Source organism: Falco peregrinus, chromosome 3, assembly GCF_023634155.1.
Source record: "Falco peregrinus isolate bFalPer1 chromosome 3, bFalPer1.pri, whole genome shotgun sequence".
Classification (NCBI taxonomy): Eukaryota; Metazoa; Chordata; class Aves; order Falconiformes; family Falconidae; genus Falco; species Falco peregrinus.
The window spans coordinates 63,384,917-63,506,812 of record NC_073723.1 but is presented as its reverse complement, the minus strand read 5'-3'; the positions used below and the strand labels follow the sequence as shown (position 1 = coordinate 63,506,812).

Genomic DNA, 121,896 nt, shown 5'->3' with positions numbered 1-121,896 from the left:
TATGCCTTCCACTGAACTGTGTAAGAAGTTAGGGGCTGATTGTCAGGTCTGGTCCCAGCTTTACCAGATGAGGACATAATATTAACAGGTCAGCTTCTGTACCGAAATCCCTCCCCCTGCTCCCCAAAGCCCCCCAGAAAATTAGCACTGCCTAGGAGTAGGCAGCTTGATCCCTTACCCAGAGCAAGGAATCCTCTAACCAAAGACAGAAATAGGGTAGAATCAACTGTTAACACATAGATTTTATTTCTGTATTTACAATGCTCAAAATAAAATATATCAGTATCTAACTATTCCTAATAAATGCAAAAATAGAAAACTTCCCTTTTCAACTGAAGTGCAGAAACATAAATTAGAACATGATAACTTTAAAACATACAACGTTATCTCTCAGTGTTTTTACTATGAAAACAGATTTTTAAAACAAGCACCGTAATTCATCTTACAGAAAACTTTCCATCAAAGCAGCATCACAGGGCAAAACAAGTAGGATGTTAGTATGGAAACATAGTAGCAAATCTCTGAATATTTTAAGTGGCATGAACTTTAATAAATTGTTACAAAGGTTTATAAAACTGTTCTGACTATTTTTTTTCAATAGCTTTACCACAGAGCCGAATATTAATTGAGTCGTATTTGGTCGTCAGCACAACGAAGAGCCCTTCAAATCTTCCTTCTGCCTTTGGCTTGAACTGGACTGGCACATTGATGTAATGGTGGGATCTGTAAAAAGGCAATTATTTACATACTTGCTAATAAACAAGTAAATCTTACCAGACAAAGAAATTCTTGTCTAGTTTTGATTATTGCCGAAACGGTATATTGGATGTGCACTAGATCATCAAGTTTATTTTTATAGATTTGATCATCTGTTATTCTTCTCAGGGACTTTGACTATAAAGGCCACTCTTTCCTACTGATTATACAAGTACTACAATACTTTATTGCTGCTAGTTTTACTTAGGTAACTTTGGTTTGCCTCTTTGCAATAAGACTGACAATGCATAAACTACTTTTAGAGCAAAGTCACTACATTTCTTCCCTTCAGAAGTCACGTGACAAGTACAGATTTGCAATTCTTTTTTAAATTCCACCAATTTGAAGCTAGTAAAATAATTTCAATTACTTCTAATTGCCTCCACATTAAGAAATTCTTCGCTGAATCATTGCAAGTCAGTAAACCTATCCTCAAACAGTGGTTTAAAATTTTACATTGCATCTTTTTAGGTTACATAATTCCTCTACTACTCAGATTGCACAAAAACATACCAAACATAACGAGTGGCTGTCTTAATTCTCAAAAGCCTAGAGTGAATGTTATAAAATATAGGGTATACAAGCAACAAGCTGGAAGTGCTGAGTGGCAGCAATATCAATGGATATTGACTCCTGACACCCAGAATGGTGACTACCAGAAACAAAAATAATTAGTCAAGCAAAAATAAATAGTTTCACCTTTTAGTAATATCTGAATTATGTACTACCCTGTAAGCAACTTATTTCAGATGGCTTCTGAAGGCAATACAAACACCTCAGTTTTCAAACTTTTTTTAGATAGACATAGTCTGGTAGTCCTTCCAGAAACAGAATTTAACCAAAGGTTTTTAAAAGGCAAGTGTTTTTTTAATGTTTCATCTGTATCTTTACATCACTTAAAAGTAATCTTCTTAAAAACAATCTCTTTGTAGTAAAAAACAAAACAAAACACACCACCAAACAAAACCCCTACACTGTCAACAAACAGAACTCCTCTTTTGAATGTGAATTCCAGACAGAATTTCTTCCCACCCATTCTTTGCAGGACTTACAATATTAGCTAAATGACATCTCTCTGGTAAAAAAACCAGAATACATGCTTTAAGATATTTGGTGAACAGTATTAACTTTTTTTTTTTTTTTGCTAGAGTTATGGTTGCAAGATACTGTATTTGGATAAAACCCATTACTATTTTCAACTGCGCAGTGTGGTAAAGGTGCTACGTATTGGTACTTGTGATGCCATAACCAAACTGAACAAGAACTGGCAAGCCACTATACCAACTTCTGAAGGTCAGACTCTTGATATTAAATACAAATACAAACTTTAAATTCCATTATCCAAAAAACTCGATTGCACAGGACTGCTTTCAAATTTTGCCCTCAAAATGAAGCGCATGCAACAGACCACATTTACTACATGACACAATTTGGGTCCAAAAATATAGGTAGGTGGACTTTATTTTTTACACTCTTATTTACAGTCTAATATTCCAAGTTCCTGCAAACAGTTTTTTTTATTTCTTCAAAATTACTTTTGAACATTACACTGTAAGATGTCTGGTTAACCTAGCTCAGAAGGAAACAGTTAACACTGGCTTACTTGAAATTCTCTTTGATGCTGTTCTCAAATAAAAATGATTTAAAGAAGTTCTTTTAACACTTCTAAAAGCATCTATCCAAGTCAAGTAATTCTGTGCTTTATGTCCTTAAATGGGAGAGCTCCTTCAGACAGCTACGTTGACTTCAGGTAAATTAATTTTAAAAGAGCTACAAAAGGCCAATATTTACAACTGAAGAAAAAACAGCAAAGTTACCAGAAAAAAAGGTTGTAGAATGTTATTAGAAGGTGCAATATATTCAGTTGATAACCTTTAGAAATAGTAGATTGAATTCTAAACTTGTTACATCTACTTTGGATAAAAGCAATAGCAGTTTATCATCTCTCAGAAAAAATACCAAACAGCTTTTATAGCATCCCTCAAGAATATTTTTGAAATATCCAAGTGTCTTCCAGTGAAGTTACTCACCTTTTTTTCCCAAGGACAACCAAGTCATCCTGTCCTTTGTCTGCAGCTGTACAGCCTCAGACAGATGTAGCTAGTCACCTTTATTTGGATAGATTTTATCTTGGTCATTGCCTCCATAAAAACCCTTCTGTGTTGTCTGATGTGACATACTTAATAAAAAGATGCCAGTTAAATAGAAACACTGGAACACATGCTAAGTGGAGTTATAACGCTAGGTACTGAAAAGTAGGCTTACAAATACCTTGAATACCAGTGGCTGGCAGCACCACAGCCCGGGTGCATAATAAATGCTAAGTATCACTGGCAGATGCAAAATTAAATTAGGAGCCAGAGTATCTATTCCATTTACGATTTCACTCACAATTTCTGCCTACCTTTAAAACAGGGACCTGTTTAAACACTGAGAATATATGCTGTATGACTTCTATGAAATGGTTGTATTTCTGTCTGCTTGACAATCCCACTGCTACAGAGGAGAAGCTATATTTCTTGAAGAGATGACTAATATGACTGTTATATAGTTCTTGTAATGAACTCCAAAGATGACTGGGTTTATTTTGAGGGATTATCATCACTAACTTGAAAATTCTTTTTATGCAGGTAATATGCTGAAATACTTGGTATGACCGGGCAATTCCACTGACTGCTCAGACTTTGAATTTGCAGAGAATCTTTGATGCAGCTCTGCAGGTTTGTCAAATTAGAAGCATGATGAAGGCAATTTGCTTGGTCTGTTGTGCAGAAAGTATAAATGGAAGGAATGACTTGATTGTGCACAGCATGCCAAATGGTTAAACGAAGCATTAGGCTTAGCATTAAAAGCAGCAGCACTGTTAGAAACAATTTGCAGGGAAGAAACTGGCAGATGCAAGAATAACTGTGTGGGCTCATTCTGCTTCTAACCAAGATTACAGAGTACAGTTTAGTAGAAAAACCCAACCAAAAACCTGTAACTAGACAGCCAGAATGTTGGATATTTATATCTACATTTTAGCACCATACATACAGAGAAGGTATTTATTACTGAATTACTGATTTAATTTTTTTGTTAGGAGAGAATGTTAGCATATGCATTACTCACCTTAGAGAGTATTTTGAGTGCCTGATGTAGAAAGGCTCTCTGGGACTTAGAAATTTCAGCTGCAATTTAATACAGAATGCTTAAAAGTGCATTAGATTTAAGCCTATCATATTCAATTTATGACATGCTTAAGATAAATCAGGTCACTTACAAATACAGCTTTACACAGACCCCAGGTTTAAAAATAAAGCATGCCCACATTTGTGCATAGTAAGAAAGATTTACAACTCACTATTTCAATGAAGTTAAAATACATGAATAATATAAATAACAACAAATAACATATTAAATATATAACATAACATATAATAACAGATAACAAATCTATGCAAACTATTTTTTTTCAGGTGCAAATATATTATAAATACACTCTGATGCAGTCACACAAAAGGAAAGAAAAATTACAGGAAAGTAACATTCTCCCAATACAATACTGACTTTTGAAACTAACAAACTAAAATTTGTACTCTTGCAATCTTCTGTGCAGAGGAAAAAAAACAAAACAACAGTGCAGTTGAAGTGCTAGAAGGACTTACAAACATTTATTTAAAATAAAGTCTGTCAAACTCACCATATGTGTTGTAAAGGAATTATTCCGCAAGTTGACCTTCAATGTGCATGAATCCCCAACTCTAGTTGGAGGAAAAGTGTACAGGTCTTCTGGTGCATACACCCCTCGAATTACCTCATTTTGTCTGATTTGAAAAAGGGATTTAAGATATTAAGATTTCATACTTATATAAGCTAGATATACTGGTTATCATACTTCAAGACAACAGGTGTTATTTTGAGACTGAATTGGGAAAAATAGAAAGGTCCTGAAGGCATCAACTCTCTCACCCTAAGTTTTATAGGCAATACATCTTAGCCAGAAAGAATAATGAAAGCATCACTGTGGCATAAACATAAGTACATTTACTTATACACACTTTCACAACCTGAATTCTTCCTCCATATGCTTTACTAGAGAACTAGGCTCCGAGATTTTACGTTTAACCAAAACATTTTACTCCCCTGCCCCATGTTCACATCATCCCATAGTAAAGGAACTAGAAATTAACTTAAGGCTGAAGAACAGCAAGGTTGAAACATGCAGTACAGTGGTCTTCTCAGAAGCAACTTTACAGTTTTATGGAGTCTCCAAAAGGGGAGTATAGAAAAAGCATACACAAGATTGTACTGCTGCTAACAATTGATTTACCATGGTTAGGCAACTTAGAAACCCAACTGAAAAGAAAAACCATGGAAGAATGAACAATGTAAAGTCATCAAGAGGTTTGGCAAGTCTGTGGTTGCAGCTACAACTCTAACATAGACTCACAGGACAATTCAGGTCAGAAAAGACTGAGGAGATCTCTAGTTCAACCTCTTGCTCCACTCAGGGTCAGCTATGAGATCAGACCAGGCTGCTGAGGGCTTTTTCCAGTCAGATCCTGAAAACCTTCAAGAATAGACACTGCACAGCCTCTCTGTGCAGCCTGTTCCACCACATAACTGTCCTAATGGTAAAAAAAAAAGGTTTGGGTTGTGGAGTTGGGTTTACCCTTCCCCTGCCTTGTACCTGGTTGCAGACTCTCCTGTTTCAAGTTTTGTCTGTACATACCCTGCTATGATTGATTGTGCTTCAGAGTAAACGTTCATTCCTTGCATAAATGGAAGCTCAGTTTTTGTGAGGGCACTTGCAGTAGCTTTCACAACTGAAGTTTCATCTTCTGTTTTAGTACCCTATTGGCAAGAAGAAAAGCATTTAAACTTTGCATTCAAAAGTATTTAAGTATTCAAGTATGTAAGTAATTTCCCTTGGTCTAAGAACAGTAGCCTAAGAACAGTTTTTTCAGGAACAGTAGTCTGGGATCATTGAGACAGAAGCAATGATTTAGGAGGAATACTTTAACAGGCTTCTGTGTCTTATGAATACTTTATTTGCTACAAGCCAGTTCACAACAAACTAGCAGCACAAGTGGAATCTCGAGAAGGCTGCTAGCAACAGAGATTTTACTAAAAGCCAAAACAAAAAACAATTCCTCTGCAGACGTTCTGCCCATATGCCTCAAAACCAGCAAAGTCAGCTAAATGACCGCTCAGAAAGAAGGCATTAAGTCATCGTCACAGTTTGAATTCTCACAAGAGAAAAAAGCTTTGTAATAATTTAGTTATTATTATATTTGTTATTATTATATATGAACAATACATGCTTCTCAAAGAAAGGCCTCTCCGGAAAGACAGAATCTGATAATGCATGATATGGCACTTGTACAATCAGAAATTAGGCCAAAATATTGTCAGGACCACCCAGTTCAGTATACTCTAACACAAGATGACCAGATCACCCTAAGGGAATACTTTGCTAAATGGCCAGTTTCAAATTCTGCTTAACTCATCTAGCCGGATGCTGTTTGGAGCCCCTGGTGTCACAACATCTTGAACAAAGTTAAAACAGCCAAAAGAACCTCCTAAACTTACAGTCACACAGCATTATCTCAATTTTTTAAAACTGTGCTGATGTTAGATAAGAAGTTGATTCCCCTACACCGGGAAGACTGAAAAAAGAAATTAATCTTCAATAGAGCTGCTATGACAAACTTGTCCTTTAGGCATGTGTTTCTTCTATTGAAAGAGCTGCTAATCAGTCTGTCAGAGAGAGCAGCAGCCAAAAAAAAAATCATCGTAATTTTAAAGAGTATTTTTCAGTTGCAAACCAGGAATGAACCCAATACATAAAGACAAGAAAGGATCTGTACATGTGCACATTGTTTCAAAAGTTTTTAGTTTTCCATTCAGTGAAAAACGATGGGTGTCATGCCTCAGTGTTATCATTCGAGTTCTAATTTATCAACAAGGCAACTTCACTGCATGAGAATAAGGCACCTTATGGAAACAATCAGAAGTTCCCCCAGTCTTTATTAAGGGCATCCTGAAGTACTGCATGCTTTACCATAGCCTGTACTGACTCTTCCAGTTTCAAATGAAATCAGTATGTTAACACTGTCCGAAAGGTTACAGCAGAGTGCTGCTCTTCCAAAGCCACCTCAGGAGCACAGAAATTTGTTTAGCCTTAAAATGCAAATTATTTTGCTCACAGAGTTTAAAAAGATTTTTCCTCCTCTCACTTCTGGGATACTCAAAGAAGATGAACCTTTGTAAAGCTGATAATAATCAAATCAGGACTCCATTAGGAGTATGTTTTGCTTTAAGTATGAAGAAATTCAGCTCAGTTTGCTACAAAATGATACATTAACAGTTCATAGTTACACAGTTGAAGTACATAACCTGTGTAAATTTAAAATGGCATGCATTTAATGTTTGCAATATCTTCAAATGATAGCAGGGGTTCTTCATAAAGTCCTCAACATTCTCCATGCTTTAGAAGCAATCAGAACTTAGGTGCTGCCTCAGCCTTCAATCAAGCTCTTGATAGTTTCCAGTTTCACATAGAAGGGCCCAACAATCTGACTAAAATACCAATCCAGGACTTCTGTGCACATCATTCTTAACTTAATGAACTTAGAAAAATACCCAATAGCAGCCTAACAAATGTTTCTCAGGAAAAGAAAAATGGAAGTTTGAATGGCCAGCATTGAGAGGTTGGGGCTGCAGAGCACATGCAGAATGCCTCCTTTTGTCTCTGGGATCAGTTTTGGAGACATGATCTTCTGAGCTCCTGACTACTGTTTCCAGTGGTGGGGACTGCCAATGCATGCAGAGCATAATCAAAGTCACAGTTGATCAGCTTTTCAGGAAAAAAACGACGGTGGTAAGTGCCACTGATTTTCCTAACCTCACATTGTTCTTTTAGTTCTTTGCCAAGCCTTCCCAAATTTATTTCTTCTGAAGTGGTGTCACGAATAAATATCACTCAGTCACTCTGAATGACAAGTGAGTCAGTCTTCCTACTTCACTCTACCAAACATCACATTAACCAGAGCCATAGCCCTCTGCCTCAGCAAACCCAGCAGGAACCAAGTCCTTTTCAAAGTTGTAGTAACCCAGTTTAAATGCTTGATCCCTAGGACATAATAGGTTATAATTGACTTGTCTTCTTGACTAACAATGGATCTGATTAAAAAGCTGCAACAATCTAAGTAAAGGTTCTGTGTTGTCCCCTCTTCCAAACAAATGTATAGCTCCTTACCTGGTTGATAAAGTATTTCCTTTTCAAACTCTTTTTCAAAATGATCGTGACACATTTCAAGTATTTTCTACAAAATTTTCCCCATATACACAAAGAGATGCTAGAAAGATCTAATTGTTAACAGCTTTGAAAAAATCAAGAGGAACACATCTGACACTGTAGTTCAAAAACATTAATATCAAATTGTGCCACTCAAAGATTTACACAACTTGTCTGACAACTAGTCACATTTTTTAAGAAGAGAAATCTTCAAAACTCAATGGATTTCTGATAAAGAATCCATTTTCTCTCAGTTTCAAGTAGCTTTAAACAGACAAATGACATAGACATTGTCCTCATTTTAAGGAAAATTGTGTTCAAAGAATTAGATGAAAGCTGAATAAAAAAAAAATCTTCCCAAACCAAACATTATACAGGTCTTGTTCTTCACGCCAAAATTAGAAGTTATTTAACACACTTTTTTAACAAGTCCCCTTTTCAACACTATTACCTACTGGCAAGAACAAGAACCTTGCAAAATAAAAGGTAAGGTACCCCAGCAAGAAGGGTAAGTAAGGTTCCTACTACTGAAACAGGTTTGGTACTCTAAAGAAAGATCCCAAATATTTTTCTAAGAAGCCCAGATAAAAAAAGTCAAACTCTCTGGAGAAGACAGCAAAGCATACATAGCAAACATACAATACGGAACATACAAAGCTCTTTACGTTCTGCTCATTTAACTAATCATTAGAATTTCTCCTCATAGTTATAGATTCTCTGTCCTACGTAGATTCCTCCTGTATGGATGGTGAGGTGTGGATTAAAAGCAAGGTAAGGAGAGAGCGCACAGAAAAACCAGTTCCAATTCCCAAAGCCCTCCTTCCAAGCCTCACCATAAGTTAGAGCTGAAAAACAATAGAGGAGCAAAGGAGAGTTCAAATTCAATTTTTCCCATGTACGAATCTCTAAATCACGCCCACCTACGTTGTTACTCTGATAAAATAATAGATATGTCTCTAACAATCTGAGTATCTCCAATATGGATATTTGAAAATTCCAGTACTACATTAAGTCACATATTACAGCAAAGGTCAGTTACCTCACTATTTCTTTACAAAAATAACACCAATTCACTTAAGTGTCCGATACAAACAAATCTGTGTCTCCACAGACAATTTCCACAGAAGATAAGTTTGTCTCTACTTCCTCTGAGCAAAGTAAAATGTTATGTCTTAAATGGCAAAAGATAACGCGTTATCACATAAGCAAGATGAAAAAAGTATTTTTGTAACATAAGAAAACCAGTACACTTTAGTCCAACAAAAACATCAGCATTTTTTTTTTTCAGAATGTGCCAGTGCATATGAGAAAGTACTGTACAGTAAAATTAAGACATTATAAAAAATTTATGCCCAGGACAGCATTTATAGCATTTATATACTTACTGCTCCAGAAAGCTGAAATCTTAATTTGTGTTTCCAACTAGGTTTTTCAACTGGGTGACACTCAAGATCCCAGAACTGGGTGTAATCACCTTTATCTCTAGGTAAAAAGATTACAGCAACCTACAAAACCAACAGAAAGCTTTTGCAGAACCTTATGAAAATAATGTATACATCTTCACCATTTTAGCAACACAAAGTTACAATTAGGCCAACACAAAATTTACACACTACAGAACATACATTCCACACACAGGTGATCTTGCAGAAAACAATACAGCTCGTCCTCCTTTGCCCACAAGAGAAAAAGTTCTGATGAAATAGGTTGTGTAAGCAAACTTGAACAAAATGCGAGTTCAGCTAATCTGCTTCAAGCAAATTCAGCAAGTGCTTGCACAATTATTTCTATTAGTAAAATGGGGGAGAAGGGGACAAGGAGGGGAAATAAGCACAGCTGAAAGACAGCAATATCTTCTTTGATCTGCCAGCTAACCAGTGAACAACTGTACTCCCCCAGCTCCAAGACTGCAAGCACACTATGCTACATTTACTAGGAGACCTGAAATGCAAATCAACTTGCAGGCTATGCCTTTTGATCATCCTTAAAGGTCACCTATATAACAAAGGCCTGTACCAAGCTAATTCAAGAGTAAACTTGCATTGTTTTCAGAGTTGAGGTTGGGGGAAAAAAGAGAAGGGGAGCAGCAGATTAGAATAAGTCACTACAACTATATCTAATGAGCTAAATATTATCATACCCACTGCAAAAAACAGCAAACTGTGATAGCACTGTACCTTATCAGCTCCAGCCAACAGCCTGACATGCCAACAGTGTAAATGTTATTCAAATAGACCTGAACTAGGATTACTAAGGCAAAGACAATTGTTTAAATTCAAATAATGGTTTTGAGTATTACAAAGTAACTATGAAACTGGACAGGAGTAAGTTTTTTGTGTCTTGCAAACAGATTACAAATTGCAACATCAGAAAAATAATGTAGTTAAGGAATATCATAATAATCCATAATGATTGAAAGGTAGATGTTCATGAAGATGAATGGGTAGAATTGAAGTAGCATCTAGGGAGAAGATGAGGGACAAAAGCCACACAGAAACCCATTCGGCATGTCCTTGGACATGCTTTATAGTTGTGGTTATGAAACCCTCTACTGGCCAGGAGATAAAATTGTAACTCAAATGAAATCAACTTTAGGAACAGACAACTCAAACTGTTCTTGAACAAGTATGACAAGACTGCTTCTAAGGAAGGGAAACCAGTTCCCACAATAGTTTCATAAGAATCTAGTATTATTTGCAATTTTCTTGTGGATTTTTACAAAAAATTTAAAAACTATTTTCTGTTCTAGAAAAATATATCTTAAAAAAAAAAAAGAAAAAACAGAACACAAACACCACCATGTTGAAGTCAACAGACCGCATGCATGAGTTCTTAGAATCAACGCAGTTGACATTGTAGCAGTTGTGGTAAGTAGATACTGACTACCTGATACACCCCAGAACCCAAGTTTGGAAGGCAAGTATTTTATATTTTCAGATAAAATATTACCAGCTTCAAAAATTCAACGGTTATTTCAAAGAATTTCCCATCTAAGATGCTATTTAGAATTGAGATACACTAATATACACAAAATATTTATAAATATCAGTTTACCTTTTCTTCTCCATGAGCTTCAAGAGTACCAGAAACACGGGAACATATGAAAGCAGAGTAAGTAACCCTATAAACACAACCAGTTCCATCCACATCCTGCAAATAAAGTTATGAGTCAGATTCAGAAGTTAAAAAAAAACAACCAAAAAACCAAAACCAAAACCTAAACCAAAACCCAAACCACAACTCCAAACCAAACCCAAACAATACACCCACCCCACACACCACTCTTGCAAAGGACAAAAAAAAAAAATGCAACCAATTAAGCTGCTTTCAAGTGAACAAATAATACTGACTCCCTAAAAACAAATTAATAAAAAGTAAAACTACTACATCTATGCAGTCACCATGATACTGACCTCCAGTTTAGAGGTGGTGCACTGGTTGGAACATGGCATACTCAGTCTTCTGGGCTACAGCTAGGAGTGCTACATAACCATTTTTCATCACTTCACAACAACAGACCATAATAATACTAGCATAAAATTAAAATGACCATTATAGCACTTCAAACTACCAAAAATAATAGGAAAGCATTTACAAATATCAATGGTACAGCTACAGTAATTGCACAGGTGACAGCAGTGTAATTCAAATATCCTTAATCTAACTTCAATTACCTACAGAGATACCATGTACAGCACAATCCCAGCAGCACAAGTCTCAAAACAAGGTAAGTCTAGCATTCTAGAACCAAAAGGGACACGGGCCTTTCATGTACACTTGATTACTTAATGCAGTCTGGATGATGATACTGGATGAACACAAGAAAACTCTAAAAACCAATAAGCAAACCAGAGATTGATTCACACTCAAGGAGCACATTAGAGATGAAAAAAAGAGCAAAACACTTCCCTGCTATGAAAAGAATCAAAAAGAAACTTTGTAACCAAGTTCATGCGCCAATATATATTCTTTCTTGAGAGGATGGAGAAGGAAGAGAGCAGCAGGAAGAGAGAAGGGGGAAAAAAACCCACCCACAAGAGATTTGCATAAAATTGCCAATATAAACATTCACTCACTTTAACATAGGGTGGTGCAAAAGATGACAAATACCACTTCATATTTTCATCCCCTTTATTCTCCATCTCCAGGTAACTCTCTAGAAGAAAAACATCAGACTAGTATATTAAATGTCTTTGTTCAAGTATCTTTAGTGGGAAGAGTTTAAAGAGAAACTATGTTTCAAGCCACACAGGTTTAAGGGAAACTGTTCTTACGATGCCAACACCAAGGGCAGACTCAAACAAAGCACGGTGTCACAAAATTCTTGAAAGCTTATACAAAAGAAATTTGGAAGTTAAGTCTTCTAGTGAAGAATCATATTGAAGATGCTTCGAAAAACAAAGTGAGACCTAAATCTCACCCTCAATAACCCTACAACAATAACAGATAATTCTTTAAAAGAACCTGAAGTATATCAAAGAATGTTACGTACATGGATTGCTGGTAGTAGAAAGTTAGCTTCCCATAAATCCAGAACATGGCGAACAGCAGAGAGAGCATCTAAGTCACCTCCAATGGTCTCATTTTATTGCATTCAGATTTTTGGCAGATACCTTCACGCAGCAGTATACGAAAACATATCCAAAAACCCCTCAAGGCCCCTCAAGATACCAAACTCCCTCCCAAGCTATTATTTGACTGTTCAGGGAAAAGCACTGACAGTGTTCTAGTTTGAGACCAATTAAATAAAGTTGCATCAAAACCTGTTCTCACCCTAGTATGGATTTGTTACTCAGCATAATTATATATATTATATATATTATATATACATATATATATACATATATATATACACACACAAACATATGTATGAAACCTCAGGAAAAAACTTATGCTAGAATTGCAGAAAGAATACTGACATTAAAAGAAAGTCTCAACTTTGACAGTATCAATAAGAACAGAATAGCCAAGAATTAACAGAGCATTTGTAAGATTACCTCAGTCTAGAGAAGTACTTCAGGAAGTTTAGCTGCATATATATTATAAGGGTATTTTACAGAAACAGGAAAGGAAAGGAATATTATACTCCTCTTTCATAAGTGTAGCAAACCCACCCCCCCAGATATAATTGATAAACTAAGCCTTAAAACTTCTAAAGTCTGTTAAATGAATATGCAGCATCAGTGAATCATTAGAAAAAAGTCCTCATTACCTAGAAAAGAACACTAAGCACTAACATAAAATTTGGTATCTAGACAACAGAATGACAGTTTCTACAGTAATTTGGAGAATCTGAAGCATTACCAGAATTAAAAGTACTTAATGATCCAGCAAGGACAAAGATAACCAGACTTATAGCTGACATTGCTGTTGTCTTAAGAAAGAACATTTATTTCTCTGTTACATGCAGATGGATTTATCACACATCTTAGGGGGACACACATAGATGAAAATGGATCTACTGCAAAAGTGCACAGACCCAAAAGAGCTTCAGCAAAATGCAGTAACTTCACAGCGTCCTCTTTCCCAAGCACAGTATGGTTGCATTCATCATAGTTGCTTAAAAAAGATCAGCAACATACCTGTCTATATGCAAATCTATCTGTGAGACAAAGTGTGACTATACTGCATAAGGAGAAGAAGAAAAAAAAAAAACCAGGAAAAAAAAAAGAAGGACTTCTGAGAAGAGTTCCATCACAAGGAGTAATATTTCAAAGTATGGTCAGAAGAAGGGAACTGGTCAATCATTTATCAGACTAAAACAACAAAACCAAACTCATGGCATTCAAGCTCACAAACGTGCAGTACAGTAAATAAAACCTCTGAATACAAGATACTACAGATATTGTATATACTAAGTAAGCAATATTACCTGAGCTTTGGCCAGGTCTCGTTTTAGGAAAAACAATGGTTCTGTTCTTTATTTCCATTTTTGTTAGAGGGAGTGCTGAGAGAGACTTTGCCACATGAACAGTAGGACTTTCGGACTGTGAGGTAAATAGATCTTCTCTTCTAGATGGGAAGTCTGCTCCAGACACGCTCTGTGTGACTGCCTCTTGAATTTGCACTTTTATACACTTTTGCACAATTTGGAGAAAAAGAAAGATTAAAATAGTGAACAGTGACATATCAACAAGTCAAGCTATTTAGCTATATTTCCATCAGCTGTAAGAGGTCACGTCGTTCAGATTTACATTCCAATAGAAAAAGAGTCTCATATATTAAATCATCAGGTTTTCTCTAACTTCACAAAGTTTAAAGATTTTAGGACAAGTTTAATTTAGGAGAAGAGGAAAATTACTGAAAATTTGCTACCTAGATATTGTAATTCAATAGGAATAATAATTTAGTTAGATTTAATTGACAACTCCTACAATATCTCTGCTTGCAGAGAACAGGAACAGGGCTGCCTCACACAGAATAAGCTTTGTGTTCACTTCTGCTACATAATTAGCACTTATAATGCTAATGTTACAGATAACGCTAGAAAAACCTTAGCATATTTTTTTGCTTATTTGGAAAGGTAGCAAAGAAACAGTAAAAGCATTATCAGCTATCAGATCTCTCACAATTTGATTGTTTTTGCTACATTCTATTTTTGTCCTAGTAGACTTCTTCTCTTAAATCCTTTTCTTATACTGTAGAACGTAAGAGTTAACTATGTGTACAGTCTCCATTTCCTTCTCAAATCACTCTTTTTAACAACTTCCCTTTTTGTTTTGTTCAGGTTTTTTTATGGCTGTTTCCACTTCTGAGGTCATACCTCACCTTCCTCCATCAAGAAGGAAAGCAGAGATGTGTGTCTATTTCTTTGGGAAATGGTGTCTGTTTCTTTGGGTGAAATCCCCAAGGAGTCTTCTCTGCTTTTACATTGATGAAAAAAGAAACTGTTAGCTTCATAAATTTTATTTATATGCCTTATTTTAATCAGGGAGAAGTCATTGATTTAAATCCACAAAGAGCAAGAATCTGTTCTAGGCATTTTTTATCACAGATTTGTCAGCCAGAAGGTTAAGTCTACCTCAAGGGAGCTCAAAAGGAGCTATTGTGACTTGTCCGATAACCTTAACTTCTTTTATTTTAAAATATTCTAGACTATTTTTAGATATGCATGTGTACACATAAATATTTAGCATTTTAGAAGATTATGCATAAGGCAGTGCTGGGTGTACAGATGCAATTTTGTTGACAATTCAGTCTACGTGTTCACATCATAGTATTTATTCAGAGATAAATAAACAAAGAATCTCAATTTGCAAAACACCATCTCAACTACACTTTTCTTGTTGGCTTTTTTTGGTTTAGTTTTTTTTTTAAGAAACTTTACTAATCAGAGAGAATAACGGAAGTTGAAAGAACTGCTGTCTCATATCTAAAAGGTTTTAGCACTGTTACTAGACCTTAGCCAGCAAAGTAAAATAAACACCTCAACTCTCAAGCAAGCCACATACCTTTTGTCCATTATCACAATGAATATAGATTAGGCCACTCCAAGGAATTAATGAACGTTTTGTGGCAAGTGATGGATTAGGACTCACCAGAATTACTGTACTGCTCCTAAAAAAAGAAAAAAAAAATATTACCATGATCTTTGCATTAGAATGATTATCTACAACAGATCTTGCTAGCCCACCTTAAAAAAGGGATGCACTTTATGACAGCAGGTAAGAGAAGACAATCTTTAGATAGTTAAATTTAAGGTATTCAGATATCTAATATATTATCAAGCTTTAGTAGTCAGAAACTTAACACTAACACACTTTATAAATTTGTCATTGATGGTTGCATAAGGGGTCATACGGAAAAGGTAAATCTTATCTATTGTTAATGTATAGAATCAGTCAGGTTTATATATGTTTCAGAAAAATAAGCTTAATACTAGTCAACAAGGGAATTGTACTGTTCAAACTAAGTATACTGCACAAATTGCATTTCAATTTTAAACTAATTCTAGTTTCAGAGGAGCAGCTTGCTTTCCTTCCTCCCATGCAGAACTGATCTTGGAGGAAAGAAAAAAGCCTTTTAATGTTATCAGTGTTTTCTATAGTTATTTACAGTAGAGGACACTGAAGACTCTAAACCTACTTGAGGCAGTTATGGCATCATACAGTAATTTCACCAATAAGAACATAAATTCTGATTTAAAATGTTCCATATTCTATGCTGGAGACATTTAAATAAAGGAGGGGAGAAATTAAGCACTGAAGTATTTAAAAAAATGAGTACAAAATCACTGGAGGAAAGGTCATTGGTTGTACGTTAGCAAAAGCACTCAAGCTACACCCAAAGAATTAGCTGAGTGTGTCATTAGCACAGCACTTTGCATTTGAAAAGTTTAGTGTAGGAACAAGATCAGTCCCCATAGGAAAGTCAGTTCCATCATTACTGCCCCAATATCATCATCTCTACAAACTTCAACTAAAAGATATTAATGGCCTTAAAATATTAAATCAGGACACTGGTATGTCCTTAAGGAATTGTGGGGGTTTTGTGAATCTCAGCAGTTCTCAGACACTTGCCACTTATGGTTCTCTCTCTCATGTACAAGTTGTGTTCGTGAGACTGACTTACTAAGTACACACACTATGTTATCACACTCCATTGTCTCTGCTCCTGCCAGCTTGTCTGTGACATATACTGCAAACTTCTCGCAAATCCAGCTTGCTTGGGATCACAAACCACACGCCTCTGAAAAGTCATATTGAACCTAAAGACACTACCTCTCAGTATTTTCATTGCCATGGAAAGGAGCAAAGCCTCGGGAAGAAACACTTTCTAAAGGTGGCTCTTGTAGCCTTTGGAGATTCCAGCAGTCCTTGCTCCAAAAGCACAATTCCCTTCACAGCATTTACCAATACTCCCAACACTGAGGCACAGCGACATGCCAGAGGCTATTTTCAGTTCGCCTCCACAAGAAAATCTCTCAGAATGCTACCAAGCTCAGCAGGGACCTGGGACTCTATTATTCCACATTCAGGTAGGTTAGAGGTTGCCTTTAGCTCATTTCATGGAACTTAAGGAGCATAGTCAAGGTGAAACAGGAGGTGATCTGCTTGCCCTTGCATGGCAGAGTCAGTTCTTGATCTTAGGATCTTCTTTCACCATCACCGCAGGGAGATGGTTGTGAAAAGTAGAAATCCAGGCAAGTGCACCTTGCTGTGCTTCAGTCAGCTGTTCCTACGGGTCTGTTCCCTACTTGCAGGCCTCCGTTCTGGATCCAGACTGCTTACTTGGACGCAACATGTGAGGTTTCGGCAAATTTCTCTCCAGTGAAAGAAACGTATACTAAAATTGTGCAGTGCAAGAAAATTGCTTGCAGCCAGCCTTCAATTCCCTCTTTTTAAGAAACCATTCTGCAAACAGTCATAAGTCTAGGGTATGAGACACTCAAGGTGCCCTTACTGTCAACAGCTACTGGAAAGTTGTTCATTGTTCTCTTTTTGAAACCATTGTTCTTGGCACTGATTGAACCTGCAAGGAGTAGCAAATATCTTAGCCCTTCCAGAGAATCCTCTTTATTTGGTTCTCACTAGTGATGAAAGTTCCTCAGCCGTACATCCAAAAATTTACGTCTACATGAATACAGAATTAAGTGTTTACATGTATCACGTCTTGCACAGTGATGCAGGTATCTGCTGAAAATAAAGTACCTGTTTGGGCAAGCATCTACCAAGTTAAAGACGCTACCTCAATAAAACTCACAAAGCAAAACATGGTTTTTTGTGGAACATGAGACTTTTTTTAGTTTTTGGAAGATGAGAAGAGTTTAACAAGTGGGTCTTAAAAGCCCTTCTGAACTGACCTTAAAAAAAAAAATCTGATAAATTTAGAAGTGACAGGTGGTCAGAATTTTCAAGCATTTTATTGTGGAAAGCTTTGCTGACATCCATGAGAAGTCTCATACACACATGCAGTGATATTTTGACTACTTTTCCAAAATACTGCTAATTAAGACAGAGGTGATCTGATACTGGTTTGTCATTCTTTCATACCTACAGATACTGAGCAGCCAAAGTTCGAGTAACAAAAAAGTTTTGTCAGAACACAAAAAAAAAAAACCCTACAATCAAGTTCTGATGAATATCAGCACATTTGCAGAAGAAAACCATAAGTCCTCAGAAGAGAAGCATTCTACAAGAACTGTTATTTTTCATTTCGTTTGTTTGTTGTGGGATGGGGAAGAAGTCCCTTTTATTTTTAAACAAGTAAATTATTTTAAAAAAACAACCCCACTACTGCGAAAGGAGATCTTTAAAGCTTCAGCTTTGTCAACTCATCCAGCTCCTGGAAAATTATGTAATAATAATAGTATTTCCAGGCACAGAAAACTCCTGGCCTCCAGGTAATGTCATAGGTGACAAAAGAACATTCGCTTTATACAGAACTATAAAAGGATAAGATACTAAAATAGAAAAGCTAGATTTGCATGTTAGCTGACAAAAAGACTATACGGTGGAACTAAATAGTTACTTCCAGGTTATAGACTAAACAAACTAAAATGAATTCCTAAAAAATAACTAAAATAAATTCCTCCCAAACCTCACCACACTTTCACACATAAAGGAACCTATGGAAAAAAAACTTACTCCGGTTCAATAACTCCATGTTGTGGCGTTATTGTAAGGCAGTGAGCTGGCCACGAAAGCTCAAATGCCAACATCTTAATAGAATTGTTGACAACCTCTACACGTCCAGTACCTGCTGTTCCACCTGTAATATAGAAAAAGCTATAAAAAGCTAACACGTACAAAAATTCACCAAAGTGCCCAAGATTCAGAGATGCACCAATGAAGATAAAGCATTGCCTGCCCTATTTTTACTTTCACAATGCTTTAAAATGCATATTACACGTACACACACACAGAGCATGCCACCCTCTGACAATTTAACAAAAAGTCTGTTCAAACAAAGTTTACTGTTTAGATGTAAAGCTACTGCACTAAGATCACAGGCCAAGCCACATTTACAAGCACAAAATAATTGCAAACATAGTACACAGTGCAGTTACTTTAATACTGGAGTGGTTATTTTATTAACTTCAAAAAATACTTACTAATAGAAGGAAATGTCAAAGTCAAATGCTCGGGGTTAACAGTCCAATTCTGTTGAGCATCTGATTTATTCTGAACCAGATCATCGGTTTGTACAAGTAATGGGGGACCCTGAGGTCCTTTAACAGGGAGAACATCCAAAGTTGCATTGATATGTCTGACAGAGTTCTCAAATCTGAAAATAAGATTGCATCAAGCAAAAGCAGCAATAAAATTAACTTATGAGTAATTATAATAGCCTACGCTGAGTATTTCCTCAAGATTTAATACTGAAATACAATGTTCTTTACATGTGCCTTCAAATTAATTCAATTCTCCATTTTTAGAAAAAAATAATTCAGCAGCTATATCGTGACAGCTTTTTCACAGAATGTTTAGCAGTGGAAGGTACTGTTTAGAATGCAAGGTGCTAAAATAAACAACTATCTTCAGGTGATAAAGTGAAATGCTTTTTCTCTACATATTTTATTCAGATTAAGAAAGTACTGCAGGGAGAAGGCAATGCAAGTTGTGTTTCACAGAACGCTGGAGGTCAGGAGGGACCTCTGGCGATCACCTAGTCCAACACCCCTGCTCAGAGAAGGGTCAGCTACAGCAGGTTACTCAGGACATTGTCCAATCAGGTTTTGAATTTCTCTTGTCCTGTCACTGGACATCACTGGAAGTCTCCTCTTTATTTCCCTGTCAGGTATTTACAAACACTGGTAAGATCCTCCCCTGCTCAACACTAGGCAAACCCAGCTCTTAGTCTCCTTGCAAGACAGATGCTCCAATCCCTTCACGGCCTAGCATTTCACACCTTGGCTTGCAAAATACATGGCAGATAAGCTCATATATGAAAGCTATGATGCTGTTATTTTAGGATTCAGCGTATTTTCTTAAGTTAAAAGCTTAACTGAGAACAAGTTTGAGTTTAAATTCAAAAAGAAATAAAAGCAGAAATCAACAGCTGAAGAAGAAAAAATTGGGTAATTTTTGCTCCATACAACGCTGTGCAAACATACAGCTCTTCTTCCTTATAATTTCTATTTGTATTTTTAATGCTTCTGAGAATCCTGACTCAGTTCAGGACAGCTGAACTAATACCTGTGAGAATTCATCCCTTAAGATAGCAGTGGAACTAGGAAGTCAACTGATTCACATAATTCTTTGACACAGAACTTCCTAAGTCAGATTAGTAGTAAACACATTCAGATCTCTTCTAAGAATTGCAGTCTACTCAGAAAATTAAAATCCTCATCATCTTTAGCCAGTGAATAAATTCAAATCTAGAAGAACTGATAAGGCTGTCAAGTGGAAAAAACAAACAAATGCCAACTACCAAATCAAGAAATGTCCTGCTTGCTGCTGCAGATACAGATAGACTCACAATCCCCACTATGCCTGACAAACACCTTTCTAGTCAAAAAGTCTGTTAAGTGTCCCAAAGTGTTCAGCATCTACAGTTCAAGAGGTACAAGCAATTACAAGACAACATCTACATACATAGATGCTAAAAACAACAGGACTAGGTAGGATCTTTTCATCACCTACGTAACAGGATCCTGAGAAGAAAAACACGAAGACTCAAGAAATAACCTATGCAAAATATATTCATTATAGTGTTAAAAGTTAACACATCTTTATTTCAGTTTTATGCTTTGCCATCTTAATAATTAGGACTTGTATAGGATTTTGAATTTCTTTCCTTTTTCAGGGCTCCAAATGCTACAGCGACCTGTCTAAATAAAAAGTGACAGGTACATTTTAAAGACCAGGTCTTTGCCAGTGCTGCAAAGAAATCCTCCCAGTAACAGACCATTTCATTCAAGGGACTGACAGGGTAGGGGTAGCCTCAGCACTGATCGTTCTTTTGATGAGTGCAGTACACGCTACACTGAAAGGCTGGTATATGGGCTGGGCAAGGAAAAGGCCACTAAGCCTTTGTTATTTTTCTCTATTTCCATGCCAGACATCAAACATTCATTGCAAGGAATGAAGTAGTTATAGTCCTATTAGGACTACAACAAATGCATTTTGGAAGTGTCTATGGAAAAAAAAAACCAGTTTCTTCACATGAACTAGGAAGTCGCAGATAAAATTAATGGTGTCAGTTGAGAGAATAGTTTAAAAGTTATCGTAACACTTTAAACATATAGAGAAAAACAGCAAGAAGAGCCACCTAGATATTCATTGGATTCATTCTCATTATACAGCCAGTTCTTTCACTTGTAAAGTAAGTCAATTTTCAACTGACAAAAATCTTCAATGAAAGGAGATTCACTTCAGTTAGACATGATTTGACAGTCAACCTTATAGTTACATTACCTGTCCGGTTCCGAATGATGTCCAGGAGACTGCTGAAAACCATCCTGATCAGAAGTGGAATACCCAACCACAGAAAGGATAATCTTTCGCATATTTGTGTAGAAAAGCTTGATATCATTTGTTCCCCGTGGGATATCACATACTAAAAATGAGAATAATAAAGCAATTCTAATAAGTACAAATCTATAATACTCAGAAATTACACAACAGAGATTGAGGATATAGACCTAGTTAATCTGTTGGCTGAGACATCCTAGGATCATTCAAAAAACTACTTACTACAAGTTCAGTTATTGGGCATAAATCAAAATTAACGTGAAATGTAGAATAAATCTAAACACATCAATTTTAACTTTTTGATTTTAAGATAAGTATTTTCCATCTTTATACAAATGGTATAAGATAATCTGAATCTATACCAATTTAAAGTTGTTTTACTTTTTTTAGTTTATCCTGACAAATAAGACTAATACATTCCTAAGGCTTCAAAGAAAGAGATTCAACTTGATAAGTTATTTTTCAGTTACTCAGTCTATTCAATCTAACACATCATTATTTATTATACCTGTAAATATCAAAAAGGTCAAGAATGTAAGAGTATAATTCATAGATAATAAAATGTTTAATAATCAAGTCAAAGTTTTCTCCTTTGCCTCAAGCCATTTCACATTGAATAGACAGAATGAAGAAGTGGTCACTTCTCACACAGGATACATTCGATCCAATCATTATTTCTTTTGCTGCACAGTAGATACCAGAGACTATTAATATTTGTATATAGCTTCTACAACTCAGCTACGGATAAGACAAAGCAACATCTGCTGTAGAAGCATTTTTAGTTAGAATTTACATGCATCCTGAAACTTGTTAACAAAGCTAAGTCTTGCAAAGGAATGTTTAACAGAAAGTGGGGGGTTGAATAAATTATTTATTTATTCTGTCATAATAAAATTCAGTATGGAAATATGTTCTTTCTTCAGGACGACTATTATTTCTACTCTAAGTTTCTTTTATTCCCACCCCCACTCCCCCACTGAATTCCATTCAGTTTGGAAAGCCCAGTTTTCAAATATCCCCCAATAAAACACTTAACTTTTACAGTCTATCTCATTTTCACCAACTCAAATATCAAAATGGCTAGTTCATGATATCATAACTTTGAACGCCAAGGCCACAGTGCATACAACTGCAGACCCAGAAGTGTCAGACCCAAATTAAAGCACGTAAACAGATTGACGATGCCATCTTCACAATCACAACAGACAAAAACAATTTTATACAAAGGTTTAAATCCTATAAAACGTAGTGAAGTATGTCATATTATACTTAGAAATGCGCAACAGGATCTTGCAAAGAATACCTTATCAGAATTCCCTCCCTCTAACAATAAATCGATATTCAGATAAGATGCTAATATGCATTGGAAACCAATTTCATTTTGACAACCCAAGTACAGAAGTCACAAAATATTTGAGACTACCTTAGAATAAACAGTTGCTAGATGTTAAATATCAACAACCACTGCCTATTCAACTAGTAACTGAAGCATACCTGGGCACCTAGAAATACATTAGATCAGTATGTAAAAGATCTTCGATTAGTGCAGCAAACCACGTTAGTGTTAGGGAGTAACTGAATCTGGTAGCCTGATAAAGAGGTGAGGCTGCCACAGGTCCAACCAGTAGCAAGGCTGAGCCCATGTTCCCAGTGAGCAACCCCACACGCATGCACACACACAGACCAACACAGACAGAAACGCTCAGCACTCATGCAAACTCAAGCAGCAACAATGGCCTCATTTTGTTCCCCTCTCTGGCCGATCAGGATGAAGGCTCCTTACTGGGAACACACAAACATACAACACAGATCCTTCCACCTGCTGGCCCTGGACCATACCACAATGATGCATCAAGTGAGCAGACTGGTGAAAACCCAACACGACACTATTTCATATCTAACATTACTATTTAATTTCTTAAGAGGTTTTTCAAATAGCTCTGTGGACTAAGGCAATGAGGAATGGAGGCCTAAACAGTCTAGGGAACCAAATTTATACTGAAAGCAATTCTTACAGCCAAGGCATTTATGCTTTGAGCTTTTTTTCCCCTGCATCATCTCTTTAACAGTCTTTCATTTAAGAGGCAAAAAAGTTTAAAAAGCATTTAGATGTTGAAAAAAGAACTTACTTTTCACCTAAAAGATAGCATCTTATAGAAAGGACAAAAAAAGAATCAGATTTCTTAATTCCAAGTACTACTATTAGTTCCTGCATAATATTTGACTTACAAGAACACATAACAAAAAAAAAAAAATTCTGTGGATATTCCCACCGAAAACTCAGTGAACACTAATCTGTATGATTGCATACTATTCACACTAGACATCAATGGGTGACAAGAAGGTAAGGAAAGGCATGAAGTCTGTAGCATCGCTAAAACGAGTAAGAACAATCTAGTTTATTTTTCTAAGAGCTACCCTTCCAGCACACCTCCTTGAAGGCATATTTGCAGTGTTATACAAGTCTGTCTCACTTCATTTTTTTTAAAACAACGGTCCTCACCTTACATTGAGTAGATAAAGTAGGACATAAGAGGGCAAGGACATTTTATGACCAAGATAAATAATTTTGAGCAAATAACACAAATGTGACCAAATAGGAAACAATAAGCTATACGTGACAAACTCAGTCTGAAAGACAGACAGAAAAACATTTAAGATGCAAGAGGTAGGTCTTGTTTTCTACAGAAAGAAAAAATAAGCTACCATTAGCAAAACTGACAGCTGTCTAGAACGGTTTGTTAAATGAACATCAGAAAACGCAAGTTGTTAAATGAACGTCAGAAAAGGCAAACATGAAAATGCTGCGACAAGACAGAGTAGTTTTAAAGTGTTACTAGTAGGTTAAAACAATTCAGATGGAACTGTGATCTTCTAGCAGTTGGCATCATTTTGAGATCGATGGTTTAGATTTGTATAAGATGCTGAAAAAAATCAGACGCAGTTACCACTTCTTCCTTCCACGTTTAGGTGGTTTCACAAGTGAAGCTCTTTATGATGAAGCATTTTAAGGTGAAACCACTTAAGAGAAGATATTCCACATAGATAAAACTGCTTTTTTTTTCACCCATGTGATTTGCTTCACAGTATTCCAAGTGATTGTCACCCCCTCGTCGTACACCGGTGACTGTCAGGTTGATGCATTCACTGTCTCAGCCAAACGGAGTTACCTTTCTCCAGGCACTCGGTGGCAATAGGTGGCAGGTTTTTTCCTCCGATAGGGTTTGCTGTGAGGTCTTCTAATGCCATCAAACAAGTCAGAAATGTAGGTGAATACTTGAAGAGTGTAAATCATGTGACATTAACTAGTTTTGAGTCCTTCCATGGGGGACAGTCCTCCAGGAACATACTGCTCCAGCGTGTGTCCCCAGCAGGGTCACAGGCGCTGCCAGGACCCTGCCCCAGCCTGGGCTTCCCACGGGGTCACAGCCTCCTTTGGGCACCCACCTGCTCCCGCGTGGGGTCCTCCACAGGCTGCAGGTGGGGATCTGCTCCACCATGGACCTCCACGGGCTGCAGGTGGGGATCTGCTCCACCATGGACCTCCACGGGCTGCAGGTGGGGATCTGCTCCACCATGGACCTCCACGGGCTGCAGGTGGGGATCTGCTCCACCATGGACCTCCACGGGCTGCAGGTGGGGATCTGCTCCACCATGGACCTCCACGGGCTGCAGGTGGGGATCTGCTCCACCATGGACCTCCACGGGCTGCAGGTGGGGATCTGCTCCACATCGGGCCCTCCACGGGCTGAGGGGCACAGCCTGCCCCACCGTGGGCTTCACCACGGGCTGCAGGGGGATCTCTGCTCTGGCGCCTGGAGCCCCCCCTCCCCCTCTTTCTGCACTGACCAGGGTGTTGGCAGGGCTGTTGCTCTCACATATTCTTAATCTTCTCACTGGCTGAAATCACTGTTACCTGTCTCAAATCCCCCACACACTTCTTAAATGTGTTACCCCAGAGGCACCACCACCATCGCTGTTGGGCTCGGCCTTGGCCAGCGGCGGGTCTGTCTTGGAGCTGGCTGGTATTGTCTCCATTGGACACAGGGGAAACCCCCCTGCTACCAAAACTTGGCCACACAAACCCAAACTGAGATATTTGCTTCTACATTTACCAAAAAAAAAAAAAAAGTGGAAAAATAACTAGGATTCAAGTCTAAAAGCATATTTTTCCACCTGAAAACAATTATTACATTTTAATTTTAAGAAGTCATAGGCTTACCTTCTGTCACAAGCTGCTCCCCTTGAAATTCTTCATCAAATACAATGTTTCTCAACAAGCTGTTTTCTGGGATTATGTGTTTTTCTACCTCAGGTTTATACATCATAGCTCTGTTAAAGAAACATGAGTAATTAAATTACACAAAGTACTGAAAACAACAATTTGGAAAGATTGGTAAGAATCCAGCACAATTTTAACTCATCATTTCTTGCATACACCAAGCTCAAATCTGTGAGCATTTGTTCAAAACTGAACTCTCTTCATAATCTTAGAATGTTTAAAGAAATACTTTCTCTATTGCTGCACAGTAAAAGGAATCACTGAAATAATGGCTACCATACGCTTGTCTTTTCAAGATACTTGTTCTCTGCTGTCAGTCACACCTACTTAGATTTCTGGTAAGTACATCAGACATCTGAGTGATTTTTTTTTTCCATCACCACAGGAAGGAGAAGAATGCTATTTTGGTCACGAGTGAAAGCCTTTTGAGGGGAAAAATTGACTAAATGGCAGAGCAGCAGCAGGAGCAGGTGCCAGCAAACAGCAGGAACATGGGAGCCAAGGAGCATGACTGCCAATAGGGCAGAAAAGACTGGGAGGCGTAGGGATATAGATAGTCCTAGGTAAAATGGGAATCTACAAGTCAGTAAGAGGAAACCTGGCAATCAGATAGGGTCAAAGCTGTGCAGGTGGGAATATTACCTCAGCAATAGTAACTCTCAGGTCTAAGCTACTTACCAGGCTACTGACTATGTGTATTATGGAGTAAAGAACTTGAGCCACAGGTTGGCAGACTGGGCAGATTATTCATCTCACATTCCTGCCTCTAAGTCCCAAATCATATTCCCGTCCTAGTACATAATTACAGAATGGGTTTTGACTGGCTTAGAGTACTCAAGTAATTTCAAGAAATAAGCAACTCTTTCAAATTATCATGGCAGACTTCAGAGAAGCTCCCACCACGAAACAACCGACTACTATGTTCAAGAAGCAAATGCTATGCCTGCTGACTAATAAAATCAGCAACAAATAATTTCACTCATGTACCAATGTCCAGAATCTGAACAAAAAAGCTTCCAACATTACCTCTATACAAGTGTATCAAGCTTCCTAATGGGTTTTCTGTTGATCAGTGTATCAAAGCTATTCCCCAAATATTTTTGCCTTTTGAGATGGATTCAATGATAGTGAGCATTGCCTTAGACAAAGGAGTTCATACAAGTCAGTAACAAGCATCTTCCAAGATACCTAAAATAAGCCAATGCAGCTGTTCCATGAGCATTATATTTGAAGTCATACAGTTAAATTCAGATATGCTCAATACTTTATTTGGGTAACAATAAATACAATTACCTTCACAAAATTCAGGCAATCCATTTAAAAGCAATAGTGAAATACTGCCATTCTGAAATTTTGTGCTGAACAATGATCATCAGCACCTTAGTGCTCTGCCTGTTCTTAACATTTTGCACTATCGCTATACGCCACATACAGCATAAGTCAAAAACGCCACTTCTGTCATTAAAAGCAAAATATGCCAGCATACTGCACAGGCTCTATTTAAGCTCCATAAGATATATTCTACAAATTTCCTCAGTGTGTTACAAGCATATGCTGATGTTATTCCTCTCACATACACAACTACTCCAACACCATCTTCATCAACAGAATTTAGCAAATCAAGATGAGAATCTTTTTCAAAACTTAATACTACTGAATTTGAGTATTACTCCTTTTATGAGCCTTTTCTTTAAAAATTAAAACTACACATTGGAAAGAGAGACACTAAGACAGAACACAACTGTCTTCCACACAAAAGCAAAAATTTTTCCCAAAACCCAACACACCCAAATTAAAAAATGCAAACAGGAAATAAAACCCTTAGCTAGAATGTAGCTACAGTATGCAAACAAAACCACAAATAATCAAATCAAACGTCCACCAAACAACCTACCAGATGTAAGACTTACTAGATCTCTCCATATCATCCCTGTCTTTTGGGTGGTTGTCACTATTTTTGGAAGCATGTTAAAACCATACTCATGATACCACACATCCCTAGTTCTAATGTTTTATTAAACATCTGTGTCTGTTTCAATAGCAAAGTACATCTTACCTACGATACTGCTGTCTAGAAACTTCATCTCCACAAAAAAAACATACTGTTGATACCAACATGTGTGTTTTATGGAAGCTCTTTTCCTTTTCCATTGGATTCCATGTTATAGTAATCACCTGATAAAATAAACATACATAATCAGAAAAAGAATCTTATTGTTAGTACTAACATTTGGGCTATGAGTCAACAAATTGCCGCAGTACAAGTGAAACAGGGTTTAACACAAGTTAAGTGAGATTTGAATAAAGGACTAGTTAGACACATTCTCACTGATGACATTTATTTTAATTTAAATTAATAAAACTTGGTCAGAATCACGTGTAATACTTACTTCGTACGTTCCTTCTCTTAGTACAAACTTCTCTGGAGATACCATCATTACCTGAGGATCCATAACTTTTTTCATTCGTAGGTTTGCAAAGCACAGTGCTTTAACATAGGCAGCCCGAGAACCTGTATTTCTTATGAGGAAGGAAGCTTTCCTTAAACTTGCAGGCAATAATCCATCCAGTGTTACCATGTAACTATCTGACAGTTTTTTAACATTTTCTAAAGTTATATTGCTTGTTCCTCCGTACCCAGATAATGGTATCTGTGGGGAGAGTGGGGCAGGGAAGAAAAGAAAAACACACACACACAAAAAGTACTTCAATGAAAGAAAGCTTCTTAACTAAAACTTCTGTACAACTATGGTAAAATAGATCAAGAGTGACAGAAAAAAACCTAAATTTATTCAATCTTTTTGAGGTTCTACTGAAAATTAATTTAAGACCTACCTACAGAACAAGAAAAGTTCAGATTTTTTGACAGTTCTAGAGTTAAAAATCTTAGGCTACTTTTAATGTAGTATATAAAAATCTTTCTTCTTCCTTGACAAGGGGAAAGTTGCATGCAAAATTGAGACTGGTGTTCAAACTGTAAAATTTAATACCCATACAATCTTTAACAAGTATACAGATAAGCATACTGTGTATCTTCTAAACTTTTCTTGTGTGTATCTTTCAGCTTTTCAATAGAAACAGCTATTCAGTACTAGATTCAATAATCATTTAAAAAGTATATTTCAAATTATTAGAAGTTAGGTTGGGACTCTTACAGTAAACTTAATTCCTGGCTGTGATCGAATCCCCACTTGTTTGATTTCCAGCTTTGCAAAGAAGCAAGTTATTCGAGTAGGTGTAAACATCAAGTATATGTTAGTATCTTTTCTGGGACGAATTTTGAGTTCCCAATTACTAGTTAAGCGTTCTTCTGATCCAAATATACTTTGCAGCTATAAAAACAAAGACATCAGAAGCAAGTGACTACAACAGGAAAACCACATAGCAGTAAGACTTACTTCATTAGTAACTCAAAATAAGCTTCCTCAAAATCTGGATTAACTAAACATATAGCATTGTCAACTGAAAGTTGTAATGCTTAATATGCAACAAAAAAGACCAAGTACTGTATGTTCCCACAAAAAGCATACCGATGCTTCTCATTTTAGACCACACAGTTTCTTCCTTCAATCCACAATACTGTAAGGCTGAACTTAACCAGCACTACATTAATTCTCTCAAAGATATTAGATATCAAATCTGAACATTTGAGGAGAAAAGAGGATACACACGTATGTGGACTACTGACCAAAAACCCCCTCTAGTTACAGTAATTCCCAAAGGCTAATTTCAGTTTTTCTTTCCTCCCTCCCTCACATACACAGTCCCTTCAAGTGAGGTCTGGATTCCCTCCTGCAAGAAGGGCCACTGATGGATCACTCCACCAAGTATTGACTCTGTTATGTTACAGCAGCTTAAGGAGCTGTGAATTGACCTCCAGTTTGCTGCAACACTCCTACCATTTCAGCTCTTCCTAAGGTTACCACTGTAGCTTCAGCTCTGCTACCATGCCCATCTTGGCAGCAAGCACTCCTGCAGCCTGCTAGTCAATGACATTTATATGGGAACAACACTTCAGGGCAAAGACATTTTTATTATACACATCAACTGATAATCATCACTAGCACTAAAGAGAATTTTTCACGGTAGTTACCTGAAAGCAATCTTGATCCTGGCCTCTTATCAACAGTCTTAAATGCTGGGTCACAGACGGAGAGTCATTTCTTAGAGTTAACTTCTGCTGGCTGAAAAATATGAAGTTTACTTATATGCAGTTAATTTACATTTGTTGTAAAATATATTTATTCACAGAAACAATGGAGATGAGACAATTTTAAAGTCATTTCATGAAAAAAAAATCACCTCTCCGAACAAAAGGATGTTAGCCATGAAATTATTTCTGCATGCTCAAACTTACAAGACCTTACTTGTCATATACCATTACACATCAATCCTCAAATAGCAAACCCACCTCAAAATATCTAAATACAGCTCTTCTGAAGTTCAAGTATTGTACTTAACAGCTTGAACTTTTAATGCAAGCTGCAGTTGTGTCAATACAAAAATTCCTTCAAAAAACCCACTTTAAGAGACAGTTACTATTAAATTATCCGGAGACACTTAGTCATGCAGAAGCAAGAGTCTTGTGAGTAGTCTGGCCCAGATTCACTGGAGCAGTTTTAAAGCACAAAATTAAGGATAACTTCTGCTTTTCATGTACTTTTCAACATGATAGTACTAAAGAAAGTTATGGCCACTTCACAGTGTCAGGCTGACCAAAAAGTAATTTTTTTCTCTCTGATATATCCTGGCATTGATCAGGCTTACAGTACTCAGATCCTTCCTCTGTTAAGGAAGGAAACACCTCCAGCAAGCAGAGCAAGTGCCTTTATCATTTTGCAAAGTCAAAAAACAACCACAGAAGGATGGGACGAGCCTTAAAACTTGCTAAAAAACACAAAGAGGAGGAAGGATCATGTAATAAAAATCAAAGAGAAGGACGTAGGGATAGCAAAGCATCTCCCTGATTTTCAGTGGCAGACACTGTTTTGTACTCTGTTGGAACAAATATTCTTAAAACAATTTCAGCTTCCTAAAACCACTGATGCATAAAAACTATTTTTCAGGAGCAACAGGAAATAAAAAGGTAGCAGCATACAAAGAAAAAGTAATTCTCAAACACCAAACAGCCAAAACTACCATGTTAAAAATACACTGTCTTAACAAAGCAGAAAAATATAGGAATATAGGAACATAGCTATTAAAAACATTTGTTGGCTACAAACATGGATCACTTTTAAACAACCAGGAACATTACTGGATTCCTCAAAAAGTATCAGAACAACTCTGGATTAGTCCTTACAGTGATACTTAACAGAAGTCCAGAGATCTGCAAAACTTGCAGCCTTTACATACAAAACCAGCAAAGTGTATCTAGACAACTATGAACAGTTTCACTGAGTCATGGCATACTGAAGCTGGAAACTTGAAACTAAGAAATTCAGACAAGAACTAGTCTGAAGGATACAGACATCTTAATTAGGGATGCAATGGGTTCTCCATCACTAAAATTTTTAACATTGGAACACATTCAAATGCATAGAAATTACGGGATGTTCCAACAACCTATGCTATTTGGATGGTCAAATTACATTACCACATTGGATTCTTCTAGTCTTAATAGATGAATTGAAGAAAAACACGCACAGAGATTTAGTTCTAGCAAGAGACAGGTGTCAAACCAATATAATTTTTCCATCAGCTTACTTGGAAAACATTTACCACTACATTTCTACTTACATAACACACTAATCTTACAGAATCAGTTATTACTCTAACAATAACTAAAGGCTCCTAAAGAATACAAAAAGCTCAAACAAGATCACAGTTTGTTTCCAAAAATTTCTTGCACAAAAAAAATTAATTGTAATACACTGCTTCTCTCACTTGAGTCATACAATAGCTTAGTTTATGACCTGTGGATGATCAATGTGGAAGTTTTACCTCAAATAAATGCCATTAAGTATATTTCCTATACTTAATATTATATTCTATATGAACAGCTGCCCAACTAATACTTACACTGATGCTCCAAGTGGTACTCCTCCCCAGGCAATGAACTGCTTGTTGGAGAGAATGGGTGGGATGTCCGAGCAGGCAGCAGCTGTAGACACAGGTCTATTTTCCTTAGACTCCACCTCACCTTTTATCACCACTTCATACTGAGGCCCAGATGGCAGCACAAGGATTTTCAAAGTACTTCAAAAATAAATAAATACATTTAAATCCCACCACAGAACTGATCAGCTGAACATCAGCTGATGAAAACAAAACATAACTAAAGAAAAAAAATTATAGATAGACCTTTTTAAACTACCTTCTTAAGGGGAAAATACAAATACTTTTTCTTATTTTATGACAAAGGCCAGCTTTAGGCATAGCAAAATAATCCTCTGGGCTATAAATATGCATGTCACATGTACCTCAAGCAATCTTCTGAAGTATTTCATCTGGAAATGGTTCAGGTAAGTATTTCACTACAGCTAGGTAAATTGTTTCTCTCCAAAATTAGTCTGTCAAAATAATTAGAAGTTACCATGGGCAAAAAATAAAGTCTGGCGGTCTCTACATAGATTAAATAAATGCCTTTTGAAACACCTGTGAAACTTCAATGAAGTTTTACAAGTGTGAGATACCCAGGAGCATCAAAATTAAATTGAGTCCTGTTAACAATGGTAGCGTTCTAAGCCACAAACCTAAGATTTTTTTTCCTCACTTTGTTTCCTGGAATTGCTGTGATAAAGAACACTGAAACCACAGACACGGAATCAGCCACCTTCTCATGATACAGTCTCTACCCTATAGGACACAAGCACTGTCCAGATGACTACCACCTTCTTCAGGCAGAGCAGAGAAACAAATGAATGAGAGCATCAGGAATATACATTTAAATAATGAAGTAGAAAGAAATGGGCTAATACTGACTAGGAAAGCTGAACCTAGCTAGCAAAGAAAACAGAAGAGAAAGTAGGCACACCAAAGGAAAAAAAAAAAAAAAAACCAAAACAACAAACAAACCACAAAACAGAAGAGGAACAGAAAAAGACAGTGCTGTCTAATTAAGGTGGACAGAAGTCAACAAAAAATAAAACAAAAGGATGAAGTAGATATGGAAGAAGTGGAGATTGGAAGTATCTAACCAATGATAACAGGAAAAACAGAAAACACAGTCAGAAAAACAGAACAGAAAAAACTAGAAAAAAGGCACAGGGCAGGAAGGAAATCAAGCTTTTAAAAATAGACTGAAGCATTTGCCATGGCACAAGACCCACCCAGAGCCAGGAACGAAGCTCAACATCCTTCACTCTAGCTGTCATTGAATTCCTATGATGCCTACTGACTGAGTCCTGCATCCCACCAGTAGGGAACATGAACTCCTGTTACTGGTTTAGTTAGTTCATTAGTCCTTTGGCAACACTTGCAAGTTGACTGCAAAGTTTCCAACCCTACTCAGTACCCTGAGCCTGTAATGTAAACCAGTTATGCATAAAGCTACAGGAAAGCAAAGAAATCATTTTGTGTGCCTATCCATTAGGATCATGCTGTCATTAGCACAGAACAACTCATTGTTTTATTTAATGCACTAGCTAGGCCTACTTAAACTAGACAGTGAAGCTGAACATATTTTGGACACATTCCTTTGTCCATTCTTGCTCTACTAGAGCAGAAACTGGAAAACATGTAACGAGGAAAAGCTGCTCTGATTAAATCAGTCAGAACCCTGCTATTGCCAAAAAAAAATAAAATAATCTTACATGACACCAGAATGGTCACTTGGAACAACCAAATCTACTTCACAGAATGAAGTTTGACAGGTGCTAACGTGCAAAAATATGAATGCTTACATCTGCAAGAGGAACATGTACATTAATGTTGTACGTGATTTACAGCTGAAATTTTATTTAATTATGGCAGCCAAAATTAATGAGCACTTTCTATCCTGATCTGTGCTCAAGATTTTTGTATGTAAAATAGAGACAACATGTCCCTTGTCTCAGTGGAGTGAAGAAGAGCAGAAGAAATTGAAGGAGCTGCTGAAGACAAGTATTTTAAGGCTTTGCTGTACTTTAGAAACAAGTACCATATAAAGGGCTTCAGAAACTTACTCCATTTATTCCCACTAAATAAGTCTCAGGACACCTGCTGATCTGTGATGGGAAATATTGTCTGGTCATTAAGCTATGTACAGCAAGAGAGGCAGGTAATCTATTATACAGAAGAACCCCAGCAAAAATCTTTGTAATGAATGAGGACTCTCACAAAAGCAACCCAAGTCAAAGTTTCAAGTTTCCCCCGTGGGTAGAACTTTCAATTTGTTCATGACCTTAAGGTCAAAAGTAACTCTTTTTAACACAGGTGGCATAAAATCAGTTGTTACCTTTCTGTACTAGTTATGCTTTTTGGGAAAAAAACGACAGTCACTTCCCTTTCTTCTCCAGGAAGAAGGAAAAGATCCTCTGGTTCAACAGCAAAGCAGCTGTCCTGATCTGATGTCTGAAAGCAAACAAGGGGAAAAGGGAGGGTTGGTTACTTATTTTAAGGGAATGAACAATTCTGCAAGATGTAATATGATTTGATTGTGCATGTTCAGTTCAGACAACTCAAATACACCTGGCACCTTCAGAACTTTCCCATAAGCCTGCACTAGTTTACTAGAAGAGTTAAACTCTTCTGAAGTCAGACACTCCAGATGCTTCTCTTAGAGGTATTTGTACTAAAGACATCAACTGTGTATACATCACTGAAGGGGCCACAAAGAGATTTAAAGAATTTAACAATAAGTAGTACTTATTACATGAAGTAATATCACTAGTCTCAAGGCTGGTACCAACTATTACTGGTATCAATTAGTATCCAGTATCACACCAATGTGGTGTTTGTGATACTAGTCATGCATCCTGTTTCCATGACCTCTGCTCTAAGAAATGATGGGCTCACAACCCTCAATATTTTTTTAATTTTTTTTATGTAAAAGGAGACCGGCTGCTCCTTCCGTTGACTTTGAAATGCTGGTTTCTAATGTGTCTCATCACCCTTCAGTCTGGGACCATGCTTTCCATGGATCCTCAAGAAAATTAGTAAAGAGATCACACATCACATATAAACCTAATGCAGCTTTGTTAGGAAATAAAGATGTTTCCCAATGCTAATATTCCTCTTTGCTTTAAATGGGCTTCACTCCACTAGCTAGTTAACAGCTGCCGTACAGCACAGGATTCACCACAAAATTTTAGGTATTTGTATACACTTCTTAAAAATTTATTTATTAAAAATCATTAAAGTATGTTTGTTAAAAAAACATAACTGAAGTCAAGCAGCAAAACTTCCATACACTTTTTTCCAATAATGTGAGCTAATCTCTTTCCTGTTTTCCACTCTCTTTATGTAAACTTTTAAACCTTTTGTCAAATCACACAGTTAAGCTAGGATCCCCAAGGCTCAGCTCTAGTTTCAATATTATTAACGGCTCAAAACTCACGATTTCAACAGGGAGAAGTCAACCTACCTTAACTTTCAAATATACACCAATATTTCCAGCATTTTTCAGCGGCAGCTGCTGTTTAGCTGTTGAACCCACACTAGTAGACAGATGTATTGTCTGGAAAAAGTAAAGAAGTCTGTATGTATGTATCTATGTATATATACATATATAATAAAACCAAACATTACAAAAAAAGTAGGCTAGGAGAGGCAAACTATTACTGAAACACACTTTGTGAATACATGCAAACCTGTAAGTCCTTTGGAGCATGTATCCTCGCTGTTCCAGCTCTTGCTCGGAGAGGAATACTTTTAATCACACTGCTAGGTCCTGGACTATCAACTTCCACATCAACTCTTGCCAAGAATTCATCTGCAGGACCCAAGGAATCTAGGAACAATTCCACGTGTAACAAAAGCAAGTCCATTAGCAGCAAAGCCATTCCTATGGATGCATGTCTTACTTCTGCTACTGTCCGATCAACATATTAATCTTGTGGTGGTATTAAAAGCTCTCCCATTACTCTGGCAACATGTTTTTTTCTTTCAAATAAGGTCTCACAGAATCTTATTTAAAAGTTTTACCTTTCTGTCAAATGGGGCTGAAATTGTCCCTAAAGCAAACAAAAAGACATCTTCTCATATACATATCAACTAGTTTGGCTAGTACTATTCACTATTTAGGAAGACAGAAAAACTCAGAGGTTCCTTCAAATTTCTTATCTGTTTTGCAATCCAATGCAATATTTCCTTAAGTGATGATTTAATTCCCTCAACAGAAGGAATAAAGCAAATTCCACATATTTTGCAGTAGATAACCACTTTGTACAGTTTGATACTAAAGTATAAACATTCCTGTTAATATCTAAAAGATTAAGACCTAGATATATTCTGCCTCCTTCTGTTACTAAAAATGAATGCGATACCAGAAGTATCAGGACACACAAACTAAAGATAGAATGTTTCAGGTTTCCAGCCTGTTCCTGCAATTCTAACACATGCATACATTGGAAGTCAAATTTTTTTCAGCTGAAATGAAAAATCAAATTGCTATACCTGAACAAGAAATTTGTTTCTTAGGTGCATGGAACAGAACCCAAACTGTTAAAGCTTCGGGATCCTGAAAAAGAAATTGGTTGACTTACCCTACGGGAGGGACAGAATTACTAAATAGAAAAAAAAGAAAAAAAAATCTAACAACAAAACTATAACGCTCAAATAGGTAAATTCCTCAAAAATCATCACCGTGAACTCAAATATTCAGAACCACCACTTTAGACTGCAAGTAACAGGAAGAATAGCTAACTACAAATTACTCACTTGTCCATCATAGCTTGCATGTATCACATGATTTACAACTGATGGAGCTGTTATCTGAGAAACTCCATCCATTTGGAGCAACTGTTCATTAGAAGGATTAACCGGTTCCTTGGAAAATGTGAAGCAACGCCAAGCTACTGCATTCTGTCAAAGAAAAAGTATTAGAAGTATTAAATCTCTTACTGTCATTAACAATAATGCTGACAAAGCTGAGAAATGCAAGGTAAGTTTTGAAGAATCTAAGCAGTTTGGAAAAAAAAAAAAATCAAAGATTAGCCTGTAGTTTCAGCTGATATGTGACAGTCCAGCAAACCCTCTTAAAACAGTCAGAAACCTTTCTGCAGTAAAAAGACACAAGCTGGAACTGGTCAGTTTAAGCCTTCAAGAAGTTCGGCTTTTCAAGACCAAACCTCACTAGTCACCATGATGACCTGATCCATCTTAATAAGGCCAGTCCTTCCCACAGCACAAAACAGCAGCCAGCCTAGCCAAAAACCTGAAATTTGCATTGTCACAGAGGTGCAGAGAGGAGAATACTCTAGCCTATAATACAGGCTAGTGTCTAGTGGGAGACAAAGCAGACAGAGTCCTGCCCTTGCTTCTGCAGAGGAAGAAAGAACATGTTAAACTTCCTACGAGGCAAGTTTGGCTGCTTGTTTGAACAGTGGAATACATCCCCAGCATTCCAGAGGGAAGGCTTAGGCAACACAACCCTTTTGCTATCTGCTTCCCTGTGCTATCAAATCAAGCAACACATAGTCCATGGCTAGCTAGGCTGTAAACAAACAAAAACCCCACACCTATCCCAGAAGCATTTTTGCTGGTACCATTACAGCACAATCAGATTACCACTCTGAAAAAAAAAAATAAATATATATTTCCTGACCAACCAAAGATTCCTTGGGAATCTTACATCTAGTGTCCAGGGTATATTTCTTAATGACATACAACAAAGTGGTTTTGTATTAAAATTCAGTATCATAAAAAGTTAATTTTCACATATAGTAAGTTTATTGTACTTACTGCATTAATAATAAGTCTAATTGGCACAAAAGCATGGGTTTTGTTGATAAGTTTTAGTGGAAGAGCTTTCCAACTCCCAGAAGTCAAGTCACCAAAATCCAAAGAACCTCTTTTTCCTGTTTCCACCTAGTTTTAATGCAAAGCAGAACTTATAAGGAAGACCTCCAAAACACACTACTATACAAAAGCACCAGGAAAGTAAGGATATTAATCACCTATTCCATCATCTTCGTGCTACACCCAGAAGCAACACACACTACCTACCAGGGGTAGGAAGAGTCTAAGAAACAAGTTTCCTTTGACATCAAAAGGCATTTCATCCAATTGGCTCTCTCTCATGTATTTTGCCTCAGTCAAGCAAGCCAATCTTAGTGCAATATTTATCCTCCAAGATCTAGTACACAATCAAATTATTTTGGCTAATTTATAATAAAAATAAATTTAAACTATGATTATTGTTAGCAAATATGAAATGTCAGTTTTAGGTAGTTTAAAATGTCGTTTTAGCAAGTTAAAAAGTTAAGGAAGTGACTTAAGGAGTAGCTGGATTTTTCTTAGCATAAAAACATTTCATTGTCATGATTTGTAGCAAAATACAGCTTTTAATTGGTACTTTTATCAATCTCAGGAATATAACAAGACATGCAGAGACAGAGCGTAGGGTTTAGTTTTAATTTAAATATGAAGCAACTCTGAATGAACTGTATCATGAAAGACATGGGGAATGATGGATTTTGCTAAACTACATATAAAAAAATTACTAAAAATTAAATCAAAATTTATGGAAGAAGCATTAAAAATTATATCCATGTGTATTAAACTAGAGTATCATTACTTTAAAACATACTTTGCCCAAAGCAAGTTAACAGGCCACATAAAAATTTTACTTTTATCAGCGACATCACAGACTATCACACAATTTGTTCAGGACCTCCAAAAATACCACCAAAGCCCATTTCTGCCTGTCCATACTCCTAAATGTAGGACTACATAAAGTCAGATCTAATTCTTGATGTCATACTGTCTCACACCTGGTTGTTCTTTATGACAAGACAAGACAAAGCACATTACACATCCACTTTCAAATTTTACTTGGTCCAAAATAAGAAAATATTCTATACCACCATAAAGCTGAAAGTAATAAGAAACCAAGATAAAGGCTACTTTATGTAATAAATAAATCAATCCTTACAAATGGAAGTAAATGGTTTTTATTACATTTTAAGGCTCAATGGTATCCAACACAGTAGATACTTAAAAAGCATTACATGTTTAAGATATCATTCATTCCCTTCCTAAAGAAAAAGTAATACCTTTAAAATTACTCTTTTCAGACACAATCCTTCATTTCCATCCAGGTGCTTTTCCAAAACTAAAAAACTTCCTAGATAGTTACAGGCTTCTCATAAACATTTTCCTATATTGCCTCCCCACTCCAAACATAAGGAATTCCAGGCTCCTTTGAGGAACAACATTGCATTCCTATTCTTTTCCAGTGTCATTAAACTATTCATAAAATTACAACAACAAAAACAACCCCAAACACAACAAGAAGTTACTTACTTCTAAATTAGGATTCTCAGCGACTGCTGTCAGAACTACCCTACTTGCCAAAGCTTCTGCCTGAATGATTGTCTCGGCATCTGCAGAAACTGGCCAAGATGAAACATTGAGAACACACTGAAAGATCCCCGAATGACAAGGTAAAAAAAGTATTTTCAGATCATTGGTAGAATAGGATCCTACGATGGTTTTGTTCTTGAAAACCAGACATTGATATTTCACAGGATCCATCTGAAAAACAAAGTCTGTGTCATTTTTAACAGGCCTCTTGCCAGAAGACAGTTTCTTTCAAAATACCACATTTATCTGGCACCACTGCTCAGCACAGACATTTTCTATATGGTTTTGTGCAATATTATTTATTTCATCTTCATATTCATGTCCCACTTCCATTCCACTCATCTGTACAGGGGTTTTTTATTGTTTTTTTATTTGGTTGTTCGGTTTGGTTTTTTTAAAGTTAGGTAAATCAGCCTGAAAGTTGCTGGGGCTTCTCTCCAGCATCCAGTGAAAGATTAACACTGGGATTATAGTATTTATAGTTGTACATATACAGCTGAAAATATATACTATTAAAAAACAAAAATGTAATATGTGTATATATATAAAATATGAAGTATATGTGCACTATATTTAGTATAGATACGTAGTTGAAAATTAAATCATAAGTAGAACCCTGATTTTTGAGAAAGAACAGCAGCAAAATAAATAAAGCCAATTGTACTTGGTGCTTTCTGCCATCAAAGTTGGGAGAAAGAGGTATGATGGAAGAGTAATGGAAAGGTCAGTGGATGCAGATCACCAGTAAACTCTAGTGCAGATGCCTTAAGTTTCTGTTGTGAACATATTCATAGATGATCTTCAAGCAGGAAAGAGACTGCAAGTCACACTCAGTATAGCCCAGAGTTAAGTTAACTGAAAAAAATTTTTAATCATACTGTGCAGCAAACAAGTGTATACATTTATTCATGGAAACAACTGTAAATGGGACTATCAACTGTAAAGTAATTTCATGAAAAAAATCACCTCCTGGTACAACATAATCTCAGGGGTGAAGAGTGCATAAAATCTCCATGATACTGAGTGACTAGAAAAATACAGAAGGAATCTTAACTCTCGTATATACATGTATGTATACATAAACACAGAACTGTGGTTTGGTGGTTTTTGAAGAGGAAACATTCAGAGAAGATGAGAGTAAAACCAGAAGTCATATGCCTGGAAAGTGCTACATCTGCTGGAAAAATACACCTAAGGAGTGATATGATACGTATTTGTAAGACTTACAAGCAGTAATATATGAAGTGAATCATTGCCCATTATTTCTCAGTAATAAGGATCAAACAAAACCAGCAAGAACTACATTTAAAAAAGGAAAAAACCAGTAGCGAACAGAATCCACAACTCAACTGAACTGTGTACAACACTACACAGTTTACAAGATTAACTAGATAAAAAGCAGTCCACCAAAAAATATTAAGAACAGAAATAACGTCTAGCTCAAGTTCCCAGGTACCAAACTGCCAGAAGCTCAGAGTATGTTATGTTCATTCTGTTATATTCTTCTCTTCTAAGAATATTCACCAGTAAAGGAAATTAAATTATACTGATGGACTTTTAATCTAACTCATTCTCATGTTCTTGAGATCTTTTACCTCTGGAATTATTACTATGACAACTGAAGTAGGTAGAACTTCATAAAATTAAAATGCAAGACACCCCCGGTCTATGGCCTACAAGCTACATATAACCCACAGAATGATCCATCTAGCTTGAAGCCTGTTCCAATTACTTCTCATGCTCTGTCATTCAAGATCTCCTGATTTCAAAAGAAATGGGAGCAAACTGCACAAAATGTTTTAGCATCAACAGTCCTCAGCGTGGACACTTTCTTTTCTAGAGTAAACTTCTCCTGCATACAAAGGTGTCCATGAATAAGCTGTAAACTCAAACCTACCACACTTCACACACACAAAACAATTCTAAAAGTCAGTCCCACGATATGGCATTTACTTTTCTATGACTACTTGTTGGAACAAGTCGGGTGGCCTGGATGAAAGAAGGTAGCTCTGGTTTTGTGCATATTAACTATAAAATGGGAAAAAACCTACAAGTCTGACAGAGGGCTCTAATTTTACAGGTGTCATCTGGTAAGAATACAGCATTATTCCTACAAACTTGTTTTAAAAAAATCTCTTACCTTTTCCCCATTAACTGAAACACTGAGTACTCCAACGCTGACCTGCAACCACCGTTCCGTTGGATTAAAAATGCTAAGAACCGTCTGTGATGCAATTCCCACACAACAGGCATTAGGGAACTTCAATTCTTCTGGTACTTTTACATGTCCTTTGGAAGAAAATACACTCCTGTTAGTTCCAAGTACCCAGAAGCAAATCAGCACTCAGGCTGCCACCATGACAAGTTTATAAGCTAATTTGACAAATGCTTTGTTATAGCAAGGAAATGTTTGACTCCCACAGTTTTCATAAGAATGTTTTCCACAAGTGTGATACTCAATTTCATTCATTTCTAATTTGCATCTTACTTGGAGTTCTATTGTCATGAACAAAAATACTTATGGAAATAGCACATCCCATTCCGACATCAACCCACAGAGCGTATTTATATAAATACACACCTTATATGAAATACTCAGTATTCACAATTTAATCAGTACTAGGCCAACTCAGAAAATGTGAGTATCAGTATTACAACATCTTTAGAATATTTACACCAAGCAAAAAGGAAAAAAAAAAATTAACAGAGTATAACTCTCACCTAAAAAGCTGTTCAGGCATTTTTTGCTACTGGAAACACCAAGTACTCCCAGAACAGATTTTTGCTATATAAGTGCAGTCATCAAAAGCTATCACCAAACCAAAAAGAAATCCTGCTTCCAGGAAGTCCTTACTTCTAAAGTATTCAAAATAACTTTCAGAGGAATCAGAACGTTATAATGATAACTCAAAAAAGTGGAGTTAACAGTTCTCTGACAAAATGAGGATCAATCTTCATTACATCCAGAAACAAACTAATGGGTACTCATACCAAATCAAGAAGAGACACACATAATCACCTGAAATTTTTGTTAATTGAGCCGCAAGCTTTATTTTAAACCCACACATTCTTATTCCCCTCAAAAAAATAAAAATAGCGCAAATAAGATGAAAATATAAACTAAGACTAGCATCACTGGAAATGAAGTGCAAAACCTCATTTGCCAAAAATCAAGTTTAGACTACATAGATATTCAGAGTTCAAAAACGCATTAAAAACCTAGCAATTACATATACAAAAATAGGCAGAGTAAGATTGTTCACATTTTACTATTTTAAAATGCACTAGCAAGACCAACAATCTAGAACAATCAATAAACAGAAAATAACCTATAAACTGCCACAAATTCAAACCTTCAACCCCATTAGCTTGTCCTTTTGTCTGAAAGAATTAGCCAGAAAAAAGTATAGCAAAAAATACCTCAAGAGATCATAGGTTAAAATAAGTCTTTAAAATGAAAAGTAACTTGCACTGCTTAGATTTGGAGTTAAGTCAAGACACAGAGAAATAGCAGAATGTACCGAAGGCACTTGGCCACTTGTCTTTCCCCTTCGTAACCAGAAAACAGCTTAAGCCCTCCACTCCCCTCCTTGGATTTTGTGGCTTAACTGACTAACACCAAGTTCGGCTGCAGACAGAAATGTCATCTACTTGCCAGATAAAATAAAACTGAATTTCCAGAGCATGACCTGCCTTGCACAGCATGAACTGCAGCCAGGATTTCTCTTCCTTCTACAAAAGCCAGATCTAGATCCTTTAAACAAACACAAAACCACTGAATGCTGAAATTCTTCTAAATTAAGAAAAACTTTTAAGACCATCAGGGGAACTGTAAGAATAGACATTGAATTTAGAGACTTCATTAAATAAGGAAAATTAGTAATACCTTTATTTAAAATAAGAAAGCTTGCATAAAGAATAGTCATGGTTACAGTTAATAGTCATCTTAATTTTATTTACTGTAATATTGGCGTCATGACTATCGCCACTCTTGTCCATAGCTGTATTTTAAACACGCTTGAAAAAACACACTTACCAATACTAGGTGACTTTGGTAACTCCCACTCATTTCTACCAGCTCCAAGAGGTTGTCCAGTACATGATTTTATATTTAGGATGTTCTTGTTCCAGGAAGTAGAGTGTGGATTACGAAGTGAAGCTGCACCCAAAGAGCCAGAACCAGTATTTGAACCTAAAGGGATTCCTATCATCGCTGGATTCTCAGAATGCCCTACTGGGATACCTGAACAAAGAAGCCCTGCTGGAAGACCAAAACCTGCAGAGTTGCAGCCATGTAACTGAGACAAAACAGTATTTCCAGTAGATGGTTTATTTCCCAGATGCTGTTGTGCAAATGGAGTTGTTGCAAGAGAATGTCCTGTAAGCAATGTGGGAACAGAAGGAATTGCTTGACTATGAGAGGCAGTGAGATGGGATTTAAGGCTTGAAATAGGGACATATTGTTCACCAGATGAGTTTTGATTGAATGGCATACAAGTGCTTAATCCAGGACACACCGGTAATATATTCCAGGATGGTAATCCTTGTCTCTGTGCTTTGCTTGTTTGATCCTGCCACGCTTCTTGTGCGTCAACATTAAAAGGAAGTGGCTGAAAGATACATAATTTAGTTGGTACAGCTGATTTAACACAGTCTAGCTCTTCATGTTTTGCTGCTACATTTGAAGGAATAGATGCAAGCTGCTTTTCGTTCTTCGGATAACCTTCTTTAGACAGTTCTTGATCCAGTACATCATCAAGTTTTCTTTGAAGACCTGCAAGTGCATTTTCTTCTGATTTCTGGTCAATACTAAGCAGTGCTTCTGTTTTATTTCTTTGACGTGCGTGGTCTCCTGGATTTTTGTTTGTATGTTCTAGCGAAGAAGTTGGGCTGGCTCGAATTATTGTTGTACTTAGTTCACTAGCATTTTCATCCTAATAAACAAAAATAATATGCAGAATTGCAAGTTTTAGAAAAGCAAATAGGATACATAAAACAAGACAGACCTTAATACTCGTACTGCTATCCAATATAAATAATAAAGTTTGTAAAGTCCTGTTTGAAGCTTTGCTGTTACAGTATATGTGGCTCTTCACCTTGAAAAAGAAAACCTGCAACTTCAACCTGTTTGCTATCTAAAGTCACATTCTACCTAAGTGTACTGGGTCTGGAGTTCATTTTCTTCATAGCAGCCCCTGTGGTGCTATATTTTTATATTTGTGACCAAAACAGTGCTGGTAACACACCAGTGTTTTAGCTATCACTGAACAGTGCTTGCACAGTGTCAAGGCCTTCTCCATTTCTCACCCGGACACTCCACAGAGTAAGCTGGGGGGTGCGCAAGAGGTAGGGAGGGCACACAGTCAGGACAGCTGACCCCAGCTGAGCAGAGAGAATCCATACCAAATAACACGCTCAGCAATCAAACTGTGGGGGCATTTTTCCAAAGTAGCTGTTGCTTGGAGACTGACCAGGCATTGGTCTGCTGATAGCAAGTGATTGCTTTTGCATCACTTTTCTGCCTGCCCATCCACCCACTCACTCCCCCTTCACTTAGTAAACCATCTTTATCTCAACCCAGAAGTTCCCCACCCCACCCTTTTGCCCTTCTAATTCTCTCCTCCATCCCACCCAGGGTGCAGTGAGCAAGCAATTGGAAGAGGAGCTCAGCTACCAGCTGGGGTCAACCCACTACACTAGGCATTAACACCGGAAGAATATTCTGCTCTCTGAAGTTACCACTGACTACATGAGTTTCCACAAGGTCAAAAATGTTGGACTTCCTATAACTTCATAAAGCCATTCTGTGGGAAGGCAACTGTACTATGAAAAAAAAAAAACCCAACAAATTCCTAAAGTCATTGACAGGTACACAGATACTATTATTCTAAAAACAAGAGACCTGCAGTGAGTTGTCTTATTTATTGGGTTTGGATCCAATACCAGGAAGATTTTCACAGTTAAAAATGCATGAATCAATCCTAAACAGCAGCACTCAATTGCAGTATAGATTATTTCTTTCCATATTCTTTATAACTTTCTTGAACATTATCTGAAGTAACACGAATACAAACATTCTTGTTGTCTATAAGAAGCTTCAGGCAAGGGACATGAAAGTGGCTTTTAATAAGTAAAAATGAGATTAAGATCTCTCAGTCTCTCTCTCTCTCTCCACACACACAGCATAAAAAGATTACTAACCCAAAGGAATAAATTAACACTGCAGCATTATAAATCAGACTTACAAACATACTCGTAATACAAATGTAAAGCTTTGGTAAAGTACTTGAGGATCTCCTTGCTGAACTATCCTGGGGAACACGAACTACTCAAACAGTAACACCTCTTCAAGACAGAGAGGCAAACTAGCATGCATCCAGTTAGAAAAAAGCATCAAGAGCCACCCATTTGCACGAGATTACAGGAATCCAGAACCACATGCATTTCAAATGTGAAACAGACACAAGAGCTGATGCTATGTCAGTATGGACTGCAAGCAAACACCCATTTAAATTTGCCCCTGAGTTCCTCCCTATGGGGCTGTGATTCCCACTGGAAACATCAAGATGAAAAACAACAGATATTCCCACTGTAACTTGAGCAACTAGGCGTAGAACAAAATGGGCTATAGGCCATAACACAGGCTTCCTTCCTCCTGATGCTTTCAGCATGAAGGAACGTTGCTCTGGTCTTCATATAGGAGGAAGAGAAGGCTTCACTAAAGCTTTCACTAGCCACTAGTCCTGAAAAGCCTCATCCTCTGCAAACTGATCAAAAAAAACAAAGCATAGTAGATGGCATTTCTATTTCCTGTGGTAGAGAAAGGCACAACTGAGAAAGATATTACAGAAGAAATGTAACCACTCAGATTTATACATTACATATGGATGCACTCAAGAGAGGTTTTTCAGCTTTTGCTTGTTTGGTTTTTAAAGTTCCATCCACATCTCCACACACTTTGAAGGGGGAAGGCATAACAAAGATTCCAGATCCCAAGGAACCCATGGATTAGGTAGAAGAATGTCAAATATCTTATTCAGCATAAGATTGCAAGTCTGAACAAAAGTTTCACTCTCAGAGTGCACTCTTTGCTAAAGCAGTAAAAACAGTCAGAATGAACATCAGAGGTAGAAAATGACAGCTTCAGTTCTGAAAATTTACAGCTAAAATACATACCTATAAACATTTTTCCAGGAAAAAGAAAAACAACAGGGAGAATATTCCCCTAACAGCTGAAGCTGAGCAGAAAGGGAGCCTCAGGAATGATGAAAGCAGATACAGATCCTGCAAACTACTGCAGGAATACTACACTGCACTTCAAGAACAGAATGACTTAACAAGACATTGAGGAAAAAATGAGAGGGGGAAAAATATCCCAACTAACTTTTTTCAGAAGTTAGTAGTTTTTGAATATTTTACTGTGTTTATATTCATTGAGATTGTATATTTAACACAATCTATTTCAGAATTTAAATTTCTGAAAAAAACTCAGGAGTGGTGAAGAAGCACAATACCTTCTCCCTATGCACAGCATGTCCTAAACTGTTCTGCAATCCTTACAGATTTTGTAATTTAGAATTATTATGGCCATTTAAGGGTTTGGTTTGTGGGTGAGAGGGAGGTGTTCTTTTGTTTGGTTGGTTTAAAGAAACTGAATATCTTGAAATACAGTTCAAGAATCTTGAAACTTGAAATACAGTTCAAGATTTTCTTACCCAGTATGTCTCCAGATTAGATATTACAGCCGTGTTCTTAAGGGCACTGTCAGATGCAGAGATGTATGTTAATCTGCTCATGCTAGGACTTGAGTAAACTGACTGAGGTAGCACGCTCTCTTTGCAAGAAGATTCCTGATAACGTGGTGTGCAAGTAAAATCGGTTTCAGACCTGAAAAACAGATTCAGAGTATGTCAGTATTAGAACATATTTCTCATGCTGCCCCTAAGAAAATCAATGCTACAGAGTAGCCACACTGTTCTAAAAATCAACTTACTTAGCCATTCTGTTTAGTACAGTCAGTAGAAATGAGAAACCATCTCTCAATTAACCTTTACAAGTTCTGGCTTTGATGTACATAAAACTCATTTTCATGGGATATAAATCCATAAAGCAAAGTATGGGAGTTCCACAGCTGAACTCAGATGCTAAGGTCACAGAAACAACACAACACCTTACTAAAAGAAAAAAGCTGAATCAATATAAATGTATGGAACTACGTAGAAGAATGTCAAATCAACTCATTCAACATCCCAGACATCACACACTAGTATTTCCTATTCACTACTGAGATTCTCTTAATTTCACACAGCTGAAAACACAGGATCTGTCACCACTTTGTCAAAGAGATTACATAAAAACAACTAAGTTACAGACAATTTTAATTAGAAATCCTAATGTCTAATGTAACATTCTTGCAAAAATTCACGTATTTCTGCACATTTTTATTTCCGAGAAATGCCAGCCTGTAATTCTAACATCATGTACAACACTAACTATAGTTAAATATCCAACAGTGAACTTAAAAGTTAAAGCAAAGAAATCAGTTGCCTTCATCTTCTTATGAGGATATACATAGCCATTGGCTACTGGCCATATTTATATGTTTAAGACTACATAATCAACTTAGTTGTAATCTTATCATTTATATAACACTTACTGTTATGGGAACTCATTTAAAAAAAAAACTGCCCTTCAGCTGCTAAGAAAGCCTTAAATCTTAGATACAAGTTGTGGTTTCAAAATAGGAAGTGGACAAAAGCAATACAAATACCTCCACCCATCCTCTCTCACACCAAGCAGTGGTATGAATCAGAGAATCAAAGTGACTGAACTACTTACAACTTTAAAAAAACTCACATCTTCATTGGTCTATACAATGTCAAGCTTTATCATATAATTAACAGCATAGCCCCCAACCAGCTTTATTTGTAATAGATGAGTTACATCTGATACCTAAAACTTTGTGTTGATAGAGCTATAAAATCCCATATTTATTAGTTGTTGTTCCAGTGTATCTCACTAACAGGCTGAATATTTTGTATTCTTACATTACTGGATAATCCTGAGCAGAAACAATGTTCCTATCCAGTGTCTCTGTCTCATCAGGCCAGTGAGGAAAATAAAAAGTCCACAATTGCTTAATACTGCTTCCCCACACATATAATAAAAGCAAACAGAAAGCTTAGTCTAAGAACGAAGTCTCAACTTAATAAAGATCTTCTATAAACGGAGATCAAGTACAACATGCAAACTAAAACTTGATCCCTCAAAAATCCCCATGAAGCATTAATAATTCTTTATAACCTGCACCAAGACATTTACCCTGAAAATGCTGTTCCAGAAGCCTCACTAGGAGAAGAATGATTCAGCGGTGAAGTTGAAGGTCTGAAGCTACATTGCTCATCCTCCAGAGGCAGCAGGTCACATTTAGGTACAATGGGTTTATGCTCTGGTAAATAAAACAGAATTTAATAACAGTATTTATTTAAGCACAGGCAACAAATCTACTGTCCAGAAAAGCCTTTTCGAACAACTGGTTACATTTATATAGGTTTACTTACCAGTACTATTCTGGGAAGTCAGGGACAGTTTCTCAAAAGTTACATGTTTCACATTACCACTGCAAGCGGTAGTGGCATCTTTGTTTTTCTTCTCTATTTCTGCATTTTGCTTCTTTTCATCATTGTTCAATTTCTGCATCGGTTTTGCTTTTGTAGGACTTACCGAGACGTATTTACTAGGTTGCTTGTCAGGTTTTAAGCTGTTGAGTGACAGAGTATTTCCTGTGTTTTTCTCCACCAAATCGTTACATGGTTCAAGAACAGCACTTGTTACTTGATCTACAGTTTCTTTGTCTTCCCCGATACAACATCTATTAGTGAGATCACTGCCCTGGTGAGCAAGCAAACTTCTTGGTGCCGCTTCCATTTTTGCTGCTAAAGGAATTCTACACGTCTGTGCTTCATTTCCAATAGGTGAAGTTTGGGTATCAGGCATATCTGATCTAATATAGGCATTCATTGACGGTAAATGTTTACTACTTACTAAATTTGATAACTTTTCTGAATATTTTACATTATTTGCAGTTACATCTCCATAGTTGGGAACACCAGACAGACTAGACAAATTCTGAATATCATTTTCTCCATGAAAATATTGCAGAATTCGCTCCTCTATTTCTTGCTGATTGCTATGATTATTTATCAAGTCTTCTGCAAGAGTATCCGTATTTTTATCTTTATCCAGTAAAAAGGTATCAGATATAAGGTTCTGGACAGATGCTTCATGTTTCACAATACTCTCATATTCACTTTCATGTCCAAGCTCATCTGTTTTTTTGAGGTATTTTTCCATATCAAATACACTATTTTCCACATTGCTGGATAATACCTGATTAGCAGAGACTTCTGTCTCTTTAACAATTCCAGGAAGGAAACATGTTCTGTCACTTTTATTAGAGAGTGCCATCATCATAGCAGCTAGCTGGGAAGGATCCGCACTGGAGGAAGCATTAGCAATAGCAGATGCAATCGTGCTAATACTCAGGACAGAGTCAAAATTAGTAGATAAGCCATCTTCAAACTTGTCTTTATGAATTCCGTCCTACAACAAACCAAAATGAGTTAAGGACCAAAGCAATACATTTTTGTTTAGTGCTTTGTATTATTTTGCTTTTTGGTATATGATAATATATTAACATTTCTAATTGCCACATTTTTAGTTGCCTGTCAAGAAGAAACACTGCAGCAGGCATAATTCTCATTGTACTGATTTTTTAAGTCTACTCCACGGAGTTAGTTGTTTGGGATTTTTTAAACATTAAATAAAGATTGCCTTCTTGGAAGCCTTAGTTCCTGTAAAGCTTCCAGAATCCTTAAATGTTTTAATTCAGTTGGAAGAACTGGGAGTGAAATCCCTTTGAGAACAAATAACAGAGAAGAAACTACCGTGACTGAATACACAGTATCTTCCCAATTAACTTTAAATCATCTGCCTCTCTACAGGGGGAAGACAAGGATATTTCTACAGTTTTCTCTACCACTCAAGTCTGATTTCTTCAGTTTTCACAATGGCTATTCTTAGCAAAAGGCATGGAATAAGTAGACAGTCATGTCCAGACCACAATCTCTTCCCACCTCCCTCAGATATACATACAGTCAGGAAGAAAAAAACCCCATCTGTCCTCCTGTAGATACACAGGCATGTCTTCACAACTCCTCATAAAAAGACTGATGAAGTATGGAGTATTTAAGTAGACCATGACTGGACTGAAAACTGGCTCAAAGGGTTGTGATCAGCAGCACGAAGTCCAGCAGGAAGTCACCTGCTCACTAGTGGAGCACCCCAGGGATCAAGAAAGATGCCAGCACCATTTCAACATCTTCCTTAACGATATGAATGATGGGGCAGAGTGCATCCCTCAGACAGTTCAATTATCATACAAAACCAAGAGGTGCAGTTGATACATCAGAAGAGCAGGCTGTCTTTCTGAGACCTCAACAGGCCCGAAAAATGGGCTGAGAAGAATCTCATGAAGATCAAAGGGAAAAGCGAAGATCAGCACCTGGGGAGGAATAACCCCACACATCCATACAAGCTGGGGACCAAGAAGACAGAAAGTAGCTTGGCAGAACAGGACTTGGGAGGTCCTGGTAGACATGAAGTTGACAACTAACTAGCAATGTGTCCTTGTGGCAAAGGCAGCCAACAGCATCCTGGGCTGCAGTAAGAAAGAGTTGGCAACAGGCTGTGGGAGGTGGTCCTTCCCCTCTATTCAGCACTGGTGCAACCACACCTGGAGTGCTGTGACCAGTTATGGACTCCCCAGTAGAAGAGAGACATGGACATACTGGAGAGAGTCTAGTGAAGGGCCACAAAGCTGAGTAAGAGCTTGGAGCACCTGTCATCTGAGGAGAGAGCTGGAATTATTTATCTTCAAGACAACAAGGCTTAGGAGGAATCCTTATTAAGGTGTATAAATACCTGATGGGGAGAGGAGCAGGAAGGTGAGGAGTAAAGAAGATGAACCCAAACTCTTCTCTGAGGTATCCAGTAAGAAGAAAGGGCACAGTTTTAAATACAGAAAATTCTTATTTAAACATAAGGGAAAGATTTTTAACATCAACACGATCAAACGCTGGAACAGGTTGCCCAGAGAAACTATAGAATCTCCATCCTTGGAGATATTCAAAACATGACCAGACCTTGATCAGCCTCCTCTGTTTGACCTGGCTTTGAGCAAGAAGGGATGGACTAGATGATCACCAGGAGTGCCTTTTGACCTCAACCATTCTGTGATTTGTCTCTATTGGAGAACATTTTAGCATCCTTATCAGACTAAGGGTGACCTGAACTTGTACAAATTAAGGGTAGGGTAGATTAGAATCTGGATATACATCATCGAAACCCAAAGTCATGCATTTTGTATCTAGAATAAGGATAAGGATAAATCAGAAAGAAAAGCAATTACAGCAGTACATAGTCAGATGAGCAATCCAACCAGTCCTTCTGCATTTAAGTCTCCAGCTTACATAATTTGATCAGCTAAACCAAGTCTATCTTGCTAGTGACTGACACCATGCAGTGACTGCACAGAAGGGCTGCTTCTGTAACTGAATGGGTCTGTGTATATTCTGCCTGATCAGAAAAAGAACATGATGTGCCAAGACAGAGAATGCAGGTGTCCAGGATTACCAAACTGAACACACACTTTTTCAGACTTACACCATGTTGATATTTTTAAATTTTATCAAGTAAGAGACTTCATTCCCATGCTAAAGACAAATCACTTAAAAAAAACAACAAACCAAACACCAAACCAGAAGTGAAAGCCACAGCCAAAATTCAGAAACTTGATCACAGAACATCAACAGCCCAGGAATCTCTGAAAAACTGAAAAACTGTGGGCTGACAGACCAAGCAACTCCAAACATGAAGCAGGAAGAAAAAGAGAAATGAGATGCTGATAGTAAGACCTGACTCACTGCTGGATCACGGCATTCTAATGAAACTACCCTAACAAACAGTGGCACCTGCTAGGATTCAAATGTTCAATAAAAAAAAACCAGTGAGCTGACATAGAAGTCCAAATTTCACCATATTCAAAGAAACAATAATAGTCCAAGTTACTTGCATTTTGTTCAAGTTCATAGTTGCACTTAATAGAAAAAGACAAGAGAAATACCTTTGGTTTACTTTCGGCAGCAGCTTCTGTATTAATGCTTTTATGTATTCCAGCTGTAGTATCCATCCTATGCCATGCACCTTCACAGCTGGTAGAATTTACATTTTCTTTCATTTGTGCTTCTAAGTCATCTAAGAACAAAGACAAACACAAGGAATTAATTTACAGTGAGTTGTCTAAACACCTGCATTCTTGGGATACACATGCTCCCTTAATGCTTTATAGAAAAAAGCTGTCATAAAGGCATAAATCCAAACACTGTAAGCATCAATTGTTTCCTGTAAAGTACTGCTAAGTTTGCAATCAAGTCACAAAATAAGCTGGCATTATGAACACCATGCTCACACCGTACAAATTTTATTTTCAGGTAGCTTATCATATTAGCATAAGATAAGCAAACATTTTCATAAAATGGTGTTTGCAAGATAACATGAACTTAAACCAAACTCCATTAGAAAACTGGAACAGTTAAATTTGAGTAAAGCCCATTTTCTTATACTAGAGACAGGGTTTGACTGAGGTAGAGAGCATTGAACTTGTGATTTTGAAGGATTATGTTTAGGATGGACAGGTATGTTTCTGAAACCATCAAAACCACAAACAATCTCCTTGATTACAAGACCAAACCCAAACTAAGAGGTATGGTTCACATGAGATCTAGAAGCTACTGTTTCAACAAATTAGTTCCTCCTTGAAGGAAAACATCTGGCCTCCCTAGAACACTAAAACCAACTTTTAAAGATGCTATAATCAGTGAGAAAACAAGTAAGTAACCAACAAACATTTTTGGTTTGGTTTTCTTTTTTTGGGGGGGTGGGAGTCGGGGGATGTAGATTTTTTTCCTGTTTGGGTTGTTGGTTGGTTGGTTGTTTTTCTTTACTTCTGTTGTTATAGTAGATATTTGGGGTTCGGTCATACTTTGTATTTCAAGTAACACCCTTCTCAGGTTGCTGACTTCTCAGCTTCCTCTCCATCTGCTGCTCCGTAAGCAGGAATTGCATTCTGCTATTGCTGATAAAGATTATTAATCACCAGTACTAATGAAAATCAAATGGCAGGTAACTATTAGTATCTCAGCCACCAAGTGATCCAGATACCTACTTTCTCTAGCATTTACAGCAACCCTCTTATCAAAAGAGCTGCAGATTATATTGGTATATTTTTCTATTATTCAAAGCAACAATTACAACTATAATTTAACTTGACAGAGATAAACTCAATGAACTGTTGGTAATTTTTGACAAAAATCCAGACTACTGTATAGTGAATTTAAGCACAGTAACACTAGATTTAAAGAAATAATAATCATTAGAGATCCCTTAAAAATATTTGCAATATAAAAATATTTGAGGAAAATTACAGCTGTAAAGCTGCTCCAGTGAAGCGGGTTCCACAAAAGCCTGATGGTATTTTTCACCAATGCAAAAAAGTGTAAGTCACTGCACTGACTGTACAAGCAAGTTCCCAAAGACTGGCATTGCCAAGTTCTATGAGGAGCAGTGGAGATGATTTAAAATGAACTCATCCTTTCCTAAACATACCTAATTAAGTTGATAGGCATAGATATGCACCAAAATGCATGCTGTGATGTTTACATATAAACTTTTGGAGGAATCTCCTAAATTATTACTTCAAGTTAAGCAGATACCATGGAGTGTACCTTTTTTTTTTTTTTTTTTTTAAAGATGGCAGGAAAAATTGTAGACTACGTTTTACACACACACTCTCAGCTCAGCTACAACCCAAATTGTTTTCCTTCTTTCTCTATATCCTCTATACCTATACAAGCAAACAGACCAATTTTCAGGGGGGTTTGTTGGTTTTTTGGCAACACATTTACAGAGCTTTTTCAACATGAAAACTCTGAATAGACTTTAATTATTACAAGACGTTCTGGTAATCATCCATTATCTGGAAATGCTGAAATATGCAAGACAATTTAGGGTAGTACTTGGTATTAGAATGTTCTCTCTTGTAAGTGATCTGTGTTTTTCTAGGGGAAAGCAGGGTGGGGGAGGTGCTCACGGCAAAAAACGATACTTGGTGAATGAGAACTAGCGTATTCCTATCACAGATTACTCTTATTTGTCTTTAACAGCTATACACAAGTAATTCTTAACTACCATTATAACCAGTGTCTAGGGCTGACCCTTCTGTTCTAGAGTTACCTCGAAACACTTCAGACAATTGTGAAATTTCTTGGACGGTGTCACCTCCTGATGAATCAGACTGCCTCAGCAAAGCAACGGGTTGCCTTTTCTTCGGAGATGTAATATAGTAACCAAAAGATGGCTAAAAAAAAAAAATAGCCCAGAATACAGCATAAGTAAATTTAATCATTAATAAATAGGTTCAGTGGGCTTGCAAAGCAGTTTCAGCCACAGCCTCCCCAGTTGTTGTTTGGCTCTCATACCACTGAAAAATAACATATGCCTCCTACCACTGCAAATGCCTAATCCAAATACATACACTTCCAATGTAAACATAAAATAAACTAACAACTTATATGTTAGACAAAAGGAAGTACATATGCTTTCATCACCTCTGCCTGGAGGCATGCTCTACCGCTCAGCCTCTGAACGCAGCAGGACAGAACCTGCCAACTCTACCAATTCACCAGGACACAACTGAAATACACAAACATATTCGACTTCTTCCTCCCACTGGACACACTTCCCCACATTTCTTTTTTGTCTGCAATTACAGATGAGATACCATCTACCAACAGCAGATAAGAAAAGAGACAAGTATCAGACAGATGCAAAAAACATACAGAAGTATGTTGGTAAGTTAAGAGTCTAGATGACTACATTTTTACTCAAGTTGGGCATTTTCCAAGACAGCCCACCAGCCATTCAAAGATACCCACTCACTGTTCAAATACCCCTGTCTGAGCAGCATTTCATTTCCATTACGTGGATCACTTGCTCAGACCTCTAACATGCACCCTGTATATGCTGTACTTTTCTCTCTCTAATCCTACACATAATTAGTTCCCGACCAAAAGACCAAGATCAAGATTCATCATTAACACCAGCGAGCCCTTCACATCAGAAATTCCAGGTGTGAAACAAAAGCCCAACCAGATCTGTCACACAGAGAATTTCCTTGGCAAGTAAACTCAGAAAAGTAGTTCTCAGGAAGAATTAGTTACAATATTAGAACAGAAGTAGTGCTGGCTGTTGTTCTTGTCTTTTCCTTGTGTGCTAACATTAACATTAAGATACATACCCGTTTCACATCACTGCCTCCACCAAGACAACCAAGAGCTTCTGATCTCTGACCAAAGAACTCCCCCAAAGACAAACGTAAATAACTGGCATCTTTATCAAGATCAGATGTTCTCAGCAAAATGCAGCTACTGGCAGATTTCCATGAAGTATCTGCTATTTCAGATGCATTTAGAATATCTGCTTTTTCTGCCTGCAGAGAATGAGATTTCAGAAGTTGTAACTTGCAAATAAATTAAACTATTCTGTTTACATTGAGATAATTAGTTACCTGCACAAGTCTGTGAGCTTTCTCAAATTCTTCCTGGTCTTGCGCAATCATAGCTGCTGCTTCACCTTAAAACCAAAAAGAATGTTTATTAAAATAAGGTTTAAGTTATTAAGTGCTGTCATTACTATTTTCTATCACTAAATTTTGAGGGACAGATATTGGAATATTTAATTCTACATCTCAGAGTTTGGGACACACTAGGAGTTATTCCAGCCCATTATGGTAAATAAAAAGTTGATACAAAATTCATTTTAAAAACAGTACTTCCTGGACGTTCAGGAGCCAAAGTAATATCAGCATGTAGCTAACCAAGTGATGAATGAAGTCGCTTACAGCCTTAACCCCAAACCAAACTATGATTTTTCATAGGTTATGCTACCCATACCTAGCTAGAATTGAGCATCATATGGCTACTTCCAAACAAAACTTTCATTACATCTGGTTTGGAAAATTTCCTGAAAGTGGTACCTGTGAACTGGAGCAAAAGCAACAAATTGGTTTGTACCAGTTCATTAAATACCTGTGCAAATTAACAGGCCAAATAAATCAATACTTTTAAATTCAAATGCTTGTATTATTTCCGCAGTTACCATTTACAGAACAATGAACACTTAAAATCTCTTCACCAAAATGATGTGAGAAACTACTGATCAAGAAATACTGCTCTACCACCTTATTTCAATGTTAATGTATTATTAACCCCATCAAAACTTATAAAATATGTAGCTTTGTGTATACAGAATCCCTCATCATATAGGACAAAGGGCAAATGGAGGAATAAGTTAAGAATAGACACAAACTCATACAGTGAAAACAGTTGTTGTCCATAAAATTACCTATGGGAAGTCACAATACATACTCTGAGGAAAGAAACAAAGTTAGAATACATCTTCATTGAGCAATCCAGCAACACTTGCTAAAGGCAACCTAGCACTATCAATGACACATTATATACAGTTGCACTTGAAGTATCAGTTTTTACTTAATCCTCTCCATAAGCCATACGGCTCTCTGAAGACTTACTGAAGCAACAAACTCTGTCAAGTGAGCAATCCTGCATCATTCTATAAAAGAATACACTGTGCACACAGTTTGCTGACAGAGATAGACATGTCATAAATGAGACTCAGAAGCATCAGATGTAACATTTCCTTTCTGTCCCTACAAATAAAATTTCTCAGCTGTCAAGCACCATGCTTGAGCAATGCAGACAGACAGGCAACGTAGCAGCCAGAAAAATGCTAACTATACTAAATCCGTAAGCACGTCTTCTACTGTGTGAAGAGGTAAGCCAATCTGCTTGAAAGCAAAATCGCTTTAAAAACCCATCAGGTGGGAAAAAGCTAAAAAGCCATGGAAAATTTTACAACAGTCAAGTATCTGTATCTTCTAATATGCTCTTCTAATCACTCGACAACCTGAGTCTGAGATGCAGGAAGTGTCTGAAATATGCTGGCATTCGAAAAATAATGGAGAAGATCTGCTTTACTGACATAGTAGATAAGGAAGTTTCTACCAAACTGAATTGTATTTGCTTGTTCCAGCAGAAAACCCCTAGTGTTGAAAAACTATTTCAACCCACCAACCCTGTTTGATTACTCATTCAAAATAAACAACTCTAGGCAGCAACATATACAGCATTCTTTTTGAAAGAACCACCTTGAGTGGACCACGGACATCTTTAAAATACATTAGCCCACCCATATGTCAACTTTAGAGACTAGGAGAAATGCTGCAGCACACATTGCTTGAATCTGTCTACTAGAACAGATGACATTTTGCTGCCAAGGAATTGATTAGTCCAAAAGAAAAACTGTGGAAGTGACAGCTACAGGAGTTACTTTTGCTCATGCAATAGGTACCAGTGACACGTTAGAATGCTTTTTGAAACAGAAGACTCTTCATGGGAAGAGTAGGAAACATGGAAAGAAATTATCAACTATAACTAATGATGGTATCATTATAGGCTACTATCAACGTCAGCTTTCAAATGATTTGTAATATGTAAAACCCAGAGGCTTAGCAACACCAAATACTGATTTGCTGAAGTGGGGAAAAAAAAGAAGAAGTTTACTTAACACTATTACAAATAACAACAGCTAACTAAAGGAAAAAGATTACATACATCCAGTAATGAATTCTTCATTTATTTTATCATCTTCAGACAGATTTAGATCTTGTTCTTCATCAAACGAAGTATAATATGCAAGATCAGTTACCCATTTGCCCTCTTCATTTTGATAGACAATGCTGTGTGGTAAGTCACCTGAAAGATATATCAAATGCTACACTGCTGAATAAAGTAAAAAGGAATATGGCAAAGTCGCTTAAGTCTAGATTAAGAATAGATTAAGATTCACTTGCCAGAAGTCAGCAACAAGTTAAAAAAAACATAGCTCAAGTTGCTGCAATTGCAAGCTTAAACTGGTTTCATCATCAAATAAACAACAGTTAAGTGCAATATAAACCAGTGTCGGTATTTTTAAAACAAAAGCAAGTCAAAATTTATTCATCATACATTGTTTTTTATCACCAACTTGCACAACTAAAGAAAAATGCATAGCTTACAATTTTACTTGTTTTTCCATGCAACTGAGTCTTGTCATAATTGCATAGATGGGTTATATTCAAAGCAACCTACCTTTGTCTGTTGTAGCTGAACTTGTGTTCTCACAGCTGTCTACAGATGGCGACAGGTAGGTATCGGGAAGACCAACTTCACATTCAGTTGCATCTGTCTGAGGTGTATTTGCACCAAGAACTTTAGGAGTGGTGTAGTGCCCCAGAAGTCCTCTTGCTGCATGTAGTACTTCTGCCTCAGAAGCAGCCTGACACTCGGAGGACGGTACTTCTTGCTTTGGAAGGACATCCAAGACATCAGCTTTATTGCTGTCCATGCACTGAAGACACAGCGAATCTGAGCAAACCTCAGCAGCAGCACAGGAATGTAGCCCATCTCCAGTAGTCATGGAATTCTTAGCAAACAATAATCATTTGAGAAGTGTCAGAAGTGCAGTTGTTAACCTTTTGTGGTAACAGTTCTAGTACAAAATAGTCCAAGTTAACTATTTCAAAAAATTTGGAAAACACATCTAAAAACAAAGTGATGGTGTTAATTTTTTGTAAAGGACGGTTGGGTTGTTAGTTCAACCTCTAACAAGTTTTCAAAAAAACTGCCATCTTCTACTACAGTCTTACTTTACATGATAAACAGAAATTTAAATGACAATTTCATACCACTTGCTGTACTGCTCTGGGCAGCGTTTCTCTTTGCACAGGATATCCAGTTATTCCTTGATTTTGTGAATCTTCATCACTAGCATTTCCAGAATCTACTCCTGTCACAGCCTGGTAAGTGTCAGGAACCTGGAAGTTCTCCTTTGGGGGGGGGGGGGGGGGGGGGGGGGGGGGGGAGATTCAAGTTACACTAGAACAACTACACCAAAGAAAAAAAAAATTAACGCTACAGTTGTTTTTACAATGTTAAAAAAATCACTAGTAAAGAAATTGCCATACTTTGTTTGCTTATGTGCCACTGCCAGAGGCATCTTCAGGTGCTAGCACCACCACCAAGGATAATGGTTTCTGGCTACACCAATCCACACATCTGCCTCCAAAGGCATACACAGCAAGAAGATGGACGATCTCTTCTTACTCCTTCTACATCCTTTCATTCCCTTTAACAAGGGCACCATGCTACTCCTCTTCCCATTCTGGTTGACCCACTGCTGGATGAGGACTCCAAATGTAACTCAGAACCTGTTGTACCTAACCTACTGCCTATCTACAATAGCAGAGAAGCAGGAACATCTTACACAAATAGAAGAGACCTGAGGTCAGACAGCAGAACTGTGCTATTCTCACTCTTCAAACCTCCACCCACCCCCTTCTTCACATACAGCCATAGATCAGCAACTAGCAGCCTATGCAGACTACTTTATAGGGCTAACATATAACTTTCCACAGCTTGGAAATCCTGATGTCAGTTGGGAATTTTCTGAAATTTCAGAAGCTACAGTTCATTTAATTGTTTAAATCAATCACACTTTCCCATTCTGGTCAAGCGTGCAACTGCCAGGATTGCATGCATTGTTGCAAAGCCAGGAAAATGAAAAGGCACTTAAATCCCCAGCAATCTGTTTGCAGTGAAGCTAACTGCTGCTCAAAGGCAAACCACAAGCCAGCTAGTTACCGCTCTATGCTAATCTTTCACGCAGACCCATTATCTAGATTTATTTACTCTCCTGGAAAACCGAGTCTCTGTGATGCTATACGCTTCAAGGCTTGGACGTTGCTATCCAATATAATAAACCAGTGATTAAAAAGATTTTATAAACTAGTTGTGTCATAGAAAAGAAGCGCCAGCATGTTAACTTAGTAGTTATAGAAACAAAAAACAAAACTAGAACCAGTTACAATTAAAACTGGAACTCCAATTAAGAATAGGAACAAGTTAAACTACTGAAAGTAGTTTTGTCACAGAACCATCAGATTAAAATTAAGCAATTCCTACACAGACAATAGGCCCATCTCCTGGATATTTATTACAAGCAAATTATAAGTGAGATCAAAAGACAACCTTAGTTTCAGTTTAGCTGACCAGCTTGCTGGGGATGGAGGGGACAGGGTAAAGCAAGTATTTTATAGGCATTAGCTGTTTTATCGACACTTACCTTTCATCAAAAAGTCTTTAAGTTCAGAAGCTGTTAATCAAAATCAGTATCATGCCATCACAAGACAATGTTATCAGTAGATGCTTCTGCTTCGTTACTGATATAATTTCCCTTAGTAGACTTGAGAGGATCCCAAATGCTTATCTACAAATATTTTACCATCTCTGACACTAAAAACCACCATTATGAATCTGAGATGGGAAGCAAGGTGTGTAAGAAACATTCACACCTTAAAGCATTCAAAAGAATGCCTCAGAGGTACAATAAGTTCAGATAAACATCAACAGTCCAAAGCTCTCAAAGCAATTTACTTTTCTAATACAGACTAAGAAATACAGTAGTAAGTAGTCCAGCAGAGAAAGTCCATCTTCAGGAAGTACTACTGATGCTATATTAATTACAGGATTTCTCTGAGAACAAATCTCCATCAACCCAGAGAAAGGGCAGAAATCCAGTCTTAGAAGTTTGGGGTGGGGTGGCAGATTTGGGGTTTTTTTTTTTTTTCCTCTTTGCAAGATTGAATAACAGAATTGACTCCACAAGGTTCTCTACCACAGCTACTTCTCAGAAGAAAGGAGAAGACCGCACAGGACTAAGTGTGAGGAGCAGGGTTAGACAGAGGAGGAAAACCTGAATGGAAGCTTAAAGGAGACACCATAATAGGTAACTTCCTTCAGCTTTGCTGCGAACCTTCCCGACTCTTGGGACAGCCAGCCACTTACATAATTCCACCTTATCTCATAAACAGCAAGACCTTCTGTGACAAGCAGATGAATCAGCTGCTAGCTCTGTACTACAAGGAAAAGGAAAAGAAATACAAAAATAGCTACCTAGCTTCTTTCATTTTTTCTTTCCCAGGGAAAGCCTTGCTGAGGGAACAGAAAAAGTCAAAAGATCAAACAACTTTGTTTCTAGTTTAGAGCTGTATTTGCCATCTTTAAACTTAAAATGAATCCTTTGCTCTACAGGCTACCTGTTGGACAGTATTTGGGTTTGCCAGAAATAAAACCTAGCTCACCATGGCAGACAATCCCCAATAATGCTATCGTGTTTAAGGGCCATTGGGCATGCTGAGCTTTGAACTTAACTTTAAACCTACTTGAAGTAAGCCATTTTGAGAAAGCTTCAGCGCTGTACTGCATTCTGAGAGCTTCTGTATGTCAGTGTCTCCTCTTGTCATTTCTGGTTGTATCAGCTGTTCAAAATAGGCTTCTAGTTGGTTATCGAAGAACTCTTCATCATCAATATCATCATCTATTGAAAGAGAAGAAAGTATCCTATTCACCACCTTTCATGGACATTTTATATCACCTGACACTATCAAAACTAACTCCATAATTTTTAATACATTGAGTATCACAACACACACACACTCAGAGCATAATTATCCTGGTTTTCCCTTTAAATAACTGGGTCACAGAAACATATAATTGTCTTACTCTGTGACTAGTGATACACAGTAAAACAAGACTACCATAAACTAGCATTTTAACTCCCAGGTTATCAAGTGATTCATGTTCCTTCACATGATCTATAATCGACAACATTCCAACTAGCAAATCATATTTCACTTTTCATTTATGAGTATGTATACGTGTAACATTTCTCAAACTTCACAGAACATGGCTGAAGCATAGTTCTATCTTTCAACGGCGAAACAGGTTAAGTTTTATTACTAAGAACAGTATTATTCCTATTTGGCAAGTGAGACATGTTCCAAGAGACAATTTTCTTCGTTTGGGGCAGGTTTTTTTCATTTGTGGAGACTGGGCGAGAGGAGAGTTTCCAGGGCTTATGTTTGTTTATTTTTAAGGCTCAAACACCAGTCAGGTATTTAGGGCATTGTTAAAAACACTCTTAAAACCATTGTAAAATATATTCCAAGAAGTTTGACATGTTTACTTTTCACTCTTTCATTTCTAGGAAACAGTACCTTGTTTGCGTTTTTCCATACAAAAAAAACCAGTTTACTCAAACTTTATAAACTCAGCATTTATAAGTTCAAAACTACATTTTTTTTCCCCACGTAATTAAGAAAATGTTCATTTTCAGGTTGCTGGTGATTGTTTAAGAATTCTCCATCAATTTTTGGCTTTGGAGTATATTTCAATTCTTCACCTCAAAAAGATAATTCTGAAGAATATTCTTCGTATTTCCTTCTGCCAAAGAGGTCTGTACAATGCCAAGAATGTACAGGAAGAAAGTACATCTATACACACACAGGTAAGTCATCATTACTTTTGCATTCCATTTCGCCACTGCCCTGTACAGAGCCTGATTTACAGAAGCACATTCTTTCAACAAAATGAGATTTAGTTGAATTGGAAGGTATGGATGCTCAGCCACTTTGATATTACAGCGAAGCAATCAGCATCTGTTACATTTGAGAGTCAATAAATGAAAAATCTGAATCATGGCGCTGTTTCCATATATAACACTGGAGAAGGTGAAGGGATTGCAGCAGGCTAAGTTTCTTCAGTCTTTGAAAGAGGACTAATACCTATCCTCAGAACAAATGTCTATAGAATGCTTCAAAAATTATAGGAGGATTATTTGGTTACCTGAATGGTAGACAAATACCTACAATTCAAACTGAAATTAACACCACAAACAGTTGTTTTAATCATATTACCTATGTCTTGATTTCTTCTTCATGAAATAATAACCTGCTACCTTCCAAGTAACAAGAAAGTAGATTCATGTATTTTACTTTAGATAGTAGAGACTTCTTCCTTATTTTTAGAAATAATCAGCTGCAAAATTTACCCTGAATACAGAATTGCGTTACAAAAATTAGTACATTGCACACTGACCAGGAAAGATAAAAAGATCAGTTAGCTCCACCAGTACTGGAACCTTGAATAGGCAAATACTTCCAGCTAACGACTACCAGCTCCTTAGGAGGGCAGTTAAAAGTAATTCTGTCCCCTCAGGTGAAAAAAAAACGCCAGTATTTTTATTCAGCAAACTATTAACTTCATTTTTATATGCTTAATGCACAAGTGAAGTTGTGAAGTGAAGAAGTGAAGTGACAACAAGAATGAACAAGATGACTTCAAAGGCAGGCATGACATCTGTAGATGTCATGGGATGAACTGAGTAACCCTACTTGAATGCAGGACTGCTTGATCTCAAGAGAGCAGTAAACCTATTTATCACACTGTGTCCCTCATGCTTGCTGCATCTGACTACATACCCTGTCAACCTTCACATTATGTGCAAAGTCAACTGCATCAATAAAGAAGAGCATGTTTGTCCTTCAGCAGCAGCCACTGCAAGGGCACAGAAATTTCAAAAGTTTTGTTTAGTTGCACAGAACTCAAGGTCTCACTTTTATCCCTGTGAGTAAGCTAGACTTCCAACTTGGGTATCACCCTGCATGTGTGGCATCTAAAGAGAGTTGAACCAAAACTCAAGTAAAAGTTAATTCTAATTGCACATACGTGTTCATCATAGAAGCTTATCTCTATTGATCTAAACTGAAATTGCAGCTAGGGTTACCATTTCATTAAATGAATGATCACATTTCTACCTGCGTTTTTGATTCACAGTAACTGAAGACTGTTCTTTAACTTCTGAGATTGAACTTCTAATTCAGATCTTCTCTGACAAATTCCACAGCCAACTACTCCTACTAAAATGTTATAACAGCCAGTTTCCCAAAGGAACATAGTTTTCTTTAATATTCCTAATAGTAGTTTTTGAACAACTACAGACCTGTCAATACCTTTCTTCTCAAGTACGCAATAACATTGAGTCAGAATTCTAGACTCAATCACCCAGAGTTATAAACACACTTACCGGTAGAATCTTCTGCTGAGCTTGCAAGAGACAAGAGTTTCTCATTTTCCAAAAAACTTGAAAGGTTATTGCCAAGATGATCACTTGAAATTTTGCCTTCTACCACCTTTTCAGAAGGTTCAGATGGACCAACCTGTGAAAAGCAGCCATACAGAAATGTTTCTAGAAGTAACTAGCTATTGCATAAATTCAGTTAATAATAAACAATTCATTAGGTTAATAATATTCCAAAACTCCCCCCCCTTTTTTTTCTTCCTACTTATTCCAGCAGACATTTTAGTTCCAATGGACTTTGCCTGCTAGCTTCCAGAGTGGACACATGCAAGAAATACAGGGATCATAAAGGGGAAAGAGGAAAAAAAGCATCTGAAAGACACCAAACTTACAAGACCTCAAAAATAAAGTACCAAACCATAGCATTAAAGAATTTACACTTGAATAAAACACTGCTCCCCATTCATTAAGCTGCAATCACAACTTATAAGTACAAAAATAACTCTCAACAGTTTCCTACGCTGCTAAAACAGTGCTTCTTCAGAAGCTGTACAGCCAGATCAAACTTTTGTTGATGTTGTCTTCAAATGAGTGTACTAATTTATTTATAAAGTAGTATTTCAGCTGAATCTAACTGTTAATGTTGTATCTTTTATATACCTGAATGATTTTTAAAAACAGCACTATGTAACATTTGTTTTGGATTTACTCTCACATTCTTTTAACAGATCACGTTTGACAGCAAAACTGTTAAAGTTCAGAAAGCAAAGAATTTTAAAAGAACTTGAATTATGGTTTTCAGATGACAGCCTGTGAGCATTCAGCTGCAACTCACTGACACCTGTGGCCCCTAAAAAAATCAAATGAAAGAAAATGAAATCACTTTAGTAAACACCAGCTGACACATTAAGGTGTACATTTTGGACAGCATCTGGTTGCAGCCTGAGGCACATTTTCTATAAAGGGCAGGAGATCTCCCATTCCTGTCTGCCTTGTATCTCTGTATCTGTAACTGTCAGCTTCTCTAACACAGTAGGTAAAAACAGCTGAAGCACAGCCCTACCTGTCAATACCTGCAGCTATTTGCTAGCTCTGGGACAGACACACACAAGAGAAAAAAAAATAGAGGCAGCAGGAAGATTGTGTTCTTCCAAATGGTGCAGTTTTTAATGCTGAGTACACTGAAGAAGTCATCTAAACTAATATTCCTCAAAGTAATTAACAAGTACAGGGACAAGTCAAATCAGGTTGGTATTGTCTACTTCAATTTCCAAAAGCATTCCAAAAAGCTCCTCACTTTTCACCAAGTTTCACCTGGCTTTTCAGTAAGCTAAACTACAACTGGGATAAAATGTGAATTCCTTACACTGATAAAGAATTACAACTAGGAGTAAACAATTTTCACAGTTGAGAAAGATTAAATGGAGACATGCTCCCATAATACTAATTATGTTAAATGATCTGCAAGAAGGAAGCAAAAGTGAGGCACCACAGGCTGAGCATGCTAGCATCGTTACAAACTTAAGGGATACATAAGACAATAAACACAGTTCAATTGCCTCCCTCCTCCTCTCACAGAGTAAGTCTATTATGAGATTAATATTAGAAAACCTTTAATTTCACCATATTTAGAAAAGCTTTCACCTTTTTATTCTTACTGTCTGGAAGCAAACACATTCCAGTTGACAAATCTGAAACAAAACAATGTAGCATAATCAGTTCATATCAAATCAATAACGTTAGTATGTTCTCATGTTACACTACTAAGTGCTGACTATTCTACAAGATAGAAGACCGGGCCTCCTGAAAGTCTGAAATACACCACAAAAATAACCCTGAAACATACACATTATCACAAAGCCAAAGTTCACGTGTTTTTATAGCAATGATCTAAAGTATCTGGGAACAATTAAAAAGGCAGGGCTTCACCAGGGCTAAAACTGTAAAAACTATGAAAGACAAATACTGCCTTAAGGATTTCTATAAGGCAGTGCAAACAAGTAAGAAGTCCCAGGTTAGACTAGCAGAAGTGGGAAACAAGTGTTCTGTTCCACTGTTGCACTTCATCTACTAAGCCAATTCTTTTTTTGGATCACTTGCAAACAGCTTCTACCTGTCTTTGTGTTATATCCACCTATAATCCAACTGCAAGTCCCACAAGTCAAGAGAACATTTTAGACATGCACATACAAATTTTATCAAAAGAAGTTCCTAATTCCTAAGTAATAGATGGAAATAAAAGGCAATTTCCAGACTAGAATCCTAAATCTTGATTAAACAACAAGTTAAAACCAACTAGTTAAATATGACTAGGTGCTATCAAGTCCAAACACTGGGCAGTCCCAGTTTTCAAAAGCATCATGACTTTTGTTGCCATAGTTACTGCCACTTCCCCAGGACTACAATAAGCGACTGAAGCCAACACTTCACCACTAGAAGCCTGTTTTATAAGGGCACATTTGTATTACAAACTATAGTACTTTCTAATCAAACATGTTCTCCATTAAATTAATAGTCAACTCACAAAAGCCTACGCAAATGTTCAGATAAAGCTTAGAAAAGATTAAATATACTTGGTAATGACTTCATGTTTAATGAATTTTAAGGAATGAGCAGAATTTAATCACAGGACTAGCATCAGCAAAAAACCCTAGCAAATTTAACATTACTAGCCAAGCTCTTAAAGTAAGTTACAGAATATTATTCTGCTTCCCGGACTATATAGTCATACTTTAAAAAAAAAGCATAGTTTTCACAGAAAGTATACCAAACTACTTTTTCATGCATTATCTCACTAGAAAAGTATGTTTCCAGTTTCTATAGCTGTTGTTAAAGATCATCTATTTCAGGCTGGAACAAGGGAAGAAAAGAGATATAAGTTAAAACAGTGTCAAAGACTTAAGCCTACTGAAAGATCAGGGGTAGAAAACAGCTTACACATACTTTTCTAAAAGTGAAGTTCCTGAAATTAATCCAGATTCTAGTTATGGTATTTTATAGCAAACATTGTTTTCACCAGCTTCCTGTCTAGCTTCGTACTTTGGGAAGAAACCTTAGAACAATGTCAACCATAAGCTTTCTGTTTTCAGTTTGTTCAAAATTAAGAGGTTCTTTTTCAAAATTCATTTATGTTATGCCATAAAACAGTGAAGAGTCAAGAGAAGACATCTACAGCATGAAAAGCTAACTACACTGAGAGTAAGTATACAATTTTCCTCAGATTTTAATACCTTCCAATCGTTGAAGTGGCAACACCTCAAGTAAGGTATCTTGACTGTGACTTGAATGCTCAATGACATTCTGATCTTGCTCTCCATATACTGAATGGGGTTCTTTCAAACTAACAGATGTTGGCTGAGATGTTTGCTCTTTAACTTGTGTAGCGAGTTCCCTAGAAACACAATTATTTCAATGAAAAATCACTGTGAAATATATAGATCAACATTAGTATACAACATCTCTCCATATGAAAATTTGATAAATTACCTGATTTTAATGCCTTTGTCTCTAGGAACTCAGCTGTTCCCATTAATATAGATTGTACAGGCCTATTACTTGTCATTTTACAATAAATGAGTAAACATCAAGACTACAAAGGCTTCAGTTTCACTGAAGTGTGAAACATAATGCAACATATGTCTCTCTTTCTGTTTCTTTCTCCCATTTCTGCAAAAAGGAGAAAAAGTATAGGGGGGGAAGTATAAGGGGAAAAGGGTCTATTCCAGGCGAGTTCCATGATCCATTTGAGAGCAAGTCAAACCCTAGACAAGATGTTCCTTAGTCCATAACACCCGCATGCCTTTTGCAACATTAAATTAGGGACTAAATCACAAAGAACACAACTTGCTGAAATTCCATATAGTTCTGTTAAATAACAGGTTTTATAATTCTGTTTAAAAGTTATTTTTCACCTCTGGTTTCACAGGACTTCCACACAGGCAGATAAGATAATCACGTAAGACGTTAAAATTTCCACATTGAGAGAAATGAGCCACACTTTTGCTGTAGTATTTTAGATATATAAATGAAACTAACATTTTAAAAGGTCTAAAATGCAATTATTCTATGTTTTGTAGTATTTTTACTGCAGTACAATCAAGACACTGACTCCCTCACTTAAATCCTATATTGTTTTTATAGGGACATACTGGCTATCATGCAATTTTATCAAAAAGAAACATGTTGCGGTTTCTATCACAACAATAGGAACAAATTTGACCTTGATTAGAATAACCTATGCAACAACTTCCAACACTATGCCCTCTAAAGTATTTCTACCCTAAGAGTAACGCCCTCTAAAGTATTTCTCTAACACCTGTTATTTCTTAAGAACTAGCAATCACTGATGCTATAAGGAAGCTAAATTTAATAGAAATTGATGCTCCTTTCTGTATGCACACTGCATGTTATTTAGTTGGAACAGATTTAAATCAGAGCAAACTATTATTTACACACATGACATGAACCAGAAACATTAGCTTAATTCTAGATTATGCAATGTACACTATGTAAATACAAGCCAGATTCAAGTAAGTCAATTAATCACGCTTAGAAAATTCTTAGTGTGACAGAAAACAAAACATCGTAGTTAAAAAAAAAAAAATCACTTAAGATTCATTCCTGTCATGTACATGAGGCCCAATGAGTCAATTAAACAGCCAAACACTGTTTACGTATGGCTATACAGGCTGTAGCATTGCACAGGATGTTTACAGGTAGCCCTGTAACACTATCCCTCTTCTGAAAGCATGCAGCGTTTTAGCAGGAAAAGCTGCCCAGGCTGCCCAACACTGTAAGCTAACAAACTAATGCACAGCTGAGCTCTCCAGTTACTGCCATCAAAAGGCCAACAGTAGAAGCTGCTGCTGAGGTGGGCAATTTGATTATGAAGTATTCCATAATTAGCTTATAGTACGTATAGATCTACATACTATATACTGGTATGTGCATTTTAGGACAGAATTCGATTTTAACTGTTTCACTTACATGTCTTCATGGAAGCTGAGGGCAAATCTCCCCATTGGCTCAAGATCTGACTGATTACCACAAGAAGATCCTGACAGAGGTGAATGTTTCCCTTCTAAATAGGATGCACAGGTATCAGAAAGCCTGTAAAGCGCGAGAAGGAACACACAACAGAATCATTCTAATACGCACCACTCCTGTTTTCCAAAGAACTGGGGGGGGGGGGGATCATATTGATGGCCACTCATCTCCTATAAGTTCACTGATTTGAATATCTTAGCAATTTCAAGCCAAACTGTATTTAAAGGTACACATATGTACCCAGAACGATCCTCTCCAGTCTTCCGTAGTTCTTTAGTGAAATACCACATTATCCTTTTTAGCGGCTAGTGCTGTCCCACTTGGAACACACCATTCTGGAAAGAGTTTAAAGTCTGATCTTACCCCTTGTCAAGTCACAGGACAGTAGTTAAGTAAGCAAATGCTTCCAACTGTTACTCTTTACTCTACTCCTTGCTGAACAAATCATTATAAATTGTGTTAAATGTTAATTTGTATCCATAACACTATTTCTTACACTACCCTTTTTAAAATGAGCCAGATCCAGGCAAGTTAAAGAAGCAGTTAATAGAGCTAAGAGAATACACATGTAAAAAATGTATTACTCTCTATACAGCTTCAAACCTGAGTATACTAAGCTGAAGAGTCGAGTTAAACTTGACTGTTATCAGTCTAAAAACTAAATTACTCTTTTAAAGGGTAATTTTAATGTAAGTAATTTATGAGTTATGAATTAAATGCAGATTTTTCACCACTAATACAATCAATTCTATGTTTGCTGATTAGTATGCTACTAATTACCAAATAGTTTTAATCATCTACCAAATAATCTGTGAAAAGAATTTTTCCTCTCCAAAGTGGAATGTTTCAACCTGGCCAACTGGTTTTTTATACCAAGAGGTATTAACTGATAGTCTCACCTGTTGTCACAGCCCGTTTTATTCCTGGCAACAGTTGAAGCTGCAACAGGTAAGCCAGGGTTTGAGGAAATAGTAACATTTTCCAAAATGACACTTGCACTGCTGTTCAATGACTGGCCCAACAAGCTTGGAAACGTCTCATCAGCAATATTTCTGAAGCCTTCCATCATCCAGCACAAGCTGCTCAAAATAGCACTCTGCTTGGCAACGCCGTCAGCCCTGGCCCAGCAACATCTGAAAGCTGGAACAAAACAACTATACAGTTACACAAGTCACAATAATGCTGTCAAAAATGCATGATTTCTACATCACAGCCAATATTCTTTGGCAATCGCCCCACTTTGTCCACAAACGTGCTTAAAAATTACTTCCAATCCTTTCCCCCAAAAGTCTTTTGGGGGCCACAGTTTTACAGCCTTCTTGGACATTCTAAAAAGAGCAACAGCCCTACACGTTCAGTATCGACGCTGCACGACGTGCCCGCCTATATTTAGCCTGTAAAGCTAGTCGGACCAGGACGGCCCCCCTCCGTTTCCCCAGCGGCGAGCACCTGGGGAGCGCAAACCCCGTGACGCGACCATCAGGGGCCGCTACCTGGCAGGCGGCCGCCCAGCGCTGCCGATCCCGGGTCGGAAGGCCTGGGCCCGGGCCCTCCCCCCTCAGCACCCCGCGCAGACACCGCCACGCCACGGCTCGGGAACGCCGCGATGGCTGCGCCGGGGGGGGGCGGCCGCCGGCACCCTCGGCCGCGCAGGCCGGGACGGGGAGCGGCTCGAAGCACCGACCCCCTTTCCCCCAGAGAAGCGCATGGGCCCGGCCCTACCCGCAGCTGCCGCGGGAAGCCCGAAGTGCCAGCTGGCGCCACCGCCCCCCCAGCGCCGCGACTCGCCTGAGAGGAGCGGGAGGAACCGCGGCCCAACCGCCAAAACTTCAAACCGCCGCTCCCGCCGCTACGCGCCCTCCGGCGCCCGCTGCCCCGTCCCGCCCCGCCCCTCTCCGCTCCGCCGCGCAGCGCCCCCTACAGGGCGGGCGGGCCCCACCCGCTCACCCGGAGCGAGACAGACACAGGCCCCCCCCACACACACACACCCCCGGCTGCCGCCGCCCAGACCAACCGCTGGCCAGCAGCGCGTGCGCAGCGCCGCCGCTCGCCTCCCAAACTTTCCCGAGCCCGCGCCAGCTTCGCCCGCCCGCTCCCGCCCAGCCCCGCCGCCAGCCAATGGGCGAGCCGCAATCCGAGCCGGCGATTGGCCAGCGGGGGACGGCAGGAGGAAAATGTTTGGGAGGGGGCGAAGAGGGGAATGCTGATTGGGCGAGGCCGTTCGGCGGGACGGGGGCGGGCCCGGGGGCGGGGCGCGGTGCCTCCGTGCCCCCGGGGCGGCGCTCGGCAGCGGCGGGGGCGATCGGTTATTTGAAGTATTTCCTTGCGGAGCGGCGAGTTTGAATCCCGGTACCGGTGAGTACCTCGGGGTCGCGCAGGCGAGCGGCGGAGCCCCTGAGCCGCCGGTGCTGCGTGCCGGCCCTGCGGCCCCGGTCAGGGCAGAGCCGTGTGAAGAGGAAAAAGCTTCAGCGGGATTTACTTAGGTGACGGCTTGTATTTACATGACAGGCGCTGTTTGTATTAACTGGCTATGTTTTCTGTCGTGGTCTTGTTATATGAGTCACGTAAATGAGGTTGAGCAATGTGCAGTTTATACACAGTACATGGAAAATTTTATTTCCATTTTGAAGCAAAAATGGCACATTTATGAGGATGGATGAGAAGGCAGCAGATGCCTTCCAAACACGTGTATGTGTGTATGACAGCTTTAAAAGATTTAGATCAAATTCAGTGTTATTCCAGGACATTTTCACAGTGCACTTCTACAGTCATATTCCTGGTATGAAGGTTGCAAAAAGCTAGAAAGAGAGTGAACATTCACACCTTCAGCCTCATCAGAAGTTCATACTGTGTTCAATTATGTTCAAAACAAAAACAAATGACAACAAAACCAAACAACCCAAGAAAGCCACCTCCTGGCTACTACTACAAGACCCAAAACCCTCTAGCCCTGGAAGTTCAAGCTGAGATGTGCTCCAAGCCCATAAACAGTATACAAGGTAATGCATATCTTCTTTCAGAAGAATAAAAGGGACATCAGACTTCAAAGTGCCAGATAAATTTAAAATACTGCAAGTACCTGCTCTCATCACCCCTCTCTAAGCCCTTCTACAATCTCCCTCCCTCCTGGGGGTTCTGTTGCTTACATTCAAGGGCCCAGATCCTGCACAAAAGTCCAGTTCACAATCCTGACTCATGGGAGCAAGGCAGAGGAATACAGAGGAAAGCATGAGTTTGAGGAAGCAAAGGTCAAGGATACGGAATGCAAGGTCCGGGTTTGGAGAGATGTCAGTGGAAGTGGCAGGCAGGGGGAAAGGCAAGGATTGGCAACAAAACCAGCATAAGTTCATTTGTTGAAGTCAAAATACTTGGCCAGTCCATTGGAAATGCGACTTGTTTGCACTGAAACTGTAACAGCGTTTTTCCATCAGGAGTCTGACAGAGATTAGTCAGGATATCTAATAATACATGTTCAGCACAGAGGAAAATAATGTGACCATGCTGAATTAACTATAAAAACACACACTGAAAGCTGCAAAAAGTGGTCATTTATGTTATTATCATAACTGGTTATTCTGGGCTCCAAAAGAATAACAGAAGCAAATTTAATGAAAAAAAAATGCAAGCAGGAATCTTTCCCATAGATCTGCCATATCAAGGATAGTTACACATAAAGAATTATCTTTGAATATATTTGACACTTTGTTACACTGCAGTAATTAAGGCATACCCAACAGACACTGTAGGGTCTTAGCACAAACTTTTAGCATTGGGAAACAACGGTGTGTGTAGACACTGCCACCTTGCTTTTCCTGATGGCTGCTTAGGAAGGAGCCCTACGTTTTTTTCCTGGTACAAGTATAAGAAAATGATCAATTACTGTATTGAAGGGAGTGACCTTTTAAATGGTTAAGACAGAAATTCTGCAAGTGGCTTAAACCTTCAAAAGTGTATTCTGCTCCTTGCATACCCCAAACCAGTTTGTTCTGTTTTAGGAATGAGTCTTAGTATAATAGTTTCAATTGTCTTTTTTTTCAAATTACTCTCACATTAAGAAGAGAGGTTTCCTCAAACCCTTTGTATTTGATCAGCCTGTCAGTCTCCCAAGAAAGATGAGACCCTTGTGTCCAACCAGCCTGTCCGCTACCTGCATTTGACACCCCATGGTATTGGGGATGGGAGGGGGGTGGAACGTGATTTGACTGACCCATTCAGGGGCCCCCACTGACAGCATCACTGAGTCAAATCCCTTATCACAACTACTCAGATCTCTGGAGGCTTACGCAAAACTAACTTCAGCTGAAGATTATCAAGCTTGTGACAGAATTAAAGTTCAAAGATTGCCAGTGATAACAGAGCGGCTGCAAAGTAAGCTTACAATACACCTGATAACAGCTAGCATGAGTTAGTCATAGAATAAAGTTCTTACCCAGTAGGTGTCTCAGTGGCGGAGAAGACAGGCTTGGCCTGTTGACTGATCCCAGATGGAGTCTTCCCTAACTCCTCTCCTCATTTGTTCACTTTTTATACTTTGTAGTACATTGCATATCCAGTGTCATACACAGGATTGGTTACAACTTTCTGGCTTCTAATGCTGATTAGCGCACACCCTCAGATAGCACTGCTGAAGTTTTTCACTAACTGCGCATGCTCCCCAAGTGGGGTTTTGCCCTCTTTGGGGGGGGGGGGGGGCGGGCTGTTTGAGTTGGAGGTCACAATCTCCCACTACCACAATTACCTTTGTCCTACTTTCAACTAATTTTCTGTTGATGTACAGGGGTTGTCTTTTCACCGTCCGTTCTTTGTCCCCATCCTTTCCAAGGCTGACTCCCTTGATTAGAAGTCACTTCACTCATAACAACTTATGAGTGGGTCAGCCTGACCCAACTTCATGCACAGATGTGTTCAACATAATTTGGGAGTGTAGACAAAAATCCCTCCCCCCCCCCCGCCCCCAGCCTTTAGACTTATTTCAGTCCAGGACCAGTCCACTTTCTTTACATTTAGTTGGAGCTTGAGTGACTCTAATTGTACATATTTTTGTTACTGATTGGTATCACATGCCCAGTGAGGTGTAGTACCTGGGAAGTGGGTAACTTTGGGATGGAGGTGTGCATTAGTATTACAGTGAGGCTGTTTCATCTGAGGAAAGTAATTTTGCCACAATGGTTGGCTCAGCAGTGAACATCTCATATATTCTTCATGTGACAACTACTGTACAGCTTACCAGACCACCAAGTTCCCCTTCCTTCCAAGTTACTCCTGTCCGCAGGTGCTGAGATGATAGGATGTGTTGCTTAGGGAGCTGGGGTAGAACCCATGCATACCAACCATCCTGAAAGCAATAGCTGTATCTTATCCTAAAAAACTTCCTGTATTATTACACTTCTGCTAGGTCCCAATTTTCTCCAATTCCCCCCCAAAGTAATTTTCCCAGACTCATTCTCCCTCAGAGAAATAATCTTTCCAACCCCCCTTTAAACCATACATTTAATCATGTAACATTTCTGTTGTTTACCATACAAAGTGTGGCATGGTTTTATAAAAGTTAACTTTTTGGTAAAAAGGTCTAAACCAGGGGTCCTCAAACTTTTTAACCAGGGGGCCGGCGCGCGGATGAAGTGGCAGGCAGCCATCTGCAGCTGGTTTCCCCCCGCAACCCCCGGTGGGGCGGGGGGTCTGTAAATACCGGGGGCCAAACTGAGGACGCTGGGGGGCCATATCCAGCCCACGGGCCGTAGTTTGAGGACCCCTGGTCTAAACCTTTACCTCCAGCCCCACTCCCCAGTTCTGTTCTTGCTGGTGAAAACTGTCAGCAGCCTACCTCCACACAGTCAGCAAGCACTCTTAACACCACTGTTACCTCTAGTGTTTTTTCACAATACAAGTAAAATTCACAGGAACTTGGATCATTTTAGAAGAACGCACATTGCCCTTTCCATTCTCTTTATGCCAGTGGTCTGTACCCTAAGTAGCATGAGCCCACTTTGAGGCACATTGAAATACATGATTTCTTCTCTACAGTGCCCACCTTTATCCTTCCTCCCCCTAAGATCTAGCTGAACAAGCTCAGCAATCACATCCTGCACAGTAACACTACTCCCTAGCAATACCACGCACTCATTGTCCCGTCTTTGCCTCTCACCTGTCCCACACCAGCCAAAGCTTGAGCCAATGCCAGCATGCTGATCCACAGCAATGATGTTCATGCTGACACATCAAAAAAGGGGGCTTTCAAGTCAGTACTATTTCTTCACAATGTCCTAAGTAAATTATTCAATCACAGGAAAAAGAATTACATGGTATTTTGAAACCTAAAGACTCTAGTAGTCTCTGCAGATCTTCCACACACACCCATGAGAAAAGTCTGAGCACACCCTGTGGCACAAAAACGTTAACAGGCAATGGCACATCCAGAATGGCACAAAAGCAAAGCTGAGAATGGACACCTGGACCAAAAAAGCTCGTTGATCAGAAGCCAGTTAAAAAAAAAAAAAAAAGCCTATTACAAGAAAAAGCATACTAATACAGACCTTTTAGAATAAGTTTATTAATCAACCACAATTATAAAATTTAAATATTTATACAGCAAGATGGAAAATTCTTAAGTCACCAAATACTCCAAACTATTTTGCTGCAGTATACACAGGAATGGTTTTGTTACTTTTACAAGTTGATCCAATATAATCCTTTAGTTACTCAGCAACTTCTTGAAGGCATATTTAATTTTGAGAGTATGTTTCACATTTGTCAGTGCAATATACAAAAAGAAAAAAAATCCAAGACCATACTAAACTGATTCCAAAAATAAAAAAGGAAAAAAAAAGACAAAAAAAGACAGGCATATTAAAAGTCAGCTACTCCATAGTTTGTGGTTAATACTGTTTGTATGTGTTGCCATAGCTCAAAGGGTACTGATAAAATGTTCCTTTGACACACAAACATAAATAACATATTCCAAATATTGTAGTTTGTTTTGCAAAACATGCATGAAGTTCCCAATTTTTTTAAAAATCTTCTGTACGAGAGAAGAAATATCAAAGGCAGCCAGAAATGGAAGCATTCACAAACACCAAAATAAGGCCCTTCAGAGTTTATTTAAAGTAACATGTTAAACCCCTTCATTCTCAGGTAATAGATTAAGAGGCCGAGATACACATCGTCTGCGAGGGTGAGGATACTGGAGGTTGGCAGTGTCAGCATCGCAAGAGTGCTCTATCAGAGGAGGAGGAGGAAGGAGCTGGGCATGACTGGACCATCTCGATCCAGCCCGTGGGGAATCCAGAGGGGGAAAGAAATACCTGAAACAATTAAGAAAGGAACAAAACACCAAAACAAAAAAACAAACCAAAAAAAAACCAAACAAAAAACAAAACAAGAAAAAGAGAAAGGTAGTAAATACAAGGAGAACCAAAGAGGAGAAAAGACATGCTGGAAAAAAAAAAAAAAGGCTTTAGTATATCCATGCCAAAACCAATAGAACATAATAGCAGAAATCAAGGCTTGTAATTCAAAACAAGACAAATCTGGAAACTGTTCTTCAAAGGAAAATAATACAGTCTTTTCCACTGAAATTCATAGAAAAGAACACCATAAAAAGAATCCTAGTATACATCTTTACAAAAGAACGGATTGCTTTGGAAATCAAAAGGATGTTGTAGCACAGCTATTAACAGGCTTTAATTCTCCCAAAATTCCTGCAATTTGTTAACAGAGCTTTTAGTAACGCTTCATTTGTGACACAAAATATACATTAAATATTATTTAAGTACATTTTCTGCATATGCATCTAATTCAGATTAACTTCACAGCGCTTCCAAAATAGATGTAAAAACATCATTGTTTTTACAATGCTTTAAAATTAATAATATACATTTACAGAGAATAACTACTTTCAGTGAAATACAGTCTTTGTATGTATTTACATTTTTCTGCAAAATCCTCAGAGTAAATTTAAGATTCCTGGTGAATGCAAGACTCAGAATTATGCCATTTCATGTCATTTTTCTGCCGTTTTTATTAGAACTTACCCGTAATACTTGTGCCTTTTAGTATAACTATATTAGATACCTACAGATATTTTCTGTCCTGTTTACAGTTCTGTGGACTTACATAAATGAACAGCTATACAATTAATGACATTATGGGACAATTCACAACAAGCTGCATTTTGGTTTCTATCTTTGTATGGCTCAAGTGTTTGCATTTTTTAGGATACTATGCTTAGAGAATTTTAGTTACTCCATGGAATTATTACCATAGGAATGTACAAATACATATCAGAAAAAGTACTTCTCTTAGGATGAAGAAAGTATGACAGTACTTACAAAACATTTATTTGAAGTCATACTAAGGTATAAATGAAGCAATACCAAACTATCAAAAGCTACCATCTGTACAATTGTCAAAACACAGTTTTCTTATTCCTTTAAAACTAACAGCTGCATATATTACAAAGCAGTTACAAACTTGTGATGTTTAGGAATCTTAAACAATGAACATTATGAAATGCAAAACAGATCATTTATCAAAACAATTTTAATGAAATTTCTCTTAACTGTCACTTCCCTCCTCCCATCCCAATTAAGGACAAAAAAAAAATAATCTCACTTTTAGTCATGAACTAGTCTTTTAATTTGACAAGCTTTCAAAAAAAAGTGTTTTGATGGAAGTTTTAGGGTTTGGGTTGGTTGGCTGTGGTTTTTTTTCCCCGAACAAGAAGCCTCTCCAAGTATTTTTCTATCAGGAGTTCCAACAGTATCAAACTGTGCAGGCTAGTACAAAAAACGTACACAACGTGTTTTAAAAAGGCTTTTTGAATAGCATTTAGTAGTTAGCAGGCTGCTGGTGTCTTGGGAGAGGTCAAACGGCGTTGGGGAGGGGAAAAAGGAGTTCGTTTTCCATTCCTGTGTGCATGCAACAAGCAGCAAAACACCAAAGTTACTCCAGTTAGCTTGGTATCAGCTCTGCTTTCTGTTAAAAAGGACATAATACAAATGGAGAATGGAAATTGTATCATAGATCTAGACACACAATTACATCAACATAACAATACAGCCCTACTGACTTTTTTTCCAGCACTCTACATCATCAGTTTGGAAGCTATTTTGATTACAAATCCAGTCTGGTAACTGTGCTTTAAGTTTTCCGGATCTGCCTATACTTCAGCTGTTCTAAGTGTTTAAATGTATAGACACTGAAACATAGCATCCACAGTCACAGACCAAATAAACGCTGTGTGGCATACCAATTTAGTCAAGTGTCAGTACATGAGTCTTTATTATAAGCATTAATACACTAAGACAAAAGTTAGCAACTGTGCTTATGCAATTCAAGCCAATGTAATTACAAAAGAAAGTATAGTTAAGTGCATCTTTTTGTATAGTAAGGCTCAATCCTAGGACAAGACACCATGTATTCTGAAATTCCACAGACTTAATTCTGTAACAAAATGTTAATTCCAAATTGGAGCCAAGAATAATTTATGAAAACAAACAAGCAAACAATAAAACAGAAAAAAAACCCACTTTCGAAATACAGTGCAATGGAAGGAGCCTAAAATAATGCTAAAAGTTTCAGTTTTACAACAGCTTACTACCGACTTCAGGGAGTCCTTCTGGCAGCAGCAGTCTTAGACAAGGAGACTGTGCAACCACACCCTGTGCTAGAGAAGTATAAAGTATCCTGTGTCTCCCTATGGAGCCCAAGCAAATAGTTACATAGCTTTGGACATCACACTTCCAAGACAGGACTGCATCTCAGCATTTTTCTGCTACACTGGAAGTAGCACCTGGAACCAGATGACCAATATCAGGCTTGGGCCACTACCATTTCTCGCTCTCCCATTTATCTTGTGATGAAAATGTTAAAGTCCTTCTCTGTTCAACACAGCTAGGGATCTGGAAGCCAGAACTGCCATTCGGGATTGACTGCTGAAGGGCAGGGGCTGAAGGCTACTCTCCAAAAGCGAACTGTCATAGTACTTTACGATAAGCATTTTAAACTCAAAAAAAGCCATCTTAGTAGCTCTGTATGGATGAGAATGGAGGCTAACCCAAGGCATTTGAAAAATATAAAAGGTGGCCACAAAACTTGGAAGCTGCTGCTATGGAATCTGGCCACATCCAGTCCTTACATAGGACACATCCTGTGAAGCTGATTGTACACACTCCACCATACAAATGCAGGGCTCAGATATCAGGATTTCAGTGTGCACAGATCAAAATGGTTTTCAGAAGAGGCAATGAAATTTACCTACTGAACAGCAATTACTACAGAATAAAAACATAACAAAGAGAACAAGTTAATCTGCAATAAGAATGCCGTATGAGGAAGATTTTAAAAACCCAAAACTTTTATTCAATTGATAGTACACCTGCAAAAATGCAAGTAAACTAACATTAGTATATGATTGTTGAAACCATACATTATGGAGTATCTTTTCCTCCTTCCTTTCTGCTACATTATCCCAGTGAAGAACAGAAATTTGTTGCTGGTATTTTTGCTTCACTGTTTAACATGCATCTAAAACAAAAGGGCAGTTATACAGCAGTACAATCAAGCTTCTCCTTGTCTGAACTATTTCAGAAAGTTACTTTTAATAATGTGAAAGGTCTCAAACTGAAAACAGTTGATGACATTGCTTATTTATACGGAATGATTCAGTTATGGCTTATGGTTTTGTTCATTTTTCTCTTAACGCTGGCATAACAGACACCATCACAGAGCAACACTAGAAGAGCTTGTAGAAGTATTCATGCAATAAATCACAGTGCACTTCAATAAAGAAATTATAAAACAAATACGAAAGCTAAGTAAAATTGAGATGATTCAGAGAAGAGACTATTTACTGAAAGTAAGTCTACTAATTAACCTACCTGCTGGCAGATGATCCATTTAGTGAATTCTGTAGACTCGTATTGGCTGAACCTAGAGAGGCATTAAAAATTCCCTGCTGAGAACTACCATTCACTGGACTCCCATTACCTTTCAATATACCAGTACACTTCCAGTTGTCCATGTAATTAGCTGCAAATACAGACATACAAGAAGTGTTAGTTTCTCGTCTGAAGCTCAGCGTTTGATACAACTATGATGTTTCAACTGCTCTGCACCTGGTGTGAATTAGATTTGAACTTCAATACCAATATATAAATTCTAAACAGCTGAGGATCTGGCCCTTTAGCTGTCTGACATTCTCTGCCTATCCACAATTTAAAACTCAGTTTTGTTCAGCAGGCAATTATTTTCCTTTTTACAGTAATTACAATACTATAAAACAAACGAGAACAGTCCAGGAAAAGTGCCACTGGGTGGTGGTTGTTGATTTCGGAAATTTACACAGAAAAAAGCCATTTTCCCTGAACACTGTGACTGAATGTAGATTTTCTGGTTTTGGCAGCAGGCAAAGTTAGTAATGCAGTAGCCATGTTAATTTTTATAATGACAATTTTACATAGTTTGGTGAAAGAATTTAAGGGTACAGTTAAAACTATTCACAGCAGCCTAAATCATGCAAGTGTTCCACCACAGAAAGTTATTTCCTTTTTTTCTGACATGTAAATAGAAATACAAAAATATTTATCATTCACAAATCTAAAATGAACTTTTACTCCAAGGTTATTTCTTTGAGTAAAATTTCTTAAGTGTATTCAGCATGCAAAGAAGCTAATGTATTTCAGGCGGGTGACCTTACCCTTCCAGAGCCTAACACAGCCATCATCACCAGAGGAGGCAAGCACTGTGCCTGTAATATTCCAGCTCACTCGCCACACCTGGGAGTTGTGATTATCAAACTGTGCCACGATATGAATTTCAAATTTTGTTAATCCTCCTGATGAAGTCAATTCTTTCCTGTTTAAGAAAAAAAGTGACATTTCTGCACACAACTGCTCAAAGGTCTGGGCTTGAACATGATGACAAAAAGAGAGGACTACATCTTTCAAGAAGTTTATATCACAATTGTTACTACATTAGGAGTATTGAGATATTCAGACAAAATAACAGACTTGCTCACAGTCTTGTCACCTTAAAAATCAGACTGCTAAAAACAGTCCTGCATACTTGTTACTACTTTTGCTTTGCAGATACTATTAAAATAAGACTATATAGTATGCACCACGTCGCACCAAATAATCTTCCTTTTAAGCTCACCTTAGAGGTTTCAGTGTGAAAATTCGTACATCTTTAGTTGCTACAGCTAAGATGTGGAAAGATCTTCCCAGATTTGGAGCAAATGCAATATCATGTACAGGATCTGTGACAGTCATCAGAGCTTCTGCTTTTGCATACTTCCTGTACAGCATAAGAAATTAACCTTTAATGCCATCAAAATGACCAGTGATGCAAGTTATATAAACCAGACATAGTAGAACAGGGGAAAAGGGATTAGTATACACAATGAGACTTGTAAAAATAAAAAGTTTCTTAACATAAATTTAAGTAACAGTTACAAGCAGATTTCTTCAGAAATGGAATACATCAGATACAGTAACTACTAACAACACAGTGTGCTAAATCATACAACAAAGAACATTACTGTCTACAGTTGAAAAAGGGACACAGACATTCTCCCTTTCACAAATCTAAAGGAAATTTGCATCTCAGTAACTTACTACATTTTCTGTGCTTGTAAGCAGACCACTATCTGCCTCCTCCACTGTTATCATAAACATGTGTCCCATTTTTTTATTTACTACCAGGTAAGTTACAACTTTTCTTTACTGTTAATGCACAGAGAACGTTGTCTGAAGCTAGGCATAAACCCACAAAACACCTTGGCTCCTTTCCCACACCAATCATTCTGACTGAAACACAAGTTGTCTGTCATCATTTAGTTGAAAGTGGTTGTGCACACACTTCCTGGCCTTTTCGGTTTCTGAATTCTTAGCCGTACAAACTGAACTTTCACAGAATGCTGGTAATTCACAGGACTTTCTGTCATTATAAACGTGCTTTTAAAAGGATTTTAAGGTCACCTTGAACAAAATGGTGCCAAGTGCAACACAACTCAAATTTCAACTTTGCCCTATTAATTGCCTGTGCAAAATTAAGCATATAAATTAGCAGAAGCAGAGTAAGCCTCCCGTTAAAATGCTGGTAGGAACATGGCATTTCTGCACCATGACAGAACAAAATTACCAGTATCATGTCTGATTAACAACAGTTACCATTCTGAGGTCTCCCTCTCCTTTTCCATCTAATAGCTCAGAGACAGAATTAATCTATTATTACTATTTACTAACCCCCTCCACATCTATTACCAGGAAAAAAAAGAAAGGCCATAAATTAAAAACTACTTTCAGATCCCAGAAGTGTTATACATTGTCATTTAGCATACCTGGTATTTTCATTATATTCATAAATTTGAACCTTAGCCAGTATATTTGGACTGTTGTCATCACTTCCTACAGCTATCATTGGAGAATGTGCTCGAGAGCTAAAAGGTGAAAATAAATACTGTTATATTTACAGGTGATTCCACAGAAAGTACACCAAATCTTGTTTTAAATTTTAGATGTGTAATCTCTAAAGAAATCAAAACATAACAAAAATAAAATATCACAAGGCAGGGGGATCACAAGGAAACAGAAGTAAGTACTATGCACAGTTACCGGTACAATCTCTGTTCTGTTGACTTGAAAGCCCACTTTATACACCCACTAAGATGAAATCATTAGGAAACATTATTTAGCAATTCAAGATGATGGTCCCAGAGAACAGGATTGATTTTATATATGCATCTGCGGTCAAGTATTTGCCACAAGTTTCATGGCACAGTCTGCATTCTTTGCAGTACTTTTAACGATTGATTTAGTGGGATTTCATTCAGGTTTTGGAAGATAGATTACAAAAGCTAAACGTGGATGAGTTCTAGTTTTTGTATCAACTTTTAACCCCATCCCATGCATTAAAGTGAAAGCCTGTACTCTCAATCTTCAGGACAGACTACTATCAACGAAGAGAAGATTAACTGGATCAGCAGGCCACAGACCACTACGTCTACAGGGAAAGCCAACTAAGCGCTTCCGGACAAACAGAATCCAAAGGAGTTCTGATTGTTTTTTCCCTTCCTGTTATTGCTGGGGGAGGATACAAGATGAAAAGCTAAGGAGAACCTCTACATGTATGTGTTCTGGCTGAGGAATACCCAACCAAACTCCTCTCTGATTCCTTCCTGTTCAAGAAGGTTAAGTATAACACTGAGCTCCTAAGAATCTAACTGTCCCTTTATAAACACTTTCTCTTACGAAAATCCAAGTTAAGTTTTGTGGGATAAATAAAGAGCACTCCATAGCTCTTTAGCTCATTACTTGCTAAAAATAATTAAGCTGGGACTATTACCTCACAGAGCACAAGAGGGCTTTCTGAAACACTCCTCTGGCTCTTGCTTTATTAAAAGAACTGTTAGCAGCTTTCTTTAAGATCTGACTAAAGTACACTCAATCTTCTACATGCAGTTTTAGAATTTATTCTACAAAACTTCAGAACTAACTCTTTAGATCTTCTGCTTAAACCTACAGTTTTAATAACATACCTTGAAGGATTCCAAGAAATACAACTGCAGCTTAGCTTACATGAGATTTCATGCTGCAGTGACCACTGACTAAGGTTCATCACATCTGGAGCTTCATAAATCCTTACAACTCCATCTGCTGAACAGGTTGCTAACATAAGACCCATATGCTTGGGAGCAAACTTCACATCTGTAACAGATGTCCTGCTGTCTACTAGAGTGGTCCTCTTCACCTGCAAAGAAAGGCAGAAATTCTTGAAGGAAATGCTAGAAGTTTCCATTAAAAAATTATCCCCTAAGGAAACTTAATGAAAGTCTGACAACACCATTTCATAGGATCACTTACCTCTTCCATCAAGAACTTAAAAAAACAAGTCTTTACACACCAATGAAGTGGAAAAGTGGCAGGTCATTGCACTAATGCAATTTCAAGCATCAAGAAATATACTCATAGTGGTATCAAAGTTCTGATGCCAAAAAGAGTTGTTTAGATTACGCTTTTTAGGAAAAAAAAACCCAACCGCATAACAGAAGCACAAAATAGAAGAATACTGGCCACAGGCAGTTTGAAACTGTCCTCTTCATTCATACCGGTGACAATATTAACTGCAATGCCTAGCAACACTGCTTTTTAATTTCAGTGCTGCTGAAGTTTACCATGAAACATTTTCCAACTGAAGCATCAAAACAATTATTTCTGATAAGGGAATGGGTGAGTACAGCAGACATTTGACAGGAAGATTAGCTAGGGTGAAAGAGGAAAAAAGTTATAAACATTTGTTTTTCAAGTTGTATCCTCTCCTGGCCAAGAAAGTATGAGTTTGAGCTGAAAGCTATGTATCACAACTGCACCCAGGAGTGAGCTTCCACACCCCACCGGGTCCCAAGACTCCTGACAACTTAAATCTTTGTAATTATGTATTTTAATGTTAGAAAACTTTAGTAGAAAACTGCAGATATTTTAGCCACCTAAAACAAAATGTTTGAGGCAGGAATATTATACTGAGTTATATAAGAGTACACATGAAGAATAGCTGAGAAAATCTGTTTAAATCTAAAATTCTCTTGATGAAATGCTACCTAGAAAATCCACTTCCAAACAATTTCCCCTCAAAACTTGATCTCGTTTGAAAGATGAAAAAGAACAGCATGAGACAGTTTCAGATGAGCTCCTGTCACAGAAAAAAATGTACAACTTTGATTCTACTGCAGATGGAAATTCATGTCTGCAAGTTGCTTGCCAGGGAACATCCTACTAAGAAACACCACCAGCAGTGACACTAATCGGGCCTGAATGTTGTCATCTAGCTGTTTTCCCCAAATACTTCAGGCAAATCAGGGACACTCCATATTAACAGAAGAAAAAGAGTGTGCTTTTTTGCAAAACCAGTAATGTCCAGTAACTTGGTAATTCGAACAATTTGCATGTTCAGTCTTCTGTTTAGTTCTGAAATTTCAACAGTTTGCAGCTTCAGCCCATTATGATAAGCAAACAAATCAGTAAGGCACAGTAAAAAAAAAAAAAAGTGTTTATATGGGCACATATATAAACTGTAATTAATATGTTGAAGTCTCACCCAGTGACTCTGGCCTCGGAGTTTATCATTTGACTCTCCCACTATTTCTTCCCATACAGCTGCTGTTCTATCAAAAGAGCAGGAAGCCAGGACCTGCCCAAATTCAGGATGGGCCCATGTCACACGCCACACAGATCCGCTATGTGTCTGCAAGATAACACCAAAACACTACAGAGTAATGCACTTACTGTATTAGTCCAAGTGATCATACATTTTCATTACTTTCTGCAGAAGCAAAATTAAATTCTAGGAAGTAGTAAGACTAATCCTTAGAAACCCGTGTTCTTTTATAAAGCTCAAAGTTTCACAGCAGCTCTTGCATTTATTCCTTAAGCACTGCAAAGTTTTGTTGCTATTAATTAATAGCTAAAAGGTAATTATTACAAGTGTATTTCAAGGCATTTCTTATTACTCCTTTAAACCGTAACTTCCAAGATAAGATTCTGCCTTGACACAAAAGTACACCTTCATTTTACAATTTTCATCCATTACCGTGCTCGCTTCTAGCTTGTCTATACTCTTCCAAAGCATATGCAGAGCATTACTTATCTTCTCCTTTTTTACATAAAACTCACCCTTCATACCTAGTCAACCTAATGCTTTTCTTTTTAGAGAAGGGAAATTCAAAAGCTTCACTTGCATTTCCACTTACAAGGATTACTGTATCATGGTGTTATTAAAAGTAAGTTTAAAAACAATTCAGAAGCTGAATGCACTAATTACCCTGATGAAGCAGAGTACGTGACAGTTCTCAGAAAGGTTTGGTTAAAAAAACCAAACAACAAGCACACAGAGGTCAGAGGTTGTAACATTTAATAGGAAGAGGTCTGGCTTTTTTTTTTTTTTCTTTTTAAGTCTTACAATATGCAAAAATTAAATATTCAATTAAAAATTAAGGTACTGTTTTCCAACTCCCTAAACACCAGTTACTGCTATGTTTACTGATACAAAGTCTACCAACATTCCTAAGTGCTAATATAAGGCTGCACGCTAGCTTCTGCTTTAGGTAAGAAGTATTAGAGCTGTTTTATAAAAGCAGAGAAAAAATATTTTGCCATTAAGAAATACAGGATCTACAACAAATCAAAAGTATTTCTGCTCTACTAAGTCAGCAAAAATTAAGCATGTTTTTTCAAAAACGAAGGAGAAATTATGGTTATAACGATGTAATTTTTATAAATACAAACCTTCCAGCTGGCAGTGCAATGCCAATCCCCATTTTCACTTTTGTCCCAGACCTATTGAAAAATCAAAATACAATCATACAATTTGTATATAAAGCTTACCAAGTAGTGCTAAAAAACACAGCCATTTAAAAAAGTAATATATATATCACTAAACATTTTCATCTGGAAAACTCTACCTGGCTCAGTACACAACTGCACTTCACTCAAAAACATCCCTACTACAGGTAGGGAGAAGAGGCATACACCTACAAAATCCACTACTGTATGAAAGCTTTCATTTTTTAAACAATACATTATTCACAGATGACAATTTTTTACAGATCTCAACACTTCCCTCTGTTCCATGAGCAGCACTGGCCAGTTTCACTCTAGAGCTCCCACAGTCCTCACCACCACACGTGCTCACATCTGGTCACAAACCCCTGATATGGCTCCTGGCAATTATCCCAGAGACAGAGCAGGATAACAAAAAGTGACACTACTGGGGGAACAGATCTTGTTCCTGTTACTGATATTTCTGCCTTGATTTATAACCACACGCAAGTCACTTAACCTTCCTTTTTCTTAATTTCCCATATATTTTTATCACCTTTTTGACTTCTTTTCTGAAAAATTGTGAAGTCACTCATGAATGTAACTACATGAAAGATACCTTTAAAAGTCTGGCATCCACTCCCATTTGTAATTCACTCGCTATATAACTTTACTGAAAGTCACCTCATTGCGCCATCCTGGATCTCTAACACAACCCTTGCTGTGACCATCACGGCCCAACTCTGTAAATTCTCCTGGCCTGCTATTCTGCAGGGCCCACCTAGTGAGAACAGGACCTACGCCACAAATAGCACTGCTTTACAAGTGTTGCAAAACTCTGTTTAGAGTGAAACTTAACAAGGCAGTCTCACAAAGTATATTTTAACCATGCAAAAGTAAGGTTATTTCGCTAAAGAACATCGATTTTGATTTCTACCTACCTCTTGGCAACTTGCTTAAGAACATTCATTTGAGGCTGCAAGTTTTAAGTGATCAGTTCAGACCAAAGAGTGACATCATTTTGACTTACTTTTTGTTGTCACTTTTAAATATAACCTCAGGAAGAAGGGTTGCTTGTTTAGTTTTACACCTGATATACATTTGACATAACTTTCTACAGAAAAGACCTCACAAAAGATAAGACTGCTCTCTGCAAATTACATCCCTTAGATCTTAACTCTGCAACTCCTGAATTTTTGTCTTAACTTCCCACTCTGCAGAGAAAACGATAAAAGCAGTTAACTTTTCATTTACTATTACTTAATTTCCCGTAAAGGGATGTAAAATAAAGGTTTCTAGTATTCTACAGTTTCCCTAGCCTGCCAGAGCACACGCAGAACTTTTCAGCCTTTTGCTTACTGGTACTTCGTTATGAAAAAGTAGCTTCTTCCCTCTGGGCCCGTCAATAAATACGCATTTTCAGCTGAATCACAAGACAAGCCGCACCGCTGCAGCCGCAGCGGCTGAAGGATGTTTTCCAGCTCAGCACGGGGTCGGGGAAGCAGCCGCGTCCCTGCAGCCGTGCGCGTACACACACAAAGCGCGCCCCGTGCGAACGCTCCCCGGCCCCGCCGGCCCCGCCGGCCCCGCCGCCCGCACCGCAGCCGGGACCTCGGGCGGAACGTGCCCACGGCGGCGGGTCGCGGGCGCCGAGCGCGGCCCTTCGCTCCCCGGGCACGGCGGGGCGGAGCGGTACGGGCCCCTCCCGCCGGGAGGCGCTGGACCGCTGCGCGGGGGAAGGCTGCGCCCCGGCCCGGCCCGGCCCAGCCCGGCCCCGCCGCCCGGTAGGCCGCGCACCGCGGGAGCCGCGCAGGCAGGCGCCGCGCACCCCCCGCACCCCCCCCGCGCAAGGCCCGGCGGCTCCCGCTCACTTTGACGCTCTGGTCGCTGGAGCAGGTCGCCATGCGCCGCCCGTGGAAGTCGAAGGAGACATCGTGGATGAGGTCGCGGTGGTCCGCCGCGATGCTGCGGGCCACGAACATCGCGCCGCGGCCGCCACGCTCCCGCCCGCCCGCGCGGCCCAGGCACGCGCCCTCCTCACGCGGCGGGGCGGGGCAACGGCCACCGCCGGCTCGCGCGCAGCCGCCAGAGCCCGCCGCGCGCCCTCGCCGCTTATGCGCGTGCGCCCTTCTGCCCGCCGCCGCCGGGAGCCTCCCCCGCCGGCCGCTCCGCCCCGGGGGCAGCGTCGGGGCGGGCTGTCGAGCCGGCCGGCGCGGCTTCAAACGGCGAGTCTGGCGCGCCAGGCAGCAAAGCGGCCCAGCGCCGCGTGAGCGCTCGCTCGCGTGCGTCGGGGCGTTAATTCCTCCGCAGGTAACGGCGGGGCGCGGGCTGCCGTGGGGAGGCACAGAGGCCCCGGCAGCTCCGAGAGCCGGGGTGCCCTGGCCGGGCGGCTTCCCCCGGCCTGCGTCGCCTCTGAGGTGACACCTTTCTGCCGCCTTCGTTACGGCTGGGCCCTGCGAAGGGCTTTTTGCTACCTGCCCCTGTAAAGGCGTACGCGAAACGGCCGGTTGCCGCGGTGTGGGCGCCGGGCGGCTGGCGGGGCCGCTACGCGCCAGCAGGGGGCGGCAAGCGACAGGCTCGCGCTGCCGCGGGGGCCGGGCTGGGCGGGCCCGCGCGCGCTGCAGTGCGCCGCCGCCTCACGGCCCCGCTGCCGCCTCCGCGCGGCGCTGCGGCTGGCCCGGCCCGCAGGCACTCTCCGCAGCCACGTAGCCCACCCGGGTGATCGCGGTTGCCTTGTGTTACCGCTGTCCCCCCTTCGCCCCTGTCCTCCGGAGCGCTTTGGGCCTGAGGGGCGCTGCTGCCGTTTCCGCCTTCCCGTCTCTTGCCGCCGAGGCCGTCGCCATCTCCCGCGCCGAGCAGGCGCCGTGGGGGCTGGGCGCAGTTACCTCACCTTACCTGCAGCGTTGGAGCTCACTGTAATGATGCAAATCAATAAGCGGGCAGAGGAAACTGCCAACACGACAGCGTAGTACTTACATCATTGACTTACAGTTTACGATTGACCGTACTAACGAGTACCGTCAGATGAGCCCTGAAGCTGTCACCCCAAATCTGGGTGAAGTCACCCCAGATCTGGGTGAAGTCCCCGCGTGTGGAAGAGCCGATCCACACAGGGACGTTCGTCTCTTGCCTGTCTGCACGGAGATGGGCGCTCAGCGGTAATCCACAACGCCAGCACATCCCTTAACGCATCGTGAAGCATTTTATACGCTTTGAACAATTGTTTACAATTACATTTATTGACAATTATCATTGGCTCTGACGAGCCTCGCTCCATTTAAAGGTACAGTGGTTTGGGGTTGTGGGTTCTTTTTTTTTTTCCACCGCTCACGTTCCTTGAGGAGGGGCTTAGCGGGGGGCTCTCTTTGCTCGAGGGTGGATCTTTTAGTATGCTAATCAGGGTAGCTCACACATAGTTGAAGTAATTTTCTGTTTGGTCTCATTAACTATTTGGTTCTCCTTGAGCTTAGCTTGACCTATTTATGATGTCTACTCCTTCTCCCAAGGCCATGTCTTGTTAACTATTTGCAAGGATTAATTAACATCCTCTGTTTTTAAAATTTTCTTGGTTTCCATTATAGATTTCTACATTTTTTTCTTCTTCGAAGTAAACAATTCTGTCAAGAATACTGTGGTGCAAAAGATTGAGACCTGATTCTCGAGGACAGGTGTGTAGGGGTTAAATTTGGAAGGTTTGTAGGGAGGGTGAAGCAAGTGATATACAACGCAGACAGTGAAGGAATGCACAGTCCAGCTGGAAACGCCGAGTGAGGCATGGTAGGTACTGGCTAGCATCACAGACGGTGAAGCAGATGAAGCAGAACAGAGACTTGCACGAGGTAGAAAACACATCACAAGTGACTGAGGTCTGGGCGGGAACTGTGGACCACTAACGACTAGTGTGTAGTCACAAGGCTGCACCGAACAAATTAACCAAAGCAGCCGAGCTCTTGAGGGCTCAATACTCTCGCCACTGAAATACCAACTTCCAGGGAGTCCCTCAGTAGCAGAAGCCCTTTCTTCTAGTTTGTATCCTGCGGTATCCTGCGGTATCAGCTTGCACACCAGATCACGCAGCTCTCGGTGCTAATATTTTTTAAATACCGTTCATTCATCATGTCATTGAGCACAAGTTTTGTCCATTGTCTTGTTTTTAAGGCATGTTTCATCTGTAAGCCATGGTATTTACTAGCTATTCTGAAGCTAATTACAATGGCTGATAAATACTGACAAAGGAAAAATAATAATTAATTTGCTACAATCCAAATAGTAATAATGCAATTAGTAGATTTAAGAGACAAATAATGAAATTATGATGCTGGTAATAAGTGACAGCAAACACGCTTGTATTTAACTGTGCTTTATTTCAGTTTCAAAACTACTCAAGTCATTAGGACACCTTCACTGCCCTATAGCTACGATGCAGTTTCCAGATCATATATTAAGTGATTAAGGAAGAGAATAAAATCTAAAGTTTCCTGAAATCAGACATATCAAATTCTCTTGATTCATGTCCAATTCAGACCTTTTCTAGAACATTTTTTGTATCTCCAGCTTTATCAGGAGATTACTTTTACCATTTGAAAAAGGACTTTTGATTCTCACCTCATTTAAAATTATCATGTTTGGTCATGGCAATAGGGAGTCAAATTCTGTCCGCTTGGTGAAGAGGTTTTGTTATGGAATGTCCAAATACTTAACAGAATTATAAAGAAACCATTAACTGCTTGTGGAGTAAGCCTGGCAGTTTGGGTTTGACGTTTAATGCGTTTATTTTTACAAACTGTAAACTACATTCCATAGCAACTGACGGAGCTGCTGTTATACGCCACAGAGATCACTTCACTGTGTTCTGCATAATTTGCAAGCATACTTAATATGCAAGCGTTTAACAAACTAATGCATGTGTTTCATTAGTAGACCTCATCTGAAGACTAGATGTGCTGTACTCAAATGTAATAAGGAATGACAGTAGATTAATGATAATAGGTTGGGATAAATGACAACAAACTTAGACTTGAAGGGACACTATGGCTTTAAGATGCTAGGATTTTGTTATTTTAATGATACTGGGTAAGGAGAAGCTAACATGTTGAAAAATATTTTGTTACCCAAGTACAGGGAGTATGACAAAAATGTTTTCAATTACAGAGAATGGAAAATGTGGAAGGATTTAAAAGAAAAAATACCAGCTGGTTTTACATTCTTATATAAGTTGGTAGGTTAAAAATGGTAATTTTTTAAAAATACTATAGCTAAATGTTAATGAAGAACATGGGATTTGAGTTGAAGAGAAGAATTTGCAAATAGTTGTCAAGATCGTTAAGACATCTAAGTTTTACCTATTTATATCAGTGGAGAATTTGGTTCGGAGATTGTAAATAATACAGAAAATTTGTAAAGCATTTTAAAAAATGAGGAGCTAATGAGAGGAAGGAGGAAACATTTTCTTGTTTTGGAAGATGGTATTGCACAATTCCTCTCCTAGAGGGAACCTCACTTTGGACTGTAGGGCCATGGTCATACACGTATGTGTACGCCCACACCCACACATGTGCAATCACACGCAATCACTTTGGAGGTCGAAATTTCACTATTTTCTAAATAATGGATAAAATTTAAGTAACGCAATATGAGAAGCAAGCAAACTTGATTGTTCCTGATAGTTCCAGCACTGTAATTGGAGAGGTATTATTTTTTTCTTGCTAGAAGGAAAACACTCATAGGTAAGAATAAAACAAACAAAAAACCTCAACATAAATATTCATGCATTTATTTGGACTGATAAGGAGTAAGATTTTATTTTTTTAATCTTCTTTCAGCATGATTAGAGATATTTGTACTTTGAAATTTCATTTGCTGCTTAATTCAAATAGCTGGAGAGACAGTACCTAATAAAAACATTAAAAGCTGTTTTAATTTTTTTTTAGTTCATGGCAGTTCCTCTGATGCTTGATTTTGTTAGCTATTTTTGGGAAATGTCTTTTACTGTAAACCCTTGATTATATTTATTTAAAAATTTCTTTTTTTTTTTTTTGAGTCAGTGATTCAGCTGTTAAAAACCTGCTCTTTTGCAATTTTTAGTAATGTAATGATTTTGTCAATGTTACCAAGTATTATTGTTTGTTTCAGAACAATCACTATGGAAAAAGTGCTAACCACCCTTAGTTGCGTAATTTCATGCCAAGAGGAAAAGAGTCGTCTAAAAATTAGGGTCACTGAGGAGACTTGTATAGGAAACTTATGAAACAAACATGGACAGGCCATATAAGGGAAGCAAACAGGTTTGGTGCTCGGTCAGCTGTAACTATAGGGTCGACTATTCTTTGAGACTCCCTAGAGACTCTAGTACATGTAAGGAGCATGCGCAATACTTAATTAACATAACACTGCTTATTGAATGAGTATGTATGATTTTTCCAAGAAATGTAATGCATAAACATGTGTATGGTCTCTATAATCTTGCCTAGATGTAACGTACAGCATGCATGTTAGGTGGAACAATCCCCCATGCATCCAGCACTGCAATAAAGGAATGCCTGCTTCTCAGTGATACGTTGGTGTTACGGAGTTTTCTTATTCCCAGCTTCAGTGACATCAACACTCTAAGTATATTACAACTAGTGAATTCATATTTTTCACCTGCTTAAATTTTATTTATTTCTTAAATACTTCTTCAGCCAGTAATACCAGTATAGTTGGAGCTGGGCAGAATTGTCGGATTCACAAATAATTGGCATCAGTCTGTTTCATTTGAATAATATATAAATATTTAAATGTCACAAATGCTCATTTTTGTTTGACCTAAAATGTTTATTGCCTTTGACAAGACAACAAAACCCATACACTTCAAATCAAGACTAAGCTTTTTTTCTTACATTCTAGTTTGGTCACTAAGCAAAAAAAACCTTTTTTTTTTTTTTTAATACATATACACATACACAATTTATTTCATCATTTAAATATAATCTACCCCTGTCCTCAGTCTCTAGATTCAATGCAGGTAATTCAGTTTAGATTTATTTAGAAACTGGGTCAATAATCCTCACTTACTTAAAAAAAATCCAGGAAACATGGGGAACTGTCATCGCAGAATGTTAATTTACCATTGTGTCTGATTTCAGTCAATACCCAGGAATGAGATAAATACATTTACCTCACACAGACATTTGTATCAGCTGTTTTTTGTTAGTGGAAAGACTGACACAGAACTAAGGTTCAATAGAGGAAATGCTTCATAGTGAAACATCAAAATTAGTGAAGGGATGAGGGCACAAGATACACCCTTTGTTAAGGCAAGCAGTCATTAAATAGACAATCAAGTGGAGTGGGTGGCATCCGGTCTAACTAAGAGGCATCTGCATCTTCTGGGAAATGAAATAATGCTAATTTAAATTCTTTTAAATGGCCAGACTATATCCTGGATTAAAAGTAAAATAAGATCAGTTGAATAAGATCAAATCTCTCTGGATCTCTTCAGGAAGATTTCAAATGCTATAAAATAAATTTGCTATAAAAGCTAACATCAAAAAAGCGATTTTCCAATGCTCTAACATGAGCGTAAGGTGTCTGGAACCACAGAAGACTTGACATCTAGGGTAGTATGGTAAATCAGATAGAAATAATGTGAATAGCTGTGCAGTTTAAATGTTTTACTTCCTCACTTAGGTCTAACAAACCCTTCTTATTCTGTTGCCTATTTCTAATCTTAGGAATAAATATTTTAATTTCTTTTTATCTTAATTTAGATGAAATTAAGAATGAATTCAAGATTACTGCCTAGCAAGACATTCCCCTTTGAATGGTGCTAACAAATCTAGGAAGCAAGTCACCGAGTGCTGCAAAGTGCTGCAGCTCCCTGCTGCACTCCACAGTATCCAGAGGGTAGTGAAGTTGGAGCATGATAGGATGATCCAAGCCACCATGGCCACGGTCAGGAGGGCATCAGCATCATTCATTACTGATGGTAACCAGAACACTGTGCTGTGTAGGAAGATAACGGGAAGCGTGCTTGAACTCACTGGAAACCCCAGGAAATGTGCAGCTTCCAGTTACTGAGCCATGAATTAGAATTCAATGATTAGCTAACCTCAGTGTTTTCCTCTTACTCTTGGAGCTGAACAGTAAAGACATTCAGTTCGTGGTGATGGTGTGCATGAGGTGGAAAAGACAGTTGCATTTTAACCTTACTATTTTCTGGATCATGTGCAGAGGAAGACCATACTGAATTATGGCAATCTTGATACATTTTTTTTAACATTTGGGTTCAGTATTATCTCTAGATTAAATTAAATTGAACATAATTGAACACAGCATAGGAGAAGAAAGAGAAGTATCTATAATAAGGTTAGTTTTTCACTTTTGACATAGTAGGGCAATTTTGTTCTCAAATTGACTGGATAAATACACATAACTTAATTTACTTCTGCTGGAAGTTCAGTGTAACTGTATTAGCATTGGTGGAGAAACCCTCATTCAAAGTGGCTATAGCTGATATTGCCTTGGATTTAAAGAAAATACAGTCGGTACTTTCCTTTTTCCCTTTTGACCTTCTTCAAGTAAAAGATGCTCTTGCCTGTAGGGGGAGATTTTAGAAGATACAAAGGCCGGCCCAAAGGAGAGTAAATCAAGAACTGTATGCATTAAGGTTGTTTATATTGGCATAGGACAGAGGGTGAGGAAGCCTGGTTCATATGGCTACCTCTATCGTATGCTTCAGTCCTGTCTGTACTAGAAGCTGATCTGTAACGGACAATCATGGATTATCATGCTAAAGCAGTTTACAGAACATTTACAGGTTCCATTCCTGGTAACTATTGAAAAATATTATTGTTGACAGGGGAGACCTGCCTGACGCTGTGAAAGTTGCACACTTCTCTCTACGATGTTTTCCTTAACTTAAAAACTGGATTCCAAACAATTTATAATATTGCATAGGCAGTAAAATAATATCTCTTCTTTTGAGATTCCTGGATTAGAAATACAGAGTGGTATTATCAAACAATTAGATTCAGAAAAAAAAATCTAGTAAATCTAGTCATTAAGTAGGCTGCTTAGCTTTGAGAATCTTGAAGCTTAACGATTAGAAGGTTTGAAAATGTTAGGCATGCTGCCAGCAAGTGGTCTTGTAGGTGTAACATACTGTGTCGTATGAACTAGAAATCTAACGGTGGATGTTTCAGACACAGGATGAATTCTTGTCTAGGAAAAAGAATACCAGCAATTATTGCTATGACGGGTAAGTCAAATTAAGAGGACCACTTACCAGGCATGAGTGGCAGACCATGGAAAGAAATTAGTAGCAAAATTAGGTTTCATGGGCATAAAGGAGGGTAAATAAAGTCCCCAAGTCTTTACATGAGTAAACTGAGAGTAAAACTCCTACAGGCAATTAAAGAAAACAGAGGAGTGACCTTTTCTTTACGTGTCACCCCGCTTCGTTGCTGCTGCAGTTAGTGTTCCACTTACAACATGTTAATATTTGTTTTGCTAGGAAATTAATAGAATGCCCCAAACTGAAATTAAAACTTAGTTTACCTATAAAAGGGCTATTAGAAAGAGGCAAGAAAAAGATATGCTCCAACTCCATAGAACTACATTTTACCACATAATGTAAAAAAAAGACTATAGGAAGATGAAGTAAGCAAAATAGTAATTGATTAATCCAAGAAATGCCATTCGAGCAAAACAGCCCGTCATAATCAAGTATAGCTTTGGCAGCACGTAAAAGATGAGTTAAAGGGGAACTGGAGTGATGTTATGCAAGTAAGTGGCTTATGGATGGAAAACTATTCTCAGTCATATGAACGTGCAAAGAAATATCAGAGAAAATCTGAATGACAGACTGACAAGCAACATGACTGACAAGCAATATAACTGACAGCTAGGAAGGGAATACTAACAGCTTCCTAACAGATGAATATGAAGCTTGGTCTCAGATTGTGTAACTACATCAGAGCTATCTTTAAACTAGTGACCTAAAGTTGGGAAATAGAAACAGAGCTTGTAGGAGTAAAAATGGAAAATAGCTGTCCCTGAGAGTTTTCACAGTAAAAACAGACAAAAAGTCTAAACTCGGCAGCAGTGGCTTTCCTCTGTCTGTTTTGGTGTGTATGGAAAGAAACAGCAGAAGTGGAAAAAGACATATAAATCGATTACAAAGTTGACAGTTAAACCATTTCTGCAGACTACTGAATGCAATATTAAAGATGTTGCTTACAGAATGGCTGTTCATGCTTGTTTATAAGCTAAGGAAGCCTTTAACGCCTTTACTTGCGGGTGGTAACACGTAGCTTTCACCACCTTAAAAAAAGGTTTCACAGCACCACCAGATACCACAGTAATATTTAGTCATTTGGACAGTGGGCTCAGACAGGATTTGGTGAACTGTGTTTGAAGCAGGACCTCACCCCACCAATTTTTACTCTCCCCAGATGACCTGCCCTTCCTATGGCCTGGAGCCTGCCCCTTTGCATGTCAAAAGCTGCCGCACAGCACTGAACTGTCTCATCTGTCCCCCTCCTGATGGAGGACCCTGCAACATGCACTTCTGTCTCCAGTGATCACCCTTCTGCCTTCTAGAGTCCACTCCTTCAGGAACCCCACACATGAGCCAACTCCCATTTCCTTCAGCAGTCTACTCACAAGGGGGAAGAGAGGTGCCGCTGAGGGAAGGAGCAAATCTTACAGCCTTTCCTCCTCAGCCTCTGGCCTGTGGGATGGAGAGGCTGCAGATGGCAACCCTCCTGCTCCGAGGAGGTGGAGGCAGGGGCGCAGCTGCAGTGGGGCAGGGAAAGCAGGGCTGGACCATGTTACACAGGGTGGTTTCTCACAGGGTACGATTTGATGCCAGACACACGATGCCACCCACCCCAAATGTGACTTCATTTCATTTACTGTAGGTGTATCTTTAAATTATTTTTTCCTTTAAATGGAGTTTTTCTTTCTCACGTTTTTGAAGTGAGTGTACAATTTGATGTGATCTGCTTAATAGATTGAAAGGTCTTATTTAAGTGGTTGGTTACTGGCAGTGACTCAAAGCTTCTCCATCTACAGGAAAAGTTGAATTTTGCAGCAGTACTAGTCAGAGTCTGTATAAAAAGAAGACGGGGTTGTGGAAGGTGGAGGTGCACAAAGAACTTGGGTCATAACAACCCCACACAATGGCTTGGGGCAGAGTGGCTGGAAAGCTGCTTGGTGGAAAAGGACCTGGGGGTGCTGGTTGGCAGCTGGCTGAATGTGAGCCAGCAGTGTACGCACGTGTCACAGCATCCTCGCTTGTATCAGAAACAGTGTGGCCAGCAGGACCAGGGTTTGTCCTGCTGTGATTGTCCCCCTGTACTCAGCACTGGTGAGGCTGCACCTCGAATGCTGGGTTCAGTTTTGGGCCCCTCACTTCAAGAGGGATGTTGAGGTGCGGGAGTGTGTCCAGAGAAGGGCAACAAAGTAGGTCTCTTCTCCCAGATAACAAGTGACAGGACAAGGGGGAAAGGCCTCAAGTTGCACCAGGGGAGGTTTAGATCTGATATTAAGAAAACTTTCTTCACTGAAAGAGTGGCCAAGCATTGGAACAGGCTGCCCAGGGAGGTGGTGGAGTCACTATCCCTGGAAGCATTTAAGAAATGTGTAGATGCAGCACTTAGGGACGTGGTTTAGTGGTGGACTTGGCAGTCCTGAGTTAATGGTTGGACTTGACAATCTTAAAGGTCTTTGTCAACCTAAATGATTCTATGATTCTGTGAAAAGCGTGGAGGAAAGAGGGAGGTACAGAGATAGCCACTGTGGAGACAGGCTGAGAAGACTAAGTGGGGTTTTGGCTGACTAGGAGGAGAACGAAGAGGCCCTCTTCATCCATCACTGGATCCCATACCTTCAGTCTCTAGATTCAGGAGGTTGTGCCTCTCATTGCCCACACTCCTTATCTCTCAAGCAGCAAAGTCATCATTTACATCTGCACTGCTGCCGGGGCTCAGCTGCTCCTGTAACGGGGAAGGGCAGAGACAGGACTGAGTCAGAAGAGCCAGGTTTGCTACTGCCTCTGGTGCATACTGACTCTGAGAGGGAGTATAAAACGCCTATAAATACAGTATAACATGTATACATACAGTATAAAAGTATAAATTACTCAGGCCTGGAGAGTTTGCCAGCAGGATGTAGAAATCAGTTGTTCGTGTAGCATGAACAGTTCAAACGTGTGGTCTTCCTCTCCACAGGAGAAAGGCCTTGGCAGAGGAAAGAGCGGAGCTTGGCTGCTCTTTATTGGGACCATTTTGCCACCCTGAACATCTGCATCCATAGACAACCTGCCTACATTGCCTATACCTGCAGCTGGCCCTGCTGTTATCTATTTACATAAAAGAAAGACTCTAAAGTTAAAATGGAGACTTCAGCATTGCCTGTCCATAGAAATAAATGTCTTTGAGGATTTTTTTATTATTATTTGGAAAAAAGAAGAATACATTCTTTTATTAAGGCATAATACATGAACATTTGGTAAAAATCTGAATTCATAGTGCAGCTGAGGTGGTACAATACAGTTGGAAAGATGACCACAATACAATGTTATCGTTGCAGTAATAGGTATGGAAGTAACTTGCTCATTTCTCTTGTTACATAATCAAAACTTCTGTTGTCAGGAAGTGTAACAAACAAGCTTCATTAAAATGCTATTAGGTATAATAGGTTAAAGAGCTTTTGAAATTAATGATTTAGGAAAACCACATATTCCCCACACCCAACAGGATCACTCATTTAAAAAAAAAATATTTAAGCGCCTGTACAAAGGCATTAATATATTTCTGCATCTACAAGGGCAGTAGTTTAACAAACACAGGGCCTATCCTAAAAACAGCCTTATACTTCTGACTGCCAGCGAAAGAATAATCCTTGGGGCCATTTTCATGTATCTGAAAGTGTGTGCTTAAGAAATCACGATCTATTACATGCTCCAGGACTAACAGGAATCCCAGCTAGGGCAAGTGGCTGTACTTACAGACCACCTCAGACTTCAAGGAACCCTGTTGAAAGGGTAATGTGAAAGGGCATACCCAAGGGTTTCAAACTGTGAAAAGACACTTTCATCTCTTCTCATGTAGAACAGACTCTGTCTCTCTCTCAGATTTCAAATTTCCACATGGTGTATGGGTAGACTACGTAATAGATTTGGAATCACCTATTTATGAATGCCATGTTATGTACGTTATGTATAGCCTCTAGATCATTGTGAGACATAACAAGATGGAGTTAACTAAGAAACAGTCCAGCAACGTAGTCCTGATAGTATATATCAGCAAATGTTAAACGCACAATGCTGGAGTAATTTTCTATTTTGACCACCATTAGAAGAAGCTAAACATATCTGTCTAGGAAGGTTTCCAACTCCAGTAGAGCAAACACCGAAGGTTCCCTAGATGTCTGCTACATACTCCTCCCTCTGACATTTCTAAGAGCAAAGATGATTAATTTATTCTGACAATAATAATAGTTCATTGTTCCCAAAGCATTTGAAACATCTGGATTAAGAACACACAATGACATCCCAGACAAGGTTCCAGGAGAAGCATACTTGAATTTCCAGGAGATACATGACTACATAAGCTAATTTCCCATTCACTGGAAATTTTGAAAATGTTTTTTTGTGCTCACTTAAGGCTTTTCCCCTGCCATGAAATTCCCACTAACAAAAACACTGCCTCACAGTCAGCTGTAAGAGTGCACTCCCTTCGAAGAGAAACCGTATGGTGATTTTATACTCATCACCAACCACTTTATTCATCACAGACCTCAACCCAGAGGTACAGTTAGATCAGAATCATAACAAGGAGAAATTTCCAACAGGAATTGCTGTGAGGACACATTACCCAAGGGACCCATCATTAGATTCAGCAAAGAATTCACAGAGTTTTGATATTGTGTAAACTGTATGGTCATAGTTTATGTTAACGTATTTTCAATGAAATTATTTCTAAACTTCACTGTCACAAGACAAGAATCAGGTCTGCATATTGTTAAATCTCCTTTCTACAGACTTGTACTAACTAGCATGTTTAGTTGGCCTTACAGGAATAAGGGATGTTTGTGCTGTGACAGATACTTAAACTGAAAACTCCAGACACATGTCAAAACAAACACAGTCCAAAGCTAAAAGCCCACCCGCAGTATGAACACTGAAAAGAGCACAGAGTATTTTAAGGCATGTTCACATGGTGGCTTAGGATTAATGGCACTTTGAACAGTCCCACACAGCTCCATTGTGGAAGCTTATTAGCAACTGCTCAACAGTGAGTACTCCTTTCAGCAAAGGTCAGGTGAGTGCTAATTACCAGCTGTTGCTTCCTGCCCAAGGTAAGTCGCATGCCATTTTGTGGAGAAAACAATGTCTATTAGACATTATTTCTACTAACACAACTTATTCAACATTTCACAAAAAATATCTGCTTTTGAGCAAACTGAAATATAACTATTTCAGATTTGTGCCTCTTTGCTGAGTGGCTGATGTACTGTCACCAAGTACTAAGCATTAACTTTTGAGCCTATGTCCTTCAGACATCTGAAATACAAAGAGCATACACAGCACGTTGCAGTGCTCTATGGGAGGATGGCAGAAACAGATGATATTTATATACACAAGTATTACGCACAGAGTATAAACACATGCATGAAATGTTGCACAGAAACGTTCTGTGCATGGGGATTACTTATCCACTGTCTCTTGAATTACACAGATTAGCCAAACAAAAAATTATTTCATTTTCCCCCCAATAACGCTATATTCTAATGTTGAAAGAGGTAAACTTCAAAGAGTTAATCATGCATTTATCTGCATGATTATTAAAAGTATCTGCCCTATTTTTTATAGATGTATTTTTAAATTATCGAGAAAAATATAATTCAGTACTTGGTAATTCTAGCTAATTTAATTTCCATCACATCTGGTAACACTTGGTAGATTTAAAAGTATACATATATGCAACTCACATTATAAAACAATTGTATAAAATGCTGTGCGGGTAAATTTCCATTTAGAGCAATGTGGGGGGGGTGGGGGGTGTATAACTTGCAGCATAGATTTCACTGATCTAATTCATTATTGAACCTATTAATGAGTCATTCCTCTGTGTAAACAAGGCCCTCCCAACTACTTCCTCTCTCAGGAAAGTGAAAGGTAAAAGGAAGTTTTACTGTCACCCTGAAAGGCATATATATTTATGTTTTAAAAACAGAATCATGGCATTCCTTCATTGGAACCTCCTTTCCAAAGATACTCAGGATTTATTCCAATTACTGTGGCAGATATGTGTAAATTCTATATTAATGGTGCACACTGTTGATGCGTATTTGACAGCAGATTTAGCTGTAATAGCTAATGCAGTTACCTCCTTCAGCTATCTGCCTCATCCTACTTTCCAAGGTTGCTGAAACTGGAAATTAACTGAGAATTATCCTTATTCCTTTTTATGGGACCAAGAACTACTGGAATCACAGGATTTGTAACGTTGCCCAGAGAAAACCCCTAGAACCAAGAGTGTATGTGTGGCGGTTTCACAAAGAATGCTTCCGACTTCTCATTTCACAATTGCTGCTGTCGTATTTATTCCTTATATGGTATTCACCAGCCAAAATACATTCTGAATCTGGAAATCAGATTGCATATCTATAACTTCTGAATACATTATCTATAAGGTATTATCAATGTGTTGAGAAGCAATAGGAAATCAGGGGCATACTGATTGCAATATAAACGTTAATGTAACAACTTGTTAGTGTATATAAATAGGGGCTTATGGAAGTCATATATCTTAATCTCCTCCTCACAGAATCACTTTCAATAATTTAATCACCAGACTCAACTAAATATTCTCTTAATCAAGAAAACCAAAGGCCAAAACTAAGGTGGTCTTGCTTAAACACATTAAAAAAACCCTTTGCTTTTCCTCTGCATCCTGTCTTCCCTAGGTAGTGCTTATGAGAGGGCTGTTAAGAAGAAAACAGCCATCTTGGACAAAGAAAATCAGTTTCAAGTGAAGAGAGCTTCCAAAATTAGTGTAAGAGAATGGGAACTAGAAGCTAGCCGAGATGTTAAAGTGACCCTGGGGGATATTTCTTGACAAATACAATCTCAATAACATACTTTGGCTTTTTATCTCTCTGTAGTGTTGCTCTATTACTGCAAATCTGTGTTAGCAATTACATTATTTTACACTGAAATCTTGAGAAGAATCTGACTCTGAGTGATCTAACACACAATGAAGACATTTCTGACATAAAAGGATGCCAAAGTAAAGAAAATTGTGTACTAGGACCGTTTTCTTTGTGACAGATCACTTCCAGTGTACTTCAAGGGTACTACTGGCTGCCAGTAAAGAAGCTGCAGTGGTCTGTTTGAAAAGTACCATAAAGTTTTTAAAAAAAGAAAACAATATCCTTTGATGACTAGTGATGTCTCTTGGCATACAGTGAGATAGTAGGAAAAAAGATCTAAAATTCAAAAGATCCAGAGAATGTCACACACCCATTCTGATACTGGACACGTTCTGTACAAGGGTGCTTTCCTCCCCAGGTTGTTAATTCCAGTAAGTGGTAGTGTCATGACCTGAGCTGCTGGAACTGTTCCACTGGCTAAAATAAGACGTTAAAGACCTTGACAGCATTCCAATTGCAAAACTTGTGTTATGGATCCTTCTTTCAGTACATTACACTCAGTTTTTATTTTCTTTGAGAAAACAAACAAATTGGTTTAGCAGTTGCAGCATTTCATATGCCATAAGGGTACGAATTAGAGGTTTTAAATGTCTGGACCAAAGAAAACACAGCATATATTGAGAAATGAATATATTTGTTATGCAAAACAGATTTTTTTAAGACTCCTTACTTTAGTAGATTAGTTTCAAAGCCATTTTTGTGAGAGACATTATCAAAGAATAGAAGGGAAGATAAATTTTACATGCACTATTAATTTGCTTTGTTAGGAAATCATACTGCCTGAAAAATTATAATTTCTTCATGGCTCTGCCACCTACAGGCAAAATCTGTTTTCCTCCTTGCTTTCCGATTTACTTTGAGGGCAAAAAGAGAGGTGCATCGGTTATTGCAATCCTGCCTTGCCAAGTAAATGTAGCTGTGCAAATTCTTACCTAGTGTTTCATGGTCCTTACAAGATTCAATGACTTTACATAGTGACACAATGGTGAACACCTTGCCCTACGTAACATTCCAAAGGACATCTCAGCAGACAAAACTAGCCACACATTCATGGAACTCTGCCATCAAAACAGTGACTCAGAGAATGTGGCTCCTACAGGGCTGCTGATTACCTCAATAGGATGAGCTTATACGGGAAATTATATGAAATCAGATATATTAATGTCAACTTAAAACCAGGCACAGATATCACAAATCTTGCACAGATCTACCTCTGCTAGCACAGAAAAGACAGACATAATTATTGTAATGCATGTTGAAGGCTCACCAACACATGGTAAATTTAAGTTTCTGTGAAGCTGGTAACAATAAGGTTTTTTAAATCATTATTACAGCTAGTAGTAAAAAAAAAACCCTTTCCTGTTATTGGCACTTCAGGTTGTCTAATGCAGAAACATAAATTACAAAATGGATTACAAACATAACTTACATTGCCAAAAAGACTTTTATTACTTTATTTCAAACTGTTTGGGGATGGGGGGAAGGCAAACACAATCTGAGGATTTTTACACCCACGAAAATAGGCATAATTGCCTTGTTCAGATGCTGGGAAACCCGAAGAAAAACTGGAACATAAAATGGAGAACAGTAATTTGTAACATTTACTGATACTCTCCTAGCAAATAACAGTGGCATGAGTCGTACATTGCAACCTTTTCAGCTGTAATTCAGAGAATGCCCTTCATTTTGTAATTTGGAAGATAAGCTTGAATGCAGATGAAAATACTTACAATACAAGCATGGAAGCCACTAAAACACAGAATCTGTGCTATAGACAAGTTACAAGATCATGATAACATGATTTCAAAATTATGACAGAATGTGAATTGAAGACTCGCCAGCCAGCCAGCTTAAAGGTGTTTCCAGAACTGCAGTTTAGACACCTCTTTAACCATTATAATGTAAAGTGATTCTTTGAAACAATAACTGTGAGATTAGAAACGGTCTAAGCATGGAACAGCTCTACTCCAACTGCGAGGAAAACAATTTTAAACTCTAATAAACCAGCGATCTTCAATCAAATGCAAGTCTCAGTAAACACTTAATGTGAAAACTTTGTGTCAGCTATAGGTAGTTTCCATAGATGGAGTTTCTAGTAAAAAATGACCTTCTAACCAGGGCCATTGAATGACATCAAACCAAAGCCACTCTGGACACTCACTCAATTTTACTTGCTTACTTGAAAGCTATGATTTTAATGTCACTGTGGCTAGGTGTGAAAAGGAAAAAAGGACAGAAAATCAAGTAACATATACAAACAGTCCCCAGCAAGCAAGATCCTCTCTACAAGCAACAAAAATAATAACTTGGAGTTATCTGTCTCTTGGCAACTGGCTCTTCTCTTCCTGTAGCCATACCCCACACCCCCTGCATTGACTCATAGGCATTAGGTTTTGTGGCTGACTGCACACCCCAGCTTAGGTTGCTGGAAGTGCTGCTTCACAAAGCCACAGCAGAGACTAAAGTTGTTCTACCCATCAGACATCCTGGCTGGCTTCCTTTTCTGCTAGCTAGTGTCCATTCACTCACGACAGCACTTCTGCCCATTGCGGTTTTCTTTTCACGCTCCACAATTATTTCAGCTTCACCGTAGGAGTCCAGTGCTGTGCAGACTGGCACAGATCTCTGGGCTATAAACCAGACTTCCTTAATAGACCTTAATCTTTCCTTTCTTCCTTGGCCAGGAATTTCTTTTACCCAGAACTCCAAACTACAGTTTGGGCAATCATTTAGTCTGGGCACAGCCGTCCTTCTCTTCAAAACATAATTACAGCTTCTGTAGTTCCATCACTTTTACTACATAGCCATTTTTTAACAGACATTGGACACTAGAATCCCACTGTTGTGGACCTATGATTGATGTGACGGACTCCCTTAGCTGAATGCAAACCTGTTAGGGCCCTTTGAGATTCTGCTACAGTTGCTGCTACAAGGGTTTGTATTTTGCTAGGCATCGTTTAAAATTTGGTGGGGGTTTTTTCCCTTTTTTGTACGCCAAAATACAGTTTTGGGCAGGGGGAGGACATCAATAATACAGCTGAGGACAGGTATTTGCACTGGCACCTACTTTCAGTAACAGGAATTTTAATGTTCACTTGAACAAGGAATGCAATCCCTAAAAGTCTGAAATAGGAGGATTCCACTGTAAATGCACAGACCTGACCATTAGACCCTTTCATTCAGCTTCTCCTGCTCCCTATCAGGTGCCAGAAGAGTGGCCAGACTTTCTGGGTTTCCAGTCCTATCCAGTGCATGGGGAAAGGGAGGATCCTCTTCTCCTTTAGGCTTGGGGCTACAAGACTTAAATTAGGAATGATATGTTCTGAACCTTTCACATCGTGGCAAGCTTAAGCACATTCCAGCTTTCTTTCTTAACAGCTAAGATTGATGTGGAGCGTATTTGTGAATAAAACCACCACAGGGAAGAATTTGTTCTTCATCTACCAATATCCAAAATGGTTCCCAGAAAACCAGCACAAAACAGATCATTTCCAATAAATGATACTTAAGTAATTCCAGTGAATGACCCAAAAAATGTACACATGGCAGAACAAGCAGTTAGTCCATTCCAGACTGGTACTAAAGTTAATTGTTTGGCCAACGTTGCTGGACAAAAAACATATAAAGTTAAGTTGATTGGTCTTTTTCATTCAGATGAGCAAGGGCACCAAAACTAATTTTGAGAACAGAACTGCTGTAGATACCAACTGCCCTGGGGTGACTGTTGGGTCAGCACAGCAAATGGGGCTTCTCAAATTATCAGATATTTTCATAGAATCATAGAATGGTTTAGGCTAGAAAGGACCTTACATATCATCTAGTTCCAAGCCCCCTGCCATGGGCAGGGACACCTTCCACTACACCAGGTTTCTCAAAGCCCCATACAGGCTGGCCTTGAACACTTCCAGGGATGGGGCATCCACGGCTTCTCTGGGAAACCTGGCCCAGTGTCTCACCACCCTCAGAGTAAAGACTGTTTTCCTAATGTCTAATCTAAGTCTGTCTTCTTACAGCTTAAAGCCGTTACCTCTTGTCCTGTCACTACGTGCCCTTGTAAGAAGTCCCTCTCCAGCTTTGTTGTAGGCCCCCTTCAGGTACTGGGAGGCCACTATAAGGTCTCCCCAGAGCCTTCTCTCCTCCAGGCTGAACAACCCCAACTCCCTCAGCCTGTCTTCACAGGAGAGGTGCTCCAGACCTCTGATCATCTTTGTGTCCCTCCTCTGGGCTCGCTCCAACAGGTCCATGTCCTTCTTATGATGGGAGCCCCAGATCTGAATGCACTACTCCATTTTTTAATAAGAAAACATTGCAATAACTACTTCCTTGTGTTTATACTAAGACGGAAAAGACTGACAATATACCACACATTCCAGCAACTCCATTATCCTGCTTTGCTGATGTCTCATGCTATCTCAAGGGTTTAAGAGTTTATGTAGTAGTTCATCTGGGTTTGGCTACACAGCTAATACAGAACTGGAATATACTATTGGCAACAGAATAAATAAAGTTTTCTAATGAGTGTACTTGGTTTATGTTGTATATACAGTTTTCCTTCATAGACCATTATAACTGTAGCCCTGGGCCTATCCTGGGCTCAATTCCCAAAACCCTGGGAACTGGTACAACATTTTCAGCGTATTTGCAGTAAAATATAACTAAAAAGTAAACAATGGCAATTTCTCCAGAACCCCCTGATTTACCAGTTACTGCTCTTCTAAGCCAGCTGTAAATCACAATTAATGAACACTTATTTTAGTTTTCCATGAGCTGTCTCTAGGCACTGATTTGTGTTACAGATACTAAACAGAGCTGCTACCATAAAACTCCCTCTCCTGATAACACAATTCCATTGCTTTGCCAATATGAACTACATCCCCAAATATCACAAGCAATGACAAGAACAAGCTTCTCATATGCATGACAGCTGCTAATTAGAAGAGCAGAATACACATTCCTGTGTATATATAGCGAAACTACTACTTCTCCTACATGCTTCTTAAAACACACTGATGTCTCAATAGGTCACTCAGTTGATAAACATGGGGCGCTCCTTAGCTGATAGAGCTGTCCCTGAATTCAAGCACAAGATCTTGTCACACTGCACAACTAGCAACCTCCAGGTCTTCCCTGGCCTTTGCACCAGAATAAAGAGAAACTGACATGCCACTGGGCAGCATCATTCTCTGTTCTCTGGACCAACAGGACAGTGACTGGGCCTCATTTAGATGCGATCCACGTTGGATGGCTTCATGGGCATCACAATGTCTCTGACCTACAAATAGTTCCAGGGAGGGATAAAAAAGGCAGTAATAACAAATGTTACAAATACAGGTAAGTCAGCCAGTTTGTAACTAGAGAAAAGCCTATTGAAGAGTAAAATCAGTGAAGTTGTATGTTTTAATTTATTTAAATTTGTTATTTGGCAGAGAGTTTCTATGTATCTATTTACTTTCCTACATCCAGATTGTGCAAGATCAGTTTTCTGAGGTTAAGAACACTTTCTGTTCATTGAAACATGAATTCAAGCAGACCTACTATCTTGAGGATGGATACTTAGATTCTGCTCTGTGCTTAGTCATAAACATAATTCACAAATGTCTTATTTACTTATTTCATAACTAATCTCATGTAGCACACTGATTAACTAGAGAACATCTGTAGAACTGGCCTGTGCAAGCAGAAAAATCCAGGAAAGCTAGTCCCTATATTGATTTCAAAGGTTGAACCCACAGTTCAAGAAAATATTACGCAACATTTCCTTGAGCTACCTGGAAAAACGTGCTGTGAAGTTACCGATGCATGCTGTCCCATCAGCCATGCTTCAGACGTGCATCATGCAGTCCCCTGGTGTACAAGATACCAGCTTTCATTACGGGAGCACATTCTTGGAGTGCTCTACTGCGCTGCAGTCTGCAGACAGGAAGGAAACGCAACAGCCGATGACAGGTATTTGGATGTCAAAGCCAGAAGTTTGTTCCAAAAATATTTGCCTTACCTGTGTTACCACATAAACATTTCTTGCACCACGCTGAACAAGCCTTGTTGCCTTTTTGTAGCTATAAAACCGCACGACGGCGGGGAGTGTGAACTCTGCTCACTGAGCACTGAGGCCACATTTCTCCAGCGTGCAGCTGGTGGCCTTTAGGTGTGAGGTGGGCAAGGCTCAAGCCAGGCACCACCCCTGGCCGCCCAGGTGCCCTTCGCGCTGCATTGCTCTAACGGCGGCCGGCACGGCGCCTCAGCAGCAGCGCACTGACCGCCACCAGCACGTTAATGGCGGAGCAAGCGCCTCGCTCTGCCGACCTTCCCTCCTCACCTCACGCCTGAAGCCGTTCCCAAAAATCACCCGAGGCCCGGCGTCGCGCCTCGGCTGCTGCTAGGGACTGCGGCGTGACAGTGCGCAGGGCGCCGCGGCACCGTGCAGCACCGCGCAGCCGGTTTTCGCGCGGGCTGCGGCGGCCACGCTCAGCCCCCGCACCGTGTGCGAGCCCGGGGCGCGGCGCTCGGGGGGGGCCCGGTGCGGCCCGGCCACCGCAGCGCAGACGGCAGGCGCCGCGGCCAAGGCTGACCGCCAGGGGACGGCAGAGCGGAGCGGGGCAGCGGGGGCCCGGGACCGCCCGGGCGCGGCGGCGGGCAATTAAGGCGTTCCCGTGAGACCGCCCCGTTCGTGAGGCGGCGGGGGGGGGGGCGGAGCAGGTCCGGGACGGGCAGCCTGGGAGAGGGGGCGGCTGGGGCAGCGGCAGCGCTGCCACTGGGGGGTGAGGGGGGAGCCCGGCGCTTTAAGCTCTTCCCCCTTGCGGTGCAGAGTGAGACCGCGCGGCGCTAAGCCGCTGTCCCGTCCGCAGCCAGGGGCCGTGGCCGCCCGCGCCTCGGTGCGAAGGCAGCTGCGGGGCGACAAGCGCGCCTCGGTCACGCGGAGCTGCACCGCGGGTTCCCCGCAGCTTGAGCAACGCTGCCCTCGCCAAACCCTGCGTGACCTCCGGTGTCGCCCGCCGTTCGCGAGGCGGTCTCCTAGGGGCTTGCTTCTGGAAGCGATCGCAGGGGGCCGCTGCGCGCCGCCCCGCCGCGTTTCCGCCATGGAGACGGCAGGCCCGGCCGCGGTTTGCCTGTCCGACACGCCCCGGTTCTCGTACGTGCAGGCAGCGGGGCCCGGACCGTCCCCGCTGAGCCGGGCCGGGCCGGAGCGCCCATCCACCGGCTGCGGCCCGCCCGGGCCCTACCCTTGCAGTGACACCGGGGCGGCAGGCGGCTGCTCGCGGCCCCGCGCCCGAAGCCGCCCCCGGCCCGGCAGGGACCCTCGGCCCGGCAGGGACCCTCGACTACCTGCGTGCGGCCCCCGCGCCCTCTCCCTGGCCCCCCCGCCCCGTGACGTCACCCCAGGTGCTTCCCGCCTCCCCGCGGGCGTGGTCTGGCCAACTCTCAGTGGGCGGGGCCGCGGCGCGCGCATGCGCCCGGCACGGGCGCCCGCGGGACCCGTTGCGAGCGTATGTGCGCGCGCGGCAGCGGCGGCAGGGCGGAGCGCGCTCGGCGCTCCCGTGCGGTGGGCAGCGCGCGCGGGGCCGGGAGCGTGCCGGCCCCCGGACAGGCTCTCGCTCTGGCCGCCGCCATGTCCGCTACCATCGAGCAGGAGTTCCAGGAGATAGACGCCACTAACGACTGGCAGGCGCGTTATCTGGTGAGCCAGGGGGGTCTCCCCGGCGCCGCCCCGGCAGGGGGGCTGGGGGAAGGGCGGGGAGCGGGCACCGCGTTGTCAGCGCCCGCTGCCGGCGCGCGCCGCCTCGGCGGGGAGCGGAAGTCGCTGGGCCACGGCTCGCCTTCAGGTGCACGCAGCGAAACTGCGGGCGGGCGCTGCGCATGCTCCCGGGGGCGGCCGCTGCTCCGCCCCGGGCGGGTAGCGGGGGTGGGGGGGGTGGCGCGCAGGCGCTGTGCGGCGCGCTGCCGGGCGGCGGGGGGCTGCCGGCGCATTGCGTCTGCGCGGGCCCGGGGCTCGGGCGCTTCGGCCGGGCGCTGGTGGCCGGGCGCTGGTGGCGGGGCGCGGTGGCGGCTGAGGCGCTGAGGGCTTGGCGGGGCGGCCCGGTCAGATCCCGGCGAGGGTGTTTCCCCCGCGGTCTCCAGGTGGAGCGGGAAGCGGTACCTGGTGGTACCGGTGCGGCCGAGGCTCGCCGTCGCCCCGGGTTCGCGGCTCTGGCGCTGAGGCCGCAGCGCAGCGGCTCCGCAGGCGCCCGCTCGGCCTCGGCGCGCGCCGTTCCCGCCGCCCGCACCTGCCCGGCGCGTGGCCGCCGCCGGGAAGCGCCTGCTGCCCCGCGTGCTCTAGGAACAGCGGGCTCGCTAGCTTGCAGCAGTAGTCTTTGGTTCGGGTCCATAACGCTGACTTTATGTTTAAGCTTACAGTACTAGAACAGTTATTTGAGCCGGTATATATTTTACAGTGCCCTTTCACAAATGAGGAAAAAAGAACCCCAAATTAAAGTTCTCTTTACTAACTTAAGTTGTGCTTTTTCTGTTAATACTCCCCCCCTCCCCCCGCTCTACATGTATTTCGAATACACTGTCTTTACGCATGTATTATGGAACTGAGCTGTCGTTTGAATTTAACAAGGAATAACAGAAATATGCTTTTACCTCGTTATCTTAGCACAGTTTAAGGGAAGATTTCTGCAACTGGTATTTTTATGAGGTAAAAAAGTACACACACTTTACATGTGGTATATCCAGACTGAGCAAATTAGCTTTCCCAAGTAATTTTGATGTTGCTTAGATGTTCTTGGAGAAGTAAACTGAAGAGAAAATTAAGCTCTGTTAAAATTTGTGTGTGAATTTCCTAATTTTACTACAGCTATGCCATAAAATATTTTTAATAAGGTTCTTTGTGTTAGAATCTTTTGTTTCCCTGATTTTGTAGATTTTGCAGACTCAGGATTTTTTCAGGGTACTTAACACGTTTGGTTTTTGTTAAAACCAGAGAATACAAATCTGCTTTAAAGCACAGAAGTAGCAAGTGATGGTTTTAAATAGTACACACTTGTAGAAAATACTCTGAATTGCTGATACGTGTTTTCACACTGAGTTTTTGTTTCCGAAGGTATTTTTCTATTATAGTGTTGTATAAGAAACATAACATGTTTGTCCTGAGAATATTACGTTTCTCTGAAGGAGAAAAAAGTTGGGTATTAGGGTTTTTTTATTTCTTGCTGGGACCAGTTGTTATTTTTACTCTTCAGTTCCATGAATTTGCCAAGACTTGTGGTAGAATCCTGTGAAGCTTGGATTATTTATATTGACTGCCAGAGCTCTTATCCAATCTGAGTTAATAACTGAATAAATGATACTGATTTTTTACTTTTTCCTTTTCCAATGCAAGTTTTTCTTGTATAATATACCTTATGTTAGATCTAGCATCTGGTTTGTTTCTCCAGTTTGTGATGGCTGAATCATACATGGGAAAACCTGATTTTAGAACTAGTCATTAAGCTTCCTTAGGTTTAATACTTTTAGCAAGCCCCCCCCCCCCCCCCATCACTGTGGTAGTGTTTCTAGCTGTTTTATTGTTTTTGACCAAATTACAGGTCTGTTTCTGTGCACAGAGGATGCCAGTGCTTTTTTTTAAAAAAAAAAAAAGTCTGTCGTATCCAGTTATGGAGTAATACATAATTTACATTTCATGGAAACTCAGTTGTGAATGCCTCACAGATACATTTATTCAGTGAGCACATGGCTGCTCCCAAAGCTTGTAAGCCACATAAACTAGAGAAGAAGACGAATTCCAGTGTGCTGTATCAAAACAAAAACCCTGATTGTTTAAAAGATAAGATATTTTTGTACAAATATGTAGAGCACTGGTGCTTGACAGTTGCTGTTCCACATTGTGGTTCAGTTTCTTTACAGGTTCGCGCTGCACTTAAGTAATGCCATACACCAGATACTACAAAATGGAGCTTCCTTACGTATGTTAAATTGCCACCAGAGTCTTTTTTGGCTGTGTTAATTGTCTGGGAATATATAGGCTATTTATGAAGTTTGAGAAGACAAAGAAGATAGTGGAAAGATAGAAAAAGACCAAAGAATGCTTGGTTATAAAGAGAGCTTTAAATGCTCTTTGGGACATAATGTTCACATGTAGCAAAAGGTGAAATCAAAGCAAAATATTGTTAATTCTGTATTGTACAACATGCCTGCTGAGTGGCGTCATTGCAGAGATGTAGAGGGAATAGTTCAGTTTGTTGGAGGCTGCTTGTCAATAGCTTTTTAGCTGTGTTTTCAGTTGTCTACATAAAGTAAATCTGTATATATTAGTGAAGTTCTGGAAAAGATACACTCAGAGGCAAAAGAGTAAAATCTGAACATTCAGAGTACATGAACAGTATAGCATACTCTTTAAAATAGTGTGTAAACGAGTATGTCAGAGTATCTTCTAAGTGCAGATTATTGGAATGGAAGGTTTGTATTGATGCCTGTGAAGAAGCAGGCTGTGATATCACATTGATATTTTGAGTTTAGAATTGTTCCTTCATACTACTGGGTCATGTTTAACTACAGCTATCTGGGTTGAACTGTCAAACCACCAAGAATAATCTTATGGCTGTTAACAGCAGCCATAAAATCATTAACTAGGTGCCTTTGTGGGCATTTATGCTGCTGGTTGGTGTAAAGGAGCTAGCAGTGTACTGACTGCTATTAGTTCTGTCTGTCCGAGTCTCTTATTACTGTGGGAGGTAATGTGATGTCTGAGGTAAACTGCAAACATAATAAATATCTGGGGTTTTTCCCTGCCTTTGATCCTGCTACGTAAGTTCCTTACCAAACTGCATTTATGTTAGTTTGGTGGTGTTATCCAAGTGTGGGAAGATCTAAATGGCAACAGCTTGGCCATGAATGAGACACACATTGTCTGCATGAAAATACCACTAGCTGTAGTGAAGGTCAGTTTAAAAATGTTAATTACTAATAACCTGCATTAATTAATAAGTTTGAAAGTCTTAAAATAGGGTGTGTATAACACTAACCTTAATCACCTTGCTGGCTATAAGTGACTTGCGTTTTTTGTCTTTTAAAGGAAATTCGGCATAAATCCAGTGACTACCCTCACAGAGTTGCAAAATATCCAGAAAACAGAAATCGAAACAGATACAGAGATGTTAGTCCATGTAAGTATCTTTTTATGTAAATACAGTGGTAAACTTTGTAGACCTTTTACTTACCCAGTTTACTTTTAAACACCATAGCTAATAAATCATGGTTATTGTAGGTTTTGTATTTTGTTTATTTCTGTAGACAGGTATCCTATGATAAATATGTTTTTCATAACACATATGCAAACGTATATAACAGAAGGGAGAAGAGCCTGTGGTTTAAACTCACTGTGCTGGATGGTGAATGAGAGATGATTGAAAATCATTGTTATTGGTATGTAGGGAAGTGTTTGTGAGCTGCAAAGTAAAATATTAAACATTTTTCCTTATAAGGAAATTATTTGTTTAATATTGCTTTGTCATTAAGAAAATCAACATCTACTGAGCACAGAAGCTAAGTTAATAAGCTTTGACTGAAAGTTTCCTTTTGGGCTAAGTGATTCTGCACATTTGTAAGACTGGGTAAATGCCTCTTGATTTGTACTGTTGCTTTAAGAAATACTTGAGATTTTGTTATTTTTGTCTGTTCGGAAGAACGTATGCATGAAGTTGTTCTCAATGTGAGTAGATACAGTAAGAAGTGCTTTGTACAGCTTAACTGCCATAAAATGGTCTTTATGACATAATGATCTTACATCTTGGGTGAAGACAACTTTCTTGTTTTTTACCAGCTTCTTTGCTACTGCGGTGTTGTGCACTTGTTTTCAATGGCATTTACTGTAGAAACTGTAATCCAAAATTGCTATAAAAAGGTGTGAGCAAAAGATTACCAATATATAGTTAGAGCTGGAGAAAGCTATCATAAGTCACTTTCAAAAGGACTAGGAGAAGAAATGAGTGCAGCCTTAATTTTTCTACAAAATACTGATGTTGCAAATGGTTAAATGTTTGTGTGTTCTTTAGTATGGAGTTTCCCAGAACACCAAAGGCTCGTAAAAGCCTTCTTGTTACTGGATGTAGAATTTCTGAAGGGTTGCAATTGTATTTGGGCTTTTTGTTTGACAGCTTAATCTGAATACCTATTGTAAAATTTGGAGAAGTGCTGAACTCCTTGTTTCCAGTTGAAGGTTGTGGTAGCAGCATGTGCATAGCACTTCTCAAAATCACACAGAAAGGGTCTCAGATTGAGTCATGCTGATCAGATGCAGCACTGTGCGCTACTCATCAGACTGCTGCTAGAACGCTAATGTGCACAGCGTGTCCACTCCAAGTGGATCCAGTCTGGCTTGATACTGAATCTCAATACTGCACTCTGAAGAAACTGAACTTAAAAGAGTTCAATGCACAGCCTCTTGGCTGCATCTGCATGGCATTCTCCAGTGTGGTCTGTTTAAGAAGGTATCTCAAGTTAGTCAAGGCTTCCTGACTAACGCTGTATGCTCAGTAAAGGGAGATAGGCCTCTGCTGGGCCTTTGTTGATATGTGCAGAGGTGTGTAGGTGTCCCAAGTTTGCTGTCCTGTTACAGCACAGCATTAGCATCTTAGCAGTGGTAAAGTAGATTGGGTTTTATTTACTTCCTGTTTCATACCAAAGTTGGGATGGGGGTTGTAAGGAGAGAAGGCAGGAAACTGGATTTGAGCCCACAAGGCCCAAGTTCTGTTCCTTGGTCCAATATCCTATACAACTCCTGTGGCAGAAGCTATAACTATGCGTTTGCCGCTTATTCCATCCATGGAATTCCATCAGTTTCTTAGTCAGTGACTGCTACAAAGAGAACAGCAGCATACCTTCAACATATTTGTGGGTTTTCTTTCTTTTTGAAAGGAGTGTTTCTAAAAAAAAATAATAAAACCCCATTGTGTTATTTAAGTAGCATCTAAAAATGCCTGCAATAGTGTCTTAGAGGTATGACTTGTATCCATGTCTTGTAGCTTTCCGGAGCTCAAGAGTTTCCTGAATCATGGCACAACTTTTCCAGTAGTGAAGAGCATCAAACACCTCTGCCTTGGTCATGGCAAAGCCTGCTTCTGAAATGCTTGTTTAGCCAGGAGGAAATTAGTTATGTGATTGTATAAATCCCTGGACCCTGTGCAAGAGCAGAGGCAGATAGAACCTAGTCTTGGAAGCAGTTGTTTGGCATAGGAAGGGCTAAGGTCATTATGTGCTAGTTGACATGACTTACAACATGATGGCTGGGCTAAGATGGTGAACTTTGAGGCATGTCTCCGTTTTTAGTATTTATGAATTATGGATTTAGTATTTATGAAAGAAAGAAGGTTTGAATTGGGCCACCAAGATGGCCTGCAGGACTGTCTGAACTAATTCCCATTGAATTTTACATCTTTGTGTTTTCAAATATGACTCATAATTGTTGGTGAGAGTTGGGAGGACAAAGAGACCTGGAAGGGACTGTATGATAAATAACATTGCAAAATAACAGTACCTAAATTTCAAAGCAGCTGCAATAAAAGTTACGCAGTTTGGTCACTGGGGTGAAGAAATGTAATCATGGTGCATGTGTGCAAGGAGCTGGCATTGCAGAAATGCAGTAGAACTCAGTCTCATGCAATCTTAACAACTCGGTCCTTCACCAATTTTACTGCTCTTTAACTGCTACTTAAACATACTGTAAGATACAATTTAATGAAAATGCTGTAGTTCTGCGTAGCAGTGAGAAAATGGTTTGTTAATCTAGATAGTGGCCAAGCCAGTCTAAAATCGGAGGTGGTATGTCTGCAAGAGGAAATGCAAAGATTATTCTGTCTTACAGAAATATGTCAATTACAAGTGCCGGAAAAAATGCTTTGGGTTGGTTTGCCCCATTTCAGCCGTAATACACAAGATAGGTATGCTGAAACCACTTGTGTCCAATATGTGGATTTTTAGCTAGAAGTTGATTTCTGTTAGCTGGAAAAGACTAATTATCTTTGCCCATTACAGTTGAGTTTCACATTGTCTCCGGTTTCATAAATATTTTTGTTAGTGTCCAGTTCTGTTGGCTAAAGAGCTATGGTATGTATAAGTTTGGTTGGGTAAAAGCCCTCAAGAGTTACTGCCTAGCCAAAAAAAATAGCAGTCCTGCAGTTTGGTATTAGTCTAGAATATGGAGAGGACTATTTTGGCTATGTAGTGCTATTGAAACAGGAAGTTAATCTGAAATAGGTTTGGTTTGACAACCAGTCATTTCCTGACAGATGGAACCATTTCTCAGAAAACATTGTTGAGAGGAAAATAACTCGTGAGGTTATTATTCCTTATTGATAACTTCAATGACACTCTTAAGATTTCTGTTATTACTTACCTTCTAAATCTTATCCTTAGTTGCTATCAGGGGAGTCTAGTGTCTCAGATTGACTGTAAACACCTTTAGAGATCTGCTTACTGTGTTCCCAGATTTAGAGGCTAGAAGGAAATCCCCTCAGCAAAATTGGCAGGATTTTTCTTTTTCCTTTTGCTTTTGGAGGGTAGATGGGGGGGTTTGCAGTTTTATCTTTAGCCTGCCTTTGTCATGTGGTGTGTAGCCCAGTATCTTAGGCCACCTGAACATTTTCACCTGATAGAAGCTGGTGTTGCTGTTGGATGATCTTAAGAGGTAGTGATTTCTCTTGTCTTCCTGTGACCTTTAGTAGACTTTGTGTTGGACCTTTCAACCATAGGCTTACAGTTGACCTAGAGTGTATGTTAGGGAGAAAGGAACATGAAGAGTATTGTTCTTTACAGGGAACAGAGCTGGAGCAGATGTGGATGGCTTTGCAAATATTGTTGATTAATTGTCACTGCAAAAATGTTCCCTTTCTGTCCTGTGTTTCAAGTGTGTGTGCTGAGAACAAGGAGATGTTCTGTCCAAAATAAACCTACTGCACTTCTCGTTGTCCATGTTAGAAGCTGATGTTGATACTTAATGATGACGTTATCTAATGTTTCTATAAAACATCTTGTTACCAGAAACATGGTATAAATAAACTCAGTGTGCTGTTTTTGGAGATACTTCTTTCTTTGGTGTTGGGGAGGAGGGGAGTTTTATAGCACCCACTGATCTAAAATGTATCTTAAGGTTTTTTTCAGTCCTTCAAAGTGTAAGGAATCTGTGCAGTAGTTAAGTGTGTATTTCAGTATGAATACATTTCAGTTAGGAGCTAGGCCATGACTGGTACAATGGCATTCATTGCTTACAACTGGTGACAGGGTGGGGAAAAGTCACTTTGCTTTCTTGTGCCATAGGCTACCTCTGAAATTTGAGATTTGTAAGTATGGTGACAGAGTATGTGAATAATTTAGCAGCTCAGATAGGCTAGATTTGGATTAGTGAAATGAAGGGGATTTGCTGGTAAGTGGGAAAGGGTCATACTGGGTCATTGGGATGGCTTATGGCTACATGTTTTATTTATTACTTTCTTTAATCCACTGGGTAGCATTTCACTCTCCTTTGTTGTTAATAGTTCTATATTTGTGGAGCCAGAGACATTTATTGAATGAAAGACAATTTTTCAATTATACAGTGGTTTCACTTCTAGAAGCACAGTTATTTTCAAGTCACCTTTCATTAACTAACTGCAAGAACTGTATAATGTAAAGTGCCAGACGTTTTGTATCTTGGTTTTAACTGGATAGGTAACTTTCTTTTTAGCAGGGAGTGGGCAAATTGATGTGTAATGTGAAGTCTTGGCCTTATTTGAGACACAGGGAATGTTGTCAGTGATACCTGTGGGACAGGTTTTCATTTAAGTGGGTAGTAAGAGTTCACTTACCTCAGACAGGGTCGTTCTGACAGTAGTTTTCTTAGTGCAGGAAGCCAGAATGAGAAGCATTTTTAAGATTTCCACTTCCTTTTCAGGCTGCATGGTTTGTTGAAATAGGGGAATTGGCGCCTCAGAGAACGAGTACTAGATTTTAGCTGTTCTGGGCATGGCAACATTTAAGATAAAGATTTAAGATAGGTTAATCATTCATATAAATCTGAAGTACTTTGTAACTGGAAGTGATTTACATACGGGAAACACGTTACAGCTAACTCACTGTCAAAAGTTGGCTTGCTTCATTTTAATTCAGAAAAGCAAGCTAAAACTTGAATGAGGTTTCTAGGTCATTGTGTCCTTTAGGAACGTTTTCCCTTGAAAGATGGGAAATCAATATATTCTAGTGGCTTTCTTTGTCCTGTGGCATGTATGCCTCTGTGTATATGTAGGATCGACTCTTGTTTTAGTTGGGGAGGAGAAGGGAAGCTCTCTGTGCATAGAACTAGTTGTTAAAAGGGGCTTTTAAAAAAAAAAAAAACCAAACACTTTCAGAATTTAATTTGTCCTGTGTACAAAGCAGAATTTATAAGAAGGAAAAAGTAAGGCGGAAAACGTGTGTAAGGATTACAGTAGGAAGCCTCATTAGAGCCTCTGCAGTTATCTCCTCTTGGCAGCAATACAGCAGCTGCTGCTGGGTGATTAAACTGTTAACAGTGCTTGCTTATGTCATCTTTCCGAGAACACTAGTACCGGTATGTGTGATTTACTATAACAAGATCTTAAGGTTTTCCTGTTGGCAAATGACATGTAATATTTACAAAGGCCTTGGTTTCTCTCCAGTAGAAACATTTCAGATAAAGTGATACATGAAAGGAAAAAGTAACGCTTTCCTGTCTGGACAAAATAGTACAAGGAGATACATTTTACTTTAAAATGCAAGTGTCTTCATTTTACTGTGTCTTGGCTTTGATAATACTTTTTTCTTCATGCAGATGTATCATAAATTGTTTTAAGGCTCCTGAAAGTCAGGATGGTGTTGCCTTACAGCTGGAATGCTAATGAAAACAGACAAACCCAGTAACTTTCTCATACTTCGATATTAAAAATAGGTTTCCAGCATATTTCTGTACTCTGCACATTTGTATGTGACTGCATATAAAAGCTAGCAGCTAAAGGAGGTAGGATAACAACCCCAAATCTCAGCCCTTCAGAAAAAAAACCACACCAAACCAACCCAAAACCCCCCAAACTTTCTGTTGACTTCTTTCCTTGAATCCAGTAAGATCCCCTTTGACAGTTGTGAATAGCAGATAGATGAGGGAAAGTATAAAAGCAGATAAAACCTAGTAAATGTACTTTATCCAGGTTTCCAAACACATAGAAAGTATTTATAAAATCATATGAGCAGTCTATAGAACAAGGGTCTTATTTAGTAACTATTTTTTCATTCCTGTCAGCTTTTTGCCTATCTGGGGCCATATTCATGGATCTCTTAGATAAGCCTTGTGCTGTATAGACTGGCTGTGATAAAGAGACTTAATCTCAGTTCAACTAGGACAGCTGGACTGAGTGGGGTACTTGGTAGTTGCTCATGTCAAAACCCATGGATTTTGTGCATTTCCCAAAATTTTGTTTGTCCAAAGGAAGTTAGCCTTTTGGTGCAGGGATGGGAGAGGCAAAAGCAGAGTAATACTCTAACAGGAGCTGTGCTATAAGTCTGCATCCCAAATTAGTTTTGTGGGTTTGACCAGGTGAATGTAGGTTAAAAACAGGCACTGCACTGTAATTCACTCTCGGCTCTGTCAGTTTCTTTATGGAATCTCTTCCATCTCTTCTTGAAATGTGTTGGAAGTCTCTTAAATTCATTGCTATTTATTTACTGTTCTCATAAACAACCCATCTAGGCAGCTGAGCTTCGGGGGGGTTTGCAGTCAGTTGAATCTCATTTCTTGGCATGCAGTTGGGTACAAATTTTAAACTAAAAATGCTGTTTGTTTAATGCAGTTCTAATTAACGCGAACAAGTCTGATTACTTAAATGTCTCCTAGAGGGTGATAAATCAGATACTAAGTTTCTAGGAATAGCCACGGTGAGCTTTTATTATGCAGTGTTCTAGTAGGACAGTCTGGTAATCTTTCTCATGCTAATGTTAGAATTTCAACAGGAGTCCTTTGCTTGCCTCTGCCATAAATAGGGGAATCTTCTGTCTTGCCTGTGTAACCGTGAGAAACTGAAAATTTGTAATTAGATTCGGCTTCCTTTAATTGGAAGATTTGTTAAATAGGTACATATGCCCCTTCTTTAGTATTTTTAACTTGTATAGTATTAAATAATAAATTACAGGGAAATTAAATTGATTAAAGCTTGGTTTGAGTTATTACAAGTAGGGGTTTTTGTGTGGGTTTTTTATTGGTTTTTTGTTGTTGTTGTGTGAGTTTAACTTCATGATTCTACCTCAACCTGTGAAATCTCAGTTCACCAAAAATCTTGGAATTCTGAACTTAAAGGAAACCATGCAGCAGAGTGATCTGGTGTGATAGGACAGCGTGCTGCCTGGTGTGGGTTGTGGTGCTGTTCTGTTAAGGAAATGCAACTGTTGAGGGATGGCTGTGAGCATCTTTTGGCATGTGTGGGAGGGTTGTTTTGTTTGGTTGTTTTTTAAAGAAAACTGGGTATTCCAGTTTTCTCAGTAAATTCTATTAATAGCTGGAATTACTCTGATGGACTGCTGAGGGGAGAATGAGACAGGCACTTCCCAAAGTTACTTGAGAAATTAGTTTAATGTATGTTTATAGGTTACTATTTGTTTAGTATTGCAGAATTTATTTCTAATTGCTTGTCAGACCTAAACTTGCCTGTTAGAAGATGGATGGATGCATCATTAATTCTTAATTTTCTTTAAATTTTAGATGATCATAGTCGTGTAAAATTGCAGAACACTGAGAATGACTATATCAATGCCAGCCTTGTGGTCATAGAAGAAGCCCAGAGGTACTATATTTTAACACAGGTAAGTATTACCAATTACTAGGTTATTATAGGAATTGAGAATGTCGGGGAGGGGAGATTTATAAAGTTGTAATTTATATTTGGATGGTTCCTTCTCCCTGTGAATTACATGTATCACATATTAACTGCCTGTTTATTTTAGTTTTGGGCACATTATTTCATATTTTAATAAAAAGCTAAAGGGAATATT

The 121,896-nt window shown here is 39.2% G+C and overlaps 2 protein-coding genes across 3 annotated transcripts in view; one reads left to right on the top strand and one right to left on the bottom strand.

The window, feature by feature from the left end:
* Positions 1 to 224: 224 nt before the first annotated feature.
* On the bottom strand, positions 225 to 88,790 carry CEP192 (centrosomal protein 192). Its single transcript, XM_055799884.1, has 53 exons — positions 88,563 to 88,790; positions 86,659 to 86,709; positions 85,472 to 85,618; positions 83,916 to 84,127; positions 82,719 to 82,817; positions 81,533 to 81,673; positions 81,075 to 81,232; positions 80,257 to 80,407; positions 76,492 to 76,680; positions 75,411 to 75,589; positions 70,279 to 70,519; positions 69,320 to 69,442; positions 67,564 to 67,724; positions 65,978 to 66,024; positions 64,340 to 64,472; positions 61,638 to 61,792; positions 59,103 to 59,243; positions 58,507 to 58,840; positions 57,991 to 58,131; positions 55,866 to 55,930; positions 55,596 to 55,787; positions 54,533 to 54,656; positions 52,365 to 52,495; positions 48,742 to 49,783; positions 48,503 to 48,629; positions 46,897 to 47,068; positions 43,218 to 44,115; positions 41,322 to 41,470; positions 39,122 to 39,352; positions 37,559 to 37,684; positions 36,536 to 36,679; positions 36,272 to 36,335; positions 35,467 to 35,606; positions 35,241 to 35,333; positions 34,113 to 34,228; positions 31,757 to 31,933; positions 29,829 to 29,919; positions 28,891 to 29,067; positions 28,126 to 28,386; positions 27,792 to 27,910; positions 25,676 to 25,785; positions 21,397 to 21,538; positions 19,092 to 19,264; positions 18,625 to 18,748; positions 15,490 to 15,595; positions 13,911 to 14,115; positions 12,115 to 12,194; positions 11,093 to 11,188; positions 9,424 to 9,543; positions 5,471 to 5,592; positions 4,439 to 4,562; positions 3,868 to 3,926; positions 225 to 723 (listed from the first exon to the last, which is right to left on the bottom strand). Exons 1-53 carry the CDS (start codon positions 88,671 to 88,673, stop codon positions 585 to 587), a joined length of 9,153 nt encoding a protein of 3,050 aa, XP_055655859.1. The 5' UTR covers positions 88,674 to 88,790; the 3' UTR covers positions 225 to 584.
* A 21,539-nt stretch (positions 88,791 to 110,329) lies between these two features.
* Positions 110,330 to 121,896, top strand: part of PTPN2 (protein tyrosine phosphatase non-receptor type 2) — a 32,550-nt gene continuing 20,983 nt past the window's right edge. Inside the window, exons 1-3 of one of the 2 annotated variants that reach the window (XM_055798892.1) lie at positions 110,330 to 110,566; positions 113,945 to 114,035; positions 121,607 to 121,707. In XM_055798892.1, the coding sequence (XP_055654867.1) occupies positions 110,378 to 110,566; positions 113,945 to 114,035; positions 121,607 to 121,707 (381 nt within the window). In that variant the 5' untranslated portion in view covers positions 110,330 to 110,377. The remainder of the gene's footprint in view (positions 110,567 to 113,944; positions 114,036 to 121,606; positions 121,708 to 121,896) is intronic. The other variant, XM_055798893.1, reaches the window with a different exon arrangement.

Coding starts and splice junctions, on each gene's coding strand:
- CEP192 (XM_055799884.1), bottom strand. CDS start 88,673: ATGTTCGTGGCCCGCAGCATCGCGGCGGACCACCGCGACCTCATCCAC. Junction 52,496..54,532: donor ATTGTCTGAAGTGTTTCGAG/GTAACTCTAGAA, acceptor CTTTGTTCTTAG/ATGACTTAGAAGCACAAATG. Junction 29,920..31,756: donor GTACCACTTGGAGCATCAGT/GTAAGTATTAGT, acceptor CATATTTTTCAG/CCAGCAGAAGTTAACTCTAA.